The sequence below is a fragment of the Apostichopus japonicus genome, chromosome 7 (genome assembly GCF_037975245.1).
Source record: "Apostichopus japonicus isolate 1M-3 chromosome 7, ASM3797524v1, whole genome shotgun sequence".
Lineage (NCBI taxonomy): Eukaryota > Metazoa > Echinodermata > Holothuroidea > Aspidochirotida > Stichopodidae > Apostichopus > Apostichopus japonicus.
Window position 1 is genome coordinate 12,638,999 of NC_092567.1, and position 121,175 is coordinate 12,760,173.

Consider the following 121,175-nt stretch of genomic DNA (forward strand, 5'->3'; position numbering starts at 1 on the left):
ACATGGCCATAGCCACCATACTACTGGAACAGATAATACACATGGTCATAGCCACCATACCACTGGAACAGATAATATACATGGTCATAGCCACCATACTACTGGAACAGATAATACACATGGTCATAGCCACCATAATACTGGAACAGATAATATACATGGTCATAGCCACCATACCACTGGAACAGATAATATACATGGTCATAGCCACCATACTACTGGAACAGATAATACACACGGCCATAGCCACCATACTACTGGAACAGATAATACACACGGTCATAGCCACCATACCACTGGAACAGATAATATACATGGTCATAGCCACCATACTACTGGAACAGATAATACACACGGCCATAGCCACCATACTACTGGAACAGATAATACACATGGTCATAGCCACCATACTACTGGAACAGATAATATACATGGTCATAGCCACCATACTACTGGAACAGATAATATACATGGTCATAGCCACCATAATACTGGAACAGATAATATACATGGTCATAGCCACCATACCACTGGAACAGATAATATACATGGTCATAGCCACCATACTACTGGAACAGATAATATACATGGTCATAGCCACCATAATACTGGAACAGATAATATACATGGTCATAGCCACCATACCACTGGAACAGATAATATACATGGTCATAGCCACCATACTACTGGAACAGATAATACACACGGCCATAGCCACCATACTACTGGAACAGATAATACACACGGTCATAGCCACCATACTACTGGAACAGATCATAAACATGGCCATAGCCACCATAATACTGGAACAGATAATACACATGGTCATAGCCACCATACTACTGGAACAGATAATATACATGGTCATAGCCACCATACTACTGGAACAGATAATACACATGGTCATAGCCACCATACCACTGGAACAGATAATATACATGGTCATAGCCACCATACTACTGGAACAGATAATACACATGGCCATAGCCACCATAATACTGGAACAGATAATACACATGGTCATAGCCACCATACTACTGGAACAGATAATACACATGGTCATAGCCACCATACCACTGGAACAGATAATATACATGGTCATAGCCACCATACTACTGGAACAGATAATACACATGGTCATAGCCAATTGGATGAGAGGTACTTATATAGCATATTATTCTGACATAGTTGTCAGAAGCAAGTTTGGAGGGAGTCTGTTTTGCTTTCCACAGGAAGCATTGAAGAGGACATCATGTTATGTACTTCATCAAGATGATACAGGTATATCAGAAATTGAGAGCAGCCAATTATATAAATGTTATTTCTTAACTTATCTGTACATGGCAAATGATTCACTTCAGGCTTGGTACATCTAATAACAGCATGCTCTATATTGTAAGCAAAAAATATCTACAAAAGTAACACACTACACAATACAAGAGTCTTTACTTTGTAATGGGAAATAACTCCTTAGAAATGCATGGCAGAAAAAAAACTAAAGCACACAAGCCACTTCATTATAAGATGGTTGCTATGGTAGCAGGAGGTAGAAACTTTTGCGCAATAAATGAAGCTTGTCAGTCCCGTCTGTTGCCATGCATCAATTCATCTATAGTATAGGCCCATTCATGTTCCATCCTACCATACTGTTGGGCAAAGAGAAAACACATATTTCATGTTAAAACATTTCGTTTTCACCCTCACGGCTGATATCTAAAGGTTGCTGCGCTCTCTGAGACAACTAAATTGCTTATCAATAACCAAATTTTCTTGAAATAAAAGCATGTAATCAGGTTTTCTATGAAACCTACATCTACTTGGACAACTAGTGCTCATGTTCGAACACCTTAAAGAACGTCCAGTTGAGTCTGGTGGAATAACAAGCAACCTTTCTTCAAAAGTCGACCTACCTTGTTAATCAATGTTACATCTTTACCAATACAATGGTGATGAACTAGTGTTGTTTCTGGCCTACAGAGTAGACACAGTGTGTACTATCATAGACTCAGCCATTGGATTCTGTAGCTATGATGTTCTACAGATCTGTATTTAAACCACCTTCTCAGTTAAGTCAAGTTTTGTGTGTAGTTCCAGTAGCTCATGCAAAACCTCTTCAACATCACATATGTGTGATTTTACCTATGACAATATGAACAAATCCTGGAGGTGGTCAGTAAACTAAAAAGATAGTCCTGGTTGTCTCAGAGAAAACCAGCAAACTTTCTTACAAGTCAGTCTGACGGTTCTTACAAGTCAGTCTAGCCACATGACGGTTCTTACAAGTCAGTCTAGCCACAGGACTGTTCTTACAAGTCAGTCTAGCCACAGGACTGTTCTTACAAGTCAGTCTAGCCACAGGACGGTTCTTACAAGTCAGTCTAGCCACAGGACTGCTCTTACAAGTCAGTCTAGCCACAGGACGGTTCTTACAAGTCAGTCTAGCCACAGGACGGTTCTTACAAGTCAGTCTAGCCACAGGACGGTTCTTACAAGTCAGTCTAGCCACAGGACGGTTCTTACAAGTCAGTCTAGCCACAGGACGGTTCTTACAAGTCAGTCTAGCCACAGGACGGTTCTTACAAGTCAGTCTAGCCACAGGACTGTTCTTACAAGTCAGTCTAGCCACAGGACTGTTCTTACAAGTCAGTCTAGCCACAGGACTGTTCTTACAAGTCAGTCTAGCCACAGGACTGTTCTTACAAGTCAGTCTAGCCACAGGACTGTTCTTACAAGTCAGTCTAGCCACAGGACTGTTCTTACAAGTCAGTCTAGCCACAGGACTGTTCTTACAAGTCAGTCTAGCCACAGGACTGTTCTTACAAGTCAGTCTAGCTACAGGAATGTTCTTACAAGTCAGTCTAGCTACAGGTCTGGCAGAAGTTTCACATATAAAATACTTACAATTCAAAAGCTTATCTTAATGACTGAATACTTCTGTGACTGGCAAATGTGAATATGAAGCCATGATTAAATACAGTGTAATTTCATGGAATACATCTATGTCTGGTGCCTGTTTAGAGCAACCAACTTTTATCATATTGAGTGGCAGATCAGCTAGCCTGTCTCAGGGGTTTTAGTAACATTCTTCCTTCTGTTAATGTTCCTGTTAGGTTTGTCAGGACCTGTAACTGTTAGAACAGTCTTTACACAGTAGCAAGGTAAAAGTGGTTTGTATCACATCTGCTTCCTCTCTGTTCTATGAGGTTAATCATATTTAGCTGTACAACGTGTCTAACTCTGTTCCTATGTTACAGTTATACCTGAATGTCCATTAGGGTCTGATAGAAACGGGTACATAGCTTTCCTCCGTTACTCATGGTAGGCACTTCAAGGGTCTCTCCTTTGTACAGAATACTCCCAACTGGGCAGACCACACATGCAGTCCCAGCACCAAACATCTCTTGTACCTGAGTAATGAGAAAGATGGGGAGACAACAGTAAAAACATGCAGTTTGAACCACAGCAATGTGTTTTCATCACTAGTGACTATTCATAATATGATATTCATATACACTCAGTAATCTGCACATATGGTAGGAAGAATCTATGTAAATATTCTTCTTTGTGAAGGATATATGCAAGGAATACATTTCCTGTGAGATATATCCTGTAGTTGAGGTTTGTTCCTGTCAACTCAACCAGTCTTGCATTGCTTTGTAATCAGAGCATATCTTTATGATTTACATTTGATTCTGTGGTTTACATGCCTTAGTTCAACCTTTCAAGGCATGAATATTTATATTATGAAATCTAGTATGAAACAAGTTTACAGAAAGTTGACACAATATCCATCTAAAGACCTGTGGGAAACATCATGTGTGAGTGCTTGTACTTGGTAATATTGTCTGCACACCTTGTTATGATGAAACATGTCCGCCATTTGACTAATCAGAGATACTGAATACTGCCATCATATGAGTTTATGAATGGACCAATCTACTCATCTGAAGCCTCAGTTACTGTAACACTCTCCTAACTCAAGAATTTCCTGAACAAATATTTTACGACAGACGGCATTTACAATTGTTATCAAGTGTGATCAAAGAGGGTTAATATTGACATTATGATACTGCTGATTCAAGATTCTTAATATCAGAAATAGCACAGTTTGACATCAGTGAACATAAATATCTAGTGCAAGGATGTTGTAAAAGCTTTAAATAGCCCAATAATACTTTATGTTATACAGAATAAACTAACATATAGCAGATGTAAAAGGGTCACAGCACTTTTATAGGTAAAAGGTTAATGGCACTTTACATTTGTCACCCAAGTCACCTACAAGACACAGACAATTTACAGTATGGCTCATCATCTTTCATGTGAAATTAAACATTTTGTGACCATGAAAGCATCAAAATAGTATTCACATTTATCTTAAACTTTGTTTTTGTAGTTCACTGGTTGTTTCTTAATCACCAACTACATATAATGAGATAATTATCATAAATAACACTTGCTTACTGAAGTTACAGTAGCATAGCCAAGACAATGACCACATATTTCACTAATTGAATTATCCACTTCCAAAAATCGTACAAAATGGAGGTAAACCTTGTAGTATTTTTATTGAATTTGTCCCAAATATGCCATGTTACTGATCAAAACTTTTTGGTACAAAAGTTTCAAAAGTGATTTCATTCCAACTTCTCAAACAATTATATTTTCTGAAAATATCTGCAAGCAGATTTAAGCAGTCTGGTCAAAGTTTACCTTATTTTGTCTCAAGGCACTGGCAAGCTGAGGCATAGTAACTGGACGTTCAGAGACCTTAAACTCACCCTATATGTAAACAAACAAAGCATAAAACAGTTATATGAAAATATGAAATAACGTTAGAAATGATTAAACCACTTGACCCAACCATGTCATGTGACAACATGCAGGATTATTTAGAATTACACAGTTGGTGGACAAAAATAAACATAGTCTCTTCTATATTATTTAATCACACAGGATATTAAATCAGTACACCCCTACACAAGGACGGCTAATTTTCAAATCTTTGTTAACGAGACTGTCATGTGAGACAAAAAGGATCATGACTTAACAACAAGAAAACATTGAGAAGACACAGAAGTTCACAAGTCTAAGTACTTTATAAATGTCCTAGACAAATGAAAAGAGCTTGAAACATTTTACTTTTGTGGCCAATTAGACATACAAATGAAAGTTCCATTTTGAAGTTACAATACTTAATTGATTTCTTATAAAACATATGAATGTTTAGTCCTTTTTGAAACCATGCAAGAGATTTCAGGGTATACTGATTGTTACAGTACAAAGTAATAAAGAGCATTGGAAGAATGTCTCCAAGAATGTAAAATAATATCTTCTGTTTCTTACCTGAACCAGACTGGTGAGTCTGTACTCATAGTTTAAAGCATAGTAACCTGTATGTATACTCTTACTATGTGGCATGAAGTAGAAGGGTCCACCTGCTTGCATATGTAACATTAACAACAGTCAGTAAAGAACACTGTTGCACTCCTACTACAGGTCTAACTATATCCTTTGGTAAGTCCACATGCTTACATATGTAACATTAACAACAGTCAGTAAAGAACACTGTTGCACTCCTACTACAGGTCTAACTATATCCTTTGGTAAGTAGAAGGGTCCACATGCTTACATATGTAGAGTTAACAACAGTCAGTAAAGAACAAAAAGCAACAAACTGTGGAAGGGAAATTCTAGTTTGAGATTGTGAAGTTCCAAGGTTAGATACAGATACATCAGCTTACCCATCTCTCTGCTAGCTGCAGTAAACTCTTCCTTGTAATGCCGGGTAAAATAGTTCCATCCAGAGGAGGGCTGACCAACTCTTGTTCTGAAAGAAGAAGAAAAAGAATATTTAAGGATACCTGACAAACGAAAAATAATTCTCTGAATCTCAGGCCATGAACTTTCAACAAGATATGTATTAATTAACTAGTTCTGAGAACCATCAAAGTTTACATTGGATCATGTTACACTCCTCTGTACAATGTTACAAAAGATCAGAATCTGAATTCCAGAAATCTACCCTTAAATATACCATGGATTTTATGAAGACATTTACACCAGGGTTTGGTGACAATAATTATCCCTGGGCCGCCTGGCCTATCTCTCAACATCCCTGTAATTCTGAAGGTAATTGATGATCAGCTGCATTACAGAGAGACATTAATTATTTCTTAGTTACTACTCTCAGTATACAGGCCTATTATTTCTTAGTTACTAGTGTCAGTATACAGCTCCTACCTCCATTTTCATTTTCCCAGAGAATGAAGATATTCATGGTTCCTACTTCAGTCACATGGTGCTCATCTCCGTACAACCAAAGGATCTGTTGACAACCTTTCTTCTCTGCATCTTTTTGAGGATATATTGTTGGTCCATAGTTACTAAATTAATAAAGAATAATATCATAACAACATAGAAAACATTAAACCTCACACACATTAATTGAAACAGATTCATATCGGTTTTATTCCTGCTCTTTCAGGGTGCTTCAGTTACCGAGCAACTAGCAGTAAGTTTTAATTAAAGACGATAGCACACCATCCCTCCACTCTACAACATATCAATTAAAACTAATTATTATAGATGTTAGCACACCATCCCTCCACTCTACAACATATAGATAAAACTAATCATTATAGATGTTAGCACACCATCCCTCCACTCTACAACATATAGATAAAACTAATCATTATAGATGTTAGCACACCATCCCTCCACTCTACAACATATAGATAAAACTAATCATTATAGATGTTAGCACACCATCCCTCCACTCTACAACATATAGATAAAACAAATCATTATAGATGTTAGCACACCATCCCTCCACTCTACGACATGTAAATTAAAACTAAGCATGATAGATGTTAGCACATCATCCCTCCATTCTACAACACATAAATTAAAACTAATCATTACAGATGTTAGCACACCATCTATCCACTCTATGACACATAAATTAAAACTAATCATTATAGATGTTAGCACACCATCCCTCCACTCTACGACATATAAATTAAAACTAAGCATGATAGATGTTAGCACATCATCCCTCCATTCTACAACACATAAATTAAAACTAATCATTACAGATGTTAGCACACCATCCATCCACTCTACGACACATAAATTAAAACTAATCATTATAGATGTTAGCACACCATCCCTCAATGAATATGTATGAAGTCAATATCTTGGCAAGGTGTCAGTGCTACAGATAATGATAATGGAACCTTTCACATATTTGTAAATTGATAAGAGTATTAACTGCTGATAAGCATTTATCTTCTGTAACGTTTAAGTTCACAAGGAAGTAACCTTTACACCCAATAATTAATAAAAGATACACAAAATTAACTAACCAAACATCCACTCCCTAACTTCATTGACTACACATCTTTGGCACAGATCCAAAACATTCTAAAAATAAAAACCTCACGTCTGACCTAGTTGATTAATCAAACTGTGGTATATTTTTGGATGATGACAGATAAAAACAATCAATAACATCAACAATATACAAACTTAGAATTGATGTTATTTTAGTTTCTAGAGTACTACTATCTCACCTTCCTAGTTTAAAGTTTCCAACGCCACCTTTCCACGCTCGTACATTTACAGTGTCAGCATAGAGAGAGACAGGACTGAAGGTACCAGTCTTGAAGTAAGGTCCAACTGGACAAAGAATTACAAATAGTAAGGCCTTGCTAGGATTGTTTACTCCAAGAGATGGCTGGAAAGTAAAGAAAAAAATATGAATCAATCATATACAGCCAAATGCATTAAAATGAGGACAATCTGAATAAGGCTGGATCAGGGATTGTACAGATATATTCAAAACTCTGGGTGATATAGCTTGTCTTCATATTGTGAATACACAGTGTGATGTGTCTTATAATGTGCATTGCAGTATAGAACAGTATGTCTACAATCAGTAATGTCACTATAGAATATTAATGTAACTATAAAATATTAAAACCAATTCTCTAACAATAGCAAATATTGACGTCACATTAGTATGACCAAAAGATGGGGAAAGGAACTTTTATTTTCCAATGTAACTCCCCCCCCCCCCCCCTCCTCTAATATTTGACCTGATACTTGTGGCTCACACAATCTCTCTAAATTGTCTTTACATTTCATCCCTATTGACTGAAAATGAATCAATGCATTTAGGTTTGATAAGCAATCACTTTCTTTGAGCTGATCTGGACTTGGTCAACTAATTCTGATTCTCTACTTGAAGACATCAGAAGTGTTCATAGTATGCATAAGTCTGCACTTGAAACAAGTAGGTGTGGAAGCATGTAGCAAACAAGAAGACTCACCTCAGTTCCAATAAATGTTGGTCTTACGTACAGCGAGCTGGTTGTTGAATGAGGGACCCAGTCTGAGTCAAGGTTCACAAGATGTGCAATGCATTGTACTAATTCAGCACCATTGAAGAGCTATTTAAGAGACAAATGAATTATCAAATACTTAGATTCAACATGAAAGACTACATGCCTACACAGTGACTACAATTATCCATTATGACATCACAAAAAACTAAGAATAACCAACAAAAAACTGGTATGTAGCATCATGGGCTCACATGCCACCATATAGTGGTGTCAAAATACCACATTTAAAGTACTGTAATGCCTAAACTGGAAACTTAACAAGACTAACAAAGAGCATATATCCTGCAGTGTAGGTTATATTAGTACTGAATAAACTCATTCTAATTTATAATAAGACTGTAGGAGGGATAGTGCAAAAGTAATACTAAGCAACCACCGAGGCCTATAAGTCTGTTTACAGTTATCGGTTGTGTTTACAATCTAATATCTCCTCCCAGACTTATGTGTGTGCAAAGTATAGTTTGTCTTGGAACTTCAAGAATGTGCATTACCTTTTGAAAATAATGAAGCTTTTAAACCTATGCCTATTTTTAGACATTCATAACAATATGTACCTTCTAGGCCTAACCTAATCTCCATATATACTATAAAGCATTGATTGTAGCTGTATATAAATAACAGGATGAAGATAATGTGAAGAATTCTCTTAATATTAGAGTAAAACCAGCAAGTAAAGTTGATGAGAAACACATTGTTAAGGTTCTAGTAATGAAATGCCAATCTCCTATCATTTACCAGGTTATTCCCCTGAAATTACTTACAGGTAAAGTAGCTCTTTCAGCAGTGTTTAGCATCCTCTTCATGTTCTCATAAGGTCTAAAAACTCTTACAATGTGATCCTCCCCTCTGTAAGCCTTCATTCCTTCATAGAGCTGCAAAAATAAATAATGTGACATTAATCAAAGTTAAGAGCTCACCATTATCAATGCAATACCCCCTCTCAACAACCATATATGCTGAATTCATCTAATGGCATTCACATTACACTATTAACCAATTAGAGGAGAAGAAAGACTCCAATTTGTTGTATGGACAAACTCAGGTGTTCAGATGCACTTGATTGTTTTTTTTCCGGGGGAGGGGGGGGGGTGTTATTGTTTTGTTATGGTCTTATTGTCCTATTGTATGAAATTGTGTATTTTGCTTTGTTGTACATTGATTGGTCTCTTTCTCTGTATTTTAGGGAGCGAAGCACCCTGTCAAGCCCGCAAAGGTTTTTTGTTCCGCTTCCTTCACTTCATGTATTATTCACTACTACTTCATGTTATTTGTAAACGTTTAAATGCATGTTGTGAAAAACAAATAAATGAAATGAAAGTGGTGCCTTTGTCTTGCAGGTTAGCAAACCCAAATACAAAAATGGCATCATTACATTTGGTAGTATACACTTAATGTCCCCATTAGATGGACATGAGTGTATCTCTCGTTCTAGTCACCTTATTAAATCACGAGGGAGGTCAAGGCACCCCCCCACCCACCCCCCACATCATGACTGTAGTGCAGCAATGGTGAACAACATAGACGATTCCAAACCACTGACAGAGCAGCATGTGATCCTATATCCAAGCTAGAAACCCAGAAAATTAGACTCTGTTAACCACAATTTATCATCACAATTTGAGCAATTCTGAATATGTCAAGAGAATCCTCTTCTTTGTCGGTGTTTTGAATCCAAAGCTTATAAATATGGGGATAAATTCTTGTTGTTGCACTCTGCCTTCATTCTTACTAAATATCATACAAAGATGGGCAAAGCACCTTTAGTTATCCAACATTTGATATTTCCTGGACATTTGCCAGCAGAGTAAGAAACAGGTGATGAAAACTTACAGATCCATGTCATACACATAGCTATATGCTCTTTATAAATATTTCACATCCTGTACAACATGTGTGAAATGTCAACAGAATTATCAGTACTGTGTACACTGTGTATCATGCACGGTCTGTAATATACCGGTACGTAAACACAAGATGATACTCTGAAGAGCTCTCTGTTAAACAAAACACTGTTTAAGGTGTACTTCTACTGGTACTACCAGATGGTACCATCTTTGTTTACTTCCTGCATGGCATGTTAACCCCTAAATCTGACTGGACATCCATGTGGAAACAAGAATTTGGCTGCTCCTCAATCTAACTAGGGATCTAAGTGGATAGTTGGCTACTCTTTAACCAAACTAGAGATCTAAGTGAATACAACCAGTTGGCTGCTCCTCAATCTAACTAGAGATCTAAGTGGATACAACCAGTTGGCTGCTCCTCAACCAAACTAGAGATCTAGAGTGGAAACAGCTCCTCAATCTAACTAAGGATCTAAATGGATACAACTAGTTGGCTGCTCCCAAACCAAACTAGAGTTCTAAGTTGATAGTTGGCTGCTCCTCAATCTAACTAGAGATCTAAGTTGATAGTTGGCTGCTCCCAAACCAAACTAGAGTTCTAAGTTGATAGTTGGCTGCTCCTCAATCTAACTAGAGACCTAAGTGGATACAACCAGTTGGCTGCTCCCCATAGTTTAGTTCTGCAAGAGCCAATGACGTATACATTTTTGTGCCAAAACTTATACATACCTCCACTGCATAATGGAAGACTGTTGAAGCAGGGTGAAGTGAGAGATTTTCAAAAGGAGATATTTTGGGTGATTCCCAGCCATTCTCAGAAGACCATTCAATTGTCAGCATGTGGTCTGTAAAACTGCGGCCAAACACCAGGGTATCTGGGTCAGGTTTCTCCTTCAGACTGGTTGACCTTTGAACCTGGAGGTCTGTGTACTAAGGATCAAGTAAATAATAACAGATTGTATATTTTTAAAGAGTTTGGATAAGTTTCTTAGATAACTCTGACCTCACACGGTAAAAGCTGTTAATCATGTTAAGAAGAACTATCAACAAAGGCAGTTGTTCATCCACCTACTGTATGGAATAAATGGCAGACTAGAAATAGGATAAAGTTATACTTGACATTGCCTTCAGAAGCCTACAGTACTTCATCTGGATTCACGTGGAGATATAACACAATCAACTGGAACCTATGTAAACTTACACCCCACCAGAACATAAAGATATACTGTGGTTTAGTTGTTCACTACTAAAATCATCTATGCTTATACAGATTCAAAGAAGAACTGCACAACTTACTCTATATCTAACAAATTGTAACAATATTGCTCTACTGGCTAAATAACAACAAACATGCCCAACATATGATCAAATTATGACACCATTGTGAAACTAAATAGTTTAAAAGGTATTGAAAGAACTTAGACATTTTGAGCTAGAACAGGATTTAAACCAGAAACCTTGGAATTACAAGTCAACTGAGCTTTCCAGCATTTCATTTAACACAACTAGCTTAAATATCTATTATAAAAATTAAACAAACTATATGGAAAAAATAAGGGAAAAAACAATAAATTGAATTACTGTACATGGCATGATGATGTCCTTTTTAAACCTGATCAAGTCCTCAACCTTGCTTGTGAAAAACGTTTAATGGTAATATCTCCAAAATGGCAATTATCTCTACCCCATAGATACATAATGATGCTTGGGTTAGTGTCTACTTTAACTTTATTGAGACTATTAGTTACATATCACTATACAGGAGATGAATGGGGCATTATTGTTGTAATGACATAGCATGAATAAATGCGATGGGCAAATATGGTAATGCCATGCAGTTTAACATTCAATTTCAGGTGCAATGCAATTCTGTTGATAGCACTACTGTACTACTGTACAATTCAGTACTTGGAATGGCTCTCACAGATTACTACACCTACAACTGCCATTTAAACCATCAACAATCATAACATGTTTGCAATCAATTGGCCTCTTTTGTCTTCTGAATGATTCCAATGTATAAATTCAATACAAAGACAGTCAAGCAAACCTTAAAAGTTGAAGTAGCTGAAGCATAGCTCCTCAGACCTGGTAAACGACATCTCTGAAATTGAGAGGATGTGACCAAGAACTAGAGAAAAGAGAGAAAAATAATTGCACAGTTCAAAAGAATTCTTTAAGAATCAAGTAATATTAAAGGAGAAGTATCAAGCTACCATTGCATCATGCATCTATTCTGGAACCGTTTACAAAGCAAGCAATAAAACTGTTGTACCTAACAACCTGAAACACTGATAACTCAAGGAGATAATAAACTTCCAATATCACTGGAGGTGTGTCAGTTATGTAAACACGTCAAAGTAAACCAGAGAGATAACAATCTGCTGACCAAACACTCCACCACATGTTGTTACTGCACACTTACAGTACGGTACTACAACTTACAAGAACACTATTTTGTACCTTCTACAGAAAACAATTGGGTAATATAGAAAATTTAGTCATTCAACCTAATTTCCTATGTACTAGGATTACAGTTTGAAAAATTAAAAATTTCTTAGAGTGACCTTGCCCACAACTTCCAAGTCTTTCTAATAATGGAATTCCATTTTTCTTTTCTGAAATGGCCGATGCAAGCTGATCATTGCTCTTATACCATCGGACATTTCTACAATATCACAAAATAACTAGGCCTAGAGATTCATTGATAGATGGCTATCAACTGTCACATAGCAGAGTTCTCAGAAAGCCGGTAAAGTTTTCATGTTAGGCCTATACAATTCCAAACATGTAGCTAAAAGTTACATAGATCGACCAAACCAATAGGCCGAATTATCATTTCAGACTAACTAGGCCTACGCGTAACGAAACGTTGGTAGGTGCTCTAAAAAGAAATTCCTCTCTGGATACTTGACGAATCTTTACACTCATTTCCAATACACAATTCTGCTTAAATGCCCAGGCTTTATATAAATCTTCTTAACATTTTGAAAATGAAGCAAAACAAAAAAAAGTCCACATAGGATATTAGCTAGTGAAGTTGTAAACGAACTCAGGCCTAGCCTACAATATACAGTATGATGCTAACAGTTATAATTTCCACTTATTTTGAACTGTAGCAAACAATTAGGGCTAGGCCTATCCTTGGATATGCTAAAATAAAACGATACGTAATAAAATAATCCAAATGGTAATAAGCAAACCTTCAGTTTGTAGCAAAAGGCACGACGAAAAACATTGCGAACGGCCATTCTAACAGGAGTGATTAATTTCTTCTTTGACGGGTTCAAATACAACCTCCAGGTACGGTATGAGCTATGGTTTCTGAATCACTGCTGTTCGGCCCTACACAACTGTTGTAACTTTCGTTGTACGGACAGGACATCAGTACAGGACTATAGGTATCTTGTTTCAGATCCTAGGTTTGTATGACAGTGTGCCTGAGGTCAATGTAGACAGAAGCTTACTGAGCCGTAATAGTCAATGCGGGGCTTTCCCTTGATGTCAGGCGCGAAATAAATCAACTGTCTCGTTTCAGCATAAGCGGCCGACAATCTTCTTCCAAACAGAAGAAAGACGTCAAGTTATCCGAAGTTTTATCGCGAAGAAATTCCCTAGAGTATCAACTTAGAATCTGATTTAACAGTGAAACATCCAGTCTGTGCTCAATTATACATCTTGTTGGTGTATGGTTTATCCAGTTCAGCTACCTATCTGTTTGTATTTACTCTAAGTTTTACTGCAAATACCCTCCTTTGTCAATCCATGTTACCAAGTAATGTCGGATTTTCGATTAAGGTAGGCCAAGTAGTCTAAAAATATGAATATTTCATACCAAACACGTGCATTGGGCAGATGTTGTGGCGTTTGTACGCACTGTGCTGTGGGTGAACTTATTTGTTTACCTTGCTCAAATTTGCATTTTCACTTAGATAAGCACGTCGATGATTAATATGGAATAGAAGCATGCGTATGGAGCGCTTTTTGTCATTATCAGTCATTATGCCGTCTAAAGTCTAGTATGTCGTCTAAAGTCGTGGTGCCGTCAAAAGTGGCATCATGCAGTCTTAAAGGGTGTGAAGACTCGCGTAAAAAGAAACGTCCAATGCCGGTAATTTGACCTAGTTTCGAATGAGGTGTAACAGAAGTGTTAAACACTATCATCGATCCCAGAAAATACACGCACAGCTTGCTACCGTGGTAATTAGACACTAGTGTATAGTCAGTACATACAGCTACGGTCAATACCCACAACACAGTACCATACAGCGATGGACATCTCAGGTCCAGCTAAAGATAACAATTAAGGTATCACGTTTCAATATTGTCTGCATTTTGTAGCGACACGAACAAAACGTCACTTACGAGCAACAGAAAGTTAACTTTTTCAGATATCCGCACGCGGTTTGGGGCGAGTCTTCAATGCTTTTAAGTCGTTATGTCGTCCAAAGGCATCCCTTCCATAGTCATTATCCCTCCTAAAGTCATTATCCCTTCTAAAGTCATTATATGTCGTCTAAAGTCGTGCTGCCGTCAAAAGTCATCGGGCCGCCTAAAGTCATTATGCCGTCTAAAGTCGTTGTGAAGTGTTAAGCCATTTTCTCTATTTGTATCTTCGCAAAGAAGAGTATAACTCGGTAAGCCGGAGCTAATCTTCCCCGATGCCATCAGTTAGGAATTGATGTAAATCAATTTCTATGTGTAAAACAGATCAAATGGACCTGTTTGAAGGTAGCGGATATAGAGGGCGGACATGAACAGCGGACAATAAGAGCAGACAATAACGAGAAAAGCAAAATGGGCCATCTATTTTCTAAGAGACAATAAGCCATGGTGACCTGCTTGAAGGTAGCGGACATTAGTAGCGGACAATAAGAGCGGACAGTAAGAGCAGACAATAAGGAAAAAAGCGAAGAGCGACATCTATTTTCTAGCGGACAATAAGCAACAGTGAAGGTGCGTTGGCACTCAATAATTGTTTGTAAATCAAATTTAAGGTACAGTTCAGTACCACTAATGACTTGTTTAAAATTAATTATCTTTAGTTATAGAGATAGTTAGATGGTGCGACAAACATCAGGGAATAGAGCAAAGTGTCCTCTATCACCCTATTTATGTTTGATATCGGTGACATAACTTCTATCTTCGCCAAAATTTCGATTGAAAAAAAAAAGAATATTTGTGACAGCGTTAAATTCCAGTACATCGTGTATACACTGCCGTTACGTACTAACGAAATGTTTCAAATTAATTATCTTTAGTTATAGAAATAGTTAGATTGTGCGACACATATCACGGAATAGAGCAAAGTGTCCTCTATCACCCTATTTATGTTTGATATCGGTGACATAACTTCTATCTTCGCCAAAATTTCGATTGAAAAAAAAAAGAATATTTGTGACAGCGTTAAATTCCAGTACATCGTGTATACACTGCCGTTACGTACTAACGAAATGTTTCAAATTAATTATCTTTAGTTATAGAAATAGTTAGATTGTGCGACACATATCACGGAATAGAGCAAAGTGTCCTCTATCACCCTATTTGTGTTTGATATATCGGTGACATAACTTCTATCTTCGCCAAAATTTCGATTGAAAAAAAAAGAATATTTGTGACAGCGTTAAATTCCAGTACATCGTGTATACACTGCCGTTACGTACTAACGAAATGTTTCAAATTAATTATCTTTAGTTATAGAAATAGTTAGATTGTGCGACACATATCACGGAATAGAGCAAAGTGTCCTCTATCACCCTATTTGTGTTTGATATATCGGTGACATAACTTCTATCTTCGCCAAAATTTCGATTGAAAAAAAATAAGAATATTTGTGACAGCGTTAAATTCCACTGCATCGTGTATACACTGCCGTTACGTACTAATGCTGGCGTCACACTGTCCCGAAGTTGACACCAGATGGACACACGATAAAGAAAATGTTCAAATTCGGCTCTGATCGTAAAAACATCGGGCCATTCGTGAGGGCATCTTAAGCCATCGCATGACCGCCGGTGGAGTTTTTCAGGCTCCGGCAGCAACTTCGTGAGCGGTGGCAAAATCTTTGGCATGCCAAAAAATTACCGGAAGACCTTGCGAAGGTTCATTTTCGTGTTGAATTCGTGTGTCCATTTTGCCCTTCTTAAGGCCATCGTGAGGACATCTTATCAAATCGTGTCATCTTCGTTTTTACTTCGTATGATCATCGGTGCCATCGGGCATTTTCGCCTCACGAAGACAATACGAAGGAAACAAGAAGCTGCCCGATTGTCTTAGGAAGTCAACACGACTACGTGAAGCCCTCGCAATGCCGTCGAGTAACCATCGTATTATAGTACGATGACATCGAGATGGGACCACGGTGTCGGCGAAGACAGCCGAATTTGAGAACCTCAAGCGTTTCCCAGGTGTCACGGAAACGTGTACATATAAAGGCCAGCCTCAGAGCATCTTCCTCAGTCAGTCCTAAGCAACTTTACAGAGTAGAGGCATGTGTAACTCCCAAAGCTATATACAATCACAATTAACCACAATTCAGTTCCTGCAGAATGGCATACTTTGGTGATGAGACTTTGGTGATGAGACAACCAGGAAAAAGAAAGCAGCAGCATTGCTTGTTTCGATGTACCTCAGAGAACATGATTAGCAACTTTTACAGGCCCAGCACCTCCTCTTACAAAAAGAAGGCATTATTTTATTTCACTATTTCATTTCTTGCTATTTGCCTTTCTAGCATTCGACAATGTACTTATCAATACGTCGTCGTGTATAGCCATCGTGTGGCCTTCGTGTGGCATTCGTGTGTCCTGCGGGTAAACTACTTATATAGAAATGCACATCTTCGTGTTGCCTTCGTGCGTGGTTCGGGTGCCATCGTGTGGCTTTCTGTAGGCATCGTACTTGCTTCGGCTGTTGATTGGCTGTTGACCAAGTTCGGGGCCATCTTCGTGCGAAATTCAAAATTCCATATTCGTATGGCCATCTGGTGTCAATTTCGCGACAGTGTGACGCCTGCATAACGAAATGTTTCAAATTAATTATCTTTAGTTATAGAAATAGTTAGATTGTGCGACACATATCACGGAATAGAGCAAAGTGTCCTCTATCACCCTATTTGTGTTTGATATCGGTGAAATAACTTCTATCTTCGCCAAAATTTCGATTGAAAAAAAATAAGAATATTTGTGACAGCGTTAAATTCCACTGCATCGTATATACACTGCCGTTTATGGCAAGCCAATTGCTCAATAAATCGAAAAACATGGTTTATCGGCGAGAATCCATGTTTATCGCTTGAAAAACATGGATTATCGCTGATAAACATGGTTTTGCGGCAATAAACATGGTTTATCGGCGATAAACCATGTTTCTCGATAGATAAACATGGTTTATCTGTGACAATCCATGTTTATCTGCGATAATCCATGTTTTTCAAGCGATAAACATGGTTTTTCGAGCGATAACAAGGTTTTCGCCGATAAACCATGTTTATCGCGTAAAAACATAGCTACGGTCCCGCACAGTCCGCATATGGACAAGTGCGGAATAATAATCGGCAACGCACAGGTTTAGTAATAGTACACCGTCATCGATCTGACACGGTCGTAAATCAACCTTTAAAGTTCTAGACTGTACAATTAGCCTGCATAGCTTTAGGCTCTTTGAGTAAACACTGTGTGGATATGTTCATGTCTACAGTGTAATTCATCATACAGCGTTCACACAAAGACCTTCATACTAAGAAAAAATATGTGGCAGGAGTTGCAAACTACAGTAATTGGTAAAAAGAGGTCATTTTACGACCAATTGCAGGTTGATTTTGTAATCTCAAGAAACTTTTCCATTATAGCGTGATATGCAACTAACAAGGCCTGGGAAGTGCCATTTCCAGCAATGTGGGAGCAATTTTCGGCCTAAATCTTCTTATATACTCTTCGCGCCAACCCATGGTGGGGCTACGCTTAGGTGGTTGGCCCCTTCCTTGGCAAATTCCTCTCTACGCACCTGTCTAACCGTGTCACAAATTGTTTCTAAATATCACCACAAAACATCACAGACTTTCACCAAAAGTTGTTTTGACTTTTCGAAATGAATTAGCTAGACGGACCGCATCCGTAATGAAATTTGTTTTGCCGATAAAAAAAGGAAAATATAGGGCTGTAGCAACCAGTATATATGTATATATACAAAATACCACGAAGCGTGCGAACAATTTTGGGGATGAAAGTTGCTACGCGCCGGCACCCAAGCAAATGCCCCCCCCCCCCAAAAAAAAATTGAAACAAATCACCGCCCGTGTATACAGGAGACCGTTAAAGTCATAGGGAACAGCCGTTGAGCATAATAGGAACTCGTTTATAACTCTATGGAAATAGCCTAACTGCAGAATATAAAGGCTTACAATAGTCCAATGGCTAAGCAAAGTCAAACCTGTTTTGGTATTGTATTTTCTAGATTGTTTGTAAAGCGCACAGATGCATCGCGCGTATAGTGCGCTATATAAGATTTTATTTACATTACAGTACAAAAATTCCGCACTAAGCTGGAAAGTCTGTGTATGAAATTGTCAACAGAGGGTTGGGAATTTGATACTCTCTCCTCACTATTCGGCAAATTTAAAGGCGCCAACGCAGAATTTATCAGGAGATACAACCCAGTGCACACCATGAACAGTTTCACATCGGTAACAGGGGCCATATTTCGTTCTTCCTAATTATGGATAGGACCGGGCCCTTACGAAGTTTGCGTACGGCTCGCCCACATGCGGCTTCGGAACCAAAGATTTATCATATATATACTAACATAACATGTAGAGTTTTGGTAGTTCCGGTAAATTTTCATCAGTCGCCAAACTTAAACATGATTTATCGCCGATAAACTATGCTTATCGGTCGATAAACATGATTTATCGCCGATAAACATGGATTTTCGACGAAAAACATGGTTTATCAGCCGATAAACCATGTTTATCGGCGATAAACCATGTTTATCTGTCGAAAAACATGGTTTATCGCCGATAAACCATGTTTATCTGTCGAAAAACATGGTTTATCGCCGATAAACATGGATTTTCGAGAAAAAAAACATGGATTATCGAAAAAAAACTTGGAATATCTAATAAAAATCCCTGTTTATCGTTCGATAAACCATGTTTCTCAGAAAAACCATGTTTATCTGCCGATAATCATGGTTTTTCGGTGAAAAACCATGGTTATCGGCTTATGTGATATGTGTCGCACTACCGTACCTAACTATTTCAATAACTAAAGATAATTAATGTTTAACATTTCGTTATAAAGTAACGGCAGTTTGTACACGATGTAGTGGAATTCAACGCAGTCTTAAATATTCTTATTATTTTCAATCGAAATTTTGGCGGAGATAGAAGTTATGTCACCGATATCAAACATAAATAGAGTGATAGAGTACACTTTGCTCTATTCCGTGATATGTGTCGCACCATCTAACTATTTCAATAACTAAAGATAATTAATGTTTAACATTTCGTTATAAGGTAACGGCAGTGTATACACGATGTAGTGGAATTTAACGCAGTCACAAATATTCTTATTTTTTTCAATCGAAATTTTGGAGATGATAGAAGTTATGTAACCGATATTAAACATCAACAGAGTGATAGAGGACACATTGCTCTATTCCGTGATGTGTGTCGCACTACCTAACTATTTCTATAACTAAAGATAATTAATGTTAAACATTTCGTTATAATGTAACGGCAGTTTGTACACGATGTAGTGGAATTTAACGATATTCTTATTTTTTTTTCAATCGAACTTGTGGCGAAGATAGAAGTTATGAAACCGATATCAAACATAAATAGGGTAATAGCGGACACTTTGCTCTATTCCGTGATATGTGTCGCACTACCTAACTATTTCAATAACTAAAGATAATTAATATTTAACATGTCGTTATAAGGTAACGGCAGTTTGTACGCGATGTAGTGGAATTTAACGCAGTCACAAATATTCTTATTTTTTTCAATCGAAATTGAAATTGCATATTGTTCTTCTTCTCTATTCCTATAAGAAAGATAATTAAGTTTAATCATTTCATTATTGGGATGAATTGTCTTAAATTTGATTTACAAAAAATTATTGAGTACTACTGCACCTTCACCGTTGCTTATTGTCCGCTAGAAAATAGATGGCGCTGTCCGCTTTTCTCCTTATTATCTGCTCTTATTGTCCGCTATTAATGTCCGCTACCTTCAAGCAGGTGCCATGGTGAAAGTGCAGCAGTATTCAAAGGTTATTTGTACGTAAAATTTAAGATACAATACATCCAGTGGCGGACTGGCCACACGGGCATTGGGGCAATGCCCGGTGGGCTGGTGGGCCTGTGGGCCGGTGGGCTGGGGAGCCTGGTAAAAATTACAGCCCATTTTCACAGTAGTTAATAGAATACAGACGGGCTGTGTAGAAATATATTTTTAACTGTGGGAATCAGCTCGTGAAATCACCATGTAAGTTAATGTGTTAGTTCGTAACAAAAGAACGTGCAATTAGCAACCTATCCGTGCTAATGGATTTTATTTCGGTTTTTTCAATATTTTTCAAGTATGATGTCACAAAATGCTTGAAAAACTAAATGAAATCCAGTCTAAAACACATATTTTTGTATAATTTTCATTACTTTTTTATCTTCCTCAGTTTAATCAATGTAGCTTCTGTAAAATTATTTTGGGTCATTTTTAAAGGATTATTGTAACCTACAAAATTGAGAAATATAGCACCATTTTGCATCTTCACTTCAAAAAACTTTTAATTGGGAGAGACCCCTCCCCAGGACGGCGATCACTATGTAAGTAGCATATCAATGAATAATGGGCCGGTCTACTGAAGGTGGAAAATGCCCATGCCAGTTTTAAGACCCAGTCCGCCCCTGCTTACGGGTGTAGGGAGGTTGATGCAATATTCCTCAACCATCAATCTCACTCCTATATATATATCTCAAAGCAAAAAGTTATTTTTTAGGGGGATGGAGGTTGGGTGGGTGGGGCAGGGTGGATGGTTTGAGGATACGAGGGTGAAGCTATATGGGCAATAACTATCACCATTTACTCCAAGGGCTGCTTTAACTACGAACAGTTTCAACCGGGTCGATATCTTAAGCACTGTGGACAATTCTGTCCCCTGACGTCAGAGGGTAAATTCATCTTGACTGTCCGTTGGGAAGATTCAGGATACTGTATGATGATATAAAGGGATCGTCATTAAGACCTTGAAAGATAACTTTAGGGAGATTTTGTTGTCTTGATAATAAAAGAAAAAGAGAGTACTGATAGTGTTTCAATATATAGATAGCTACTCCGGTTTTCATGATCTTAAGCATTAAAATATGCTAAATCTCTGTATAGCTGTTTTAAGGCCAACATTGATGATGACGTCACTTCCTCATTGCATATCTAAAGGTTAAGGTTAATCAACTCTTATATCAATTTTAAGCATGCAGCCAAAACATCATGTTCTAATTAATATCATATAACAACAGAGAGCATCGTTGGATGACATTGAGCACCATCTGTTCTTGACACATTTGTATATGCATTGTTAATATGTCATGTGAGGGCTATAAAATGTCTTATTTATCCCATTGAGTTTAGTGTTACATCTGATGGAACTGATCTCATAGTCGGTGGACTACAAAGTCCAGTCACTTTAACTGATGAACGTCAATGGCTTAAGAGTTGAAGTTGAAAATAAGACATAGACATACACACACAAAGTTGACAGCCTTTACAACCTGATCTTTAATCTTTAACTTCAGCTGGAATGTCTGTCCTACAGATACAATGGAAATTAGATCGAATTATACCTCGGCGGTTATTTAATTTTTTGAGTAGTTTAAAGACATGAGGTGGGAGGTAACGTTACAGCCAGACACTGCCTACATGCTGTTTGCTCAAATCGTCGGAGATAAAATTAATGGTATCTATCATCGATGAGGCATGTGTGTGTGTAAAGTATATATAAACTCAGTGCAAGTAATCAATCATAAAGATACAGCGATTGTGTTGGCCATCTGTATTGAGCTAATGTACTAAACACAGTCGTTAGAGGTCGAAACTAAAGGAGGAGAATGAACCAAAATGTGACGTAAGAATTATTCAGACAACATTAAGCGTGTGGATCGTGAACCACGAAGGTTCAACATTACATAAAAACATAAAGTCCATCACGAAAGCTCAAGCGTTCGAAGCATTTCCGTTTTATAGTGATAAATTTGCAGCACACGTTTCTGCACGAGTTTGACCAATTCTATATATAGCCTACTAAAATCGCGAGCCGGTTATTCGATATGAACGACGGAGAAGGGGGAGCTGAGGTGTGGATTTATCTGTCATTTTTATTTTGCCGTGTCTAAACATGTACAATAATAACCCAGCCTCCTGTAATCATTGAAATTCGAGTCAATGTTACAAGTTTCACTGCATAGCACATTGGTATACCGACGTAAAAGCAGTACCTGGTTTCATTTCTACGAGGAAATTGACAGCTAGCTATCCGTCAAATTATCATTTTGTGTTTTGTCATTTTGGATTTTTCCTTAAAAATGTCGAAAGGTCGAAAGTTTGAGGGAAACACCGAAATCATTCAACAGTTTATTTGGACCTTTCGTTATGCCCTCATACACTCTCCTTCTTTATATAATACCTGCACCTAATTATGTAATTATCCCCAATTTTCAAGAAAAGTTGATATTTTGAGATTAAAATAGTCTGTTGACCATTGTGAGATAAAACGTTACAATTTCAAGGAATAAATCGAAATATTTGGAAGATATCAGGATTTTAATTTGTGTCATGAGTGTGTCATTTTGTCAGGTAATGATGACAAAGTGTTGCCAGGAGGTGGAAAAATGGCTCTTCCCTTAGCTATTCTTTTCTCTCTATTCATTTTTCCTTCTTTCTATTTCAAGCTGAATTTACACACTTGACACAAAGCTTAACTTATCAGGTATATGCTCAGAAATTCAACATGTTCGATCCACCATTATTTTGTGAAGCCCAACTTTATAACGGAAAATATGTCCTGCAATAGATAATAAGTATATAAATATCAAAGCAAATGAGAATCGGTCTGTAATATTTTTATTTGTTCAAGCCATCACCTTTGTCTGTCAAAGAAGTTTTAAGTTGCTATTTCCCTGAAGGGTGGAATAAACATGTTCTTACCTTTTTCTTGGGGGGGGGGGGGGGGTTATGTCGTTCATCTCTATCACATAGACACCTGATGATGGTTGGGTGTGCTTCTGCTACCTTAACTAAGACTCTTCTAAGAAGGGTATGTAAATATATTATTAGAGAATTATTTTGTATACAAACATTAACAAATGCCAGAAGTAGCGGCGAATTAGGTATAGGAGGCTGAAATTTTATGACAACAGCCAGATGCGATTGAAGGATCTTGTGAAGGTGGGGGCATTCCCGCCCTCCATCCTTGCGCACGCCATTGGATTTTAGTGCTGTTGCCAGATAATGGTACCGGTTTGGAACCACATCGTGACCGGGTTTGCGTTACTTTGAACAAACAGCGTAATGCAAAAACATAAATGTATCTATCCACTTGTATAAATAACGAATTGTAAACGAATTTAATTTTCAGTCTTCTATTTGCTCATTTGGAACCCATGAAAGGGGTTTTCTTACATAATCGTCCCTTGTCCTACCGAGGGGATACTATTACACGGTGCTTTTCATGGACCTTAAGTGTCCTTGAAGAGTTCGAGTTTCATTTCCCAGATTGCGAGAAACTATATGCAACCAAAGTTGATTTTGCAGCAAATGATAATAATGAAAGCAAATGAGCCTCACTGACGTTCCTCGAGTAAGAGTAAATTAATGTCCATATGCTTAGTGTCTTTTTGTCGCTATATATACGTTAATTGAATGTTTGATACTTGTTACCGGATGCCGATTAAAGCGCTAAATGTTCACTGTGAATTCTCGACTGCTCATATAGTGTGAACATCTTGTCGTACAGGACGGCGAAGTATATGAAAGCAAATGGACCACTTGAATGGCATTATTATATATTGTTATGAATTTGTTTCAAGTAAGGCAGATGTGGTTCGTCATTGAGTATCGATAAAGTCCATTAGTGAGTTACGTGTTCGACATAACGGGGACTACTTGGTATTCCATTAATGGCAGTTATATTCACCTGTTCATTGTTCATCAGAATGCAGTTCATTGACTTATGAAACAAATAGAATAAAGAACAAGGAATCGGATAACATTCTTCCGAGATCAAACTAGTTTTATCCTGAATCGTATACAACTAACAGATCGACCGAAGAGTTGAAGACATTCCCGAAGATGATGTGAAGTATATCTTTTCCCTTTCGAGGGGAATGGTGATACACACCTGACGATGATCACACAGTCACAGTCTCGATGCAAGGGGACTGGGGCTGAGAGCGGATCAGTCGTTCGGTAGTTTGGTTTTCGTGCCCAGGTTCTTTCCTTTTTTTAAGTATCCCCGGTATTCAATCATGATGGGAGAATGATCGACAGATAGATTTTGCTGACACTTTATAACTCAATTAAATAATGAAAAAGGCAAAAGTTTAGTTTTGATATGTTATAATACAAAAAACAAACAGACAACTTTGAGTCCAATAATGTTTCTGTAGCTATTCCAGTATTTTTCAAGATATGTTTCGTTAAAGATACTTATTTCTGTAATATTCGTTAAGGCTAACTTGATGGTGACGTCGGCTCCTCCTCATTAATCCGTTGGTTTTGAGGTCAACCAGAAAACGTTCGCTAAACTTCATATAAGCAACAGAGCACCCTTGTATGGCATTCAACACCATTTGTCCTGAATAAATTTGTAATAATTATAAACATGTCATTTGAGACCATATAATCTTAATTTTTCTCATTGAGTTTTGTAGTGCAACTGAGGAACTAGTTAACTAAAAGGTCTAGTCACTTTAACTAGTGAACCTCAACTGTTTAAAGGGTCATTCAAAAAACAATAACAAAAAACAACAAATAAGTAATAGCGATATATGAGTACAACCCTAGCTAGACTGGGAGCAGAGGTTTCTAACGGTCCACGGCATATCAAAGTTAAATTTGTTCCTGAAGTTATCAAAATACAATACGGGGTATTTTTTTGATGAATCTCAAACAAATTTCTTAAGAATCACTATTTCCGAAACTACCTAGTATCCGGTATGAGAAGTTGCTACAACACCGTGGCTTAGAACGGGACCATATTGACACTCTCGTTTTCTTGCAAAAGTGATATAGGCCTAGATTAAATGCTATGTATATTAAAATTAAATCTCATGGTCTTGCTGGCTTGTATGTCATTGTCATTGCAACGAATATATAGCTTGTTTCAGTGTAGGTTGTGTAAATCTTTGCCAACACATTTATGTCATCAATGAGTTTAATTAAGTTTTTGCAAACTCTTTGTGAACCGAATGACTGTTTGAATGTTTTGCTTGGCTTACCAAAAATAACCCATAACAATAAAATTCATTCCACCTTCAGAGTGACTAAAAAAAAAACGGCTTTTAAGGAATTCGATGGCGCTAGTTTGAAACATTAGTGTTATTTAATATGAAATAATAATATGGCTCTTAAAGGCATCCGTAGATTCACTCTAAGGAGAATAGCGCCTCATCAGGCCACGTATTCAGTGGACGGTGGCTGCAAGCATGCCGGTCGCAGTGAGTGTAACCCCTCTGGCCAAAGGCAAGGATTCACGCACGCCACCTAGTACGCTTCTGGTCGATTTGACCGACCCTCTGCGCATCCTCCCGGGTTCTTTTGCGACAACAAGGGAGACATGGTACGGGATCCTAGGCCACAAAAAAGCACCATGCCACAGCCAGAGGTATTATCGCCAGAGGCCTGTCTTGAACCCTAGCCACGATTTACACGACCGACGAGGAATGAGTCTTTCGTCACCCTCTATAGCATCGGCCACCACATCAGCTAGAAAATTATATGGTTGAATTAATATATCAAGACTTCAGCGTCGATTGATGAAAGAGAAAAATAAATTTTTAAACGTGTATAATCATTGATGGATTCGAACTCAGGTCATCAGGTTACCAGTCCACTGCTCTACCCTCTGAACCATTTGAAGAGTTAACTTTTAACGAGCTTAAATTGGTATTATTGGTTGGATACAATATATTGGTAACAGTGAACGACACTGCCTTTAAAGAAATCTCTATTCATCCTGTTTTACTCTCATTAGAACAACATATCTGAATATATTTATTAACAAGAAGCTCACGCTTGTCTTTGTTTACATTGCAGCAAGCAGTAAGAATGTCGTTTCCTTCCAAGACGTAAATGTACAATAGGCTTATGCCCCGATACTATCGATGACTTCGAAGCAAGCAGTATAAGAAAACGGATTCCGTGAAATCTTCTTATTCACAATTAAAAGGATGCTTAAGATTATGCTCGCAAGAGAGAGGTATTGCTGTAAGTTGTGTTCTTTTACAACTATATTCTATGCAGACAATCATGAACTGTAGTAAGCCTGAAATTTCAACAAACAATACCTATTCACATTTCAGTACCGTTTTGAATAAGGAAGGGACAATGCTTATTAAGTCAAACACGTTAACTACATGTGACTAACCTTATTTAGGGATCTGAATGGCTAAAAATAGCACGGTTATTAGAAACCCGAAAATGGATTCATAGGATTTTGAGTTTATACAAGTAGATTTCGGAAACACGGGGATCGGGAATTCGTCAACTACAACTTCTTTGTTTAGTCCGCAGTGACTTGATGTGCTTATTGATCCTCTGAAACTGCGGCATTTGTGTGTATAGGTCCCCCCTCCCACCCCAAATGACTGTGTTCCACAGATATACAGATAGGTGTATTTAGCTTAATACAAAATATTAGAATCATCTTTATAAACATCAAATTTTGATCGATTAGCAGCCAATTTGATCACGTCGTTTACAATTATTGCATTTTGAAAGACTGAATGGTATTGAGGTTGGGACGGTGACGAGGACGGGGGTTGGATGTTTTAATAGCTTTTATATGTGCAATACAAGTCAACACTCTGACATGGTCGACTACATCAACAGCTATAATCACTCATCATATAAAACATAAGTTATAGGAGGCAATAGCATCCCTTTCATGGTCATAGCTACCCTCCCTTCACCGCCGCCCCTCCTTCCCATACCATTTGCCGGTACGTTACTGAACCATGAACATTGTATATTAGATCTCTATGACAATGAAATATTTAATTGCATAAGTTTCCGATGAACAGAATAAAGATAAAGTTCCTCCTTCTTTTGCTGATTTGAAAAGAGGTATATGAATCGCCTCTCATATAGAGTATGGGTTTGAAAATTAATCCAAAACGCATCCAGAACTCTGCTTTACTTTTACTTCATCACCCGTGACCAAATTTATTCATGCAACTTATTGAATATTGAAAAAACATCATGTTACAAAGTATTCGTTGAGCTGTTGTAAGTCTGAATCATGAAAAGAAAGGAATAAACCAATGCGCACATGTGAACTATAGAAACATTCTTTGCATTTCCTTTCAAGTCATTGGAGGATTAGAGATTACGTTGATCCAAGAATTCTACTCAATGAAATGGGAGGAATGCTAAAAGGGAAATCATTCTTGTAAGAAATTCCAACTGAAAATAAACACTCTATGCATGCTGCTTGATTCTTTCTATGGATTTAAAATAAACGAAATTAGATCGAAAGAAAGTGAATAATACAACCGTGGAGCTATAACCGTGGGCCACCTCTTTTCAATCTTTCAATCGCATGAACTACGATTGGCAGGGGCTCACTATAGTGGGGATTCTCCCTAGCAGAGATTCTCCCATTGTGCGAATGAGTGAGGGGTATACTAATGTACGTAACCATGGTAATAGGAACTGGTATTACCATTGGCTAACAAGCAAATGTGTCACGCTCACGCAAATGCATGATAAGCAATTATTGGCTTGTTATCAACTTGAATCGTACTATTGTTCCAAATAAGTTGACAAAGAAATAGAGAATTCTTGTATCTAAGGTTACAATTGAAATTTAACAGATAGTAGTAAACTTTGCATATGTAAGACATGATCCCGCCAGAAAGAATTCAAATCACCGAAATATTTATCCTAACACACCGACACACACTCAGACAACGCACGCACACAAAATTATTTGTGATAACGTATTTAATGATGTATTTTGTTTACTGTTTGAATGGGTACATCTTTGATAATATTACCGTCTCGTTTCAATCTGCCCGACGTTTCACTGAGTGACGTCACGCATTAAATTGTTATCAGACACCTTATTTTTTTGAGTATCCTTTTAATGTGTTTCTGTCAGGATGTTTAGAATTCAACGCCAAAAAAAAATGCAGTTTTCACATTACCACGTGTGATTGAACAATCTGATAGAAATTTTACCAGAAAATTTCACTTTCTGTCAAAGCCGACGTAATTGTAAATAAACAAACTTTTAAAACCAGAATTCATTTTTCATATCCGGGCTGATTTCGGACATAATTTTGTTACGTAACTAACCTGGCTGTACATTTCGAAGCGGTTATAGATAGATCATCTATAAAGGAGGTCGATTCGTCTCCAAGTTATTTGCTAAAAAACATCCCAATAACATACCAAACGTTTTTGAATAACAGTTGGGAGAGGTGAGGTTGCCAGAAGCCCCCCCCCCATACACACCCTCCCCTCCCCGTCTCCTCTCTCTGTACAACTGTACGGTGGGCCGGTGGGCTGGGAAGCCTGGTAAAAAATTACAGCCAATTTTCACAGTAGTTAATAGAATACAGACGGGCTGTGTAGAAATGTTTTTTTTAACTGTGGGAATCGGCTCATGAAATCACCAATTTAGTTAGTCTGTTAGTTCGTAACAAAAGAACGTGCAACTAGCAACCGTTCCGTGCTAATGGATTTAATTTAGGCATTTTTCAATTTTTTCAAGCATGTTGTCACAAAATGCTTGAAAAAACTAAATAAAATCCAGTCTAAACCATATATTTTTGTCTATTATATTTTTGTTTACGTTTTTCTTTTCTTCAGTTTAATCAAGTGTTGCTTCTGGAAAATGATTTTTGGGACATTTTTAAAGGATTATTGTAACCTACAAAATTGAGAAATATAGCACCATTTTGCATCTTAACTTCAAAAAACTTTCAATGGGACCCTTCCCACAGGACGGCGATCACTATGTACGTAGCATATCAATGAATAATGGGCCGGTCTAGGTGGAAAATGCCCAGGCCAGTTTTAAAACCCAGTCCGCCTCTGAATACATCTCACTAACGAATTGCTTCAATTAATAATCATTGTTATAAAAAAAAGTTAGGTAGTGCGATACCTATCATGAAATAGAGCAATGTCTCTTCTATCACTTTATTGATGTTTGATATCGGTTATATTACTTCTAGCTTCGCCAAAGTTTCGATTGCAAACAAATAATTATATTTATGATTGTAATAAATTCCACTACAGCGTGTACAAACTACCGTTACAACTCAATGAATAACGAAATGTTTAAATATAATTATCTTTATTTATAGAAATAGTTAGGTAGTGCGATGTACATCACGTAATAGGGCAAAGTCTTTTCTATCACTCTATTAATGTTTGATAGAGGTGACATATCTTCGCCAAAATTTCGATTGACAAAGTTTATTTTATTTTTGTTTGTGTTAAATTCCAGTACAGCATGTATAATTATCGTTACAAATCATTCACTTACTGAAACGTTTATATTCAGTGGCGTAGGAAGGTACTTTGGAGGGAGGGGGCTGAAGACTGACGGCCGGCCTGGGGGAGGGGTCTAAGGGGAGGGGGTGTCCCCTCCCCCTTTGGATTTGTTTTGCATTTCCAGGTGGCCTCAGATGCAATTTCGTGCAATATAGCACACTTCAACCCACCCACTCCATTTTGTAAATAATTTTGCATTTTCACCTGGCCTTAGATGCAATTTGGTGCTCCAAATGAGATTTTTTTCTCATTTGGAAATGAAAAAAGGGGCTTTCTGACTTGTGAAGCGGGGGAAGGGGGGCGGAATGATACTTCCGCCCCTCCATTTTTTCACTGGGGGGCTGTCGCCCCCAGCCCCCGGTTCCTACGCCCTTGTTTATATTTAATTATCTTTATTTATAGAAATCTAAACATTTTCTGACCAAACGTCACCCCAGCTACAGTTGGTCCAGTCCCACATAAAGGCTTGCTGATATATTTTACTGACATTTCTGTATGTTATAGTGCTATGGTCACCCTTACACATCTGCTGCTTGTATTATCTTCTATATAAGTAAAATCAAAAGGAAAATGATAACCGATTCTGATATGAGGAACAATAACATTTCTAACTAGCGTTTCTTCCGTTGTATATATGATCTAGCATGGAGTTGGTAGTTTCCGAGACTCTGGTTGGTTGATTCAACACTTACTTCAAATTAATAAACACACATTATTATTCGCAGGTATTGTTACCCACTACCAACATGTCGAGATTAAAATCACTATATATATTCACGATATATCATGGCAAAAACTGTACGGCATGTTAAGCATATTATGGAAGGAGCTTATACAATCTTCCTTGGCATTTGGAGGAAGGTAGATTAAAACTAAAAGTATAATTTTAGAATAAACAGGCCTAATTTCCATCCAGATAACCTCAATATTTTCTACTTCAAACTTCTTACGACGTAATAACGCGGTGATATTATCAACAAAAATAACAAGACCGCTCCTTCGTTTCCAAACACTGCCTCTTTGAATAATGTTATCATCCTGTAAGGCTTATCTGATGAACAAAGTAATTTTCATTTAAGGACTCAGTTATTGCTAGAATGTTGACAACTGCGTTACTTTGTACGAGGAAGATTCCAAGCTGATCAATCTTAGGATGTAAATGATTTATATTAATAAAACCTATTTGCAGTCCATTGTTTCCTATATTCGTAGTTTTAAAAGAGTAAAAAGAGTTGTTTACAAACTCTTGCTCGGAGCGGAAAAGCTATCGATTCTCTCATCAATGGTTGACGCTAAAGAATGATTTTTGCGAAGATCAAACTTTCATGACACAGCTGTCTTCTTGGCCAGCATCCTAGCAGTACAAACAGACTCTGTGATATCTGACTCCACATAGGCTATATTCTACAATTTACAGGTACGTCAAACCGGCAACCACCGGTGGTATGGTTGCGTTCTTCAATATGTAGCATCCGCTTTGGAAACTTATCGTGATCGTCGGTGGCAATGCCGTTGCTATATAAGGACCGCTGAATCTGGAGAATTGTGGTTGGTCTCTAAAAAATTTGTAATGGTAGTCATCCGGCCTATCGGTTAAGTCTCCTATCACGCCAGTCGTAGTTTCGATAGGCTGTATACTGTGTGATTAAGATAGGCGTTGCCTTATTAGGGGCCGTGCATCGATCGAAAAGCCCGGTCGGGCGCGGAGACAAATAGGCCCAATAGCGGTGAACTTTTCGCGAAGATTTGAGTTTCCCGTTTGTTCAGGTGAACGCCATAAAGGGTGTGAAAAGTCATAGTCCCCATCCCCATACAATCAAAAATACTTTAGATTATCAAGAAAACCAGTCAAGTTTACAGGACAACTCTTTCAGATGAGAATTGAAAGGATGGACTGGGAACCTGGTCGCCACTGCAGGGTCAGGGGCCGAAATGTAAAGCTTGGGGATATAGAATAAAGTCATACAATGTCGTCTAGAGTCATTCTGCGGCCGATGTAAGGTGACCGGATGTTTCGGATTTTCGGGAATTTTCTTAATACTGTTTGCACTACTCTATGCAGACGATACTATTGTATTAGTTGAAAGTGAGATCGAACTTCAAAATGCACTTGATGGAGTCAAAACGTATCGCGATACCTGGCACATGAGTGGACACGCAGCTAAAGCTAATGTAGTTGTATTTTGAAGGGGAAAAGTAGGCTTAATGTCAGGTCCCTCGGAGTGCGCGAGGACGGCTTCTTTGAACTACTTGTTTACTTCTAAGATCTCCGGATGGACTAGCATTTGTGCTTTCTCACGCCAATTTATAATGTATTATATTGTTTTGGCTCTCTATTACAACGCTACATTTATGTCCAAGGGCGTAGGAACCGGGGGGCTGGGGGGGGGGGGGGGCGCCAGCCCCCCAGTGAAAAATATGGGGGGCGGAAGTATCGTTCCGCCCCCCCGCTCCGCAAGTCAGAAAACCCCTTTTTCATTTCCAAATGAGAAAAAAATCTCATTTGAAGCACCAAATTGCATCTAAGGCCAGGTGAAAATGCAAAATTCTTTACAAATGGAGTGGGTGTTGAAGTGTGCTATATTGCACCAAATTGCATCTGAGGCCACCTGGAAATGCAAAAAAAAATCCAAAGGGGAGGGGGACACCCCCTCCCCTTAGACCCCTCCCCAGGCCGGCCATCAGTCTTCAGCCCCCCCCCCCACTCAAAAGTACCTTCCTACGCCACTGTTTATGTCAAAAGAGGTCAAGTTTACAATGACGCGTGATGTTATATTACTATCTTAGGACACTTGTATCTTGGCGTATTCTTATCAGCTCACGTTTTAGATAATGGCTCCCATTGGTTAGTTTTAGCAATGAGGTCATCACCTTAATATAGTGTGTTTAGGTGTCGCACCACAATTAATTGCTCCATTGACTTACACACTAAAGTCGTCACTTTCCAAGGCAGATAAAGCATAGATAGAAGTTTTCAACTGACATGTCCTACCCACCATATCATAGCTGATCGCTTGGGCTATCATAAAATAAACTTTTGCCACCTTGACAAGTTTAGATTTTGAGCTCAACATTTAACAGTGCTCCCCAACCCATCTGTTGCTGCGGAATCTTCTTGTTTCACACAAGATTTTCTAAAATACCTTAAATTACCTTCAATCCTCAAGTTTGATAGACCATCAGGAGTTTATTTCATCCGCTTCAACATCCTTGCATTGAAAAGAATGGTGATGACTTGGAAAATTTAAAATAAAATAAATACTGTAGGTGACTTTAGGGCTATTTTCCGAAAGGGTTGACCTCTCAGGCGGACGTGCACAGCTTTAACTCTGGTGTGATACCTTTAGATTCAATGTCAGCAGATGTTACTTGTATGTGAGCAATGATAAATTATCAGATTAAGGATGGCTTCAGGCAGAGAATTAAGTTCACTTTTGCAGGCTGTTAAAAACTTACTGCTATCAACACAGGATGTATTTCGATGCTTTGGAGAAACGATAGTGTAAATATGCTAGGCTCATCACTTAAAATGTTGGATCAACTTAGTCCAACACACATACCATAATTAGGTCAGTGCCTCAGATGCAATGCAAAACTATATGTGAAAACAGGAATCTTACCGCATCAACTGACATGTTAACAGTGTATTCAAATGACATGTTAACAGTGTATTATAAATTTGCCCACAGTGTTTCAATGTCTTTCAAGGGTGCTGTCATTCATATGAAATTAAAAAAACATGATTTAATTGTGTTATCATAATTTAGTAAACAATGAAGCATCATTAACATTTAGACCTACACCGAGGAGCTGTTAGCCACATATGCTTCAATTTGTTGTTGTCTGCATTTATTACAATATTTATTTTCTGTAATGGAGATGGTTTTTCCAAATGTTGACTCTTGCACCTTGCATATTGCACCTTGTTACATGACAGAATGCATTGGTTTCATTGTCAGTGCTGTTATTAAACATTCTATATTGAAGATATGAAAGTAATAACAAAAAGAATTAAAGTTTTATGATCCTAATGGCACTATGACAGAGTTACAAAACGACAACTCCAAGATATGACTTTCAGACTAGGATCTCTCACATATTTTTCTTAAAGGCATTGAAGACTCACCCCAAACCGCATGCGGCCGTCTGAAAAAGTTAACTTTCTGTTGCTTGCAAGTGATGTTTTGTTCGTGTCGCTACAAAATGCAGACAGTAATGAAACATGATACCTTGTTATCTTTAGCTGGACCTGAAATGTCCATCATTGTATAGTTTATACACTGTGCTGTGGGTATTGACCGCAGCTGTGTGTATTGACTGTACACTATAGTGTCTAATTATCGAAGGTAGTAAGCTGTGTGTGTATATTCTGGGATCGACGTTGGTGTCACTTCTGTTACACCTCATTCGAAACTAGGTCAGATTACCGGCATTAGACGTTTCTTTTTGCGCGAGTCTTCACACCCTTTAAATGTTTGGGGGAACTGTAGATCAAAGAATACTGTCTTATAAGCTAAAGATATTGGTTGTAGGGCTTGTGTCTCCTTAAATGAATATTGTGCCATGTGCAAAGATTGGTAAGAATCCATAGTAACAAACAGATGAAGTAAAATATGAGATAGTTTGGTTAAGCATTCCTTTTTTATTAACCTCCTGGAGGGTGTATATTATAATAATAGCTATAATACAATATTTGCATTAGCATTTATGAAACAACAAAGCATAACACTAAATACACATTCATGTGAAATGGGTCTGTTACAAACACAGTAAACTATTGTAAATCAAGTTCTTTTCTTTTTACTCTCTTTCAATATTTTCAATCTGTTGCCAACTTTCTTTAAGAGATGATGTATTCTGGTAGTTACAATACTCCAGTGCGTTATCATTGACTGTTATATTGACTAACACACCATCTTTAAGAGATGATGTATTTTGATAGTTACAATACTCCAGTGTGTTATCATTGACTGTTATATAGACTGACACAGCATGGTCCACTACTGAGCAGGGTTTTCTATCACTGAAATTAATTTGAGAGTCCATGATCATCCAACAAAACTAAAACGCTTTTGCAAATGTGTTAGCAATTTGATATACAAACAACACTATAGAAGTTCCAAGGCAATGGTTCCATGTCAATAGGCTTTACTGTGTGAATACTCCTTTACTGTGAAGTGCTGTTAAGCAACTACTTAAGCACAACACAATATCATTCTATCAACTTATCTTAACTTGCTAAAGTATTTGAATTCCATGAAGCATTACCTTAAGTAGAGTTTATCAATTCCAGGCAAACCTAATAACACCACCATAAGCATACACTGCAGTATGTTTGTGATATTTCATAATATCTTTCAAATAATTTGAGTTTCTTATTGCAATATAATGCAGGTTATCTAACCTGTTAAGTATGATAATAATATCATTTTACAACTGTACACCTCAATTAAAAAGGCATTTATGCACAAGAAGTGTTAAGAATCTATAAGTGATCAGTTTGGTTCTTTACATGCAATTCTTAATATTAAGAATCTTTAAATTAATGTGTCAAATAAACTCTGCAGTAGCTTCTTAGATATTAATGTATCAAATAATCTCTGCAGTAGCTTCTTACATTAATGTACCACATAATCTCTGCAGTAGCTTCTTACATTAATGTATCACATAAACTCTGCAGTTTCTTCTTAGATTAATGTAACAAATACACTCACCAGTAGCATCTTAAATTAATGTATCAATTTATCAAATAAACTCTGCAGTAGTTTCTAAGATGTAGCCTTTCATGCAATTTGATGTATTCACTTATAATTGAACACTAGATTTCATAGCATTATATTTTGGTTGTGATATTCAAGTAGACCGATCCTATACAGAAGTTAGGTGGAATGGAAAGTTAATTCACACTCTAGCAGTAAAAGCTGTAATATGATTTATCCCAGTCCAACCAAAATTGCTTGTAGCAAGATAAGGTAAATTCAGAGAAAGTCTGATAAATTGATAAGACCGAAGAGTCATCTCTCCATATTCTCCAATCAAGGAGGACATTAATAGGACCATCATGGTAACATTTCTTGCATATATTCAACAGCTGACTCAAGTGCTCTTAAGTATTCATTAACTTCACCTGACAAGGTATTATTTGAGTAAAATCAATCGTGAATTAAACTGAGACATTCCTGTAAGTAGCTAAAATATAAAAGGATGTATAAACTTGTTTTGTACCATTAATGGAGAACATGTCAGCAATCTTGTAAGCTACACCTTGTGAATATTTAACAGCATAAAGAGTGAAGCATAGCTGGAAGAATATCAATATTACCTAATTAAGATCAAAAGATAACTTTGCAACATGTTTGTACAGAAGTAAATGTTCATGTTTCTGACAAACTAACACTCCCGAAACCACAATATAAGCAAACCCTCACTAGCTGCATGATTGATAATATTGATAAAGTACAAACACTCAGGCATGTCACAGGAAGCATTGAATGAAGTGATTGACATATCTTATAGTTCACCAATTTTGTCAAATAACACAACATATATGTATGAATGTTCAAAGTCTGTTGTAAGATATGACTATTCAACAATGAAGATACACCACAAGCAAGTAGCTGTGCACAACAGCAATCAAACTATTCATCATACTTCCTCAAAGCCACCTCCTTGGAAACATTTCTTTCCAGCAATTTAGATATTTCATTCACAAGTTGTTGGTAGCAGCTGATTGGTCAGTTCACTTCTTCTGTTCTCTCTTGATCCTCTCCAATCTCTTCTTGAGATCCTCCATATTATCAGGGACTGCTGAGGGCGCTGTACTACTTGGTATCAGAGATGAACTAGAGCCAAGTGTGATCTGAAAGCAGAAAACAAGCAAACATTTTACCATTAAGTAAACACAAATGTTACCAAATAGCTTTCTTGATAATTAAAGAAATGCAAACAGACTCGAATGAGTTGCTACAACTGCATGTACCTAAAAACATTATAAACCAATAATTATCATCAGGACAAGGATTTGATCAAACATTTCAAGTTTAAAAACACTTTTAAAAAATGACAACACACAAGGTGACTCAAGAAAAGGTAGTGCTACCACACTAACAGTCATAACAGCTAATTTTTGCACTTGACTATACCACTAATTTCCACTAAATCCAATCGTATAAGAAAACTTTAAGATGAGAATTACTTCCAAGGATTTATTAAACATTTATCAATGATGGTAAACTAATCTCAGCTGATAGAGATAATCAATGTAATGATCATTGTTCAGGTTGTATTCTTGTTTTCTCCTTAAGCTAATAACATACAGTATACAATCTACAAAGAGTGACATCTTCTGTTAATTGATTAATTCTTAGACCCTCCTTGCAGACAATGACATACCTTTCTATGTGAAAGTGTAAAACAGAAATATGAGTCTATCCTGTTAATACCTTAATAGCTCTTCCAATGTATTCAATTGCTGAAAAACTTTAAGAATGAGATAATTGGTTCTTCAAATAATTAAATATGTTTACACCTTAGCACACAAAAGGAGAAATATGCAGCCAGATAGCATCACCAGCAAACTTGCAGTAAATACTTCAAAATCACCAAATATTCAGATGACAAATAGACAGCAATGCTTCTCACTTTAGCATAAACGCTGGAAGAGATTATACGCATGTAAGCAACTTTCTGGTGAATTTACTGAGAGAAGAGCACACCTTTGTAGTTTGGGTTCAAGAGTAGCACATCTCTCTCAAACATGTTAATGATATATGGGCAGTGATTCTTTTCATACTTTTGATGGAAAACACCATAGCCTGTGCCCTGTAGTTAGATGTGATCTGTATACAGTAACTCTGTTTATTTCTAGACATCACTGGCCCTGCCAGTGAGAAGACAGGCAACAATTAAATACAGATGTGTGGAATATAAGCAATCACCCTCACATCAGCACTAGACTTACAGTGCAAAGACAACAATCACCCTCACATCAACACTAGACTTACAGTGCAAAGTCAACAATCACCCTTGCAATCACCCTCACATCAGCACAAGACTTACAGTGCAAAGACAACAATCACCCTCACAATCACCCTCACATCAGCACAAGACTTACAGTGCAAAGACAACAATCACCCTCACAATCACCCTCACATCAGCACAAGACTTACCGTGCAAAGACAACAATCACCCTCACATCAACACTAGACTTACAGTGCAAAGTCAACAATCACCCTCACATCAGCACTAGACTGACAGTGCAAAGACAACAATCACCCTCACAATCACCCTCAGACTATTTAAGACAGTCAAATGGCACTTGAGTTTATTATATCCTGATTCTGTAACAAAATAAGGTCATAGGAAGACTACACAAAAATAACCTCATAAAATAAACTCACTTTGAAGATTAAAACTCACACAATTTTGACTATACTTACACTAACAGCAGTAGATTATTCCAGACACTCACATCACACTAGATTAACTGCCTACAAAGCAAACTTGGTAATATTAACTGCCTACCCGGATGTAACACAGTCATTATCATATGTTGGTACATTGTTATTGTACGTACTGCAGGCAAATCCAGCATGGCAAAATGCTATGCAAAATGGTCAAATTGCTGCACAAGTGCAATGATGTATACATAGCAGTGTTCAGGGTTCATCTCAAACTAAAATATTCAAATGTTATAACACTTCTATACACATACACTCTAACAAAAATGACTAAGAATATATGTTAAAAGGATATATATCTGTAATATGTCTTAATTGTTACAATATGAAAAAATAATAATTGAACCAAATCAACAAAAAGGTGCTGTCAAAGAATTCTTTCAAACTATTAGGATTCTTGATCAGTTTGTCGTCAACTCAGTTTGACAGAAACAATGCTTCATACAGATACCATTAGTGTACAAGTCACTACACAGAAAACAAACAATCATAGATAGAGTAAATAGGACATTATCCACCACACATCACAAAGAATGATTAATACAAGGAAAACAAACATCTCCATCCACATTGTATGTAAACCATAGGAGGCCTACATTAGTAAATAGTGTAAGAAGACAAACAGAAAGGAAACTATTAGCTACAGAAGGAGTCTCAACTCTACAGCAATACTAAGGGAAGCATTCAAATTGAAGCAAACATCAACAAGGAGAAAGACACATTAGTAATAGCTTTTAAAAAATACTTTCATGTTAAAAACATGTACTACTTTCTTATGCTCTATGTCAGTATCATGTGGAGAAGCAATTTTTTTCACTACATTGTTCTATGAGTTGGTCTTCCATTTCCTGAAGGTAACAAGCCACTGTAGATCCTGCTTACTGGTGTGGATATGAGAAGTACCGTGCAGGTACTCTGAATTATGATGTGTACAATTAATAGCTACACTACTACTTTACATCGTAACTGTTGCCATCTAAGCACATAACTAGAACACAAGATGATACTGTTTTGTAAATGGCTGATAGACAAAGAAGATGCTTGCAGTTTTGTTCACCTCAACAGAGTTCATAACAAAAGGATGTCAACAGCTTCAGATTTTTTATTAACATCTGGTTGCAGAATTTTTATGATCCTGTCAGACTGTTATGAAATGATGCAACAGTGTGGGATCTGAATATAGTATGACATTTTGATACATTTTATTAAAATGCTGAGATTTTGCCTATAGTTGGCCTCAGTATGGACTATTTCATTGTTTAGAAAATGCAGGGCATTGGAACAAATTATGGAATTCATCTGCCACATTTATGTACATTAAGTCCAAACTTTCTCATGTTCTGGATTTATTGATGTCACAAGATGTGGAGTATGCAATGACGGTAACGTAACAGGGAGGAAGCATTGGTGAGGTTCTGTAATGAGGGAGGACGCATTGGTGAGGTTCTGTAATGAGGGAGGATGTAATGGTGAGGTTCTGTAGTGAGGGAGGATGCATTGGTGAGGTTCTGTAATGAGGGAGGATGCATTGATGAGGTTCTGTAATGAGGGAGGATGCATTGGTGAGGTTCTGTAATGAGGGAGGATGCAGTGGCGAGGTTCTGTAATGAGGGAGGATGTAATGGTGAGGTTCTGTAGTGAGGGAGGATGCATTGGTGAGGTTCTGTAATGGTGAGTTTTGTAATGAGGGAGGATGCATTGATGAGGTTCTGTCATGAGGGAGGATGCATTGGTGAGGTTCTGTAATGAGGGAGGATGTAATGGTGAGGTTCTGTAGTGAGGGAGGATGCATTGGTGAGGTTCTGTAATGAGGGAGGATGCATTGGTGAGGTTCTGTAATAAGGGAGGATGCATTGGTAAGGCTCTGTAATGAGGGAGGATGCATTGGTGAGGTTCTGTAATGAGGGAGGATGCATTGATGAGGCTCAGTCATAAAGGAGGATGCATTGGTGAGGTTCTGTAATGAGGGAGGATGCATTGGTGAGGCTCTGTAATGAGGGATGATACATTGGTGAGGTTCAGTCATGAGGGAGGATGCATTGGTGAGGCTCTGTAATGAGGGAGGATGCATTGGTGAGGCTCAGTCATGAGGGAGGATGCATTGGTGAGGTTCTGTAATGAGGGAGAATGCATTGATGAGGCTCAGTCATAAAGGAGGATGCATTGGTGAGGTTCTGTAATGAGGGAGGATGCATTGGTGAGGTTCTGTAATGAGGGAGGATGCAGTGATGAGGTTCTGTAATGAGGGAGGATGCATTGGTAAGGTTCTGTAATGAGGGAGGATGCATTGGTGAGGTTCTGTAATGAGGGAGGATGCATTGGTGAGGTTCTGTAATGAGGGAGGATGCATTGATGAGGTTCTGTAATGAGGGAGGATGCATTGGTAAGGTTCTGTAATGAGGGAGGATGCATTGGTGAGGTTCTGTAATGAGGGAGGATGCATTGGTGAGGCTCTGTAATGAGGGAGGATGCATTGGTGAGGTTCTGTAATGAGGGAGGATGCATTGGTAAGGTTCTGTAATGAGGGAGGATGCATTGGTGAGGTTCTGTAGTGAGGGAGGATGCATTGATGAGGTTCAGTCATGAGGGAGGATGCATTGGTGAGGTTCTGTAATGAGGGAGGATGCATTGATTAGGTTCTGTAATGAGGGAGGATGCATTGGTAAGGTTCTGTAATGAGGGAGGATGCATTGGTAAGGTTCTGTAATGAGGGAGGATGCATTGGTGAGGTTCTGTAGTGAGGGAGGATGCATTGGTGAAGTTCTGTAATAAAGGAGGATGCATTGATGAGGTTCTGTAATGAGGGAGGATGCATTGATGAGGTTCTGTAATGAGGGAGGATGCATTGATGAGGTTCTGTAATGAGGGAGGATGAATTGGTGAGGTAATGTAATTTAGGAGGATGCATTGGTCATGGGTATTTATCTGTGAGGGTGAGTGATCGAACAAGGTGTAGTCTATTGGATGGAGGATTTCGCAGTGGGTGGTGGGTATGAAGGAATTATACAATTATGTGGGTCTGTAATAAGGGATGAATCATTGGTTTGGAGTGAGTCCTTAAAGATAATGCAATGGTTTGCATGGCATATCAGTTTCATTATCATACTGTTATCAACCAATCTTAGTTTACAAAGTGATAACAGAGCAAACTTCTTCCAAACCTAAAGAATTTGATCTAATGCCACCAATATTGAGATATGTCAATCATTTATCTTGAGTTCTACTGGTGCAAATATTGTAATCTTTGGGGCTGTACATCTCAATGTGTTGTAATGTTTCAGTTCATAGTTGTATACAAACAGGCAGGTAATTACCCCATCACTTTAAACATACATCTTTAATGTAAATCTGATCTTGGAACAGCTTCTCTAGCCTAGCTTCTCTGATAACTGTTTTAATAAAATTGTGAGATGGTTATTTCACAACTTTATCAGACACTACAATATAGTTAAGGGCATTAAAGTGTTACAACATAATGTAGAACTAACCTACATTATAATAACCTTTGTATGATGTTAAGTTCCACATTATTTACATCACCTTGATTCAGACATTTTTACAAAGTTGTTTCAACACTATCACTACTGAAAGTACTGCGTTTGGTTTTATATCATGCTATTTGCCATGCTTGTGTATTGATATCCCAATCTTTGGGTTAAAAAGAAGCACATCCACAAACATCACTATTGCTTTATTTGCAAGGACGTAAATACAGCAGAAAGCCTTGAAAGAGATGGTATCGACCAGTATCCAACAAGCCAGTCCCTTTCCCCTTGCCCAGAGATAACTTAGTAAGAGAAACACAAGACATTGAGCAGACAAAGACAAAGGCCATGAACAGCAGCAGGAGAAGAAGGAAAACATCAGATTCAAAGAGAATGGCATGAATCTTACCCGAGATGGTTGGTACAGTCCTTGATGTACATTAGTAGCATTAGACTGCGAGTGAAGGGTCAATGCAAGGTCAAGGGTCAATACAAGGTCATAAATGAAGCATTATGGTTGGTCACTTGCCAAGGGGGACAAAGCCAAACTAATCTACATTATCAAAGCAAATTATGTGTTTCAATTATCACATCAATTAACATTAGTTATTAATTATCTGTTAAAAGCTCCCAACAATTGAATATAACAGTCAGATGTTTGGGAGGTCATTAAAACAGAGTTTGTACATTGCACTTTTAATCTGCAAAGATATTTCAATAGTAAATGAAATAATGCAAAGGTGTCTAGAAGAAATATACATAAAACTGACATTACATGAAGTCTGAATCATCTTTACGAACATTGAAAACCAAACAAAAATGCGAAGAAAACAGTGAAGAAAAAAGTGTTGCTATATAACATTAACCTCTGATGCTATACATAAGTTTGAGAATTTATCTTCTGGAATCGACTAAATAGAAGATAATACCCCAGAGTTTCCTCATGATTAATATTTTATAGTATGAAAACAATCCACTTCTAGATCTTCTAATAAAATGAACTAACTAATTAACAAACATCCACATCAAGTACTTCAAAGATTATATTCTGAAAATTGAAAACAAATTTTAAAGAGAAACATCAAACTCTATCAATATAGCCACAATCAACATTCAATGCTTTGACTTGAAATTGACTTACCTGAAATTTGAAACAGATCATGCTAAACATTGCTACACAATTAGCATGATCACATATTGCTAACACATTGCAAATTCAGGGCTCAAATTTAACGGTTGTCCGATCGTCCAAGACGGCTAAAATCACGTCTGAGAACCTAAAACCCTGGTTTGGTTCTCTGACAACCTAAAACCCTGGTAAGGTTGTCTGATGGACGACTAGCTTATTTGCCGTAAGTGTTCAACACTTCGAACAAAACTTGAAAAATCTCTATTCTTTAAAATAAAACTCCGCCCCTAAAAAATTTGAGTTGGTATTGCCCTCCATTCATATAAGAAACAACTTAAATAAATCACATTTTGGTACATTCTGTAATGAGGGGAAATCCGACACTCTAAAAGTGATAAGCCAGATTCTTTCACAAATGCACACATACCGATCGAGGAAGAAGTTATCATTCAGATTTGCCCTATACTAACCTCAAATACAACTTGACCTCCAACAATTTCAAAAAGATTCTTGTGCTCACCAAGGGGGGATCTATATCCCAAGAATGAGCTTGGACAAAAAGTGTAGCTTTTGAGTTCTCACATCAAGTTTACAAAGTTCTCAGACTTTGACTTCTGTTGACCTCAAATGACCTTTGAACTCCACAGAAAAAAAGAAGGCTCATGTACTCAGTAATCCATCATGACTTTTTTAGTTAGTCTTTATAAGAAGGTGTAACATACACACACATGCCATCACCATCAGATAGATTCTTTTTGCCTATGGCAAGGAATATTAAAATAATCCTTGTTTGACCATCCGGATCGGGTGATCTCAGCCAAAAGTGAACATAACTTGATGAAAGCTGTAACATGTTAGATTCAATGTAGTGTGGTTATGAGAGTCAGGAGCTGGTTATCTGCCTTTGTATGGGTCAATCAATAATTCACATTCAAGGAAGGGGCAGTTATGGAGTATTGAATTAAAAAGAGATTTCCTACACTCCAGATAAATTTAAGTGGAAGGTGTAAGCTGGAGACCCTGCCATGAGAACAGTAAAGATCTCTCAGCAGAAAGAAGGCAGTAATGGAACAGTCTGGAATGGCTAATTACTGATTAAAAGATAAACATAATGGTATTTAAAGTGGTTGCTTACAAAGCATTTAAATAATAAAAACCATTTCCCCCAAAAGACCAACATTCTCCTCAGTGCATACTTACATCCTTGTTTGAGTCGAGATTGCTGGGATTACTGGCTGGTTTCACCACCTGTCTGCTGCCCTCACTAGGTACATCTTCAGGGTTGTTCTCAAATCCGCATTTGGCACGAAGGACTCTGATTCTCTCCAGGTAGTTTGTCATGTCTCCTGATTCTGCATCACCAGGAATACCAGACTCTAAATAAGTATATAACAAGTACTTTTTGCTTTAAAACCAATGTCACTCTGCAAGAAATTCTATAACCAATCATTAAAAACCAACAATGACAATATCTGTTACCTTAACAGTGATTGAAAAGAATGAAATGAAAAATTGAATATTCTAAAGAGAATGTTAATGTCCTCTCAGTTGCTCACAATGAGGGCACTAGGAGGGCTACAACCATTACAGACTTCCACAACATGTTTGTTCTCAAATAATTCCAAACCCTGAATAGAAGAAAGTGACAAGTAGTCAAAGATCTATAAATACTTGGAGGTGACAAGAAAATCAGGCTCAAATATTTGTCCCAGCTAACCAATTTTTAACCTTCTAGCATTTGACAGAATTGTCTCATTCAAGGTTCTAAATGGTTTGGTAATGTACATGCAGTTCATCCCATTTTTAAGGCAATCAGAATAAAAACTTGTCACAGTGATCTAGGCTGTAGATATAGAAACAACTGTTCATCATGCTAGGCCCCAAAGGAATTCCTAGGATGACAGGCAAAAGTGAACAATAACATGGGCATTGGGGAGGGAGGGGGGGGGGACTTGGTTGTCTGAGTGAGAAGGGTATAAGCAGGGGTGCACCCTATTTGTAGACAAGAACATATGTTGAGTTTCTTGTTGTGAAGTATTCCCAAAACAGGGTTTTGAAATTGTAAAAGTCAATGGCTGTCTATTGACACATATTGCCCGAACTACATTCTTTCTTTTTAAGCTAGACTATGCAGGCAAGTATATATTAATTCCCTGGGGAGGGCATACAGGGATTAACAATTGTTACCAGGATTAGGTGTAATGACTGGTGAAGTTCCAGCTGAGGACATCTTGGTGTTGGGTGTCTCCCTCTCCAATGTTATTGTCTTCAGACCATGCTCAATGTAAGACTGGAAGAACTGAGACGTCTTCTTCAGGAATGGATCAATGTTCACCTCTGGGAACTTCTGCTTAAAATCATACAACTCAGCTAAACCCTATCATGAAAATGAAAATTCATAAAAGGGGGTAAGACATTATTTAGAAAGTATTTTATATCAGAAGATCAACAGATGTTGTGATATCAAGTTTAGGACTGGTATTTTGAACATCTGTCCTGACTCCTAAAACTGTAAGAGAACCACAGTGTAAATATTTGTAAGACTTACCTCTCTTGTGTTTTCCTTGGAACCAATTTTCTTAAATATTTCTGCCAATAAATCATTTGTTTTTGCTGATGGTCTTCTTGGAGTTCGTTCACCAATCTGCTATATAAGTATAAACAAACCAAAAAGATCACAGTGGTACATGTACAAGAAAATAACTGACTTCTGGCAACACTCCAAGCAGTTAGCTCTAAAATTGTCAAAATTATTACAAACAAAAGTTGAGATATGTCATCTAATTAAAGAGCTGCTATACGAATGAAACAACCGGTGTTTCTATATCAACAACACAGTATAATGTTCATTTCACTCTAATAAAAAGCAAGTGACATTATAATCACATGATGGTGATCTATTGCAACAGTGATAGATAAAGGGCTACCTGTGGAGGGTTCTTTTCTGAGTCTGATGATGAGCCGTTCAGCTGTTCTGTGCTGTTACTGGTTCGTTGGCTGCTCTTAAGTACCTTCTTTAGGTATCCCTCTAGCTCAGACTCTTGAGGATCTGGGATTTCTGTTAACTGTGTCAACACCTGCAGGAACAGACAGAGGCTCTCCCTTTAATCCTTAACCTTTCTAACAACTACAACTTTAAGCATTTGTGAGACTATGTGAAATCAAAATTTACAAAAGATATAGTGTTGCTTAGAGACATCACAGATATCTAATAGAAAGATAAGAACAGTTACAAGAGACTGGCAATGTTACCTCATTTATCCAACACACTCTAAAAAACAGCATCAATGATGCAGTATCTCAATACTGGAAGTTTTAATTTTTATTCCTAATTTCAAATCTTTGCTCTGTCTCTACAATTATCAATATCAATCATGGTACAACAAATATATAACTTGCATTTTTGCCACGAATAGTCTCTGCAGGTTACACTTTATCCTGCTAGTCTTGCCTTTAGCGCTCATTGCCTGTTAGTCGAAAGAACGACTTTGCAAGGTTTAGTAATGTCATAGAATATTTAAGAACTTGTTTTTTATGTGGTATCCTTCATCTTAGGTCCAGGGATGTAAGTGCAGCCAAAAAAAAAAACCCGGAAAACTATTCGGAGACCCCGGGTGAATGCCGTCCTAACACATCCTACTCCTAGCTCTGACTACTTACACACTATCGTTATGTTAGGCTAGCTCAGAAGTATTAGCGCTAACACATCTTACCCCTAGTTCTTACTACTTACACACTATCGTTATGTTAGGCTACCTCAAAGTTACGAATACGTCGCAGCGAACTACGGAATAAAAAACAGTCTCACATTCGAATGCGATCACAAATATCGACTTTCATATGCGTATCCCGTAGATTTCCGCCGCTCACAAATATCACAAGCGTTAATTCCGAAAGTTATGTCGAGCACCAGCAGTTACGAAGATATTAATTAGCAGTCCAATCAACGTGAATTAGGCAAGGTTTTTCAAAGAACAGAAATGAGTTATGGCGATTTGAAGTTCGCACGTACGCAACGATATTCACATGGCACAATGTTGTACAGTGCAATGCGATGATGCGAAACAGGAATGGTATTTTGATTGATCGATGAGTGAAAGTTGAAGTTAGCTTGCTGCAACGGGCCAGGCATTTTTGCCGCGTTGTGTCTTTGATATTCGAACAATTTTGTGGAACTTTATTGGAATAAAAAAAAACCGGATTTCCGTAAAAATACGGAAGACTTACATCCCTGTAGGTCAGTCTCAGTTGGACTTTTTGGTCATATAGTTTGACGTCAATGACAACAGCCAAATTAGAAGAGGCGAACAACTCGACCATATTCTTGATGCCTGCCTTGAGAGCTAGGCCTATTGACCTACTGTATGTTACTGTAGACTGTAGTGGTGACTACCATCAAAACTGTGTCCACTTCTAGATATCAAAACAACCCACGTTTTTCCGCGTACCTAACTACAGAACAGAAAATTGTTCGCGAGGGTAGCCATTTTCGTATATCTAACATGTAGCTGTTATGAGTCATAGCCAATCTGCTACAAAACAGACTTGGGGGCGGGGCTTAATCATCAAAAACGGACCTTTTTACTAAAAGTAGGGGCGGCAGCTCAGTGTTGTTTTAAGAAAGAAAAATCATTTAAACATCAAATCAAGCAAATAAAAGCCATTAAATGTCATATACAAGTAGTAAAATTCTTATTAATACCTACCTGTAAACAACAAATGAAAGTTTAAAATTTTAATAAAATATATAATACATAGGACCCTATCTTAGACGATACCACTGTTGAAAGACAGTTCTATTCTATTCTCTTTCATAAAACATAAGTTTTGGAGCGTGTGCAAAACAGGTCTGTCAAAGTGTGTTTTCAGTCCAAATTGGCCCGATTTGGACATAAATCGGTGAAAAAGTCACAGAATGAGATACAATTCTGGAATAAAAAATAGTAACTTTTGTTGGTCTATATGATATATTCTTGCTCTGGAAATTCCAGAGAAAAAGAACTTTGTTTGAGGACGCTGAAAAATTTTTAAGAGAAGAGAAAGTCCCACTTACTGTTACAATATCTCTATACATGTAATGTATTGAGATAAAAACAGGAACACCATACATATTATTACCAGGGATTACAAGATGAATGAGGCAGACACAAGATAAATATGTAAAGTGCTCTACTCTGGTCACTGCTCAAACAATTCTGTTAAATCTTAAATGTCAGAATACAGAGTCAGGAAATTACCTTTGGTCCAAGTATCTTAGCAAGAGAATGTAACATTGTTTTGACTGTCCTTAGTGGCGTATCGCTGGGTTTTTCCTTCCACACAGGAGATGGGAATGCCTTGAGAAAGTTATGCATGTCCAGTAGAATCTTCTCGACAGCCAACTCATTAATAATGTTAGGCATGAGACGAACCATCCTCCATAGGCACTATAAGAAGTCAATACAGAAATCATAAGAAAATATATCTTTAAAACTTACATTTTACCAATTCAAGATGTAGCAATAAACCCACCAGGATCTCTATTTGGTCTCACATTTATGATAAGTGCTTGGAATAAGTCGTTGGTAATCCTTAACAAATAGGTTAAAATATATCAGGATTGTAGCTGAGTGTTGTACCTTCTATGTTTACCATCACTGAATGCCAGTCAGCACAGAGCAGTACAAAACAATTCAAAAATAATTTTCTTTGTAAGGTATGATAGAATATTTGGGTTTGCTCATTAAAAATACTTGTGCTTAGATATCCCCCTAAAAAACTGATAAACTTCCTAATTCCTGTAAACACTTGTATTTATTTCCAAACTCACCTTCATGACAAGTTGCAAAAATTTAGGAGAATGGCTACCAGTGGCTACACATTCATGTAACAGTTTCAGCAGCGCACTGCGAAGGGAAAAAAGACTTAGTGACAGATTGTAACACAGCATAAAACTAAAGATACTTGTTGCATCAATAATTCGGCAGAAGATAAAAGAAGGATGAATCACATATTTCCATTTTAAACTTTCTTTCATAGCCCTGCATAGCATTTGACTTGCCTCACACATCCTTGTATTTATTGCTGTCAGTTCAAGGTTTATGAACAGCAGGAAGTCCTTCATTATTTCAGAAAACAAGTTTGATTGATATTAATGAAGACAGACGACGACTGTTATGATGTACGTGCACATTCCTACTTACCCTATAATATTGCTGTGGTCAGAATTCTCAACTACTTTTGCCATGAGGACATTGACAGATCTAACCACCTGAGGTCCATCTTCAAAGTTCATTAACCTATCATCAATGAGGACTGTAATGAGACCGTTGACCAGGTCACAAATCACATCCTTGGAAGCCTCTCGACTCAGCTGGCTATTTTGGAATAGCTAACAAAGAAAAGAAGAACATAAGAAATTAAAACATGGTCAAAAGTACACATTACCTTTGCATTTATGGTCTGATTTTTTCTTTGGATATTTGCGAGAGAACATTTGGATCATTTGGGGCTGAACACTTTGAAGCCTCTGAATAACGCAGTAAGTAGAAGAGACTACATTAGAATAACGAATCCATAGAGTTTATTGGGAATTCTAAGAGACATGGGTATAAATATGTTTGAATGTGTGTCCATGAAACAGACATGCCTAGATAAAATCTAAAAGTGTGTAAACATGAATTTTTCTAAAAATCCTGGTTTTCATGAAGTGAACATTTTAAAGTACTTTTTAAGTATCTGAAATGCTACTTCTAAATGGAATATGACTCCACAGTCCAGCCCTAATACCACATGAAAGTTCATGCACCTCTACCAAATATCATATAAATATCAGAACACTGACACATGAAATCAAAAATCATCATCCTAAAGAGCTGTATATTAATAACACTAGATAGTCCAGTTACTTTAATGGCAATGAAAGGTCTGTATCAGATCACTTTTAGTCTGTATTTGTACCTAAACGTTTCTTGTGACACCTACACATGGAGACAACTAGATTGCAATGTTTGAAAGAAATATCAAGGCCTACTATATAAAACTAGATGAACTGATCATGCTGTAAAATAGTCAAAAGCAAAATAGTCAGATGGCTAGTTAAATTGATTCATTTATAACTAAATACCTACAACTACCAGGTAAAATAATAAATTGGTATCCTCCATCATTGAAGATATACTGAAGTAAAACAAAATTAGTGGTAGACCTATGATCAACCTGAAAGGACTTTAACTAGCCCTACAGTAAAACCTGCACATCTCTCCTACAGTGTACATATTGGTATTCTATTCACCAAACTTACACATCTCTCCTACAGTATACATATTGGTTGTTCCTTGTTATTTTGCAACCTTTTTTTGGAGGACCAGATTTGATGCTCAGACAACCAAACAGTAAGACCTGGTTGTCCAAGAGACAACCAGCTGAGAAACACTAATGTAGTATGAAATCTGATATCTGTAGTTGAGCAATAGATACTTACAGAAACGAGCAAAGCCACCAGGCACCGATACATCCTGATGACGTTCTTAGATGATTCCTGGTCTCCCATGTGTTTACTGAATGCCATACGTAGCTGAAAGGCAGTAGCAACTAACAGCTGGTCAACGTGACTCACCATCACCTTGCAACGATCTCTGTCCTTCATAACCTCATCCAACTGTGGAATTGATCAAGAAAAAACCCAAACGTTGTCACTACAGCATTGGTAAAAAACCAATCATATCACTATAAGTTTAACAGGATCAGTGAATCCTTTAAGGTACAAGAGATCAATACACTAACCTGTGCTAACGACCAATCATATCATTATAAGTTTAACAGGATCAGTGAATTCATTAAGGTGCAAGAGATCAATACACTAACCTGTGCTAACAACCAATCATATCATAATAAGTTTAACAGGATCAGTGAATCATTAAAGGTGCATGAGATCAATATACTAACCTGTGCTAGAGCTTGAATACTCAGGTTTAAGTCATTGCTGGCAACTTGTGACATCATAAAATTCAACTGCATCTCCGTGGGCATTGATGGCTTAGGAATACTGTACAGAGATAGAAGAGAGTAGTACATGTTATGTCCAGTATGTGTAGAACAGGTATGTATCCTGCACATTCTGGGGTCTTCTATTCATCTAATAAATCACCATTGTTCAATGGAAGGAAACAAAATGCCTTACTGTCATTAACATACACAGCAGTCAAATAGGTACAGAAGGATTTAGTGTTAACTCCCTCTACTATATTAATTAGGGTTAACTCCATCTACTTCAATCTCATTTTTGTAATTAGTACCTTGTTTTCTGCCAGATTTATTCTTACCTTCTGGTGGGAATCTTAATTTCTGCATCCAGGAGTTCATCAACGACCGATGTATCCTCTAGGGTGGGCAATTCTACGGAAGAGGCGGGTTTCTCCAGATCCAGTTTATCTAGATCTAACGAGAAGTATGCCGGTACTGATGACGGGTTTGAGGGCTGACCACCACCAGTCTGCTGCTCTGGAGCTGTATTAGGTCTTGATCTGCAGAAATATCAGAAAATGGAAATAACTTCAGAATGTTTTATTAAAGTTTACTCAAATTCTTTGCACAACAAGGCGACAATATGTAGTATCAGAAACTATTACATGTTGTGTATAAATCATTAACAGTAGCATTAACAGTAACATTAACAGTTGCATTAATAGTAACATTAACAGTAGCGGTAACAGGAGACACACAACAGCAACATTCAAACATTGAAAGGTGGTCTTCTTATAATAATGAAAACACAAGAGAAACTGTTGTGCTAAAGAACATATCCTTTATGAATAATTGAATATGTCAGAAAGATTGAAACATTCCAGACACACCCTGACAACCCAACTTATATTGCTAGCAGCTGAGCACACTTTGTTTGATTTTTCCATCAATAAAGCTATATTGTAACATTGAAAACATTGTGATGCAATTAAATAGAGAAGAGTAAACTAGTTACCCCCACCCAAACTAAACAACATAATAGTGACCATTGTATGTAGAGACAGTCAACACAACAGGAACACATGAAACAAACCAAGTAGTAACGGCAGATAAACAAGCAATAGGAGTAACTTGAAAGAGAAGAATCTAGTGATATTTAACACTTAAGTAGAGTAGAGGAATGTTGTATATTCAACAGCTTTAATATTCACATTTTCATCTTTAATAGCTACGACTCAAGGTAATCTAAGATGGTTGTTTGTTACCTCAAGTTGTCGAAATGAGCATTAATGCTTTTCTTGGTTTACATACAGTATATGACTCAAGGTAATTTAAGTATACGGTTGTTTGTTACCTCAAGCTGTTGATATGTGCATTAATACTTTCTTGGTTTATGTATAACTCAAGGTAATCTAAGTATACGGTTGTTTGTTACCTCAAGCTGTTGATATCTGCATTAATGCTTTCTTGGTTTACGTATGACTCTAGGTAATCTAAGTACATGGTTGTTTGTTACCTCAAGCTGTTGATATCTGCATCAATGATTTTCTTGGTTAATGTATGACTCAAGGTAATCTAAGTATATGGTTGTTTGTTACCTCAAACTGTCGATATGTGCATCAATGCTTTTCTTGGTTTATGTATGACTCAAGGTAATCTAAGTATATGGTTGTTTGTTACCTCAAGCTGTTGATATCTGCATTAATGCTTTCTTGGTTTATGTATGACTCTAGGTAATCTAAGTATATGGTTGTTTGTTACCTCAAGCTGTTGATATGTACAATAATGCTTTCCTGTTTTATGTATAACTCAAGGTAATCTAAGTATATGGTTGTTTGTTACCTCAAGCTGTTGATATGTACAATAATGCTTTCCTGGTTTATGTATAACTCAAGGTAATCTAAGTATATGGTTGTTTGTTACCTCAAGCTGTTGATATGTGCATTAATACTTTTAAACTTTGATTTCAATGCCAGAGGAAGTTGTAATATAGCCAAATATAGCTGTTGCTCACTCCCTCCACCCAGAGAGCACCACATCCCTCTGTTGTTTATAAATGAGGTCTAAAGGCCACACATATTTTCAAACCAGGCATGAAGATTTTCCGATAAAAGGCAGTTCCCAAATTTCAATATGATTTTATCATACCAAAATAAATATCCTTACCAAATTAAGAATCCAAGCCTGCTTTAACATAATTAAAAAGAACCCTTTCACACAGTTTGCTGTGAATCAGAACACAAAGTAAAGGAGCAGGAACATTAAAGGAAACACAAAGTGATTTATATTAAAGCCACAAGCAACACTTTCACCAGGAATAGCATTACAATTACAATGCAGTGTTACAAACCTTCTCCAACCCCCACTGGAGAGAATGAATGTAGAAACAAAACAACAGGATCATAATTATGGAGATAAGTAATATCACTGGATGTAGATTTAGGTCAGCAATACACTGGACTAACATTCATAACATATTAATAATAATCAAAACAAGCAAAGTCATCTATTGTGCTGTTCTGTTTATTAATTGTAAACTGATTCAATTAGAGTAGCACATGGAAAGATGCAACATAGACATACAACAGACTCTTAAAAGCTTGAATACTTCTTGGTAACCCATAGCAACATCAGTCCTTACAATGGTATCAGCTATACATGTAGGGACATGCCTAGGTCAGCTATGGAAAATCATAAGACACTTTTCTTCCATGTGGTAAATTTGAGAATGTTATAGCATGCTTTGCACTATGTGGAACAGCAAAGGATGTATCAAGCATTGTCAACCATTGGTCTCCATCTGATAGCCTAGTACACCGTCTCTTGTAAATGCAGCAAACAGGAGCAAATACTAGGCCAAAGGATGTATCAAGCATTGTCAACCATTGGTCTCCATCTAATAGCCTAGTACACTGCCTCTCTTGTAAATGCAGCAAACAGGAGCAAATACTAGGCCAAAGGATGTATCAAGCATTGTCAACCATTGGTCTCCATCTAATAGCCTAGTACACTGCCTCTCTTGTAAATGCAGCAAACAGGAGCAAATACTAGGCCAAAGGATGTATCAAGCATTGTCAACCATTGGTCTCCATCTGATAGCCTAGTACACTGCCTCTCTTGTAAATGCAGCAAACAGGAGCAAATACTAGGCCAAAGGATGTACCAAGCATTGTCAACCATTGGTCTCCATCTGATAGCCTAGTACACTGCCTCTTGTAAATGCAGCAAACAGGAGCAAATACTAGGCCAAAGGATGTATCAAGCATTGTCAACCATTGGTCTCCATCTGATAGCCTAGTACACTGCCTCTCTTGTAAATGCAGCAAACAGGAGCAAATACTAGGCCAAAGGATGTACCAAGCATTGTCAACCATTGGTCTCCATCTGATAGCCTAGTACACTGCCTCTTGTAAATGCAGCAAACAGGAGCAAATACTAGGCCAAAGGATGTATCAAGCATTGTCAACCATTGGTCTCCATCTGATAGCCTAGTACACTGCCTCTCTTGTAAATGCAGCAAACAGGAGCAAATACTAGGCCAAAGGATGTATCAAGCATTGTCAACCATTGGTCTCCATCTGATAGCCTAGTACACTGTCTCTTGTAAATGCAGCAAACAGGAGCAAATACTAGGCCAAAGGATGTATCAAGCATTGTCAACCATTGGTCTCCATCTGATAGCCTAGTACACTGCCTCTCTTGTAAATGCAGCAAACAGGAGCAAATACTAGGCCAAAGGATGTACCAAGCATTGTCAACCATTGGTCTCCATCTGATAGCCTAGTACACTGCCTCTTGTAAATGCAGCAAACAGGAGCAAATACTAGGCCAAAGGATGTATCAAGCATTGTCAACCATTGGTCTCCATCTGATAGCCTAGTACACTGCCTCTCTTGTAAATGCAGTAAACAGGAGCAAATACTAGGCCAAAGGATGTATCAAGCATTGTCAACCATTGGTCTCCATCTGATAGCCTAGTACACTGCCTCTTGTAAATGCAGCAAACAGGAGCAAATACTAGGCCAAAGGATGTACCAAGCATTGTCAACCATTGGTCTTTATCTGATAGCCTAGTACACTGTCTCTCTTGTAAATTCAGCAGACAGGAGCAAATACTTACGGCAGAGTTGATTTCTTGCTCTCGTTCCTGTTGGCCTTGTCATTCTTTTTATTTTGTACTGGTTGAGCAGATTTGTTTGCTATGGCTGGTTTCTTTCCAGACCTTTTGATTCTCTCTTCCAATAATGCCATGTCTTTATCATTCAACTAGGAAAAAGGAAACAAAAGATGGTTAGAAGGTTTGTATTATAACATCTTAATTAAATTGACTGATACTAGCATGGTGAGGTTAGTATTCTGGGTAATTTGGATACATTCCCCATTATTAAAACAACTCGCTGACTGGCTGCCGAAGCGTTAAATTTACTCGCCATTATTTCTCGCTAATTGTTTGTGTGATATAAGCCAAGGTAGTATGGCCTAACTTGGATATCACAGTATAGTGTTATTGCTAGTTGTTTACAACAAAAACGATCAATTATGTTGTGGTTCGTCCGAAGTATTTAAAACATGATATTTATGATAATATAAAACGGTGAAACATTGTAGGCATAGTTTAAGACTTGCTTTGAAAAAGTGACCACAAATAAACAATGCCATGGCTGACCATCTGTAACTTTGTTTGATGTTGTGTTGGGCTTGATGTCCGTCGGTGTGACGTCACCCTTTGCTGGAAAACTACCACTTGTCAATTGCTGTGGTAGGGTTGAAATCTGTTATGGATGGGACATTCTCAGAAATTTGCATTAAACCCTATGGAGTCTGGGGCAAGAGAAGTGTTCTGTGGGAAGTTTTGATTCTACTGATGGTTGAGATTCCCCTTTCACAAGCTGCAGAACTCTATTACTATTAAATAATTTAGACAACAGAGGGTAGTTGCAGCCTTCCTGGATTACAAGCTGGGATAGGGGACCAAGTGGAATATTTTTGCCATCGACTTGAATTGAGCCAACTCATTTTAAATGTCCTCCTTTGGTTCTTCTAGCGACAAGCCATCTGGGTTGTTCTCATTATTTAGCAGCAAAGTACTAAAATGATCAGCCATCCTCCCAAGTTCTTCCACACCCCATGAGTTCAAAGTTTCGTCTTTTCTTGCTGGCCATAATAAGAGTCAACAATTTGGTAACAGAACTGAAAATTTGTGGACAAAAGCTGAAGCAATGCCTCATATTACTGACTTGTAAATTGGAATACAATGTTTTACATATTGACATATCAGATAGACCTTAAAGCGCTTTTGCAGTTAACCGTCTGACAATTCTGTTTTCGTTTGTACAGCTCGTACACACAACAAGGTACCCCTGTTTGAGTTGTCATTACACATTTATTTAAGTTTTTTTTTTTTTCCATTTTGGTTACACCTATTGCGATATCATTCAGTTTGAGCGATAAGTATCAAATTAGTTTCGATCTGGTGAACAGTGCTGTTCCTTAGGACCTACTTCTAACAGTGCACTTGATAATACTACAGTGTTGTGTAACATTTGGCAATAGGCCTTTTTTGATTGGCTCACGAGTTAATAGTAAGTCTATCGTATAAAGGCAGTGAGCGAATGAGCCACTCGCCAAAATGTTAAGCGTAATGCATTTTTTGCTCGCCTATCGCAAAATTCTACTCGCCATTGGCGAGTTGGTGACCGTATTTGTCAAGGCCTGCTTACTTGTAAAGTTAGATTTACAATAGTCCATCTGACAAACTCAATACTAGAGCACATTGTTGAAGGTGTCAGCATAATGAATACATTGTAACAATTCAGTGACTTTAGTCATTCATAACTTGATAAGTAATTCTCTCAATTCTCTAAGAGTCTTCCAGCAATAGCAAAACAAGATGAGACCCATTACAACACAAGAGATCAAAGCTGAAAGGCAAAACTACTAGCTGTAGTCAAATAAATTGACAAATAAAAACAACCTAACTTTCAACTCTCGTAGAATATGCAACTTACTCTTCCTACTTGCTTGTAAATATCTTCCCCCACAATTTGGTAAGCTTGAACCAAAGTATTGAGGGCAGCAGACCTAACGCTATTGTCCCTATCTGCGATCTGCGTAGCGATTTCTTTCAAGGCTTTCGGTGGTGATGGTTGGCAGACATTGAGACCATACACTTCAATCATGGAACTTAACTCTTCTAAACATTCTGGATAAACAAACAAAATAAAGAAATATTATTATACATAAATATACCATGGCAGCTCAAGTATGTTCAACAAGAGAAGAACTGTCCCAAAGTATTGTAGGAAATTAAATCATGGCTTCTCTGGTGTATTCTCATCTGTTCAGTTCGTATGGTAAACAAAGAAAATTTGAATGATTAACAAAAACCAACTTAAATGTGAAGAAATTGAATTTACCACACAGCTAATGTCTTCACATCAAGAAGATCCTGATAAATATTTAGCTTAATTTCAAAAGTACAGTGAATCAAAGAGTTTTTCCCTATAGAATAATACAGTGACTCGAGTCAATGACTAAAATCTAGTAAGAAACTCACTTTTAAACACGCAACTATATACCCAAAACTGGAGCGACTCTTTACAATAAAACTGTGTGAATATTGTTAAATCCATGTTTCCTTTTGCAGTACACAACACACACACCAACACCAGCCTTATGAAACATTTAAAATACAGGAAACATTCAAAAGCAAATAGTAGAATAATATCGCCTAAAAGGTATGCACCATAAAACCAATAATAGGATAGAAAAATACAATAAAGCTATGGTGATACAAAAATACTAATAAAATGCTATTAAGATAGTCAGCATTTGCAGACCAAAGCTTGTTTTATTGAGCATTGATGATGAATATGACATGTTTCCTCTGTTAGTTAGATAAACCAGACTGAAGGCTAGGTACACCTTGTCAACATTTACCCTGCAAAGCCATTATCTACTTAAATAGATGGAGAACCACAAAATCAGGGCAGAACTATTGGAGAATCGTTAATTATACTAATTTATTTGAAAACCAACCTGTTCTTTGTCTGGCATTCTTTGACTTCAGTCCGTCCATGATGAAGACAAACATTTTGCTGGCCGGGTAGAGCTTCAAGCAAAGTTTAATCACCTTCCTAACACCCTTACGAATATTCTCCTTGCTGTCCCCCACCTGTAAGAGAAAGTAAAGCATACTTTGTAATATACCTTTAGTACTTTGCAACAACAAGGGTGAAAACAAACTTCAGTACCGAAGGAAAACTGACACGGTTCTCATGAAGATGACATAAACTGCAGTTCATTAATAAACAAACTGTAACTAACCATTGCATTTAAGATAGTTTGGCAATGTGGAAAGTTGCTTCTGGCAATTACAACCAAAAGAGACCAACCACAGTTACTAGCAGGTATATCAGACTACTATTTCATCAAATGTCCAGCATTTCATATTATTGCCTCATCCAACAGTGTCCTTATTTCCTGCATCCCCCCTGACAACACCAAAACAAGCAGATAAATAAACAAACTGTGCTTTAAAGATAACTGTTGTGGAAATGAACATTTCTAATGACAAGTAGATCAGTCCTGATCTGGTTTGAGTTCAGGCTCTCATTACAATATTTTTCATTTCTTGGGAAAATTCTTGGATATTTCAGAAAGTATATCAACTTAATCTTTAATGATAATAGTACTTTCCAGACTTGAGTTACAATAACAGTTGTGTCCAATAAAGATTGTTGTAAGCCAGTGCTGAATGTATTACTGTGATCAATACATGCATGATGTAATGTTGTTATTACCTTGGCAATCAGTGAAGGGATGAATGCATTAGCTTCATGGTCGGCCAGACCGTAGTCATCTGCGGCCAGCATTGTAAACATCTGTTGTAGGTAGTCTATGGACTTAACATGGACGGCTGTGTTGGTCTCTGTAAACCTCAAAGTAAACCACTTCAGGATCAAATCCAAGTTAGCTATAGTTGCCTCTTTGTGATTTTCAATGCACTGTAAACAAATAGTAAAACAGTAAGGAACAGGACCATATAAACACATTAATGTAAGGAACAGGACCATATAAACACATTAATGTAAGGAACAGGACCTTATAAACACATTAATGTAAGGAACAGGACCATATAAACACATAAATGTAAGGAACAGGACCTTATAAACACATTAATGTAAGGAACAGGACCTTATAAACACATTAATGTAAGGAACAGGACCATATAAACACATTAATGTAAGGAACAGGACCTTATAAACACATTAATGTAAGGAACAGGACCATATAAACACATAAATGTAAGGAACAGGACCTTATAAACACATTAATGTAAGGAACAGGACCATATAAACACATTGATATAAGGAACAGGACTATATTATAAACACATTGATGTAAGGGACAGGACTATATTATAAACACATTAATGTAAGGAACAGGACCTTATAAACACATTAATGTAAGGAACAGGACCATATAAACACATTGATATAAGGAACAGGACTAAATTATAAACACATTAATGTAAGGAACAGGACTATATTATAAACACATTAATGTAAGGAACAGGACCATATAAACACATTAATGTAAGGAACAGGACTATATTATAAACAGATTAATGTAAGGAACAGGACCTTATAAACACATTAATGTAAGGAACAGGACCATATAAACACATTAATGTAAGGAACAGGACCATATCAACACATTAATGTAAGAAACAGGACCATATAAACATATTAAAGTAAGGAACAGGACCTTATAAACACATTAAAGGAACAGGACCATATAAACACATTAAAGGAACAGGACCATATAAACACATTAATGTAAGAAACAGGACCATATAAACACATTAATGTAAGAAACAGGACCATATAAACATATTAAAGTAAGGAACAGGACCTTATAAACACATTAAAGGAACAGGACCATATAAACACATTAAAGGAACAGGACCATATAAACACATTAATGTAAGAAACAGGACCATATAAACACATTGATATGGAACAGGACCATATAAACACATTGATATAAGGAACAGGACTATATTATAAACACATTAATGTAAGGAACAGGACTATGTAAACACATTAAAGCCTCGTACACAAACACATTGGCTCCTTAGCTTTTGTTATTTCTTTGTTTCTGTTATCCATCAGCTTCAGTCATCATTACTAAAAGTTCAAATACTAGAACCAAATCTCCCGGCAGGAAGTGACATATTCTAGAACATGACCTCAATTGACCCTGCAAAGTGACCTTTTCCAACACCCTTATTTCAAGATACTGTTGCTTGTTAGTACATCATCCTCTTGCAAACTATGGAAGTTCCCCATTATCTTATTTATAATTTCCTTTGTAGAGTTTGGCTAAAGTCCAGTTTGAACTAGCAGGACCTTGGCCTCTTTTCCAATTTTCAAACACACCAAACATGTGACATGACCAAACTTCTATGTACAAGCAAAGACAAATTTTCAGCTTTTGTTAAGGCACAATGCATCCACTGTCTTGCAATAAACTCAAAACCTTCTTAAGCTCAGATTAATAAGAAAAGATACAGAGGTTAATAAAAAGTAAGTTTATAGACTCGCTGAGAAAAAATTTCAGTTACTGCAATAAATTTAAATGTTGTTGACTGTAACATGTCAAGATGACCTCTGAACTATTTGTCTTTGTTTTGTATTATGCACTTTCTTGAACAGACTTGTGTAAGCCAACATTAGAACAAAAGAATGTGAACAAACCACTAGGAGAGTTGAAGGTTGGAATCATTCTTGCTTCTGGCCACAGTTAATAACTTTGTATGACCTTTGATCTCTTAGTCCTACTGATGTTTGTTACTAAGCTTGGTCAACATCAGATAAACCCAAATATATTTCACATTTCAGGCAATTATGATGTCAAACTACCACTTGACTAATTGTTCTTGTACAAATCTCGTGCCAACCAACCAATTTTCATCCAGATCAGTATTAAACCCCTAGGAAAAGATTAATGGATGTTTGGGCCAGCCTTGAGATTGAATGATCTTTGACCTAATTTGTGTGTACATCTCCATCTAGGCGTGACATGTAAGGTAACAACTTGGGCAACTTTCATCAGAGTTGAACAAATGGGCTGTAAGGAGCAGCCTTTGAACTGATGTTGGCAGATAGATAGACACTTTGCCATAGCGATAAGCTCCAATGGCTAGGCTAATTGAGCTAATAACATGGAAAAGTTCCACAATCAACCATTGACGTTCTTGACTTGAATATTGTTTAATCAAAAGGTAACTCACTTTAAGGAGAAACAAACCAAACCAAATCAAATCCATTGGGAGAGGTCAATGGTTTAATGTTCCTTCACAAACAAGAATGAACATGTCTAATGATGACATAGTCACATAATGCTTGACCTTTTAATTATTACCATTATTCATTGCAATGTTTTCCTTCTCCAATAAAAGATAGAAAATACAAACATAAGACAAACAAATAACTTACATTAGTTAATACAGTTATTGCCTGAACGTGAAACTTAAAGTCATCTTGATACATGTTATGGATGAGAGACCTGCTGAAGCATGGCTGCATCTGCTCCTTCAACTGGTCCACATACTCTGAACGTGAGGCAGTGAAGTTCCATTTCAGCACCTGCAACATAAATACAGAGTCTCGTCAGCATTACTGCCTAATTATGTATACCATTAGATACATCCTACTGTACATAAAAAGGCAGCACAGTGTTATTTTAAATTGAATTATTTCAAATTCCATGTTATGTTGATCCTGAATACATGAGTATGTTAACTTTAAATGCTTTCATAGTGTATACAGGGCACACAGTGTGAATGCGTTTCCATTTGATTGATAACTGTTGTGTCCATTTTGGGTACTTTGCTCCTGCAACGCTTCTGAGCAGTTTTTTAACTGGATAAAAGCGCTTTACAAATTCTTATATCATTATTATTATTACAGTAGCAATTTAATATGCACAGAAACATGGGTTGGTTTTATTTTAAAGAAAAAGTAAACAAAAAATCTGATTTATTTGACTTGCATTAGATTTTTTATTTATATCCCATGTTTTATTTTGTCCCTAATACACAAACATGATAAAACTAAATGGTCTTTTGGTGTATACAAGTCACAAAGTAATAATTTTTTTTTAACCTACTAACTGTTAACACAGTGAACACCTTTCATTTCAAGAAGCAAGTGCTACTTACAGTAGTAATAGAGTAATTTATATTGAGGTTTAATTCAGTCCAATTTAAATAGGCTAAACCCTGGCAAATATTCACGATCAATAAAGTACTATATATTATAATTGTTTAATTAAGTTGTCTGTAATAAGCACATTGCTAGACAAAGTCAGTCACAACATATTTTGTGGATTTAAATGCTTTAATACAAGAGCAATAGAAATGTATAATGTTAGCTGTTATTCTGTGATAATGATTTTTACTTTTAAAACAAGAACAATAGAAATGCATAATGTTAGCTGTTATGCATATTTTTAATACAAGAACAATAGAAATGCATAATGTGATGCTGACCTTGAGGTCATGTTCATCCTTTTGTCTTTTCTCCTTAGATCCTACCAGAAGCAGAGGCGGGCCACTGTCCTCCTCTTCGTCCTTCTTGCGGCCAGATTTAGATGTCTGAGATGTAAAAGATTCTGCCAGAGTTATTAATAGCACACTAAGACTAAGACATCTGACTTACAGATGAGATAGAGTCTTGTACATTTATACATGATAACATGAAGTGAACTACTGATATGTTAATAGGTGCAGTAATTACATAAGACTAAGACATCTGACTTAAAGATGAGATAGAGTCTTGTACATTTATACATGATAACATGAAGTGAACTACTGATATGTTAATAGGTGCAGTAATTACATAAGACTAAGACATCTGACTTAAAGATGAGATAGAGTCTTGTACATTTATACATGATAACATGAAGTGAACTACTGATATGTTAATAGGTGCAGTAATTACATAAGACTAAGACATCTGACTTACAGATGAGATAGAGTCTTGTACATTTATACATGATAACATGAAGTGAACTACTGATATGTTAATAGGTGCAGTAATTACATAAGACTAAGACATCTGACTTAAAGATGAGATAGAGTCTTGTACATTTATACATGATAACATGAAGTGAACTACTGATATGTTTAACAGGTGTAGTAATTACATAAGACTAAGACATCTGACTTAAAGATGAGATAGAGTCTTGTACATTTATACATGATAACATGAAGTGAACTACTGATATGTTAATAGGTGCAGTAATTACATAAGACTAAGACATCTGACTTACAGATGAGATAGAGTCTTGTACATTTATACATGATAACATGAAGTGAACTACTGATATGTTAATAGGTGCAGTAATTACATAAGACTAAGACATCTGACTTAAAGATGAGATAGAGTCTTGTAAATTAATACATGATAACATGAAGTGAACTACTGATATGTTTAACAGGTGTAGTAATTACATACAGTTAGACCTGTGTGCATTTGAAGGATTTATGTGGCAACAAGCACAACATGTTTGAACACTTCATTATAAGTGAAACAGATTGACATCTGAAGTAAAACTGGATTCTGTAAGACCATAAGAAGAGCTACTACAGTAAGAGATGAAGGCATACATGAAGACTCATCCACAGACAACAAAGAGAACAATTAATTGTCAGTAATTCATCTCTTTTACCCTGTAGGTGCTGTGAGAATAGTTCAAGCTATTCACAGATATACCATATACGTTGCTGAACACTACCACATTCAGACAGAATAATACTTTGTACAGACAAAAACTAAATACACAAGTTGTACCACAATATATATAACAAGAAACAACTGAAAAGTGAAATGAATAACATCATAATAAGCAATCATGTAAAACATGTACAAGAAACTATTGAAAGGAAATGTTGTGAAAAGCTTTGTTTGCAAGTACTTATGTAAGAAGGAAAAACTGAGCAGCCAACCAAACCAAACAGCTGCATTTATAGCAAAAGAAGGGAAGAAAAATAGCGTGTATCTCAACTAATAGGACACACATGGCTCATGATGGGATGTTTTAAGAGTGGGAGACATGGATGCAATTAAATGAGAAATGCTGCATTTTTGTCATATTTTCTGTTTTTGTTTTGAAATTATCTTTTGGAATGAAGGAGAAAAGATAGATACAACACCAATACCAACTGGAAGAACTTAAACTTCACACTAGAGCTGTGATGTTAAAGTTAAACTGTTAAGGTAGGTTGTAATGAAAGAAAAACATATTTTCTCAAGTTGACAGGATTAATTATCTGTTTAGGTAGTAAATAAAATCTCTTGACTGTTCAATATACTAGGATGGAAGGTCTGTTTCAGTTCAGTTGATTTCAAGACTCTTTTAAAATTTCAGCTTCTCTAAACACAAGATTTGTGACAGAATTCTATAACATTTGGCATAACCTAGATGCTGTTAAACTCAAAGAGGTAATTGACTCTGTTAACATCGATAACAACCTTACTGCTTTTAACTTCCCTCAATCTTTTGGATGGAAGTCACTAATTTGACATTGATTTATGAATTGCAGGTTGAGGGTGGTTGCTATATCGATGTTGTCAGTTGGGTAAAGCATGGTACATGTACAGCATGAACATGTACAGCATGTACATGTACAGCATGTACATGCTACATGTACAGCATGTAACATGTACTGCATGTACATGTACAGCATGAACATGTACAGCATGAACATGTACAGCATGTACATGTACAGCATGAACATGGTACATGTACAGCATGTAACATGTAACTGCATGTACATGTACAGCATGAACATGTACAGCATGAACATGTACAGCATGTACATGTACAGCATGAACATGGTACATGTACAGCATGTACATGTAACTGCATGTACATGTACAGCATGAACATGTACAGCATGAACATGTACAGCATGAACATGTACAGCATGTACATGTAACTGCATGTACATGTACATCATGCACATGCTACATGTACAGCATGTTACATGTACAGCATGGTACATCTTAGCAAGACATGTTACAGATGCCTATTGTACTAGGACACCAATGACTGACCAAAGTCAAACAGTCCTTAGTAGCAATTACTGGCAATGAAAGTGAAATGAGGGGGGTATGTACCTTCTTGGATGCAGCTCCTCCTCCACCATCCTTGGCTTTACCTTTCTTACTGACAGTTGGAGGAGGCTCCTCAACTGTTTCAGGAACCTGTGAAGCATGTTTGGATTCGCTTGCTGGAGTAGACTAATAGAGATGACAGGGTGAGATAGAACACAGCATAACCAAAGGGTGAGAAAGGAAGCAACGGTCAAAGGTCACATGGAATGAAATGTTTGATGGTGTCATGATTTCACCCACTGGAGGATACTTAGTTACAATAATATCAATAGCAACAGAAAAACAAACAACGTGATTTGAAGTTTGAAATGGTGTCTAAAAAATGACTAATCTAAAGTGAAACTAACATCAGCAACAATAAATGCATTGTTAAAGCAGCTGTTTGCTTCAATGGTCTCCACTTAACATGAATTGAACTTAACCCACCAAGCATTACTCAAAGAAAGGCAGCTAATCAAAGTTAGACACATTCTTACATTACCTGATGAATGTTGAGCAGAATGTACAAGGAAATCATTCAATTCAGAAGAGGTTGTTCATTGACACACTGTCAGAATAGATTTAGTAGTCACATGCAAAAGGCATAAAGGCTTTTGATTCAACGTCATTGCTGTGAGATTTTAGCATTGAATAGTATTGAAAAATGACCAGAGTTCTTGCAAAAAGGTGCTTTAACAACAAATAACGTCTAAAGCAGGGTTGTCCAACCTACGGCCCGCGGGCCACAGTGCAGCCCGCCGCAAGGTCCCGTCCGGCCCGCCAACCTCATTAATTTACAAATGTACTTTTACCCAGGAATTCTTTTTTGATAAATTTCAGAGATCATTATATCTCAATATGAAGATTGTTTTGATACAGATCAGAAGGCTTGTGAAGTGTCATTTCCTGCAATCTGGGGGTCTTTTGGGCGATTTTTTTTCTTGCACGCCACGCGCCAACCTACGGTGGCGCTCCGCTTGTATAGTAACTTCTTCTTTTCCCATACAGACCCCTAGCGGGGCCACTGAAATTTGCCGCTCTGGCACGAAACCCTGGATATGCCACATGAGCTTGTAGGCTCATGCGGCCCCTCCTTTATCATAATCATTCGAGGTGGCCCTCCTCATCAAAAGGTTGGACAACCCTGGTCTAAAGGAAGGTTTAACTAGATTAACTAAACATCTGAACTGACACTTAATATAATACAGATGAGTTCATCCGCAACACAAATATGTTTATACAGAATATACAGAATGAGAAGCTGAAACACTTGCCAACCATGCAGAGAAAAAAAATATTAAAACTTGGCAGAAGTTGTTCAAGAACATCTCGAATCATCTCTGAGCATGGAAAGATCAATTTTATATTGAAATCTTGGAAGATAAATAAAATATTTCAGTTTTTTACAGAAATTAAAAATTGAAGAAAATGTTTTCGTTTTCGTTCTGTTAAACACAAGGGGCAGTAAATACTCTTAGCCATGATACGCTAATGTCTTTTCTACATGAAATCAGTTTTATTCATCGCACGATGTCATCTTTTAACATTTTTGCTAAGAAATTTGTGGCTCCATTTGATGACAGCTCATATAAGACTTGCAGCCTAAGTGTTGAATGTAGTTGGTTAAACAAGAAACCGGAAGGATAGGCTTGTGTTTTTTTTTTAATGCTAGCACATAGTTTCATGCATATCAACTTGTTGGGGAATATGATCGTTCATTTCAAAAGATGTTAGAGGTTAGGACTAGTGTTACGCACATATTTTATTTACTAATTTGTTGACGGGCTTCCGCAAATGAGAGTTTAACAAATGGTTATTGTATGGGAGTTGTGCGAACTATAATAATTTATGATAGATAATTATAATTTAACTTCTTTATGTGTTTATGCATGACTTAAAGTGCTATTTGACCTTCTTTCTGGCTGTTTAAAAATGTTGGTATCGTTATCGGAACGATATCGGGATTGTAATATCAGATATCGGCCAGAACCGATATAGGTGATATCGGCACAAAAATAATGCTAATGTTCTTCTTAAACGAAATCACAGAAACTGCAGAGAATGGACTAAAAGTCATCTGAGAAGTTTGAGAAAAGATACACAAGGAAACAGCCTGTAATCACATTTAAACATACAAACATACCTATGAACACACATACAAACACGCATGCAAATGTACATACAAACATGCATACAAACATACCTTTGCAGGTGCGGTCTTTGGCCTCTTCATTACTCTTTTTGGTGGAGGAGCTGGTTCTGATTCTTCCGCTTCTTCTACCGGTTCTGATTTAGCTTTTGATGATTTTTTTCCAGCCTTAGCTGGTTTTCCAGGTTTCTCTGGAATGTTTTCTCTTTGCTTCTCCAAATAACCCAGTACCTGAGTCTTAGATCCAGCCTGTGATTGATAAAGAATCACATGTGTCTCATTAACAAAGCAGTGTTACATAAGATAATGCAACCAAACCCAGTACCTGAGTCTTAGATCCAGCCTGTGATTGATAAAGAATCACATGTGTCTCATTAACACAGCAGTGTTACATAAGATAATGCAACCAAAATAGATCAGCACCATCAGACAAATACAAATTAGAGAAACATGTATTTGAACTCACTCCTATTATCCAGTAGACCATCAGGACCATGCAGGGGTTCTGTGATAACAATCTATCAGCATTCCTGATGTCTACATGTATTTGAACTCACTCCTATTATCCAGTAGACCATCAGGACCATGCAGGGGTTCTGTGATTACAATCTATCAGCATTCCTGATGTCTACATGTATTTGAACTCACTCCTATTATCCAGTAGACCATCAGGACCATGCAGGGGTTCTGTGATAACAATCTATCAGCATTCCTGATGTCTACATGTATTTGAACTCACTCCTATTATCCAGTAGACCATCAGGACCATGCAGGGGTTCTGTGATTACAATCTATCAGCATTCCTGATGTCTACATGTATTTGAACTCACTCCTATTATCCAGTAGACCATCAGGACCATGCAGGGGTTCTGTGATTACAATCTATCAGCATTCCTGATGTCTACATGTATTTGAACTCACTCCTATTATCCAGTAGACCATCAGGACCATGCAGGGGTTCTGTGATTACATTCTATCAGCATTCCTGATGTCTACATGTATTTGAACTCACTCCTATTATCCAGTAGACCATCAGGACCATGCAGGGGTTCTGTGATTACAATCTATCAGCATTCCTGATGTCTACATGTATTTGAACTCACTCCTATTATCCAGTAGACCATCAGGACCATGCAGGGGTTCTGTGATTACAATCTATCAGCATTCCTGATGTCTACATGTATTTGAACTCACTCCTATTATCCAGTAGACCATCAGGACCATGCAGCGCTGATAACATTCTATCAGCATTCCTGTTCATTACTTCATACATTGCTTGATCTTATTATTATCAGGATTTCTAGCCATACTTTTACTATCTTATCAACAGTTAAAAGCCATGAGCATCAGGTTTTATTTTGTAATATCACTTTCAAAATAGGCATATATATTCAGATAAACATTAACAAAAACATAAAATCTGCTGTGAGAAATAAGGAAATTGGTGAAAGATAACTGCAGAATGAAGAAGCATGGTTACTTTTAATTTGCCAGCCATCTTGACCATTTTGTCATAAGTCAGGTGCATCATAAAGGCAGGTAATGCTTCCTGGGCTTTCTTCCTCACATCAGCATTTCTGTCCTCCACGGCTGCAAACAGATACGGTACTGACTGGCTTAGCTCCCCGGGGACTGTTCGGTACTTCACAAGCTTCTCTGCCAGCCAGCCAAACATCTGTGCAAATAATGGTTAAGTGTCATTTCATTTAAATAGCTACAAAATCATAAGAAATATTCACACTCAAAGGTGATCATTTGAACAATTTTAGATGTTACAAGAGTGGTTTATTCATGTAGCATATTGATGTTTCAGGGATGGATTACAATACACACAAGAGCTTCACAGACAACCACTACCTCTAAGAATCCCCACAGTCAGTGGCTTGCTGTTATCTTGCTTCCATTCTTTGTGTGAGTTTCATAAAAAAGTCCTTCAAATACATCCACTCCCCCTCCCCCTCTCCCCTTGCTAGCAGATCTGCTTGTGAATTTTATTTTACTATGAGATACTTCATATTCATCTTGCTATGTCTGTTCTCACAAAGGCTAGAAAATGTTATAGGCTTTGAAAGAGAGCTGATATTTGTTTTGAAATGTAGCAAACTTTTCCAATGTACTAAACATTGCTTGTGGAAATAAAACAAGAAACTATCAGATATTTTTGAGGATATATACATATCATCATAAGGTACCCATGCAATAAATTTCATTCATTTTGTGCCTGATTATTACATGTATATTAGAAGCAGTTTGACTACTGCATGAAGCATGAAGAACTGTTACCTCCATTTTGAGGAATGGTTTTTCTTTTGCTAGAGCTGACGTCAGTGTTTCGTCCTCAATGAATGGAGCGATACCAATCTGCTCCTCCCAGGCTGTGAGCGCCTGAACAGCTGCTAGCCGTACTGTAGGCTGTAACATTGAGAGAAGAGAATCAAAACTAATACAACAACACGTCTATCAAACAGACAACTAATACAACAACACGTCTATCAAACAGACAACTAATACAACAACACGTCTATCAAACAGACAACTAATACAACAACACGTCTATCAAACAGACAACTAATACAACAACACGTCTATCAAACAGACAACTAATACAACAACACGTCTATCAAACAGACAACTAATACAACAACACGTCTATCAAACAGACAACTAATACAACAACACGTCTATCAAACAGACAACTAATACAACAACACGTCTATCAAACAGACAACTAATACAACAACACGTCTATCAAACAGACAACTAATACAACAACACGTCTATCAAACAGACAACTAATACAACAACACGTCTATCAAACAGACAACTAATACAACAACACGTCTATCAAACAGACAACTAATACAACAACACGTCTATCAAACAGACAACTAATACAACAACACGTCTATCAAACAGACAACTAATACAACAACACGTCTATCAAACAGACAACTAATACAACAACACGTCTATCAAACAGACAACTAATACAACAACACGTCTATCAAACAGACAACTAATACAACAACACGTCTATCAAACAGACAACTAATACAACAACACGTCTATCAAACAGACAACTAATACAACAACACGTCTATCAAACAGACAACTAATACAACAACACGTCTATCAAACAGACAACTAATACAACAACACGTCTATCAAACAGACAACTAATACAACAACAAGTCTATCAAACAGACAACTAATACAACAACACGTCTATCAAACAGACAACTAATACAACAACACGTCTATCAAACAGACAACTAATACAACAACACGTCTATCAAACAGACAATAGCAGGTTACAAGACAATATACTCTGTACTCTCATCTTAAATGTACAAAAGTTATTAAACAAAGAAATATGACACTACAGCAATTTTAAAAACATTAAATAACACCATAAACTTGAAACTCATGGAACTTCATTCACAGGGTAATTTATCCCGTATAGCATAACAATTGCTATGCAAAATGAGCAGATTGCTAGAAAAGTGCAAAGATGCTTTAGTAGGTTTGATCACACAAACCATAGTTCTTTACATTATCAGTGCTATGCAAGGTTTGAACACTTAACTTATTTCCTGCTACAGTGTTGTACATACTTCCTATGTAACCAAATATGAGTATATTAAAAGCACTCAGTAACCAAGTACACCACCAAACACACTGAGAATTATTCAAAGCAAAATAATTGTTCACACAAAGACACCTGTCCAGCTGTTGTGTCAACAAATTGACATTTACAACTGAGAAATGGCTAATTGTTTTTAATTCTAAGCACTTTACTCAGACACTTCTTCAAATAGTATTAATAACATGATTAATAACATGTAAAAACAGACATCTGACATGTTTCCATACCTTCAAATTTTCTTCAATATTTGAAAAGAAAACTTATTAACCACAGTAATGAGGTGCATAGTTATGGTATTTCAGTAGAGAATACTATTAAAACTTTGAAACAAATGAAAAACAAAATGGAATAAATTCCATGCTTATCATTGTTTGTGTAGTACATATCAGCTCACCTTACTATCAGATGTTAGAAATATCAAGGCTGGTATTAAGGTCTTGGAATGAGCTTTTACTGCTGGACCCATCGCAGTAGCAATAGTCTGACATGTGTTAGCTGTGTGTGTGGCCTGTATTATAAAAATGAACAAAAAAGGGTTAAAACATGATGATGGCACATTTCTCTGACTATCATATTCCAGTGAAATAAAATAAACAAGAAGTTTAATCTTTTATGAAAATCTAAAAAACTGTATATTTTTCGTTTTGTCGTCCCCATGTAAGTGTGTGCACATAGCACAAAGCAAATGGGTCCCAACTTAAATCCACAGACTAATAACAACTTAAAACTCAATCCAGGACTTACAACTAGCCTTGGAATAAATAGTGATTAGCTACTATTGATTATTCCAGTGAAATCAAATAAACAAGAAGTTTGATCTTTAATGAAAATCTAAAAAACAGTATCTTTTTAGTTTTGTCATCCCCATGTAAGTGAGTGCACATTGCATAAAGCAAATGAGTCCCACCTTAAACCCACAGACTTATAACAACTCATCCAGGACTTACAACTAGCCTTGGAATATTGATTAGCTATTACTGATTATGTAAAACTAGAATGAAGAAACAGAGAAGTCCCATCCAGTAGGGTCAATTACAAACACATATACATTACCAACATAGGCAAAGACCACTCATGATTTATGCTCCAAGCTCAAACACTCACAAAACAACCACTGTAACAAGAACAGTAAGGGATATATTCTAACACACCTCTACCTTTTCTTATTTTTTGATTCTATTTGACTTCACAATTGCAGCAACTTTTAATTGCCCAACACAACTACCTATGAGCTATACAACTACCTATGAGCTATACAACTACCTATGAGCTATATAACTACCTATGAGCTATACAACTACCTATGAGCTATACAACTACCTATGAGCAATACAACTACCTATGAGCTATACAACTACCTATGAGCTATACAACTACCTATGAGCTATATAACTACCTATGAGCTATACAACTACCTATGAGCTATACAACTACCTATGAGCTATACAACTACCTATGAGCTATACAACTACCTATGAGCTATACAACTACCTATGAGCAATACAACTACCTATGAGCTATACAACTACCTATGAGCTATACAACTACCTATGAGCTATACAACTACCTATGAGCTATACAACTACCTATGAGCTATACAACTACCTATGAGCTATACAACTACCTATGAGCTATACAACTACCTATGAGCTATACAACTACCTATGAGCTATACAACTACCTATGAGCTATACAACTACCTATGAGCAATACAACTACCTATGAGCTATACAACTACCTATGAGCTATACAACTACCTATGAGCTATACAACTACCTATGAGCTATACAACTACCTATGAGCTATACAACTACCTATGAGCTATACAACTACCTATGAGCTATACAACTACCTATGAGCTATACAACTACCTATGAGCTATACAACTACCTATGAGCTATACAACTACCTATGAGCTATACAAAGTCCATAAACAAAGCAGACACTTACCAGTATTTTGTTTGATTCTCCTAGTCTCACTTTTAAGGCAGCTGGGAGCTCTCCCAAGTTTGGTGAAATAAACTTGGCTTCTTTCAAGATTGATTGCACCTGTCAAGAGGTAAGAAGAGTAAGAAGATTAGCAAAAAAAAACAAAGGCAGCATAATTTGTACAGCAGAATCTTAATACTACTGATGAGTTTGTGCTCAGTGTATCAGTTAAGACAGGTACTGCAAGGTATCTAGGGCATGTTTGTTAACAGACCTTTTCATGCAAAAAGAATAAGTTACAAATGAGATTAAAAATACTACAGAATCACTGTAAGACACATTTGGCAAGGTAAAGCCTTAATTACCATAAAGTTATTCCCAACAAACAAAACTTAAGTTTAAAGACCACTGCCCAGTGGCAAGAGAAGTTGGGAACTTCATATGATTTCACAATTGTATGATATATAGGGTGCAGTGACACTTTCAAGCAACACATTTTTTTGCAATCCAAGCGGTCTAGACTGTTGAAGCTCTATGCATCACATCATGGGAGTTTAACTTCTATGGTAAAGTCAAGGCTTCACTGCCAGGTAAGCTGTCTTAACTTTTGTACCCCAATGCCTCAAATCATTGGAGTATTACTTGTTCAGTAAAATCAAGGCTTCACTGCCAGGTAAGCGGTCTAGACTGTTGTAGCTCCATGCATCAAATCAAGGGGGTATGACTTCTATGGTAAAATCAAGGCTTCACTGCCAGGTAAGCGGTCTCGACTTTTGTAACCCGATGCCTCAAATCATTGGAGTATTACTTGTTCAGTAAAATCAAGGCTTCACTGCCAGGTAAGCGGTCTAGACTGTTGTAGCTCCATGCATCAAATCAGGGGGGTATGACTTCTATGGTAAAGTCAAGGCTTCACTGCCAGGTAAGCGGTCTAGACTGTTGTAGCTCCATGCATCAAATCAGGGGGTTATGACTTCTATGGTACAGTCAAGGCTTCACTGCCAGGTAAGCGGTCTAGACGTTTGTACCTCCATGCATCAAATAATGGTCAAATTACTAACCTTTTCTATAGCTTCACCTCTGACCTTCCATTTAGAATCACTCAGTTCTGCTAGTAGACCATCAGTAATTTTACTTGAGATGTCTACTCTTGGTATTAAGTCCTCCATCGCTCCACCAGCAGCAGCAGGAGCACCATCATCATCTTCCTCCTCCTCATCATCCTCCTCTTCAGAATCATCAGCCTTGGTGGCTCCGCCTTTCTTAAGACCTCTGAAAGGTTTGGGAGGTGCTGTACCACTCACCTGGAAGAATTCAAATTAAACTGAATGGATGCACTGTTTACCATCCAGAAATCTATCATGAATAGTCCATGGTCTCAATATCAAAGTGTGTAAAGACAATCAAACTTAACCTTTCATCCCCTATTACAAACAGCATTTTATTCTTTTTCAGTTCTTAAAATTCTTAGTTAACTTCATTATCAAACCAAGAGTTGGCAAGGGGAAGGCTAAAAACAGAAATACAAGAATCTATATCACTTTCAGTATATTCCACATTAAGAAACTTCCAAGCCATTTTTCACACTGTTTGTAACACTTTTAACACTGTTTGAACGACATATTTTACAACTCAGTAATTTCTTTCTTCAATGTATCAAGACAGAAACTTCAAAACATCCACTTTACCTTTTCAATTTCTCCGTCTATCTGAGACAGAAGTGATGGTTTGAGGTCCTCAAACAGGACTCGTAGGTTAGCACCCATGTACATATACACAACCCCTATGCATGTCACAGCAGCTGTCCGTACTTGGGGATTCACAGCGGATAGTGCTGTTTTAATGGAACTGATGAAAGGCTTTGGGTTGATTCTAGGAGAAAAAATACAAGAATATCTGCAGTCTGGGAATCTTCACATGGTACTGGACGGCTTCCTTTAGTTTCTTTATAATCATGCTTGGAAGAACATTCATGTGCACCACATTGGAGCCTCTTATTTACTTCTCAAAGCGTTTCATAACTAATCTGCATTTTCTATTACCTAATCCTCTTATTTTTCTTGCCGTATGTCATGTTAATTAAATAATTCCAATAAGCTAATCCTAGTAACAGAGGAGGTCGTAAGGACTACACTGATTGAAACACTTACTTGCCAAATCCAAACTCTTGAATCGCTTGAGAGAACCAGTTGAAGGTTTCTGCTTGGTTCTTGGGGTTCTTTTGCCCATTAAAAGCATAATGAACAGCATTCTCTGCAACGAGGCCTAGGGTAACAGCCTCAGCAATAGCAGTGAGGGCTTCCTTGGCCTTACCACCTGCTTTGATGTCACCGATCTTATCAACAAGAGGTTTACACACAAACTCTGCCGATGTCCTTGTGAAGTTGCTCTTTTCTGCCAAGATAGCTATCATCCCAAATTTTGCATTAATGACCTGAAGAAAATAAAAAATTACTCTCCTACAATGATCCAAAGATAAATATCTTGAAAGCTTCCTGGGGCTTTCTCTGACACATTTCTTTTTGCAACTTTTACTAATCAAAGCACTGGAAGTATAGGCATAAAGGTTGAACAGCCTCAGAAAATACAAAAGCAAAACAAATGATATCTATTTTCTCTATCCATTGAAAGCCAGGCTAAGATTTGTTAATCAAGATTTATACCTACTTACAAGGAGAAACCTCAGTGTATATTCCTGCCATCTACCGTTTAAATGTTACAAAGACACTTGGGATGTTCAACTTCTATGAGATTAACAGTCAAACTGAAACATCAGTAAAATTATGCTGTTGCTAATAAGTCTGTAACATTGTGCAATCAGTCAAATCCAAAGCTAACATTTACCTGAAAGTTAGCATCCTTGAAACCAGGTGGCTTAGCCATAAATCTGACTAAGGCTTGGCCTGGAATATCGCTTCTTTCCATGTTGTGAACTTTCTGTAAATGAGAGAAAAATGGTAAATTTAAACAAGAGAGTATGGACAAAATGCACCATTCTGTTAAGTTGGCAAAGTGAGACTGTTTTCTCTTCTGAATCTGTTTTTTTTTGTACCACTCGCTATCACATTAATTTTTGTTTTATTATGTTTTAGTAGTGTGAAGTCATTATGGCCAATATTGAAAAAAATGAATGCTTGGCAGACAGCAGAGGTGCAACACTCTCAAATTTACAGAAACATTCCCCACCAAGACGCTTTATTGAATTTTGATTTTGTAAGACAAACTTCACAAATTCCTGATCATGTAATAATCTCTGCAGTAATCTTTGGTGATATAATGCATCCTGCACTGAGCCTTTGTTACATAAATCTAATTCCACTGATAGCTATTTAAATAGTTATTACTTTGTTGATCCCTTGTTATATAATGCATTCTCCACTAATAGCTATTTATGTAATTATTACTGTATTAATCCCTGGTTATATAATGCATACTCCACTGATAGCTATATTAGGTAATTATTACTGTATTAATCCCTGGTTATATAATGCATTCTCCACTGATAGCTATTTATGTAATTATTACTGTATTAATCCCTGGTTATATAATGCATTGTCCACTGATAGCTATATTATGTAATTATTACTGTATTAATCCCTGGTTATATAATGCATACTCCACTGATAGCTATATTAGGTAATTATTACTGTATTAATCCCTGGTTATATAATGCATTCTCCACTGATAGCTATATTAGGTAATTATTACTGTATTAATCCCTGGTTATATAATGCATACTCTACTGATAGCTATTTATATAATTATTACTGTATTAATCCCTGGTTATATAATGCATAGTCCACTGATAGCTATATTAGGTAATTATTACTGTATTAATCCCTGGTTATATAATGCATACTCTACTGATAGCTATTTATATAATTATTACTGTATTAATCCCTGGTTATATAATGCATAGTCCACTGATAGCTATATTATGTAATTATTACTGTATTAATCCCTGGTTATATAATGCATACTCTACTGATAGCTATTTATATAATTATTACTGTATTAATCCCTGGTTATATAATGCATAGTCCACTGATAGCTATATTATGTAATTATTACTGTATTAATCTCTGGTTATATAATGCATACTCCACTGATAGCTATATTAGGTAATTATTACTGTATTAATCCCTGGTTATATAATGCATTCTCCACTGATAGCTATTTATATAATAATTACTGTATTAATCCATGGTTATATAATGCATACTCCACTGATAGCTATTTATATAATTATTACTGTATTAATCCCTGGTTATATAATGCATAGTCCACTGATAGCTATATTATGTAATTATTACTGTATTAATCCCTGGTTATATAATGCATACTCTACTGATAGCTATTTATATAATTATTACTGTATTAATCCCTGGTTATATAATGCATAGTCCACTGATAGCTATATTAGGTAATTATTACTGTATTAATCCCTGGTTATATAATGCATACTCCACTGATAGCTATATTAGGTAATTATTACTGTATTAATCCCTGGTTATATAATGCATAGTCCACTGATAGCTATTTATATAATAATTACTGTATTAATCCCTGGTTATATAATGCATACTCCACTGATAGCTATTTATATAATTATTACTGTATTAATCCCTGGTTATATAATGCATAGTCCACTGATAGCTATATTAGGTAATTATTACTGTATTAATCCCTGGTTATATAATGCATTCTCCACTGATAGCTATTTATGTAATTATTACTGTATTAATCCCTGGTTATATAATGCATACTCCACTGATAGCTATATTAGGTAATTATTACTGTATTAATCCCTGGTTATATAATGCATTCTCCACTGATAGCTATATTAGGTAATTATTACTGTATTAATCCCTGGTTATATAATGCATAGTCCACTGATAGCTATATTATGTAATTATTACTGTATTAATCCCTGGTTATATAATGCATACTCTACTGATAGCTATTTATATAATTATTACTGTATTAATCCCTGGTTATATAATGCATAGTCCACTGATAGCTATATTAGGTAATTATTACTGTATTAATCCCTTGTTATATAATGCATTCTCCACTGATAGCTATATTAGGTAATTATTACTGTATTAATCCCTGGTTATATAATGCATTCTCCACTGATAGCTATTTATATAATTATTACTGTATTAATCCCTGGTTATATAATGCATACTCCACTGATAGCTATATTAGGTAATTATTACTGTATTAATCCCTGGTTATATAATGCATAGTCCACTGATAGCTATATTAGGTAATTATTACTGTATTAATCTCTGGTTATATAATGCATACTCCACTGATAGCTATATTAGGTAATTATTACTGTATTAATCCCTGGTTATATAATGCATAGTCCACTGATAGCTATATTAGGTAATTATTACTGTATTAATCCCTGGTTATATAATGCATAGTCCACTGATAGCTATATTATGTAATTATTACTGTATTAATCCCTGGTTATATAATGCATAGTCCACTGATAGCTATATTAGGTAATTATTACTGTATTAATCCCTGGTTATATAATGCATTCTCCACTGATAGCTATATTAGGTAATTATTACTGTATTAATCCCTGGTTATATAATGCATTCTCCACTGATAGCTATATTAGGTAATTATTACTGTATTAATCCCTGGTTATATAATGCATACTCTACTGATAGCTATTTATATAATTATTACTGTATTAATCCCTGGTTATATAATGCATAGTCCACTGATAGCTATATTATGTAATTATTACTGTATTAATCCCTGGTTATATAATGCATACTCCACTGATAGCTATATTAGGTAATTATTACTGTATTAATCCCTGGTTATATAATGCATTCTCCACTGATAGCTATATTAGGTAATTATTACTGTCTTAATCCCTGGTTATATAATGCATACTCCACTGATAGCTATTTATGTAATTATTACTGTATTAATCCCTGGTTATATAATGCATACTCCACTGATAGCTATTTATATAATTATTACTTTATTAATCCCTGGTTATATAATGCATAGTCCACTTATAGGGCTCTATATTATGTGATACATATTCAATACCTAATCAAACAACTGTACCTATGCTGTTAGTACTGACACTCACCGTAGTAAACTCTTCCATTGCAGCTAGCCTTTCTTTCCAGTTACTGCTGGTCAGTTGATCTATCACTGACTTAGGGAGGACAGTAGCTGCTATTTCTATGGCCTCTTCATCCTAAATATGAAAAGAAGGGAAACACAATAAAAGAGAAACTCTATGAAACTTTCATTCTAAAAATTCTTCATTTCTGGAAGCATTTGATAATTTCATTACACAACAAAGGGACAGAGAAACCAATACCCATTTCCTATACAACAACTGAAGAATGATAGTTCTGCTGAAGTGGTAACACCAGTCATGTACACCCAAGACAAACAATGTTGGCACCACTATATTGTTCTTACTATCCCCTGCACAACATGACAAAATACAACCAAGACTGGTTCTGACGGTATCTCAGTTGTGGCCTCACTACTCCTTAAATACAACATGGATTGACTACTTACACCCAAGACGGGTTCTGACGGTATCTCTGTTGTGGCCTCACTAGTATCTCTGCTGTGGTCTCACTACTCCTTATACAACATGGATTGACTACTTACACCCAAGACGGGTTCTGACGGTATCTCTGTTGTGGCCTCACTATTCCTTATACAACATGGATTGACTACATAAGCCTGGGTCACATCTGCGCGATTCATCACGCGATTCAACTCGCAACTACATCGCGCGAATCAGAAAGTTGCTTCTGAGAAGTTGCGCTGATTAGGACATTGCTCTATTGCAAATCAACCCAAATCGACGGCGCAACTCGTATTGCGCAACAAGTTGATACCCATGTCTAACTACGCGATTCAACTTTCAATTGTATTGCGAGTTGAATCGCGTGTTGAATCGCGCAGATGTGACCCGGGCTTTACACCCAAGACTGGTTCTGACGATATCTCTGTTGTGGCCTCACTACTCCTTATACAACATGGATTGACTACTTACACCCAAGACTGGTTCTGACGGTATCTCTGTTGTGGTCTCACTACTCCTTATATAACTTTGATTGACTACTTACACTCAAGACTGGTTCTGACGGTATCTCTGTTGTGGTCTTACTACTCCTTATACAATATGGATTGACCACTTACACCCAAGACTGGTTCTGACGGTATCTCTGTTGTGGTCTCACTACTCCTTATATAACTTTGATTGACTACTTACACTCAAGACTGGTTCTGACGGTATCTCTGTTGTGGTCTTACTACTCCTTATACAATATGGATTGACTACTTACACCCAACACTGGTTCTGACGGTATCTCTGTTGTGGCCTCACTTACTCCTTATACTACATTGATTGACTACTTACACCCAAGACTGGTTCTGACGGTATCTGTTGTGGCCTCACTTCTCCTTATACAACATGGATTGACTACTTACACCCCAGACTGGTTCTGACGGTATCTGTTGTGGCCTCACTTCTCCTTATACAACATGGATTGACTACTTACACCCCAGACTGGTTCTGACGGTATCTCTGTTGTGGCCTCACTACTCCTTATACAACATGGATTGACTACTTACACCCCAGACTGGTTCTGACGGTATCTCTGTTGTGGCCTCACTACTCCTTATACAACATGGATTGACTACTTACACCCCAGACTGGTTCTGACGGTATCTCTGTTGTGGCCTCACTACTCTTTATACAACATGGATTGACTACTTACACCCAAGACTGGTTCTGACGGTATCTCTGTTGTGGTCTTACTTCCTCCTTTGCCTGCTGCTGTCTTCTTAGCTCCGCCTCCTCCTTTGACTGATTTAGCTTTACTGCTCTGATTAAATAAATAAGCAGGAATACTTTCACAACACTGAAAAATTTAAATAACATCTGAAAACTGATAAATGCACAAGCAATGGTGAAACTGATGGTTTTCATGGCTAGGCTACTATTTATTGAATCTTAGAGACATTCAATCAGTAAAGCTTGTCTAAAAGGCTTCATGGTACCTTGTTCACATATGGATCCAATTCATCTTTAATATAAGTAAATAAGAATAAAGTAAATCCTGCCAGTTTCATTTATATTTGGATTCCGCTTCTCAGGTTAATTAGCTGTAATATCAATTCTGATTCATGCCACCAAAGATTAACTTACAGATTTAGCTGATTTTGTTCCCTTTGCTGCTTTCTTTTCTGTTCCAGCAGCGGGTGGGGCTGTTTTTGGTCTTGATTTGGCTGTAGGAGCAGCTTTCTTCTCTTCCTTTTTCTCCTTGGGTTTGGATTTCTTGGCCCCACCTTTACCCTCTGGCAGTTCCACCTTCTCACAGTATTCTTTTATCTGTAAACAATAAAGAAATATGGATATGTTCAACTTGCAGGTGATTAACAGATCTGTGCATTAAACAGTTTCATAAAAACTGCAACATGCAGACTAATAATACTATATATCCAGTACATCAATAGACATACTCAGGGAATAATTTATCAAGAGTCACATAGCAAACTGCTATACGTTACAGGCAAATAGCTACACAAATGCAAGATATATATCAGTTACTGTACACAGGAAACATAGTACTTTATCAGAGACAACATTCTGAGACTGCTACATGAATGTGAACACTACAGTAATACCTGACAATGAGTCACATAGCAAACTGCTATACTCTATAGGCAAATAGCTATACAAATGCAATGATGTATATCAGTTACTGTACACAAGAAGCATAGTACTTTATCAGAGACAACATTCTGAGACTGCTTCTACATGAAATGTGAACTCTACAGTAATACCTGACAATGAGTCACATAGCAAACTGCTATACTCTATAGGCAAATAGCTATACAAATGCAATGATGTATATCAGTTACTGTACACAAGAAGCATAGTACTTTATCAGAGACAACATTCTGAGACTGCTACATGAATGTGAACACTACAGTAATACCTGACAATGAGTCACATAGCAAACTGCTATACTCTATAGGCAAATAGCTATACAAATGCAATGATGTATATCAGTTACTGTACACAAGAAGCATAGTACTTTATCAGAGACAACATTCTGAGACTGCTTCTACATGAAATGTGAACTCTACAGTAATACCTGACAATGAGTCACATAGCAAACTGCTATACTCTATAGGCAAATAGCTATACAAATGCAATGATGTATATCAGTTACTGTACACAAGAAGCATAGTACTTTATCAGAGACAACATTCTGAGACTGCTGCTACATGAATGTGAACACTACATTATTACCTGACAATGAGTCACATAGCAAACTGCTATACTCTATAGGCAAATAGCTATACAAATGCAATGATGTATATCAGTTACTGTACACAAGAAGCATAGTACTTTATCAGAGACAACATTCTGAGACTGCTGCTACATGAAATGTGAACTCTACAGTAATACCTGACAATGAGTCACATAGCAAACTGCTATACTCTATAGGCAAATAGCTATACAAATGCAATGATGTATATCAGTTACTGTACACAAGAAGCATAGTACTTTATCAGAGACAACATTCTGAGACTGCTGCTACATGAATGTGAACACTACATTATTACCTGACAATGAGTCACATAGCAAACTGCTATACTCTATAGGCAAATAGCTATACAAATGCAATGATGTATATCAGTTACTGTACACAAGAAGCATAGTACTTTATCAGAGACAACATTCTGAGACTGCTTCTACATGAAATGTGAACTCTACAGTAATACCTGACAATGAGTCACATAGCAAACTGCTATACTCTATAGGCAAATAGCTATACAAATGCAATGATGTATATCAGTTACTGTACACAAGAAGCATAGTACTTTATCAGAGACAACATTCTGAGACTGCTGCTACATGAATGTGAACACTACATTATTACCTGACACTGACTAAATGTGTCACAACAATACTACAGCAACATTAGCACACATTGTTGCATAAGTCATTAAGACATTAACCATGGCAAATGTTAAATGACATTTTATGCTGGATAGTTTTCACAGGGAAGTTACCTTATCCAGTTTCAATTTCTCTAGATCAGCTATGAGTGGATTCATTGGTTTCTCTCCAACTATTCTTAAGGCTGTCCCTAAGGCTTGCATAGCTGCCTCCCTTACATCAGGAGTTGTATCTGAAAGTTTCTGGAAAAACAAATATGGAGACATTAATTTCATATAGTCTTTAAGATAATGAAACCTAAAACTGCAATTCAAGATGAAATGGAATTGTAAGATGTAAGGAGTACTTGTTTTGTTTTCATTTCTTTACTGAAGACATCTCTCCTAGTAAGGTAGCGTATTAATTTCTGGCAGCCACATCCAACTTTGAAATAAGCTAGCTTTATCATCAGATAATGTACATAGCTTTATCATCAGATAATGTACATAGCTTTATCATCAGATACTGTTCATAGCCTCACAAATTGTAAAGCAAGACAGGAAACAATGCCTCAATATATTGTTTACAAAACTGATACATAAGCAAACAAACAAATGTCAGCTCAGCTATATCACATAAAGTCCTTATGAAGATTAGAGCCAAGTTACCCACATCAGCCATTTCATGGTACAAGTGAAGTTTGCAACTTGCCTAACACCCACTTATTATAGGGTTACACCATACATATCAAAATGTCTGAGTGTAGCTAACTAATTCCATGCATTGCATAGCAATGTGAACTCCCACATATTTTTCAGTACTTTTAATTACACCGAAACTGCCATTGTTTAAGCCAAAGGTGGGCATAGTCTGGACGGAGGGCTTAAAAGTTTAATATTGGAACAATGATTGTATCCATCCAAACATGAACTGAAATAATTAACTCCACTGAATGAGTAAAAACTTGAAAATATTAATACGTTGGTTGAAGTTGTGCATAGTTTTATGGCCAACATATTGGGTATGAATATTGCACAATTCAAGTATAACTTTACATGACCTTTGACCTCTTATTCTTGTACTTTTTTCCCCTTCATCTCCTGACCATTGTCACTGAATTTGTTTCAAATCAGATTAAATCCTTAGGAGAAGCAGTTTAATGGATTTAAAGTTTGAATCAAACTTGAGCCCACCCAAATGACCTTTCACCTACTATCATAAAACTTTAAGGAATCCTTTGAGGCTCTGACATAGGCAAACACTTCAGCGACTTCTGTCAGGATGGAGCAAATGAGCTGCGAGCAAGATGACAGATGTGTACAGACAGATACACACACTGCTATTGCACAAAGTCTATTGGCTTTACCAGGTGTGCTAATAATGAGGCTGTAATGCATTAGCAAGCACTAAACCCACTATTTATGTTGGTATATAATTTGTAAATTTACCTGCACAAGAGAAGAACCAAGAGGTTTCAAGACTGATTTAGGTAAACTTGAAGCAGAGCTGATTCTGAAAGATCTGGCTAAAAACAAACAAGTCTCTGCTTTGATGGATGGATTCTTGCTATCCAGCGCTGCCAGGACATCCTCCATAATATTGGTAAAGTTAGTCTGATGAGGAGGAAAAAGGGAGCAGGAATTAATGCAGTACTCTGTAAAGACACTTTTAAGCCTTTGGTTTTCAAACCTGAAAGCCTTCCGAATTTGCAATTCTAATCCATAAAATACTCTGCTCAGTTACTGGTACAGCAACTAGTGGGAAGGGTTCTTAAAATGTTCATATTGTGACCTCAAAGAAGATTTGACCTCCCCAAAACTACTAGAAAGTTTGTTCTAATTGAGGGGCAGCCACATAAGACAAGATTCACCAAAGTTGAACTCAGTTAACCAGTTTACAACATTGTCAGATTTTGATTCCTGCTAACCACAAAAGAACATGCCTCCAACACAAACAACCAAGATCTTATTTACAAACCTAGTATAAGGTTCAACAAAGCTGAACTCATTGGGTTAAGCCTGTTCATAAACTTTTCAAATTTTGACCATTTCTGACCTCAAATGACCTTTGACTTCCACCAAACACCATTAAAATCCATAACTCATTAAGAAGGATATATATATATTTATACCATGTACAAGATTTGGCACAACAGGTGGATTTATTGTGTTAGCTTGTTAACATTGTGTCATGGTTAACAGCTGTTGATGTCATATGAGATTGGACCTCTACCAAACTAGTAGATAGCCAGTACTACTTAATATCAGGCACTTATCACCCAACTATGACCATCACCATTGAGTTGCTTGTTTTAACAGGTTTTCACCAAAACCACTACATTCTTGTTGTGCTGTAGTGTAGCATCAAAAGGAAGTAAATATCACTGCATCATGACAAGATGGTACAAAATACCTGAGTTGCTTTCATTCTTTCATTTATTTGAATATGTAGTATATTTTACTCTTGATCTGCCACTGTCATTTTGTAGACAAATACATGTTAGATCGAAATAGTATTGGTTCTCACTGGTAACATGAACAGTTGTTATCACTATAGTCTTCCATCAATAACAAATTTCTTTTATCACATGACAAGTTGCAAGGTGAGTTGATAATAATATTGCAATGCTGTAATATTGTGGTACTTGAGGTGTGTCTTATGGAATAACTGAATTAACTTACAGCTGTAATATTGTGGTACTTGAGGTGTGTCCTATGGAATAACTGAATTTACCTACAGCTGTAATATTGTGGTACTTGAGGTGTGTCCTATGGAATAAATGAATTTACTTATAGTTGTAATATTGTGGTACTTGAGGTGTGTCCTATGGAATAACTGAATTTACTTACAGCTGTAATATTGTGGTACTTGAGGTGTGTCCTATGGAATAACTGAATTTACTTACAGCTGTAATATTGTGGTACTTGAGGTGTGTCCTATGGAATAACTGAATTTACCTACAGCTGTAATATTGTGGTACTTGAGGTGTGTCCTATGGAATAAATGAATTTACTTATAGTTGTAATATTGTGGTACTTGAGGTGTGTCCTATGGAATAACTGAATTTACTTACAGCTGTAATATTGTGGTACTTGAGGTGTGTCCTATGGAATAACTGAATTTACTTACAGCTGTAATATTGTGGTACTTGAGGTGTGTCCTATGAAATAACTGAATTTATTGTGGTACTTGAGGTGTGTCTTATGGAATAACTGAATTTACCTACAGCTGTAATATTGTGGTACTTGAGGTGTGTCCTATGGAATAACTGAATTTACCTACAGCTGTAATATTGTGGTACTTGAGGTGTGTCCTATGAAATAACTGAATTTATTGTGGTACTTGAGGTGTGTCCTATGGAATAACTGAATTTATTGTGGTACTTGAGGTGTGTCTTATGGAATAACTGAATTTACCTACAGCTGTAATATTGTGGTACTTGAGGTGTGTCTTATGGAATAACTGAATTTACCTACAGCTGTAATATTGTGGTACTTGAGGTGTGTCCTATGGAATAACTGAATTTACCTACAGCTGTAATATTGTGGTACTTGAGGTGTGTCCTATGAAATAACTGAATTTATTGTGGTACTTGAGGTGTGTCCTATGGAATAACTGAATTTATTGTGGTACTTGAGGTGTGTCTTATGGAATAACTGAATTTACTTACAGCTGTAATATTGTGGTACTTGAGGTGTGTCCTATGAAATAACTGAATTTACTTACAGCTGTAATATTGTGGTACTTGAGGTGTGTCCTATGGAATAACTGAATTTATTGTGGTACTTGAGGTGTGTCTTATGGAATAACTGAATTTACTTACAGCTGTAATATTGTGGTACTTGAGGTGTGTCCTATGGAATAACTGATTTTACCTTCAGCTGTAATATTGTGGTACTTGAGGTGTGTCCTATGGAATAACTGAATTTACCTACATCTGTAATATTGTGGTACTTGAGGTGTGTCCTATGAAATAACTGAATTTACTTACAGCTGTAATATTGTGGTACTTGAGGTGTGTCCTATGGAATAACTGAATTTATTGTGGTACTTGAGGTGTGTCTTATGGAATAACTGAATTTACTTACAGCTGTAATATTGTGGTACTTGAGGTGTGTCCTATGGAATAACTGAATTTACTTACAGCTGTAATATTGTGGTACTTGAGGTGTGTCCTATGGAATAACTGAATTTACTTACAGCTGTAATATTGTGGTACTTGAGGTGTGTCCTATGGAATAACTGAATTTACTTACAGCTGTAATATTGTGGTACTTGAGGTGTGTCCTATGGAATAACTGAATTTACTTGCAGCTGTAATATTGTGGTACTTGAGGTGTGTCCTATGGAATAACTGAATTTACTTACAGCTGTAATATTGTGGTACTTGAGGTGTGTCCTATGGAATAACTGAATTTACTTACAGCTGTAATATTGTGGTACTTGAGGTGTGTCCTATGGAATAACTGAATTAACTTACAGCTGTAATATTGTGGTACTTGAGGTGTGTCCTATGGAATAACTGAATTTACCTACAGCTGTAATATTGTGGTACTTGAGGTGTGTCCTATGGAATAACTGAATTTACTTACAGCTGTAATATTGTGGTACTTGAGGTGTGTCCTATGGAATAACTGAATTTACCTACATCTGTAATATTGTGGTACTTGAGGTGTGTCCTATGAAATAACTGAATTTACTTACAGCTGTAATATTGTGGTACTTGAGGTGTGTCCTATGGAATAACTGAATTTATTGTGGTACTTGAGGTGTGTCTTATGGAATAACTGAATTTACTTACAGCTGTAATATTGTGGTACTTGAGGTGTGTCCTATGGAATAACTGAATTTACTTACAGCTGTAATATTGTGGTACTTGAGGTGTGTCCTATGGAATAACTGAATTTACTTACAGCTGTAATATTGTGGTACATGAGGTGTGTCCTATGGAATAACTGAATTTACTTACAGCTGTAATATTGTGGTACTTGAGGTGTGTCCTATGGAATAACTGAATTTACTTGCAGCTGTAATATTGTGGTACTTGAGGTGTGTCCTATGGAATAACTGAATTTACTTACAGCTGTAATATTGTGGTACTTGAGGTGTGTCCTATGGAATAACTGAATTTACTTACAGCTGTAATATTGTGGTACTTGAGTGTCCTATGGAATAACTGAATTAACTTACAGCTGTAATATTGTGGTACTTGAGGTGTGTCCTATGGAATAACTGAATTTACCTACAGCTGTAATATTGTGGTACTTGAGGTGTGTCCTATGGAATAACTGAATTTACTTACAGCTGTAATATTGTGGTACTTGAGGTGTGTCCTATGGAATAACTGAATTAATTGTGGTACTTGAGGTGTGTCCTTTGGAATAACTGAATTTACTTACAGCTGTAATATTGTGGTACTTGAGGCGTGTCCTATGGAATAACTGAATTTACTTACAGCTGTAATATTGTGGTACTTGAGGTGTGTCCTTTGGAATAACTGAAGTTACTTACAGTTGTAATATTGTGGTACTTGAGGTGTGTCCTATGGAATAACTGAATTTACCTACAGCTGTAATATTGTGGTACTTGAGGTGTGTCCTATGGAATAACTGAATTTACTTACAGCTGTAATATTGTGGTACTTGAGGTGTGTCCTATGGAATAACTGAATTTATTGTGGTACTTGAGGTGTGTCTTATGGAATAACTGAATTTACTTACAGCTGTAATATTGTGGTACTTGAGGTGTGTCCTATGGAATAACTGAATTTACTTACAGCTGTAATATTGTGGTACTTGAGGTGTGTCCTATGGAATAACTGAATATACTTACAGCTGTAATATTGTGGTACTTGAGGTGTGTCCTATGGAATAACTGAATTTACTTACAGCTGTAATATTGTGGTACTTGAGGTGTCCTATGGAATAACTGAATATACTTACAGCTGTCATATTGTGGTACTTGAGGTGTGTCCCATGGAATAACTGAATATACTGTGGTACTTGAGGTGTGTCCTATGGAATAACTAAATTTACTTACAGCTGTCATATTGTGGTACTTGAGGTGTGTCCTATGGAATAACTGAATTTACTTACAGCTGTCATATTGTGGTACTTGAGGTGTGTCCTATGGAATAACTGAATTTACCTACAGCTGTAATATTGTGGTACTTGAGGTGTGTCCTATGGAATAACTGAATTTACTTACAGCTGTAATATTGTGGTACTTGAGGTGTCCTATGGAATAACTGAATTTACTTACAGCTGTAATATTGTGGTACTTGAGGTGTGTCCTATGGAATAACTGAATTAACTTACAGAGCTGTAATATTGTGGTACTTGAGGTGTGTCTTATGGAATAACTGAATTTACTTGCAGCTGTAATATTGTGGTTCTTGAGGTGTGTCCTATGGAATAACTGAATTTACTTACAGCTGTAATATTGTGGTACTTGAGGTGTGTCCTATGGAATAACTGAATTAACTTACAGAGCTGTAATATTGTGGTACTTGAGGTGTGTCCTATGGAATAACTGAATTTACTTACAGCAGGGAATGATGCATCAATTGCATCTCGCAAAGCCGTCACAACCATCACTTTCTTCTCCTTGAACTTTTCAAGAATTGCTTGAATACACTGGAAAGTTAAACAAAGAAAACATTGTTGAACTAAATTTGCTGTCATTACTAACTTTCACAGAGATAACCTAGAGAATGATGGGGCTATTCATTGATTGATCTACAGTGTGCTAAATTCTGTTATCTGAGAAACTTACCAAATTGGCATAGGGAGAAAATTTCTTCTTAAGTCCGTTTCCAAGGCCTGCCAGGCATTTACCAGCTGATGCAACAATCATAACATTTGTATCCTTGCTGATGGTCTGTTGAAGAGACAAATTGTGAAAAGTATAGAATTAATGGCAGCGTCTCAGTTGTTACCTGGATCTTGAAATCATTTTATTGAACCAAAGGTAGATGCTTATCATTTGGTACAATGGACTTTATCACTGAGAGAATCAAAAGCGCGGAAAGATGCAATCCTTTATGTGGAATTAGTACAATCTTGCGTGAGGGACTTGCAATACATTTACACTGTAGATTAGCGCACCTTCCCCAGCTTTGAATAGCGTTGAATCAAACTATCTACATTTTTTCCTGTTATGGTTGTGGTGAAATGCGCTGAAAAATAAAATCTGTTATGTGGAACGTAATAATCGGTTCCGCATAATCAGTATCGCCATGGATTTTGCCGATGCCGATTATTTACCGATTATCGGTCGAACACTAGAAGAGATACAACAAAGCAATTCTGAGATTGGGGTATACAGGGCCACTGTGTAAAACATATTACCATACTTAGATTAACAGTTAACAATTTTTTTTTTTCCATTCAGAATTGCAGGGTATGATCTACATTGCATCAAACAATTTTTTATTTCAAAACCTGTTTTTGTTTTGTTTGAAGCAAAGCCTCTTGAATTTCTAGATAAAACTCAAAAGGGTCACTTAAAAGTCAGAAATTTACTTTGGAAAAAAAAACAAGGATTAACCACAAAACTTGTATACAGTGTGAAACCATGATTCTGAAAGGTGAGATTGGCTCCCCTCTAGAGAGTTTTCATGGTTACTGAATCTTTTGACCTTACCTTCTTAAGCACCTTGACAAGATCACCATAGTCCCCAGCCTCTAATTTTGGTTTACAACACAAAGGCAGTACCGTCTCCAAGGCTTCTTTTCTCGTCTGCCATTTCTTTGCTTCCTAAAAGATAGAAATAAACACAGAGCTAGATCAATTTAAAACTGTTTTAACATGTTATGAACCAGTGTAGCACTAGTTAGTGCAGCACTAGTAGGTCACTGTAGACTTCTTATGTTTTTTCTGTTTTTTTTTCCAGAAACAGCTACACCGTCATAGGGATATGAAGTCCGTCTAGCCTCCAAATTGCTACAGAACCAGAGCCAACCTTTGAAGCCAGCTGCCACTCACCACCATCACCACTCATCGCCTCCTCCAATCCTAACCTGCTACATTCCTGTCACCATCCAGTCACATGTCTCTCCGACCTGGCCCACAAAGTTCAAATTTAAAAATAACTCTCTAATTTCCGATCTCTCAATTTAGGAGTCTTTTATTTACTGGTCAGTGGCTGTCGCCCTGGATCGCTAAAGCGCCTTTCGGCGGAAACAGCTATTTACGAGACAATCTATGCTATAGACTTCTATGTACTTATCTATGGTTACATCATTATTACACAAACAACTAAGTTATGTCTGAATATCCATTACAACAACAATTATAAACACACTATTCATTGATCCTTACCATATTATCATAAAAGTCCTTTGGCAGTTTAGACAAAATATCTTCCGGTTCAATTAAATCAAAAGGGTCTATGGCAGGAGCAGCTGCTTCATCTTCTGACCCTGATGAAAATGAAACAAAAAATATAAAAACTTGTAAAATCACTGAAAACTGGCTTGGGCTTTCATTGAATACTGGAAGTAAAGGAAGGAAAAGGTACTTACATTATATCACAAAGAGTAATTTATCTTCACTTCATTTACCAGAAACCGAGTATCTCTGAGTTCTTTCAATAGCCTAACACAGGATGTATCCACCTGACAAGACCGTCTTTATAAACATGGGCACCAATGTCTACTACAGAATGTGATAGGTTACAGCAGTCATTAAGAGAAACAGTGAAACATCAGACCCATTCATTTCTAAGGGTAGGATATTGCATCACTTCAATTTTGTACTTGTCCATCAGAAAAACTATATATCATAAGATTTGAGCAGAGGAACTTGCTGTCAACCAAATCACATATTAGATTAACAATAACAATAGGGGTCACAAAAAGTACTTGTTTTAAGGATTATCCGTTAGATAATCAGAATCTGCTCAATTTTTCATTGCCCATGATTATTGAGACCGGTTATTGGGACATTTCCAAAGAAACTGTTGTGTGAAAAATAAAGCAGTCTTTGGTTTATCACTGTGGCAAACTTTCTTCAATGTATTTTTGCTTTGAGTATTAACAATTCAGAATCAATACCCTGCTGTTCAAAAGATGTTTGATGTGACCCTTAGCTAGAATCAATATATGTACCCTAGTCTGTTACAGTCCTGGTGCATGTTTCTACATCTACATCTGACTGTGGATGAACTTACCACTTTCTTCATCACTTTCTCCTCCACCTGCTGCCTCTGCTTTAGCTTTCAGATCTTGTTGTGATTTAAGAAACCTTGCTTGCTTAGCTGCCTTTTTGGGTAGTTTCTCAAATTCATCCTCTAGCTCTTTAAGCTGGGTGAAGGGAAAAAGGTAAAACCTCCATAAATTTCTAATTTATCTCTTCCAATGGATACAGTGTCTACAATGTTTGTTCTATCAATCCATCTGGTCAGGATTAGGCATAACGATCAACATTTGTTTGGTGTAGGTCAACTGCAGTCAATGCTATCGCAGTAACAATGTATGGAGAGATCTAAAGCAACAGTACAGATTGAAACCTCTATCAGGCATGATTAGTCATTCATCATTCACTTCAGGTTAGAAGGTATTTAAGAAACACCCTAATAATAAACTATGATCCCAACAAAGGCACACAAACACTCCCCATTACCCTAACAGTAGAGGATAACATTATCTCAAATTCAGACGGAAGTTAACTTCTCAGCCTAATCATCAGCTAATTACAGCAATAAGACAATGCACAAGAACAATGCACTGGATTACATGAAAGTCTTATGTACTGTATGGGGAAGGTTGGAGAACATTTTTATAATTTCTGAAATCAAATGCAACAATTTTTGCTGTTAGTAATCATTCAATAATGCCAAATCAAACATGGCTGTTGGACAGTTAATAATCATAAACACAAAATTCTTCAGACTTTGGTAGGTGTTGTTCATAGTTCTATAATCATAAACACAACATTCTTCAGACTTTTGTAGTTATTATATACTGGCCACTTGCAGGACTAGCTCAGTATCTTCCAATCAATGTTACTAACACAGCCTGTAGATGAGCTCACTACTCACTAGGTTTGCCCATGCTGCTAGTTGTGTATTTTACCTGTACTGGTTTAATGTTACTAAGGCTAGGTTTGCCCCTGCTGCTAGTTGTGTATTTTACCTGTACTGGTTTAATGTTACTAAGGCTAGGTTTGCCCCTGCTGCTAGTTGTGTATTTTACCTGTACTGGTTTAATGTTACTAAGGCTAGGTTTGCCCCTGCTGCTAGTTGTGTATTTTACCTGTACTGGTTTAATATTACTAAGGCTAGGTTTGCCCCTGCTGCTAGTTGTGTATTTTACCTGTACTGGTTTAATGTTACTAAGGCTAGGTTTGCCCCTGCTGCTAGTTGTGTATTTTACCTGTACTGGTTTAATGTTACTAAGGCTAGGTTTGCCCCTGCTGCTAGTTGTGTATTTTACCTGTACTGGTTTAATATTACTAAGGCTAGGTTTGCCCCTGCTGCTAGTTGTGTATTTTACCTGCACTGGTTTAATGTTACTAAGGCTAGGTTTGATAGCTGCTCCAATCCACCTATAGACTTCAATAGCCAGCTGTTTAGTTTCCTCTCGTACAGTCTTGTCACTATGCTCCAACAGTTTGGGAATGCTCTTCACTATCGGCTTCATACTGATGATCTTGGAACCAAAATCTCGCACAGCTTCTTTCATCACTAACGTGCAGGCTGCAACAACCTTAGGCTGCTTGTTTGACAAACCATTCATAACTTCTTCCTGCAAAAGGAAATATTTCAAAAGTTAATTGAATATAATGGACTGGTCATTAACAAACTTAAGACAGTTGAACATAGCACTTTCTCACCATGAATGGATGGTTTGAAGGTATCATAGCTTCCTCTTGATAGAATAGATCAGCTGTCATTAAGAACTAATACTAATATTATAAAAAAAATTACAACTCTTATTATTGATGACCAGTATGATTTAAATTATAAGACTGTATGAGTGATCATATTAAAGATCTTCATAGACTGTCAATCTGAGATGAAGAATTTGACCAATTTTGGCTAAAGATATTGAATACTTTCACTTAGGAATCATGCAAGTCAAGTTTTGTTGACATGATACCAGCATTGCAAACATCCCATATCATTAATGTTATTATGGTATAAAGAAACCCAGTAAAACATTACTTCAGGAAAGAAAATCATAACTATAGAGTCTGTAAGAAATGACCTTACCATGACCTGTTCTTGTTTTTCTAGTTCTATGTACATCATTAGAATCTCTTTCCCTTTTTCCTTTGTCTTGGTTCTGGATGAGTTGAGACATTTTGTGACCACTGCTGAAGAAACTTCTCCACAAGTCCTGAAGAATGAACAACAATCCAGCCATTAATCTTCTATAGCATGATAGCAGTACCAACTTTGCATAATTGTGAAATTCAACTGAGGAATACAATTTATATGTAACCTCTGTGGACCCAACCAGTCTAGTGAAGAGTGCATTGCATCAATGGATATGCACTTTACCGGATAATTACACAGTAAACTGTTCTTAATTAAGCTGGGAGAAGACCAATTCAGCAGAACTTCAGAAAGACAGTTTAATCGGATAGAAAACTTTCAGGAAAAGTTCAAACCCAAGGCAATTCACAAACTGTACAAACACCAATCAGAGTTAATAACTTTAGCAGCACTGGTTTATCTGGAAGAGGAAGTGAAGAGATAGAGTGGCATGCAAACTTATGTTATGTACAGACAGTACATGTAAGCAGTAATGGAATGTGTGTTGATTTCTTTGGGAGATCCCAAAGAGATAATTATTTAACTAACTCACTTAGGGGCTAATGCTGCATTCTCTTGGTAGGCCAATATTGCATCTAATCCCTTTTCCTGAGCAACAGCATTTGAATCCAAAGCAAACTTCTTCAAAAGGCCAGCAAATTTTGAAAATTCCGGACTCTTTTCGTTGTCTAGTTTTTGGAATAGCTTAGCAGCCTCTTCATATCCACTGAGCCTGGCCTTCCATACCTGTATGGACATGAAAAACAAGACAGGGTTTATCTTATTCGTGTCCACATTATCACAATGCTAAACATACCAAGCTTTGGTGTAAAGTAGGTGTATTCACTTATTTCTCAATTGACGGCAAATAGTTTGTTATCTGAGATATTGAATTTAAATAAAAGTCCTTAAGTCTGCAGAAGGATAACCAATTGTATCAGCTCTCTATGAAACCTTTCATCACCCTGTTCTGTAATCTTTTTGAACAACCACTATATAAGTACCAAACAAAGACATTGAAACATAAGATTTTAACAGGCATATTAATATTCCAAGCGGATCAATGACATGGACTACTGAGGAACAAACTACGGAGGACTCAATACTAATTACTCACTAACTTGCCTTACACTTGTTTCGAGCCTGATTTATCAATTGTGATTACTTAACTTAACTTAATGAACAGTTCAATGTTTTACATGAGTTGATCTCAAGTCAGTCACAAGTACGCTCTATGAACTTGACCACCTAGTACTTATAACTCATGGCCCGAGTTAACACCACTCCTCTGCCCGTGTCCCCTCCAACTTTCTTGTACGCACTGCTATACTGTACCTACTGAATGTAGATTTAATGTTTAATACTAATGGACCTTATAACAATCAAAGGTTAAGTTATCTCCGGGCTGTACTATACCTTATGGATACAGCGATCCTCCACTGAGAGTTTCATCCATTCATCATCCCCCATCTCTCACTTCTGTGGGTGAACTGTAACCATGACAAAAGAAACTTCACATTTTGAGGTATACATCGGAGGGTAAAATGGAAACTGTCTAGTTAGTCAATACAAGATTTGATTGGTAAAATTAGGGAAAGAAACAAAAGCAAACCAAAACAATATTGAAATCATTGTCTTATTTCTGTAACTTTCTGTATTTGCTAACTCTGTACTGAAAACTTGAGAAATCTTTGCACGGCTTCATATACATTTTAAAAGCCGTGCACGGAAAAATAGGCCGTCATTTTGAGAAACCATCCATGCAAAAGATGACTGGATGGCTTGCTGCCTAAACCCCTGACCTGAACCCTTAACAACCACATACAGTAAGTATATACTATTTTAATATTTGTCCCATTATTCTCTCCATATCTTTTGGTGTTATGAGTTTTCCAACATAGTGACAAGCAGGTAATGGTTAAAAAACAGTTTTGGAGGTACAGTATTTGACCTTTTGACCTATGACATCACCAATCACACAGGCACAAGTTTACAAGTGAACAACATACAGTATACTGTACGTATGGTCATAATTTGGTGTCAAGACTCATATTCAACATGTTGACATTAGTACAGTTACAGTACTGTACTTGTACCTACAGTTCTACAGCTGCATCTACTGTAGTAAGTTACTGCTGTACCTTGTAGCAATATTACTGTTGTACCTCGTAACTACAGTATATATATTACAGCTGTACCTCTTAACTAGTCTACTACTGTACCTCGTTACTATATTACCACTGTACAGTACCTTGTAAGTACTGTACCTCGTTACTACTGTATATATTATTATATAATATTACTATATATTGTAATTGATAAAGTTTCCTTGCTGAAGTTTTCCTGCACTGATTGTACCGATCGTTTGTACTTCTAGTAGCGCTGTTTTCTTGTTACTCTTATTCTTAACGGCTTAAGTATATGCTTACTCTGTGGTTGAATATTTTGGAAAGGCTTAGGAGACATTACTTGATGTTGAGTTTACCGACTCTTTTCTGCATCACAGTTTATTCTAACCCATAGAAGCTCTTCTATATAAAGCGGCTGAGAATATCCTACGTTTACAGATTATACGAGATTGTACGTCTTTACGCGCGTATAATCCCTATTCAGGTGCACTGAAGCGAAGCCCTAAGCCACGTAGACACGGCGTAGACGCCGCGTCGAAAGTCGCGTACAGAAACGTATAACATCGTATAACCGCGTATAATCGCGTAGATAAACGTAGAGTATACGTCTACGCGAGTTATACGTGAGCGGTACTGTAACACTGTACAGTACCTCGAAAGTACTGTACCTCGTTACTATATTACCACTGTACAGTACCTTGTAAGTACTGTACCTCGTTACTATATTACCACTGTACAGTACCTTGTAAGTACTGTACCTCGTTACTATATTAACACTGTACAGTACCTTGTAAGTACTGTACCTCGTTACTATATTACCACTGTACAGTACCTTGTAAGTACTGTACCTCGTTACTATATTACCACTGTACAGTACCTCGTAAGTACTGTACCTCGTTACTATATTACCACTGTACAGTACCTCGTAAGTACTGTACCTCGTTACTATATTACCACTGTACAGTACCTTGTAAGTACTGTACTGTACCTCGTTTATTAATTACTATTGTACCTCGTAAAGTACTCTACCCAATAACTACTGTACCTCACTGTTATACCTTGTATTTACTACTGTACCTCGTAACTGCTGTACATTACTGCTGTACCTCTTAACTATATAATTACCTCATTAATATGCAATAACTAATCAATTAATATGAAATGCAACTAAAATAAAAAAAAACAGCAATGATGCATTTGACTTAAATCTGTCAAGGAAATTGTAAAACAATAAAGCCATGTATCTCTCATGAATCAGAGTGACAGAGTCAGTATTCAGTTTCCACAATGAAACATTCTCTATATTGCTCAGGTTAAGCTGCATGTGAAATACACAAGACAAAAAAAAGACAAAAACATTTCCAGCTTTAGAGCAATAACATGTAAGGTACAGTAGGCTAAAGTACATACAACAGGGCCTACTGTAGGCCTATTAACAGATGTTGCAAATCTCTGATAAATTTCTGGAAATTACTACGTCATACAATATGTCTTTTATTGAAGAAGAAGCAGACCTGTTACAAGAATTAATACTGAATGGCAGTTAAGTGTTAGATCATAATGAAACACTGCATACAGTATTCAAAATATTTTAATAGCTGGCAGCTTTACCAAGACCGATCTAATTATACACCTTCAATACGTAGCATATGTATGTGTGCAGTAAAAAAAAACATCAATCAAAGACATGACATTGTCGTGCAAGCTGCTCTTCCTGACGTCAAATATAGCCGAGCCAAAACATCCTGAAATCTCTTGAAGATGAGTCAGATCTCCTAATTATATTTCCTATACAGTATGTCAGTGGTGGACATCCCTTTGCTGTGCATAGAGTCAAGTAATTACTGAGCTGTGCTCTGTACAGATTGGTCTGCCACTAGTACACAGTGTCTATTCCTATCATTTCTACAATATATAACTGAAATTGAATGTTCAGCCTCACAATCAGCATATTATGTACAAGGCAAGTGTTATCTCAAACTGGTATTTCAAGTGAATCATTAGTAACATTTGCTCATAAATACATGTATGAGACTTGACAGATAGTGAAAGATCATGTACAGTAATAGTGTCAAGTTGAAACTCACAAATTTGAAGAATAAAAAAAATAATCGGTTGACACAATCACACTCAATCTAATATGTTAAAGTAAGGTGTGCAGCTAAGCCAGCCATCCAGCATGAATACAGTGCAGCATTTCACGAACAATCTCAAGTTTTTTTGGCCAACAAAAGTAGCCTGCACTGAGCATACTGTAGATTGCATTCCACATGTATAGTAGCACTGAACTCAACCTTGTACAGTGAAAGAGGTCAGGGCTTGAGCATGACAATTTAAGTCTCTTACGCGTACTGTGGACTATTTAGTATAGTCAGTTGGGGTAAAAAAAAACAAGGGGGTAGTTGGGGTAAAAAAAAACAACCCCTTTTTATAGAAGGGGAATATTTAGCCAAAGTTCTTATTTATTTTTGGTGATAGTCCTATATGTCTAGTTTATTATTATATAATTTCTGGAACTCTATGTCACTTCGCTGCCAATCACCGCTTCATCGAATCAAGCGAATGCTACAATAGCAAAATTTGAAGTTTGTACCACATATTCGAAACTTTCTCCTGCATACGCAGCTTATATGATGTGGAGATTATTCCAGCAGTTACAGCATAGCAGTTAGTGATATTACACTCCCCCATGGTAGAATTACTCCAACTTCATTCACGCTTCATGGGGGGGCCTTGTTTTTTTTTACCCCAAAAAAATGATGTGAATGGGGTAAAAAAAAACAAGTACTTTCCGGCTCCAATGTACTCCCTATTTTGCCCGAATGTATAAATTTTTCCATAATGTTGATTTAAGAGGTTAGGCAAATAGTTTTCATGTCTGTCATGTGTCAAAAATGTTAAATAATTGGGCAGAAGTAACTGAAATTGGCTCAACTCTAATGTTTCTACTATATTACACCACATTTGTGTAGCATCATATACACACTGTACAGTATGAATATGGCTGAGCATGACGTATGACACGAGCGATCCATTATTACGAATTAAGACAATTTCACAATTTGTTTCCTTTTTCATGTAAAGGTAGTAGCTCATACTTAGATGTAATTATATGCAAACATGATTTTAAGATACATTCATGAAGAAAATAGCTGTTTTCTAGCATTTTTTTTTTTTACCCCGGCATTGTTATTTTTACCCCGAATTAAGCAAATTTTGGGGGTAAAAAAAAAAAACATTTTTCGCAAAAAACGACACTTTCCATTTACAAAAAAGTTATTTTTGTTAATTTCTCTTTAAGAGAATCCCACTCCACACACTTGAACATTAGAACCAAAACAATACCTCTTACTCATCAATTTTTAGAGCAAACTTTAGGTAAATTGTTTTTTTTTACCCCATTTGACTATACTTACACAATGCTTTTTAATACAAACAAGACAATGGTTTTATTTACAGTGAACATGAAAGACACTACCTTTGTCTATACTTTTCATGATGAGTTTCTAATATCCCAGGATGGAGTTAAGGGTTTAAAAGCCACCCAACCAGGGGGCTGAGGTATCATTCATGTTCATACACACTGTTACTAAATACTGTATCTAAATTATGATGGCCAAGTTGAGACAGGTTGCATTTACTCATCCTGTGTGTGGCCTGATCAAAAAGTAAACAGGCCATCAGTGCCATTTGAAAATTTATATTTGTGCTATAACACATAATGGTCCCTTTGAAACTACTTTGGAATACTGGGAGAAATCCACAGAGTGCCATAGTCAAACTTTGGTAATTTAGAAGTTAGAACTGTTAACTACGTACATAATTTACTCCTCTGTGTACTGTATGTAAGTACAATACAGTTGATTTGTACCGTGATCCATACCATATACAGTATGTAACATCTACACAAAGCATTGCACAAAGCCTCAAGGCTATGAACAGAATTTAAGGATTGTTTTAAGGAAATTCTAAGCATTTCTCACAAATTTATGATAAAATTATCAATTCACATTAATAAAAATATGGAAGTTTATTAACCCTTGTATTATTTAAGAATAATGTGTTTGGATTTCAGAAAAGTTCTGGTTAGTTGCTGTGGAACTTCAGAGAAGAATGAACTACAATATGGTGATGAGGACACTCCCAGTGGTCCCTTGCTATATTAAGATAATTAAGTGTAAAGCCACCATTCATACCCTGGTCGGGAAGTTATCAATTCCAGGTTGAGAAAAACTTCATTAGTCACATGTGAGACTCACACTGGTCTGTGTTTATGCAGAAGTGACAAGGTTTAATATTGAGAGATGGGTCACTTGAGCACCTGAGCATTCACACTAAAATATCAATGGATTGCCCCCGTGGGGCCAGGACCTAGGACAGGATAGGGAGATGATGATTGTGGGGTGTGATCCTGAGTAAACGAGCATGGATACTAAGATCTTAATCGCCCTTGCAGTCAGGTACTGTACTCCTTGCGTTCTAAAATTATGTGAACAAGATTATTCTTCCACTGAGGAAAATAGTATTCTTAACAAAGTAACTTGGTAGCAATTGAATTCACACTGCATAGGAACATTGAAAACTCTAGGCAACCATTCCACATGTACCATTTCAAAACAAATTTACAATAATATTTGTACACACTGTTCAGTAGTTAGGATAGTCTGTCAGAATTTGAAGAAGACCTCCCAGGATGACTGATACACCACATGATACTACACATATTATACTTCACTTCCTAGAGAAGAGTAAGAAAGATGACTCCCAAACAACCACACCCAGTCTTCCCAAGTAAACACCAAGATATTGAGATGGGGTTCTTTAACCATTACCAGTGTTGAATACTGTATCTATTCTCAATGTTGAATATATGTATCTTTCTCTGCTACCAGTGTTGAACAGTGAATTACTGTATCTATTCTCAATGTTGAATACTGTATCTTTCTCTGCTACCAGTGTTGAACAGTGAATTACTGTATCTATTCTCAATGTTGAATACTGTATCTTTCTCAGCTACCAGTGTTGAATACTGTATCTATTCTCAATGTTGAATATATGTATCTTTCTCTGCTACCAGTGTTGAACAGTGAATTACTGTATCTATTCTCAATGTTGAATACTGTATCTTTCTCTGCTACCAGTGTTGAACAGTGAATTACTGTATCTATTCTCAATGTTGAATACTGTATCTTTCTCAGCTACCAGTGTTGAATACTGTATCTATTCTCAATGTTGAATACTGTATCTTTCTCTGCTACCAGTGTTGAATAGTGAATTACTGTATCTATTCTCAATGTTGAATATATGTATCTTTCTCTGCTACCAGTGTTGAACAGTAAATTCCTGTATCTATTCTCAATGTTGAATACTGTATCTTTCTCTGCTACCAGTGTTGAACAGTGAATTACTGTATCTATTCTCAATGTTGAATACTGTATCTTTCTCTGCTACCAGTGTTGAACAGTGAATTACTGTATCTATTCTCAATGTTGAATACTGTATCTTTCTCAGCTACCAGTGTTGAATACTGTATCTATTCTCAATGTTGAATACTGTATCTTTCTCTGCTACCAGTGTTGAATAGTGAATTACTGTATCTATTCTCAATGTTGAATATATGTATCTTTCTCTGCTACCAGTGTTGAACAGTAAATTCCTGTATCTATTCTCAATGTTGAATACTGTATCTTTCTCTGCTACCAGTGTTGAACAGTGAATTACTGTATCTATTCTCAATGTTGAATACTGTATCTTTCTCTGCTACCAGTGTTGAACAGTGAATTACTGTATCTATTCTCAATGTTGAATACTGTATCTTTCTCAGCTACCAGTGTTGAATACTGTATCTATTCTCAATGTTGAATACTGTATCTTTCTCTGCTACCAGTGTTGAATAGTGAATTACTGTATCTATTCTCAATGTTGAATATATGTATCTTTCTCTGCTACCAGTGTTGAACAGTAAATTCCTGTATCTATTCTCAATGTTGAATACTGTATCTTTCTCTGCTACCAGTGTTGAACAGTGAATTACTGTATCTATTCTCAATGTTGAATACTGTATCTTTCTCTGCTACCAGTGTTGAACAGTGAATTACTGTATCTATTCTCAATGTTGAATACTGTATCTTTCTCAGCTACCAGTGTTGAATACTGTATCTATTCTCAATGTTGAATACTGTATCTTTCTCTGCTACCAGTGTTGAATAGTGAATTACTGTATCTATTCTCAATGTTGAATACTGTATCTTTCTCAGCTACCAGTGTTGAATACTGTATCTATTCTCAATGTTGAATACTGTATCTTTCTCTGCTACCAGTGTTGAATAGTGAATTACTGTATCTATTCTCAATGTTGAATATATGTATCTTTCTCTGCTACCAGTGTTGAACAGTGAATTACTGTATCTATTCTCAATGTTGAATACTGTATCTTTCTCTGCTACCAGTGTTGAACAGTGAATTACTGTATCTATTCTCAATGTTGAATACTGTATCTTTCTCAGCTACCAGTGTTGAATACTGTATCTATTCTCAATGTTGAATACTGTATCTTTCTCTGCTACCAGTGTTGAATAGTGAATTACTGTATCTATTCTCAATGTTGAATATATGTATCTTTCTCTGCTACCAGTGTTGAACAGTGAATTACTGTATCTATTCTCAATGTTGAATACTGTATCTTTCTCAGCTACCAGTGTTGAATACTGTATCTATTCTCAATGTTGAATATATGTATCTTTCTCTGCTACCAGTGTTGAACAGTGAATTACTGTATCTATTCTCAATGTTGAATACTGTATCTTTCTCTGCTACCAGTGTTGAACAGTGAATTACTGTATCTTTTCTCAATGTTGAATACTGCATCTTTTCTCGGTTACCAGTGTTGACCTTCACCAAATATAAAAGTGTAACTTATTTATTCCCTATGGTGGATCTACAGTACCTGCTTTAGTGTGACCTCCATCAATGCTTAGGTTAGACTTCATCATCATGTTTAGATGTGGATATATAGTACACACCAAACATGAAGTTCACCATACCTGTAGCTGTGGTTATCATGCTTGAACAAACGCACTTGTAAGGCAAATTCAGACTTCCAACTGACCTGAAATGATCTTTGACCTCCACAAAAACAACAGTGCAGGATCTTTAACTCACTACATGGTAGATCTTGTTGCTACAATATGGGTATGACCTCCATCTAAGCTTGGACTTATCAAGTTCTACAAGGTTGACATTTGACCTCCCTTGACCTGAAATTATGTTGGATTGTCAGATTACCAAAAATTGATCTTGCACTCAGTAAGGTAAATCCACATAACAAGTACAGTATTCAGTGCAACTCCCAGTTATCATGTTTACAAGATCAGGTCTCACACAGACATACATACTATTGTCACACAGGCCAATTGAACAACTTGCCAAAGTCAAGAGACCAAGATAAATATGCAAAAAATATCTGTGGAGCTATAAATGTATCATTGAAACCCTTTTAAATCCTTTTTGGATATACTGTAACCTGTCACAGGTCAAGGGATCATGGGGGTATAAGGTAGGCCTGAGTCAGGTAACACAAAATCGGAACCTGGTACCCGTTATCATTACCCGGGTGGGTAACTGGTACCCGAAACTCCGGACCGAATATTGAAGAAAAAAAATTGTGAAACTAGTCATAAACAATGTACAATGGCAAATCACCATGGCAAATGGCAAATTATGGCAAATCACCATGCCACCTTTCATTACTAATCCGATCAATCACATGGTTGCCTAACACCACACTAAGTCAATGGGGAAATCTAGTCTAACCATCTGTTTATTCGCTAAAATTGTGAAGCTCAGTTACAGTAGCTGGAACTAAAATATCCATGGAATACTTTCATTATTGCTGCTATCTTCGACCACATGGTAGCCTCACACCACACTAAGTCAATTGGAAAATCTTGCCTAACCATCGCTATCTAAATGCAAAAAAAAAAAAAATTAGCTGGATATCGGCAATTGTTTGGAAGGTATGTGCTATGTTTTGAAGAGGGAATGTAAGTATTTTACGTACACTGTTGCTGCTGAGATGGATTAAGTATGGATTAGTCAATGGTTCTTGGTTGCACTCAAGTCACCCCTGGGTCCATGTGAATCAGTTTCCAGAACGGCACCTGGTACTTGAAAGCTTCAATTTGAGCTATTTGCGCCCCTGCTTATACTGTATCCCCAAATTTACTGCTAGCCCGGCAATGCTGTGCCTCTATTCAAATTATGACAAGCTCTGCATAATTGTGTGTAACTTAGCCTGGACCTAATAAGTATAAATATTAGCCTAGGTCAACAAAAGTGTTATGAATTCACAGTGACCCTTCCATTTGAAGTACAATCAATCTTTTTCTCAGTCAAAATCTCAGCAAATTGGGGGAAGTTTTCTTAGTACCATGACACAGCAATGCTGATAACAACAGTACCATGACAAAATCCAACATGAGGAAGCAATATACTGTACTGTATGTAAACTGATGATCTTGAGTAAAAAATAACACAATTTTCAATGTAACATATCAACAAAGAAGCAACATAGAATGATTTTGAAAACTTTAGGCCTATTTGCCCAGCAGCCTGGTGAAAAACCATGTCTTCCTGTGTTCTGAGTACCCAACTTCCATAATTGGTGACAAAAGTGTGAGACAGCTCTAGGGTTCAATGCAAGCAGTAGTCACATCTCATTTCAATTTGTAGAGTGATTACAATACCAGGTGGTCCTTAAAAGAACTACTCAATGTTCTATTGAACACAACATTTGGCATGTTGTACAGTACTTAGGTGATGACATTAAACAACATCATCCTCTATAATAGTTTAATTGATTAGTTATTAAACACAGTAATTTAGACTTGACACTCTTACTGTACAGTAGGTGCCATTTCACTATAAACCACATTTCAACTAGCTCAAGATCTGTATATTGTGCACATGTACAGTAAAGCAAGTTAACAATTCTATATTGAATTTATATGTACAGTATACACAAAACTTTCAACATTTTTGTCCAGCTGCTGGGGGAATAAGGTAACTGGCTGAATAATGTGAGCAGTATATACTCCTTATTTCCCCAGGGGTTTATTGCTAACTGTACTAGGCCTAGCCTAGTTCTTATTCATTGGACTGCTGGCGGAATAACACGATGCACTCTTTTATTCACTTGGCAGCGTGATGAATAATAAGTACAAGTATACATCAGGGTAGACAATTTAATGGTCGCCAATTTGCCATTGGCCAGTAGAATTTTAAATTTGGTGAACAGAAAAGGAACTTTGCTCGATAGTTTGGTAAGTGACCTGTGGACTAGTCACACACGAATATGGGCAAGAGTATCATTGCAAACATATTACAGTATGATAAAAGCAGTTCCTTGGCAAACTTGAAGCATGTTTAAGTGAACTGATTTTTGTCAATGACCGATCTCAATGGGAATTGACTGCGTAAAGTGGTTTTCTATCTGCATGTGCATTATGGGAATATTTCATGTGCACAGGAGGTTCTTCACAAGCTCCACAGAGCATTCCCTCCATTAATTAATGTACAGCAATTTTAAACATAATTTATGATCTAATATTACCATACTGGGAATGGGTTCACCTTACGATGTCAAGGCTCAAATTAAACAGTCGTCCGATCATGTCTAACAACATAAAACTCTGCTTAGGTTGTCCCACAGACGACTAGCTTATTTGCAGTAAGTGTTCAACACTTCAAACAAAACTCAGAAAATCCATATTCTTTAAAATAAAGATCTGCCCGGAAAAATTGATAGTAACTTGTATCATCCTCCATTCATACTAAAAACAAATTAGGAAATAAATCACATTTTGCAACGCTCTGTAATGAGGGGAAATCCTACATTTTAGCTGTATGCACACCGCTTCACATCGCCAACTTGCAATTAGCAAGAACTTGTTATTAGTAAGGACAGAAAGTGCATACTTTACATACAGTATGGTTACAATGGTTACATACTTCATACTACAGACCCTGGTGGCCGCGACCACATTTGCTTTCTACCTCACAGCCGCACGCACAACAAAATGCTGAAGTACAATGTGTATGCAATACTATACTGTGCATGTGGGCATAATCAAGTATATAACTTGGCAAAGCTTGTTCGACTTTGAGTATCGTATCATATCAGTTTCCACTAGTACTCCTGTAGCCGTGTATAGATCTAGACTCAAAAGCAATGTGTAACTAACTGCTAGTGTTACCGTTATTTCGAAGTCATTCTGTGCGGTCTAATGTAACCGTAACTAAGTAAGTTAGGCTACTACTGTACAGTACTACCCTGTAACTAGTACTGTGATGTCATTAGTGATACTGTAGTTTTACCAGCATTGGACCTAGGCTAGCAAATTGAATAGTCTTGTTTTGCAAATACCTTCCAGAAAGTTATCACTTTTTACATATTTCTAATTTTGAACTGTTCCGGCACCATGTGCGGTAAGCTCAATTAATTTACTTATGTTAAATTCACAGACAGGAAGCATAGGCTTTTAAGCCTATGTTAAGGTTTCGTATGATTTTCATTCGCAAACTGTATGCTACAGCAGCCTACGCCTAATCATTCGTTGCGCCAGGCGCTCCTTACGACTCAAGATATCAAATTTAACCTAAATCATTTGAGTAAGGATTTCCTCTTTTCCAAAAGAAATATTTAGATCCTTACGAAAAAAATCCTTTTCTCGGGGACTTCTTACCGTGCTTTCGGGGTAATTTGATTATGTGTTGTGAGTTAGTTTCGACTTCGGATCGGATCCATAGAAAGTTTATATGATTCCAACGTTGTGATGTACCCTGATTAGCAGATCGATAGATTCGTCGTTTCAAATGATATGTTGATCACGTGACAAACCTTGTGCGCTTTGATTGGATTTCAATAATGGTCTTTTAACGTAGATAGATTCAAAGTTAAACCGCGAGATTACGTGATTACACACAAAAAGTATGTTATTTAATTCGCAAAAAGAATATTTCATATTCCTTTTGTGATACTCTGAGTCTCTCCCTGTCATAACAGTGACCTAGAATGGGAATTTCAATTGATTGCGATCAATCAATATGCCTTCGACATTTTCATAACGGTCCATGCACTGACAGGAACCTCAGTGAATCCGAAGCTTGAACCTGCAGAGAATATTTTTACGGGCAGGGACTAATTAAGTCAACCCAAGGACGAGGGCGAAACCACATATACTTCTTGGGGGGAGTAGCCCCACCCCACCCTCATCAGCAAACAAATATTACAGCAAAAAATCCTTGTGAACAGCACATAACATGCAACGTCTATTTGCGGTACACAGGCGCGTATCCAGGGGGAGGGGTGGGGCGAGGGGAGGGTGGGGATCGCCACCGGGTAAGAAAAAAGAGGAGAGGAAATAAAGAGAAGAAAAAAGTGAAACAGAGGGGGAAAGAAAGAGGAGGAAGGAGAGGAAGGAAGTAAAAAGAAAAAGAAGAAAGAGAGAAGAAGGAGAAAAGGAGGGAATAGACGAAGAGAATAGACGACACCGGGAAGAGAAAAGAGAAAGAGGAACAGTGACATAATTGCAGCGCTGATCCCTATTATGTACTCAGGGTAGCCAGTGACGGATCGAGGATATCGGAAGGGGCGTGCGCCTCACCTTTCCCTTTACACCGACAACTCCATTTTTGAGGTTTTCCATTTTTCCTCTATCACTAATGTATGTATATATATATATATATATATATATATATATATATATATATATATATACATATACAATTGTGCTATGAAACCAACTGTGGCTGGTCTCGAACTTGACCGAGTCGTCGGGAACCAGGATCTATAGGCTATGCGAACTGCACTAGACCTATGTTATACACTCCGACCTGACTGCTAATTGTTTCCCCCAAACCTACAGTAACGTTACTCGTGCAATTAATGAATCTTAAAATGAATTCCGCATGCGATTGGAGAATTGATCACATCTCCTGTGAGCATCATGTAGTGGATCCAAGGGCGCATCATGGGCGGGGGGTGGCAGTTCTTGAGATTGTTCCCATCTGCATGAAAACGTGCCCACAACCCTACGCCCCACCCCTCTAATCGGTGCGCGATGGTTTACGAAACTTAATTAATGACCTTCTCCCGTATTACCAAGACCGTGACAAAATCCGGCAACACACCACTTCATAGATTACTGAAGTGATCGCAGGCGCGTATCCAGGGGGCGTTGGGGCGCGCACACCGGGTAAGAAAAAGAGGAGAGAAGAAAAGAGAAAAGAAAAAAAGGAAAAAAGAGGGGCCAAAAGAGGAGAAAGGAAAGGAAGGAAGGGAAAAGAAAAAGAAGAAAGAGAAAAAGAAGAAAAGGAAGGGACAGAAGAAAACATCAAGACACCGGGAAGAGAAAGAGGAACAGTGATATAATTACAGCGCTGATCCCTATTATATACACAGGGTAGCCAGTGACGGATCGAGGATTTTGGAAAGGGCGTGCGCCTCAGCCTACCCCTTAAAATGACAACTCCATTTTTGACGTTTCCATTTTTCCTCTCCCACTAATGTGTGTATATATATATATATATATATATATATATATATATATATATATATATATATATAGTGTATCATGACGCGTGTGTGTATGGACACCTTAAACAATTGGAAAATTGTGCTATGAAACCAACTATATGGCTGGTCTTGAACTCGACCGAGTCGTCGGGAACCAGGATCTATATGCGAACTGCACTAGACCTATGTCCTTCGATGCAACACTGCCATCCAGAGATAAAATGTTATACAACGCGAACTGAATGCTAATTGTTACCCCACCCCTAGTACCGTAACTCATACAATGAATCAAAAATAAATTCAGCATGCGATTTGAGAATTGAGCACATTTCCTGTGAATATCATGTAGTGGATCCTAAGGCGTATCATTGCCGGGGGGCGGACGCACCGATCAGTCCCATCTGCATGAAAACGCGCGCCTCCGATGAGTTACGAAACTTAATTAAAGACCTTCGCCCATAGTACCAAGACCTTGACAAAATCCGGCAACACACCACTTCATCGATAACAAGTAATCGGGTTGTGTATTAGTGACGTCTAGAGGTCGTGCACTGACCTATACTTGGATAGTGACCGCTCCCGATTTTGGAATTTCCCAAGATCAGGCCCCGAAAAAAATCCCAAGAAATCCCAAAGACACTACACTGAAAAGATATCTAGCAATATCTAGCGATATCTAGCAATATCTAGGGATGAAAATGCCAAGATCTTCCCTAAACTGAAGGCAAATAGAGAATCGAAGCCTTCAGTGTGTAATGAACTTAACACTGTGCGTCTTTCGAAATGAATATAATGTGGGGCATATAAAAGTTATTTATTTCAATCTCATTTCAAATATTCGAATTTGTAAAGCAAATAGCAGATATCACATCATATCAGTGAACATGAAAATGGCGTTCCAGGATGAACAACCTCCAAAATGTCTATGTGGGTATATATAGTGTTCGGTTTCGGAAATATCTGGTATTTTTTCATTTCCTTCAACGAAGTTTTAAAGTAGCCGTTATAAGAGGTTTTAATATTTGTACACCAATACATGGGCATACATGGGCGCAGATCCTGGCGGGGACAGCGGGACGCGTCCCCACCAACTTTTTCAGTGGTGGGGACATGATATACCGTGTCCCCACCAATTTGTCTTGACCAAACGCTGCATTTCAAATTTGAAATGGTATGTGGGCTGCGACGTATAGTATAGAATCACCTACAAAAGCAATGATCCACAGGAGATGCGAGGAGGTCGAACATGATGTGTGACTGGTGACAATCTTCAGTGTTATGAATGAAAAACAAATATTGGGAAAATACTTGGTTCTCAGGCAAAAGTGAACATCTAGTTGGTCATTGGTCATTGTGCCATTTCCGGTGATCTGGGGGTGTCACCAGAATTTTTTTTGTACGCTGCGCGCCAACTGATGATGGCGCTCCGCTTAGATAGTAATTCGCGCCCCCGGGTTAGAAAATCCTGGATTCGCCCCTGGATCGGGTTGTGTATAGTGATTAGTGACGTCTAAAGGTCGTGCACTGACTACATGGTGTGTGACCACTCCCGATTTTGCAATTTACCAAGATCAGCCCCCCCCCCAAAAAAAAATGCCAAGAAATCTCAAGGACATTGTACTATATGGATATCTAGCAATATGTAGGGATGAAAACTTCCTTAAACTGAAGGCAGATAGAGAATCGAAGCCTTCAGTATGTAATGAAACTGTGCGTCTTCGAAATGAATGTAATGTGGGGCATCGCACAATAAACAGATAAAAGTTAATTATTTCAGTCCCATTTCAATTATTCGAATTTGGAAAGCAAACAGCAGATATCAGTTGGCATGAAAATGGCGTTCTCGGATGAACAGCGCCAAACTGTCTATGTGTGTAGAGTTTGGTTTCGGAAATATCTGCTATTTCTTTCATTTCCTTCAACGAAGTTTTATAGTAGCCGTTATAAGAGGTTTTAATATTTATACACCAATAAATTAACTGTGTCTGAATTTTCGAAAATTCCCTGACCAACATTCTTCATCATACTTCCCTCTACTAGTCTAATTTGACCGCTCTGTTAGGGGTTGAAGGAGGTTTTTCTATATTGGTTGCCCATATATGAAATTTTGTGCAACATTATGGGTAGGCTATGTTTTTAAGTGAATATATTACGAGAAATGTGAATTTTCAAATTCTGAACAAATAATGGGCTTAAACCTTGAAAAATGGGGCTGACGGGTATTGTGGGCCGCGACTTAGAATCGCCTACAAAAGCAATGACCCACAGGAGATGCGATGAGGTCGAACATGTTGTGTGATTGGTGACAATCGTCAAAATGGTTATGGGTGCAAAAAACTATTGGGAAATACTTGGTTCTCAGGCAAAAGTTTTCATCTGGTTGGTCATTTTCAAGCCCGAGAAGTGCCATCTCCGGCGATCTGGGGGGGGGGGGGGGTATCAAACCCAGAAATTGATGAAAACTGATGGTGGCGCTCCGCTTAGATAGTAATTCGCGCCCCCCCCCCCCCCCCGGATTATTTGAGAACGTAGATTTTTTTGCAAAGCCCAATCTTGTCCATTGTCACATTTACAAAACTGACATTTATTCTGGGACCCAAACACCACCGGTTTTCTGCCCTCACTTTATGAGAGGTCCTTTGCAAGACTAAATGTAAACAAATGAATCATACACAGGAAGAACTATTCAGTCGGCTTAAACTACGGTAAGTCTTATAACTTAAAGCTCCCGCTGATCGGGCTTTTAGCTAAGATCGTGTGTAATATCTGTTCCCCTTCGAGGGTAGTTGTGCAGGCGCGTATCCAGGATTTTCTAACCCGGGGGGTGCGAATTACTATCTAAGCGGAGCGCCACCATCGGTTGGCGCGCAGCGTACAAGAAAATTTCTGGTTTTTATACCCCCCCCCCCCCCCCCCAGATCACCGGAAACGGCACTTCTCGGGCTTGAAATGACCAACCAGATGTACACTTTTGGCCTGAGAACGAAGTATTTCCTAATAGTTTTTTTTCCATCCATAACCTTTTTGAAGATTGTCAACCCGGCACACGTCATGTTCGACCTGATCGCATGTCCTGTGGGTCTTTGCTTTTGTAGGTGATTCTACGTCGCGGCCCACAATACCCGTCAGCCCCACTTTTCAAGGTTTTAAGCCCATTATTTGTTCAGAATTTGAAAATTCACATTTCTCGTGAATAAACTCACTTGAAAACATATCCATAATGTTACAAAAAATGTCATCTTAGGACAACCAATATAGAAAAACCTCCTTCAACCCCTAACAGACCGGTCAAAATTACACGAGTAGAGGGAACTCAGGGAAGTATGATGAAGAAGGTTGGTTAGGAAATTTTCGAAAATTCAGACACAGTTAATTTATTGGTTTACAAATATTAAACCCTCTTAGAACGGCTATTATAAAACTTGGTTGAAGGAAATGGAAAAATAGCAGATATTTCCGAAACCGAACACTACACACATAGGCGTAGGAGGCGGAGGGGGGGGGGGGGCTCCTACTGAAATTGCAATGATGTAGCTAAAGGAAATGAATAGTTTAAAAAATATCTCCTTGATAATTAAAATAAAGTTCTAAGCTTGGCCGACTAAATCGCCATTACTAATGTAAAAGAGAATTTGAATTTGAGAATTTGGTACACGATGGCATGCAATGTAATAGCCGATGCTTGCTGATATGATATTGACACCAACATGTTAAACGCGCGCTAAGCGCGCGAAAAATTCAGGTTATATTTTTCGGGCAAGTTGTTAGAGCCCCAAAATCAAATTGGGTTCCTATGACTACACACATCGACAGTTTTGAGGCTGTTCATCCTGGAACCGCCATTTTCATGCTCACTGATATGATGTGATATCTGCTGTTTGCTTTAGAAATTCGAACAGGCGCGTAGCGAATGATTTGCCAAGGGAGGGGCGAAGCCTGTAGGCAAACTATCTAAGCGTAGCGCCACCACGAGTTGGCGCAGAGCGTACAAGAACATTTTGGCCGAAAATGCATCCCAGATCGCTGGAAATGACACTTACCATGCCTTGTAAGTTGCATCTAAGCATTTTCCATTTCGAATTTACTAGCGATATCATAACAAAAATATCCTCGGGGGTGGGGGCGGTCGCCCCCTTCCCGAAATGCGTCATGTTCCCCGACGACTCGGTCGAGTTCGAGACCAGCCACAGTTGGTTTCATAGCACAATTGTTTAAGGCGTCCATACACACACACACGCGTTATGATAGACCATATATAGTATATATATAGATACATTAGTGAAAGAGGAAAAATGGAAACGTCAAAAATGGAGTTGTCGGTGTAAGGGGTGGGGTAAGCGCACGCCCCTTTTGAAATCCTCGATCCGTCACTGGCTACCCTGTGTATATAATAGGGATCAGCGCTGTAATGATGTCACTGTTCCTCTTTTCTCTTCCCGGTGTCTTGGCGTTTATCTTCCACTCCCTACTTTTCTCCTTTTTATCTCCTTCTTCTTTTACTTTTCCCTTCCTTCCTCTCCTCCTCCTCTTTTTTTCCCCTCTTTTTCCTTTTTTCCCCTCTTTTTTCCCTTTTTTTTTTCCTTTTTTCTTCTCTTTTTTTCTCTCCTCTTTTTCTTACCCGGGGGGCGCGCGTCCCCAACGCCCCCCTGGATACGCTGTACATTAGTATAACCCTCACTCATTCGCACAATGGGAGAATATCTGTTAGGGAGAATCCCCTACTATAGTAAGCCTCTGCCAATCGTATAGTTCATGCGATTGAAAGATTGAAAAGAGGTGGCCCACGGTTGTATTATTCACTTTCTTTCGATCTAATGTCGTTAATTTTAAATCAATAGAAAGAATCAAGCAGCATGTAAAGCTCTTTTATGATTGCATAGAGTGTTTATTTTCAGTTGGAATTTCTTACAAGAACGATTTCCCTTTTAGCATTCCTCCCATTTCATGGAGTATAATTCTTGGATCAACGTAATCTCTAATCCTCCAATGACTTGAAAGGAAATGCAAATAACGTTTCTACAGTTCACATGTTCTCATTGGTTTGTTCCTTCCTTTTGATTCAGACTTACAACAGCTCAACCAATACTTTGTAACATGATGTTTTTTCAAGATTAAATAAGTTGCATGAATAAATTTGGTCAGGTGATGAAGTGAAAGTAAAGCAGAGTTATGGGTGCGTCGTGGATTAATATTCAAACCCATACTCTATATGAGAGGCGATTCAAATACCTCTTTTCAAATCAGCAGAAGAAGGAAACTTTATCTTAATCCTGTTCATCGGAAACTTATGCAATTGAATATTTCATTGTCAATGTTCATGGTTCAGTAACGTACCGGCAAATGGTATGGGAAGGAGGGGCGGCGAAGGGAGGGTAGCTATGACCATGAATTGGATGATATTGCCTCCTATACAGAGTGTTGACTTGTATTGCAAAAATTAAAGCTATAAAAACATTCAATCCCCGTCCTCGTCACCGTCCAACCTCATTACCCTTCAGTCTTTCAAAATGCAACAATTGTAAACGACGTGATCAAGTTGGCTGCTAATAGATCAAAATTTAATATTTATAAAGATGATTTTAATATTTTGTATTAAACTAAATACACACTTATATATATCTGTGAAACACAGTCATTTGGACCATCTCCGTTGGGGGGGGGGGGACCTATCCACGCAAATGCCGCAGTTTCAGAGGATCAATATAAGCACATCAAGCCACTGCGGACTAAACAAAGTCTCGTGGTTGACGAATTCCCGATCCCCGTGTTTCCCAAATCTACTTGTATAAACTCAAAACTCTATGAATCCTGTTTCGGGTTTCTGATAACCGTGCTATTTTTAGCCATTCAGATCCCTAAATAAGATTAGTCACATGTAGTCAACGTGTTTGACTTAATAAGCATTGTCCCTTCTTCATTCAAAACGGTACTGAAATGTGACTAGGCATTGTTTGTTGAAATTTCAGGCTTATTTCCAGTTCATGATCGCCTGCATAGAATATAGTTGTAAAGAGAGACAACTTACAGCAAGACCTCTCTCTTGCGAGCGTATAATCTTAAGCAACCTTTTGTGAATAAGAAGATTTCACGGAATCCGTTTGTCTTTTACTGCTTGCTTCGAAGTCATCGATAGTATCGGGGCATAATCCTATTGTACATTTACGTTTTGAAAGGAAGCGACATTCTTACTGCTTGCTGCAATGTAAACAAAGACAAGCGTGTGCTTCTTGTTAATAAACTATTCAGATCCGTTGTTCTAATGAGAGTAAAACAGGATGAATAGAGATTTCGTTGAAGGCAGTGTCGTTCACTGTTACCAATAGATTTTATCCAACCAACAATACCAATTTAAGCTCGTGTAAAGTTATCTCGTCAAATGGCTCAGAGGGTAAAGCAGTGGACTGGTAACCTGATGAACTGAGTTCGAATCCATCAATGGTTGGTTATACACGTTATAAATTTATTTTTCTCTCTCAGTAGTCGAAGCTGAAGTCTTGATATATTAATTCAACCGCACAATTTACTAGCTGATGTGGTGGCCGATGCTGTTAAGAGGGTGACGAAAGACTCATTCCTCGTCGGTCGTGTAAATCGTGGCTAGGGTTCAAGACAGGCCTCTGGCGATAATACCTTTGGCTGTAGGTATGGTACTTTTTGTGGCCTAGGATCCCGTACCATGTCTCCCTTGTTGTCGCAAAAGAACCCGGGAGGATGCGCAGAGGGTCGGTCAAATCGACCAGAAGCGTACTAGGTGGCGTGCGTGAATCCTTGCCTTTGGCCAGAGGTGGTGACATCTCTGCGACCGGTATGCTTGCAGCCACCGTCCACTGAATACGTGGCCTGATGAGGCACTATTCTCCTAAAAGTGAATCTACGGATGCCTGTAAGAGCCATATAATTATTTTATATTAAAAAACACCCTGTTTCAAACTAGCGCCATCGAATTCCTTAAAAAGTCCGTTTTTTTTTGGGCTTGTCACTCTGAAGGTGGAATGAATTTTATTGTTATGGGTTATTTTTGGTAAGCCAAGCAAAACAATCAAACAGTCATGCGGTTCACAATGGTTTGCAGGAACTTAAACTCATGGTTTGACATAAATGTGTTGGCAAAGATTTACACTACCTACACCAAAACAAGCATTATATTCGTTGCAATGTCAATGACATACAAGCCAGCAAGACCATGAGAATTAATTTTAATATACATAGAATTCAATCTATATCACTTTTGCAAGAAAACAAAAAGTGTCAATATGGTCCCGTTCTAAGCCACAGTGTTGTAGCAAATTCTCATACCGGATAGTAGGTAGTTTCGGAAACAGTGATTCTTAAGAACTTTGTTTGAGATCCACAAGGACACTTAAGGTCCCTGAAAAGCACCGTGTAATGGTATCCCCTCGGTAGGACCAGGTACGATGATATAAGAAAACCCCTTTCATGGGTTCCAAATGAGCAACATAGAAAACTAAAAATTAAATTCGTTTACAATTCGTTATTTGTACAAGTGGATAGATCCAGTTATGTTTTTGTATAACGCTGTTTGGTCAAAGTAACGCAAACCCGGTCACGAAGTGGTTCCAAGTGGTACCATTATCTGGCAACAGCACTAAAATCCAATGGCTTGCGCAAGAAGGAGGGCGGGAATGCCCCCTGCTTCACAAGATTCTCCATTCACATCTGGCTGTTTCCATAAAATTCAGCCTCCTATACCTAATTCGCCAGTGCTACTGGCATCTGTTAATGCTCTAAATGATTCTCTTATAATATATTTACAAGTATACCCATCTTAGAAGAGTCTTAGTTAAGATATCAGAAGCACACCCAACCATCATCAGGTGTCTATGTGATAGAGATGAACGACATACCCCCCCCCCCCCAAAAAAAAACAAAAGGTACGAACATTTTTATTCCACCCTGCATGGAAATAGCAACTAAAAGTTCTTTGACAGACAAAGGTGATGGCTTGAACAAATCAAAATATTACAGACCGATTCTCATTTGCTTTGATTTTTATAGACTTATTATTTATTGCAGTACCTATTTTTCCGTTATAATGTTGGGCTTCACAAAATGATATTGGATCGAACATGTTGAATTTCTGAGCATGTACCTAATAAGTTATGCTTTCATTCTTCAGTTTCATGTGTGTAAATTCAGCTTGAAATGAAAGAAGGAAAAATGAATAGAGAAAAAGAATAGCTAAGGGAAGAGCCATTTTTCCACCTCCTGGCAACACTTTGTCATCATGACCTGACAAATTGACACACTCATGACACAAATTAAAATCCTGATATCTTCCAAATATTTCGATTTATTCCTTGAAATTGTAACGTTTTATCTCAAAATGGTCAACAGACTATTTTAATCTCAAAATATCAACTTTTCTTGAAAATTCGGGATAATTACATAGTTAGTTGGTACTATATAATGAAGGAGAGTGTATGAGGGCATAACGAAAGGTCCAAATAAACTGTTGAAGGATTTTGGTGTTTCCCTCAAACTTTCGACCTTTTCGACATTTCGAAATTTTTAAGGAAAAAGCCAAAACTTCCACGGACTTTGGTAGGCCTATGACAAAACACAGAATGATAATTTGACGGATAGCTAGCTGTCAATTTCCTCGTAGAAATGAAACCGAGAACTGCTTTTACGTCGGTATACCAATGTGCTAAGCAGTCATACTTGTAACATTGACTCGAATTTTCAATGATTACATCTGCCTGGGTTATTTTTAAACATATTTAGACATGGCAAAACAAAAAATGACGGATAAATCCACACCTCAGCTCCCCCTTCCCCGTCGTTCCTGTAGAATAACCGGCACGCGATTGTAGTAGGCTATATATAGAATTGGTCAAACTCCTGCAGAAAAGTGTGCTGCAATGTCATTACTATAAAACGGAAATGCTTCGAACGCTTGAGCTTTTGTGATGGACTTTATGTTTTCATGTAACGTTGAACCTTCGTGGTTCACGATCCACACGCTTATGTTGTCTGAATAATTCTTACGTCACATTTTGGTTCATTCTCCTCCTTAGTTTCGACCTCTAACGACTGTGTTTAGTACATTAGCTGGCAGATGGCCAATACAATCGCTCTGTCTTTATCTGTAGAACAGACATTCTAGCTGAAGTTACAGATTAAAGATCAGGTTGTAAAGGCTGTCAACTTTCGCCTAAAAAAATCCCGAAAAGCATGATTATATTAGTATATGATTATATAAGTTTAGGCGAGTATTTGGTACAAAAAGGAAATGTAGAGGCTCCGACACTATTCCGCAAATCTCGAAAACCTCTGCAGATGATTTTCGAATCAGTTGATATAGTACAGACGATAAAGACACTGGCTGCTAACACAATTGACCAATCATGGTTGCAACAAGAAGGCAATCAATGCAGTTGATAATCCCAATATTTGCATGATGATAACTGCAAATGCATCTATATCTTATTATTAAAATTATTCGAGGTTGTCAAAATCCCCCCCCCCCAATTTCATAAAAACAAATCGGTAAAATGGTTTGAGAGTCACTGGTATTATATTTAGTGATATGAAGTTGCTTATGATTTCTCGACAAACAAGAAAATACACCATTGAAACGCTAAGAGAAACTCCCACCTGAATAACTTTTCATAATCCGCTGCACACGTATTTATGTGATATACGGGTTTGTGTTTGTAACATTTGATATGAGCTGTAATAATAATACACACATTATTATCTTTTATTTAAGTTTAGTCAGGCTGGAATGAAGATCTTTTCTTTTCATTTAATTTTTTGCTTTCGTTTTATTTATTTTTTCTTCTTATCATTATTATTTTTAGACCTATCTTCCTTATTGAATTCATTTTGTTCCTCATGTATATGTTATCTTTTCAACTTCAACCCTTTAAGCAGTTGACGTTCATTAGTTAAAGTGACTGGACTATGTAGTCTAACTATTGGACTATTAGATCAGTTCCATCAGATGTAACACTATAACTCAATGGGATAAATAAGACATTTTATAGCCCTCACATGACATATTTACAATGCATATACAAATGTGTCAAGAACAGATGGTGCTCAATGTCATCCAACGATGCTCTCTGTTGTTTATATGATATTAATAAGAACACGATGTTTTTAGCTGAATTATTAAATTGATAGAAGAGTTGATTAACCTCAACCTTTAGATATACAATGAGGAAGTGACGTCATCATCAATGTTAGCCTTAAAACAGCTATACAGAGATTAAGCATATTTTAATGCTTAATATCATGAAAACCGGAGTAGCTATATATTGAAACACTATCAGCACTCTCTTTTTCTTTTATTATCAAGACAACAAATTCTCCTTAAAGTTATCTTTCAAGGTCTTAAAGCGTGACCGGACAAATACCCCCCAGACAAATACCCCCCGGACGATTACCCCCCAGACAATAACCCCCCGGACGATTACCACCCGGACAGATACCCCCCGGACAAATACCATCCCGGACAACTACCCCCCAGGACAACTACCACCCGGACAGAAACCCCCCGGACAATTACCCCCGAGGACAAAAACCCCCCGGACAATTACCCACCCGGACAACTACCCCCTCGGACGAATACCCCTAGACAATTACCCCCCTAGACAATTACCCCTCGGATAAATACCCCCGGACGAATATACCCCTGGAAATATGCATGCCGTTAACTTTAGGAGACGGATACAGCGACGGATACGCCCGTCTTTTTTCGACTTTAGTTTCCCGCGGGCCTCAACATATACCCTGGTCCCTCGGGCAACTCCGAGAGCATATTTACAATTGGGTCAGGGTGACGGTTAAACTGGCACCACTAGGGTCGTCGTGTGCCCTGGCCCTTATAACCTCCTCCCGACTTTTAAAAAGATTCGAGCTTTTCATATATAAGCCCCCAAAACTCCTGGATAGGGTTTGACAATGGCCCGGGGGTTGGGTTGGGAATTGCTCACTGCTGGTAGTAACTATTAATTTACTATTTGTTATAGTGACACTATTCTGTATTATTAATCTCCGAACAATTCCGGCTTATTGCGGCTTACCATTTTCAAGTTTTGTTCTGAGTAATTTTACTTGGTGATTTGTTATGTTTTGTTAGTTTTTGTATAGCGCTTTATATGGCACAGCCATCTTATAGCACTTTGAATCCCTGGTCATCAGGCTGGCTGCTGAGAATCCAGCGCACACACCTTAGTTACCTCACAGGTACCCATTTATACACCTGGATGGATAGGGGCAGTCGAGATAAAAGTGCCTTGCCCAAGGACACAACATAACAGGATTATATATATAACAAAAGCATTAGCCACTCGGCCTCCACGCTCCTCTTGTTTTGCTTATTCTAAGCTATTTTTTCCTGTAAGTGCACGCCATTTTAGGATGGGAGGAGCAGAAGGGAGGGGCGGGGCAAGCACAACCACGGTCCACCCCTCTAGTTTGGTGTGCATGATCATCATCCATACCCCCATGCATTGTTTCATGGACCGTTGGGCTATCATAGTCAAACCCGGTTACGGTGTAGCCCGTTACACCAACAGAATTGCCTGTAAGGTTTCATAATAGTACGATTGTATGAAACATAAGTAAAGAAAGAGGCTTGAGACCACGACGTCACTACCATTTGAAAAAACCTATTCTCTGGTCATTCTGTTTGCAAAAAGAATGATGATAATCTAAGAAATCAATTTAATTTTCCCTAGTTATAATAACTTTTCATATCAGAATAATAATCTGATATATCAGAATAATAATCTGATATACCAGATTAAGAAAATTGTCTTTCATGGCCCTAATGGGCTTTCGTACTACGTAGTTCACCAGCTAAAGGTCCGCTTGGTTAACGGGCTCGTGGGGGGGGGGGGGGGGCTGGGGCGTATTCTGGTTTAGTTCGGGTAGTAACCTGGGTGAGGTATCTGTGCTGGTGTATTTGTGCGGGTAGAGTTTTCCCGGAGGTAATTGCTGGGGGGTGGGGTTAATTGTCCTCGGGGGTATTTGTCCCCGTGGGTGTATGTCCGGGGGTAGTTGTCCCGGGGTAGTTGTCTGGGGGGTGCTTATCCTCGGGGGTATTTGTCCTCGGTGGTGTATGTCCGGGGGGTATTTGTCCGGGGGGTAGCTGTCCTCGGAGGTATTCGTCCTGGGGGGTTTTTGTCCGGGGGGTGATTGTCCGGGGGGTATTTGTCCGGCAACCTCTTAAAGACGATCCCTTTATATCATCTTACAGTATCCTGAATCTTCCCAACGGACAGTCAAGATGAATATACCCAGTGACGTCATGGAACAGAATTGTCCATTGCTTAAGATATCGACCCGGTTA

At 37.3% G+C, this 121,175-nt stretch overlaps 2 protein-coding genes and 1 long non-coding RNA gene across 8 annotated transcripts; 1 reads left to right on the top strand and 2 right to left on the bottom strand.

Moving 5' to 3' along the window:
- Positions 1-1,292: 1,292 nt before the first annotated feature.
- Positions 1,293-14,080, bottom strand: LOC139969374 (branched-chain-amino-acid aminotransferase, cytosolic-like). Its single transcript, XM_071974261.1, has 11 exons — positions 13,456-14,080; positions 12,303-12,383; positions 10,982-11,182; positions 9,170-9,280; positions 8,334-8,453; positions 7,575-7,738; positions 6,244-6,386; positions 5,745-5,830; positions 4,714-4,782; positions 3,261-3,407; positions 1,293-1,646 (listed from the first exon to the last, which is right to left on the bottom strand). Exons 1-11 carry the CDS (start codon positions 13,501-13,503, stop codon positions 1,578-1,580), a joined length of 1,239 nt encoding a protein of 412 aa, XP_071830362.1. The 5' UTR covers positions 13,504-14,080; the 3' UTR covers positions 1,293-1,577.
- Positions 14,081-34,645: 20,565 nt separating this feature from the next.
- Positions 34,646-107,144, bottom strand: LOC139969375 (cytoskeleton-associated protein 5-like). Of its 6 annotated transcripts, none has more exons than XM_071974264.1 (44): positions 107,022-107,144; positions 95,567-95,640; positions 94,704-94,897; positions 94,106-94,232; positions 93,387-93,638; positions 92,063-92,195; positions 91,213-91,313; positions 90,535-90,648; positions 89,665-89,769; positions 89,436-89,525; positions 84,339-84,503; positions 83,025-83,153; positions 81,148-81,330; positions 80,717-80,824; positions 79,060-79,170; positions 75,777-75,869; positions 75,083-75,366; positions 74,621-74,804; positions 73,994-74,236; positions 72,954-73,052; positions 71,398-71,511; positions 69,641-69,769; positions 68,838-69,032; positions 67,412-67,606; positions 65,233-65,355; positions 62,601-62,705; positions 61,546-61,695; positions 58,846-59,049; positions 58,082-58,217; positions 57,052-57,245; positions 55,164-55,309; positions 53,394-53,408; positions 51,403-51,603; positions 51,026-51,125; positions 50,562-50,738; positions 49,282-49,469; positions 48,909-48,984; positions 48,337-48,525; positions 46,027-46,176; positions 45,648-45,743; positions 45,287-45,476; positions 44,300-44,475; positions 42,380-42,424; positions 34,646-36,885 (listed from the first exon to the last, which is right to left on the bottom strand). In XM_071974264.1, the coding sequence occupies exons 2-44, from the start codon at positions 95,618-95,620 to the stop codon at positions 36,766-36,768; spliced, it is 6,183 nt and encodes a 2,060-aa protein (XP_071830365.1). In that variant the 5' UTR covers positions 95,621-95,640; positions 107,022-107,144; the 3' UTR covers positions 34,646-36,765. The 6 variants fall into 6 exon arrangements, with proteins under 6 accessions (XP_071830365.1, XP_071830363.1, XP_071830364.1 ...); XM_071974262.1 differs by having other exon boundaries at positions 45,648-45,746; XM_071974263.1 differs by having other exon boundaries at positions 45,648-45,746; positions 106,991-107,055.
- LOC139970146 (uncharacterized) lies at positions 46,380-48,201 on the top strand. The gene is made up of 2 exons (XR_011794050.1): positions 46,380-46,654; positions 47,337-48,201. It is a non-coding gene; the product is annotated as an uncharacterized lncRNA (long non-coding RNA).
- Positions 107,145-121,175: the final 14,031 nt, after the last annotated feature.

Bases quoted from the DNA above. Each gene is read 5' to 3' on its own strand.
- LOC139969374 (XM_071974261.1), bottom strand. From the start codon at position 13,503: ATGGCCGTTCGCAATGTTTTTCGTCGTGCCTTTTGCTACAAACTGAAG. The intron at 9,281-10,981 runs GTATGTATAAGT...TTATTTTTGCAG, and splicing joins TCTTCCATTATGCAGTGGAG to CTCTATGAAGGAATGAAGGC. The intron at 4,783-5,744 runs GTAAGCTGATGT...GTTTACATATAG, and splicing joins TGCAGCTAGCAGAGAGATGG to GGTGAGTTTAAGGTCTCTGA.
- LOC139969375 (XM_071974262.1), bottom strand. From the start codon at position 95,620: ATGGGGGATGATGAATGGATGAAACTCTCAGTGGAGGATCGCTGTATC. The intron at 61,696-62,600 runs GTCAGCATCACA...TTTATGTTGCAG, and splicing joins AGGATGAACATGACCTCAAG to GTGCTGAAATGGAACTTCAC. The intron at 46,177-48,336 runs GTAATTTCCTGA...CTGTTCCTGCAG, and splicing joins CTAAGATACTTGGACCAAAG to GTGTTGACACAGTTAACAGA.